This window comes from Oncorhynchus clarkii, chromosome 4 (genome assembly GCF_045791955.1).
Source record: "Oncorhynchus clarkii lewisi isolate Uvic-CL-2024 chromosome 4, UVic_Ocla_1.0, whole genome shotgun sequence".
NCBI classification, from domain to species: Eukaryota; Metazoa; Chordata; class Actinopteri; order Salmoniformes; family Salmonidae; genus Oncorhynchus; species Oncorhynchus clarkii.
In genome coordinates, this window is record NC_092150.1 from 14,404,461 (window position 1) to 14,548,639 (window position 144,179).

A 144,179-nucleotide genomic window follows, 5' to 3' on the forward strand; every position below is an offset into this window, starting at 1 on the left:
CTCCCTCCCTCTATCCACCCCTCCCTTCCTCTCTCTCTCCTATCCCCTTGTCGGTTGGGGTAGGGAGTTTTAATCCAAGTAGATTATGCCCTAAATTGGGTGACTGTCAGAGAAGGCAGCGTCGGCAAATCAATGGCTACTACATGCGTCCCTCCTGCCTCTATCTGTGGATATTTTCATCTGGCCGGTGATGTTGTCAGTGTGACGGCACATCTGTCTGGTCTGGTCTCTGCGTAACCTTTTCATCTGCTCTGGGCTACCAGGGACCAGGAGGGGATCCTTCACCGGCAGGACGCATAGGAACTACAGCACTCTAGATCCATGTGAATGACCACTGCATGGTGAACTTCTGGTGAATAGTTGTTAGAATGTCTTGGGCATGGTTGATGGACAGGTCGCAGTGATCTAAATACTGTCTCTTCATTGTGTCATATTGGAGTGTTTTATAGCTTCTCATCTTCCAACACCAGAAGGCAACAGGAGCAGGTTGTGGTGCTTTAGGATTGTAAAGAGGAGAGGTTGACCTGTGGTTTTGAGAGGATGAGAAAATAAGGAGAGAAAGGGTTGGAGGATGACAGGATCCAGACACCGGATATTCACACACACTGAGGAGAAGAGCAGTCTGGGTCACACAGTCAAAAAGAACGTCAGAGTCTTCCACTTTCTTTAGCCGACATGAGGAAACTTAACCCTAACCCTGCAGACTCATTGAGATGTTCCTCAACACTTTCCTGAGGCTTGCTGATCCTGAAGTGTGTTGTTGTTGTTATGTTGTGTGCTGACTGAGATATTGGAGAGGAGCCATAGCCAGCGGAACCGTACGGATATCCTCCTCAGGCGACACAGTGGACCCAGGCAGCATGGGACTACGACCCAGAGCCAGATCAGGTGGAGAAACAAACAGGCTGGGACCCAGAGGAACCCCCACAGGGTTGAGGCTGGGACCCAGAGGAACCCCCACAGGGCTGAGGCTGGGACCCAGAGGAACCCCCACAGGGCTGAGGCTGGGACCCAGAGGAACCCCCACAGGGCTGAGGCTGGGACCCAGAGGAACCCCCACAGGGCTGAGGCTGGGCCTGTGGATCCTGTGTTTCAGCTGGTTCTGCTTCACTGCTCACGCTCAGATGAAGATACCGCCTGAGACGTGAGTAGACCCTTAAAACTTTGTAGTACTGCTCACCTCCAACAGTCTCTCCTTTAACATTTCATATAGCCTACGGATGCTTTGTGTGTCAAATCCAAATAAAATACAATGTTATTTGTCACATCCTTGGTAAACAACAGGTGTAGACTAACAGTGAAATGCTTACTTATAGGCCCTTTCCATCAAAGCAGAGAGAGAGAAATTAGAGAAATAACAAGGAATAAATCCACAATGAGTAATGTTATCTTGGCTTTAGATGCGGGGTACCAGTACCAAGTTCATGTGTAGGGGTATGAGGAAATTGAGGTAGATACGGTGCATTCGGAAAGTATTCAGACCCCTTGCCTTTTTCCACATTTTGTTACGTTACAGCCTTATTCTAAAACGGATGAAATTATCTGGGGTATTGTGTGTAGATTGATGAGGATATTAAATATTTTCATCCATTTTAGAATAAAGGCTGTAACGTGACAAAATGTGGAAAAAGTCAAGGGGTCTGAATCCTTTCTGAAGGCGCTGTATGTACATTAACTTCAACCCTGTAGGTAGGGGCAAAGTGACTAGGCAACAGGATAGAGAGACAATAACCAGTCACAGCAGCATATGTAATGAGTTAAAAGAGTTTGTGCAAAAAAGGTCAATGCAGATAGTTTGCGTAACTATTGGTTAAATATTTAACTGACTATGCAGCAGTCTTATGGCTTGGGGGTAGAAGCTGTTCAGGGTCCAGTTGGTTCCATACTTTGTGCATCAGTATCACTTGCTGTGCGGTAGCAGAGAGAACAGTCTGTGACTTGAGAGGCTGGAGTCTTTGACAATTATTAGTGCCTTCCTCTGACACCGCCTGGTATAGAGATCCTGGATTGCAGGGAGCTGGGTCCCAGTGATGTGCTGGGCCATACGCGTTACCCTCTGTAGCGCCTTGCGGTCGGATGCCGAGCAGTTGCCATACCAGGCGGTGATGCTACCAGGCGGTGATGCAACCAGCCATGCTCTACATGGTGCAGCTGTATAACTTTCTGAGGATCTGAGGGCTCATGCCAAATTTAGAGGCACAAGTGGCACAAGTCTATGCTGAGAAACTCACTCAGCTCAGTGGTATTCTCACCATACTATCTCCTATGTGGTCTGTCGCAATCCTCTAGTTGATGGTGATGGGTCTCCATAGTTTTCTCAGCATCTTGTCACCCTGACTACGGTTCAGCAGCAGTAAAAGAGGATGGATGCAAGTGACTACTGACTTTCTCACTTCTAACAAATGCAAGTGTTGCTCTTGCAAAATGTTTGAGGATACAATGTCTGACAAGTCGAATCAAGCCCAGTTAGAGAAGAGGAGGATTAAACTGTCTGATAAATGGCACATAAGGAGGAGATTGAATCTCTATTCTGATACGTTCTGTCTGATAGACTGCCTGACTGACTGACTGCCTGACTGGCTGGTGCTTGTTGTTTATCTGCAGTCAGCTGCTGTTCGGTGTGTTTTAAGGCCTGATTACACATTGACCCTGATTCCTCTCTCCTCTCCCTCCGCTTCTCTCCCTCTGCTATAATTTAACCCCATCCAACTGTCACCAAAACCACAGCCCTCAAAAAGGTCACATGAGCCTGGGAGATTAATCACGGTTGAGTCCCACACTTTGCCCTCTGCTCTCTGCCCGCCTGGCCCTGTGTCCACACTCATCTCTCATCCCACCACATTAGGGGACAGAGCCAGCGGGCATCCAGGCCAGTCGCACAACATGATTTGATGTGATTGTGACAAAGCCCCTCTTGCTTTCAAAATCCAGATTTTCTCCTCTTGTGGAAATCAGCCACTGTTTTACTCAGCTGGAAGAGAACAAACCTCATCATCAGGTCACTTAGTGTGCTGATGTGATGGAGTGTTTGTCCAGTGGTTCGCTACATTATATTTCCCATGTGGGAATAGTCTAGACTTGTCTTTGTGGTAAAGTGCATCACTATATCCCCTAGGCACAATGGGGAGAGCTGGCTGTTCTGTGCTTGTCTGGGATTCTGTAGCTATTACAGGGCTGGCGCTGGACAAACGGGATATTCTCCTGATCTTACATACATTTACTTGAGTCAGGTCGAAAATCATACTGATTAACCCAAAGCTATCGCGCTCTTCAAAGTTCCCAACAGCAAAATCAAATACAATTTTATTTGTCACATACGCCAAATACAACAGGTGTTGTAGACCTTACCGTGAAATGCTTACAAGCCTTTAACCAACAATGCAGTTTTAAGAAAATAGAGTTAAGAAAATATTTACGAAAATAAACTTAAAAAATAAGATAACTTTACTCATCTTAGTTCCCATCAGGCAACATTTGGCATAGGATGTCATCGTCTTTGGCACTGAGAATCGTGTTTTTTTTGTCTCCCCCCGGAATCCCAGTCAGCAGTGGTCAGTCATTCAGCAGTGGTCAGTCATTCAGCAGTGGTCAATCATTCAGCAGTGGTCAATCATTCAGCAGTGGTCAATCACTCAGCAGTGGTCAGTCATTCAGCGGTGGTCAGTCATTCAGAGGTGGTCAATCATTCAGCAGTGGTCAATCATTCAGAGGTGGTCAGTCATTCAGCAGTGGTCAATCATTCAGCAGTGGTCAGTCATTCAGCAGTGGTCAGTCATTCAGCAGTGGTCAATCATTCAGCAGTGGTCAATCATTCAGCAGTGGTCAATCATTCAGCAGTGGTCAGTCATTCAGCAGTGGTCAGTCATTCAGCAGTGGTCAGTCATTCAGCAGTGGTCAATCATTCAGCAGTGGTCAGTCATTCAGCAGTGGTCAATCACTCAGCAGTGGTCAATCATTCAACAGTGGTCAATCACTCAGCAGTGGTCAATCACTCAGCAGTGGTCAATCACTCAGCAGTGGTCAATCATTCAACAGTGGTCAGTCATTCAGCAGTGGTCAATCATTCAGCAGTGGTCAATCACTCAGCAGTGGTCAATCATTCAGCAGTGGTCAATCATTCAGCAGTGGTCAATCACTCAGCAGCGGTCAATCACTCAGCAGTGGTCAATCACTCAGCAGTGGTCAGTCATTCAGCGGTGGTCAGTCACTCAGCAGTGGTCAGTCATTCAACAGTGGTCAATCATTCAGAGGTGGTCAGTCACTCAGCAGTGGTCAGTCATTCAACAGTGGTCAGTCATTCAGCGGTGGTCAGTCACTCAGCAGTGGTCAGTCATTCAGCAGTGGTCAATCATTCAACAGTGGTCAATCATTCAGCAGTGGTCAATCATTCAGCAGTGGTCAGTCATTCAGCAGGAAGTGGTCCAAATGTAAAAGTGCATACGATCAGTTGACCACTGTTATCTGCAAGACACTGCAGGCGCGCGCTCACACACACACACACATATATATATATATATATATATGTATATATAGTATGTACACGTACACACATACACACATACACACACAGAGGCCCACACAGATGGTCGTGCAGATTGGAGTGTGTAGTCAGAGGAACCTCCTGTGTGTTAACCTGCACCCTGCTGGGTCCATCACCGCCTGAAGCCTCAGAACGACTGTAGTAGTCTGAATGAGCGTTGCTTGATTTGGGACAGAATGTTAACAATATGTTATATCTTTGTTTAAACAAATCTGCTTTGATATTGCTCACACAGCCAGACACACACACAGATGCACACAAACGCACAGTCACTCACACAAATGAATACACTACACTGCTGTGTAACGACAATGTTTTTTTTTATTTTATTTTTTTTAATTTTACCTTTATTTAACCAGGCAAGTCAGTTAAGAACAAATTCTTATTTTCAATGACGGCCTGGGAACAGTGGGTTAACTGCCTGTTCAGGGGCAGAACGACAGATTTGTACCTTGTCAGCTCGGGGGTTTGAACTCGCAACCTTCCGGTTACTAGTCCAACGCTCTAACCACTAGGCTACCCTGCCGCCCCAGGGTAGTGTGTATGTGTCCCGCTGGGACCCTTTAAGCCCATCAGTTGATCCTATATCTGATCCTATATCTGATCCTATATACAGCATTATCCTGAGCTGAGCCATAGTGCCATAATCCTGACTGTGTCTGTTTGGGCTCTATAGCCTGCAGGCTGCACCACCTGCAGCTCCCAGCCCACTTTGTAGTGAGGGAATATGTATCATATGTATATTATATACCATATATACCTCACCTGTAGCCCGTGATAATACTATGCAATTATCCTATTCAAATGTTTATCTGACTCAATTAAGAGAATTCAAATATACAAGCAAGCATTAGGCAATGAGTTGACGCTGACTAGCAAGAATTGGTCTGTGAGTGGAATACTGAAGGCAGATATTTAATAACATTGTAAAATGAATAAAATCAAATACAAGGCATGAAGCTTAAATTACAAAACATTAACAAGCATTACAATGCATTACTCTAGGCATGATCAGAGAGGGAGAAAGAGAGAGAGAGAAGTCCTAGCCCGAAAGGCCATGCTCCAAGAGTCCCTGGGGTGGAGAGAGAGAGAGAAAGACAGACAGTGTAGGTATCTCACCAGCACAGGTCAGGAACAAAGAAGAGAGAGTCATGGAGGGGGTCAGGGAGAGATGGAGGAGAGAGAGAAAGTTAATGATTGATTTTGCAGAGAGATCCTTGATGAAACCTGCTCCAGAGTGCTCAGGACCTCAGACTGGGGCGAAGATTCACCTTCCAACAGGAAAACGACCCTAACCACACAGCCAAGACAAAGCAGGAGTGGCTTCAGGGCTTCTGAGTGTCCTTGAGTGGCCCAGCCAGAGCCTGGACTTCAACCCGATGGAACATCTCTAGAGAGACCTAAAAATAGCTGTGCAGCGACGCTCCCCATCCAACCTGACAGCGCTTGAGAGGATCTGCAGAGGAGAATGGGACAAAGCTTCACACCCAAGAGTCATACCCAAGAAGACTTGAGGCTGTAATCGCTGCCAAAGGTGCTTCCACAAGGCACTGAGTAAAGCGTCTGAATACTTATGTAAATGTGCTATTTCTGTTTTTTTATTTTGTTATACATTTGCAAACATTTCTAAAGATCTGTTTTTGCTTTGTCATTACAGGGTATTGTGTGTAGAATGATGAAGGGAAGAACAATTGATTCAATTTTAGAATAAGGCTGTAACGTAACAAAGTGTGGAAAAAGTCAAGGGGTCTGAATATTTTCAGAATTCAGTTCCATCCTGTTTAATGGAGTGCCGCATTGCATTATGGATTGCACATCATTATTGTAGTAGACTGAGCCCTGTTTAATTTATGAGTGACAGTAATACAATGGCTTCTGTAGCATCCTTCATAAAGGTACATGGTACGATCAGATATTCCTATCTCAGGATGCTACACAACATCCAGACAAAAGAGCAACAAAGAGTTCTAAAGCAATCTCAGATGAGGTTATGAGGAGCAAACCAATAATGTCCCACAGCATTCTATTTCATTTCAGTACAACACCATTTTTCTGTCTGTCTGTTGATATACAGAGAGGTGCCTTAAAATCCCATCATGTGCTTAAAGGACACCTGGAACCATCTACTGTCTATTTGGATTAATAAACAAATTGTTATTACGGTTGTGATATTCATGGACTTTTTTGGCACATGGATCCTGTCTGGGTTTTGAACGTCATGTAGACAGCAATGCCAAAAAATCTTGGTGATTATATTCTGTCATGGACGGGATGATAGATTATATAGTATCCCTCATCACCAATCTCTCTCTCTCGCTCTGTGTCTATTTCAGGGTCCAGTTTTGGGCTAATATCCTTTCAGTGCAACTACGCGAGACTACCACAAGATACTCTGGAGCTAACATTCTACAAAAGGTAAAATATGTGGCTTTTTGTTAGACAAACTACAATCACAATTTGCAACATATTCTTTTCACCAAAAGAAAAACCACTCATTATTTCCCATTTACATCTGAGATGCTCCATAGCGTTACACTGATGACCATCCGCCCCATTCGTTTACTTGTCTCACCACGTGTCTTAACCTCCTGTGGCGCCCCATATTCTCCTCTATCACCACCTGCTACCTGTAATCTCATTATGTCCACCAAGTCAGTGAGTGTGATGTTGGTGCCAGAGCCAGGTGTTCACACTCTATCTAAAGGGCTTCCTCACCCCTTAGGTTGCATTGGTCAGATCAGGTCAGGGAGAGACTTGGCACAGTTAGTGGCCCCGGGCAGCAGACAGAGACACACAGGCCACAGAGCAGCTAGGCTACTAACAGGATCAGGAACACTTTACCACAATGATCATCAGGATGTTATGTCCTGTACTTGTTTCATATAGTAATGTTCCAATCCTGTTTTAAGAATGTTTGTTTGTTTTCTTTGTCTCTACACTAATTATTCCATTACTATGACTACTATTTAATGGTATGCTGATGTAGTCTATGTTACATGTCTACCTCAATATCTGATATTCCTGACATAATGATGATCATTGTGGACTCATCCCACTGGGAAAAACCTGGTTGAATCAACATGGGAAATTCATTGGATTTGCAGAAAGTAATCAACGTGATGACGTGATGGTATTTTGTGTTTTTTGCCACCCAACTTTGAACCTAAATCCAATGTCCTTGTGACATATTTTGTTGATTTCACATTGAATTCACATTAGTTGACAACTCAACCAAATCTAAAAACTAGTCTGTGCCTAGTGTAATTGTGCCTGTGAATTGCCTGAGAAAATCCAGCATGGTTGAACTCTCTCCCCACCAGAGCTATTCACACAAGACTGCTCTATTAACCTCAGTATACACCGTAGGAAGCCTTCAGCCTTCAGTATATGGGTTGCTTGGATTAATTGGGATTAGTGAGTGACTTAATCAAGTAATTAAGACCTAAAATTAAACTAAATCCAGAGGACTCCGCTGGCTTGGTTTGGGCTTATTTACAGGTATCTCAAATGGCTTGAACTAATGGCTCACACTTATCTCAATCAATCAGTTCTAAGAGAAAAAATTATACACGTAGTATGACAATAAAACATTAGCTTTATTTTATTTCCTGTACAAAAATGGAAAGCAGATGATCGAAGGTATTACATTTATCATAGTAGAAGGGTGTTGTTGAATATCTCCTCCCGTGCTCTTTTCAGAAACTCAAAGATGTGGAATCCATTATTAAGATAGTGGACATTGATGGGAGAGATCAAGTGAGGGACTTTGCAGAGGACATGGAGAGAATGCTGGGGTCCAAGATGAAGTCAGTTAAGGTGAGTAGAGGTTAGAGGTCAGAGGTCTCTCTCAGGCCAAGTGTTTTTTTTTCTTACTTTTAACTAAGACAACCTAAAACACATTAGATTACCTTGCGGACCAGGTTTGGCCTTCGGGCCACCAGTTGATGTCGCCTGCTACAGCATACCATCTTTGAGTTACCACCAACAGAACTGTTACCTTGTGTGTTGTGGTTAGGCTGGCGATTTTAGAAACGTCTTTAAATAAATATCTTCATTTTCTCCTTAGAGGTTGGCTGAGTCTGCGGAGGATGCAGATTTGTACCACGACTTCAACAAAACGCTAGAGGTTTGTCATTCTATCTGTCTGTGGGGATATGAGATCTCAGATTTATCAAAGTACTGCTAATATGATTATCACAACCCTTTGCCACAGTACCACAATAGAGAAAATTAAATGCCTAACCATCATGCACATTTTGATGACCACAAAAACCTTCTCCAATGATAGTTGATGAATATGAATCTAACTTTTCCACCTTCTCCAGTTTGACTACTATAACTCCATGCTGGTGAACACAGCAGATGAAGATGGTAACTTCATAGAGCTGGGTGGTGAGTTTCCTCTGGAGAAGAATAAGCATTTCAACAACCTGCCAGTCAACACACTGCAGAGTGACGTACAGGTTCCAACTAACGTCTACAACAAAGGTGTGTGTGATAAAGTTCAAACAATTGTTTTCAGGCCCTTGGGTCCAGATCCTAATTTATCTATGCATGAAATACATATTTTGAATTCAATGAGAGATTAGCATTCCAATTGGGTTAGGTGTGGCTTAGTCATCCTTTAAAGTGAAACAGGTGACAGTTACTATATGTGATGTCACACTTTCCATCCCCCTCATTTGCTGCTCTCTCTTTCTCCTCTGTGTAAAGATGCCTACATCCTCAATGGAATCTACTGGTCGGAGGCTCTGAATGACGTGTTCATGAACAACTTCCAGAAAGACCCCACCCTCACCTGGCAGTACTTTGGCAGCTCCTCGGGATTCTTCAGAATCTACCCTGGTAAAAGACCTGAGGAGACTGGTGGGAAGAGCTATAGAAGGGCAGGCTCATTGTATTGGCTGGAATGGAATAATTGGAACGGTATCAAACATATGAAAGCCACGTTTGACTCCGTTCCGTTCATTCCATTCCAGGCATTACAATGAGCCTGTCCTCCTATAGCTCCTTCCACCAGCCTCCACTGTAAAGGGTGGCATGTAGCCTAGTGGTTAGAGCGTTGGGCCAGTAACCGAAAGGTTATTAGATCAAATCCCTGAGCTGATAAGGAAAAAATCTGTTGTTTTGCCCCTGAACAAGGCAGTTAACTCACTGTTCCTAGGCTGTTATTGTAAGTAAAAATGTGTTCATAACTGACATGCCTAGATAAAAAATAAATAAATAAAAGTACTAAGCAAAGAACTATCATGTTTGGAGCCCTCAGTCAGCTCCATACAACTGATAGCAACACAGAGTAGTGTATTGAAAAGTTTGGTTAATAAGGGATAATCAACGATGGGCTATGCCTTCTCTGGAAGATAATGCATGATGTGGAACGTGTGTTCCACGATTCCTTAGCATCGTGGAACTAACCTTCCACGATTCCTTAGTTTCGTGGAACTAACCTTCCACTGAGTTGCGTTATTTTCCAGAGAATACATAGAGCCCTGAGTTGATTATTCCTTTCATACTATGGCTATAAATGAACATATTTGTTGCTAGAAATGTATTAATTTGCCAGTAGAAATGTGACAAGTTTACTAGCTAGCTAGATAGCTACAGTAGTTGCTATGATAACCAAGAAAACAGACTTGCTAGCTTAGCTAACCAAACCATCATCCTATCTTGCTATTTTGAAAATTAATTCTAATTCAACAATGCCAATAATGTTTTCATTTCGGGTTTTGCTTTCAAAAACAGGACAAACATAGAACATGTAAGAATTAACTTCATAGTCATTCAGTTACACCATGCGTTATAGGGAAATAATGCACACTCTAAAATGCCCTTCAAGCCAATCAAAAATGAGTATTCAACAGTGCTATGATGTAATAGTGTATAAATCCAGAGTATAGCATAACAGAAAATATAGCACAGCAAAACAAAAAGCATACTATCAAAAAGAAACCATAGAATACCATCTGTTTTAAGATGTCAACTGTATTTGTTTTTACTCCCAATTGGTAGTTACAGTTTTGTCCCATCACTGCAACTCCCGTACGGACTCGGGAGAGGCAAAGGTCGAGAACCGTGCATCCTCCAAAACATGACCCTGCCAAGCCGCACTGCTTCTTGACACACTGGTCGATTAACCCAGGAAGCCAGCCGCACCAATGTGTTGGAGGAAACACCATACAACTGGAAACCGTGCCAGCATTCATGTGCCCGGGCTGCCACAGGAGTTGCTAGAGCACGATGGGACAGGGACATCCCAGCCAGCCAAACCCTACCCTAACAACGCTGGGACAATTGTGCACCACCTCATGGGTATCCCGGTCGCGGTCAGGTGCAACACAGCCTGGGATCAAACCTGGGTCTGTAGTGACGCCTCATGCAGTGCCTTAGACCACTATGCCACTCGGGAGGCTGTAAGATGTCGACTTCAGTATAATGTTGTAGGATTTTAATGGATGCCATGCTGTTTACTCACTGTAGTGTGACTGTATTTTTTTTACAGGTATCAAATGGACTCCAGATTCGAATGGTGTGGCTGCGTTTGACTGCAGGAACCGTAACTGGTAAGCTATTTGTAAATCTACTATTAGCCTCTGGGTGGCATCGACCTTGACCAGAGTAAGACACTTCCTGGTATCAATGTGATAAGGGGGGGAGCTAGACACTAAGACATCAATCAATCAATCAAATGTATTTATAAAGCCCTTCTTACATCAGCTGATGTCACAAAGGGCTGTACAGAAACCCAGCCTAAAACCCCAAACAGCAAGCAATGCAGGTGTAGAAGCACGGTGGCTAGGAAAAACTCCCTAGAAAGGCCAGAACCTATGAAGAAACCTAGAGAGGAACCAGGCTATGAGGGGTGGCCAGTCTTCTTCTGGCTGTGCCGGGTGGAGATTATAACAGAACATGACCAAGATGTTCACACATTTTATTTTTATTTTATTTCACCTTTATTTAACCAGGTAGGCTAGTTGAGAACAAGTTCTCATTTACAACTGCGACCTGGCCAAGATAAAGCATAGCAGTGTGAACAGACAACAACACAGAGTTACACATGGAGTAAACAATAAACAAGTCAATAACACAGTAGAAAAAAAAACAGTATATATATATATATATACAGGGATATACACAAATATATACATTGTGTGCAAAAGGCATGAGGAGGTAGGCGAATAATTACAATTTTGCAGATTAACACTGGAGTGATAAATGATCAGATGGTCATGTGCAGGTAGAGCAGAAAAGTAAATAAATAAAAACAGTATGGGGATGAGGTAGGTAAATTGGGTGGGCTATTTACCGATGGACTATGTACAGCTGCAGCGATCGGTTAGCTGCTCAGATAGCAGATGTTTAAAGTTGGTGAGGGAGATAAAAGTCTCCAACTTCAGTGATTTTTGCAATTTGTTCCAGTCACAGGCAGCAGAGAAATGGAAGGAAAGGCGGCCAAATGAGGTGTTGGCTTTAGGGATGATCAGTGAGATACAGCTGCTGGAGCGCGTGCTACGGGTGGGTGTTGCCATTGTGACCAGTGAACTGAGATAAGGCGGAGCTTTACCTAGCATGGACTTGTAGATGACCTGGAGCCAGTGGGTCTGGCGCCGAATATGTAGCGAGGGCCAGCCGACTAGAGCATACAGGTCGCAGTGGTGGGTGGTATAAGGTGCTTTAGTAACAAAACGGATGGCACTGTGATAAACTGCATCCAGTTTGCTGAGTAGAATATTGGAAGCAATTTTGTAGATGACATCGCCGAAGTCGAGGATTGGTAGGATAGTCAGTTTTACTAGGGTAAGTTTGGCGGCGTGAGTGAAGGAGGCTTTGTTGCGGAATAGAAAGTCGACTCTAGATTTGATTTTAGATTGGAGATGTTTGATATGAGTCTGGAAGGAGAGTTTACAGTCTAGCCAGACACCTAGGTACTTATAGATGTCCACATATTCTAGGTCGGAACCATCCAAGGTGGTGATGCTAGTCGGGCGTGCGGGTGCAGGCAGCGAATGGTTGAAAAGCATGCATTTGGTTTTACTAGCGTTTAAGAGCAGTTGGAGGCCACGGAAGGAGTGTTGTATGGCATTGAAGCTCGTTTGAAGGTTAGATAGCACAGTGTCCAAGGAAGGGCCAGAAGTATACAGAATGGTGTCGTCTGCGTAGAGGTGGATCAGGGGATCGCCCGCAGCAAGAGCAACATCATTGATATATACAGAGAAAAGAGTCGGCCCGAGAATTGAACACTGTGGCACCCCATAGAGACTGCCAGAGGACCGGAAAACATGCCCTCTGATTTGACACACTGAACTCTGTCTGCAAAGTAGTTGGTGAACCAGGCAAGGCAGTCATTAGAACAACTGAGGCTACTGAGTCTGCCGATAAGAATATGGTGATTGACAGAGTCGAAAGCCTTGGCCAGGTCGATGAAGAGGGCTGCACAGTACTGTCTTTTATCAATGGCGGTTATGATATCGTTTAGTACCTTGAGCGTGGCTGAGGTGCACCCGTAACCGGCTCGGAAACCAGATTGCACAGCGGAGAAGGTACAGTGGGATTCGAGATGGTCAGTGATCTGTTTGTTGACTTGGCTTTCGAAGACCTTAGATAGGCAGGGCAGGATGGATATAGGTCTGTAACAGTTTGGGTCCAGGGTGTCTCCCCCTTTGAAGAGGGGGATGACTGCGCCAGCTTTCCAATCCTTGGGGATCTCAGACGATATGAAAGAGAGGTTGAACAGGCTGGTAATAGGGGTTGCGACAATGGCGGCGGAAAGTTTCAGAAATAGAGGGTCCAGATTGTCAAGCCCAGCTGATTTGTACGGGTCCAGGTTTTGCAGCTCTTTCAGATCATCTGCTATCTGGATTTGGGTAAAGGAGAAGCTGGGAGGCTTGGGCGAGTAGCTGCGGGAGGGAGGCGGAGCTGTTGGCCGAGGTTGGAGTAGCCAGGAGGAAGGCATGGCCAGCCGTTGCTTGTTGAAGTTTTCGATTATCATGGATCTATCGTGGTGACCGTGTTACCTAGCCTCAGTGCAGTGGGCAGCTGGAAGGAGGTCCTCTTGTTCTCCATGGACTTTACAGTGTCCCAGAACTTTTTGGAGTTAGAGCTACAGGATGCAAATTTCTGCTTGAAAAAGCTGGCCTTTGCTTTCCTGACTGACTGCGTGTATCAATGATCAGCAGGCTCAGATAATAATAATCACAGAGGTTGTAGAGGGTGCAACAGGTCAGCACCTCAGAAGTAAATGTCAGTTGGCTTTTCATAGCCAATCATTCAGAGTATCTCTACCGCACCTGCTGCTCCTGCTGTCTCTAGAGAGTCATTAGGCCAGGTATTCCTGAGAGAGAGCGAGATTAAAGTCATGTGACCTCATATACCTTAAGACTGTATAGGCTTATGTGACATCTATACGCAAGCTTTTATCTATTTTAGTCGTGTCATTTATTTACTTTTTGGCTTTTTAAATTGAACTAAACTTCACTACAGCATTCACCATACTTTACTTTACTTATCCAGTGGTAAGAGAGTGTATAGTGCCATGGATATGTTGCTCTAATGTGGTAGGGCCTGTCCTAGGACTTGGCCATGTATTGCACGACACTTGCACAACATGACACTTGAGCTGGCAGTTTAAAGAATGGGATGGAAACTGTGACCCTGCTCCAACAACAAGTACTATGATATAATTACTGACAACTGAGAGTCAGGACCTTGATTTACTGTTTCATGCAGTCCAGTATGAGTCTCCTATCACTGCTGTTAGGCTGTGGGGTCTCCCTAGGCCAGAGGGAGGATATCCTTCTAACTGGCCAATCAGTAGCATTTCCAGCTTCCAGGAATTCAACAAGCCATGTTGATGAGCTTTAGGTAGTATATGGATGCCCTCCCTATCTCTCCACTCAGTTAGAGAGTATCCTGGGACCTGGGCTGCCCCTGACTTTCAGATTAGTGGCAAGGATAGCACCCAAGGCTCTGAACACAGAAACACAGGGAGACACAGACAGACAGGCCAGGACAGTCTGATCTGATCCCCTAGAAATACTTTAAGCTGCTCCTTAAGTGGTTTTAACCAACAGCTCAATACCCAGGTCAGTGGGGTTCACATGGATGACATATGTCCCTATTTATAAACATGTAGATATGAAAAATACCAAAAAGGTGTGTGTGTGCGCGCATTTTCATCTGTCATGTTTTGAAACTAAGTTGATAGGGAGGGGCAGTGTGGTTTTGATGTTATACAGTGCCATATGCTGTAGGCCTACACCGCTTTTTTCAATTGAATGTGGATCGTTATGTCAAGGGGTTGTGAATTATATGGGGAACGTTTTTTCATGAAGCAGCATGAGAAAGTGAGAGAACCGTTGACTGGGGCCTCCATCCTATGGTCCTGCGGTGCCCCGTGCTCTACTCTCTGGACCACACAAGCCTCAAGTACAGTAGAGGTAGAGAATCCTCACATAGGGTTACATCTCTCTCTACCCCTGTCCCCCAGGTATATCCAGGCCGCCACCTCACCAAAGGACATTATTATCGTGGTGGACATCAGTGGCAGTATGAAGGGTCTGAAGATGACCATCGCCAAGCACACCATCAACACCATCCTGGACACACTGGGGGAGAACGACTTTGTCAACGTCATCGCTGTGAGTCAACCCTCCTCCTGCCACTAAGCACCAACGGAACAAGAAATCTCAGGGTCTTGTAATTTCCATGTGTTGAAATGTGGTGTTCAGTTGACTAAGCCATTCCCATTACATTATCACACCTTCACAGTTACACCACTACACTGTTACATCACAACAGTGTCACACTGTTGACAGGACTACAGCCCTGCCTTGTCTTTTCTCCCCACAGTACACTGACTACGTGCGCTACGTAGAGCCATGCTTCAAAGGCACCCTGGTGCAGGCTGACTTGGACAACCGCGAGGTAAGTCCATTATCTTCTTCAGGTCATCTGTGGCCGCTAAGCCACAGAGCTCTTACCTCTCAGCAGGGCTCTAGCAACTCAAAGTGTTCTGTTATGACATTACACCGCTATGGAGGTGGAGAGTGAAGGGCCACCTTGACTGTCAGTCATGCTGCTAAGCTAGGTGCGGAGAAGTTGGCTCCACCTGTTGGCCTAGTTCCTACTTCATGTATTGGCCCAGTGTGGATCAGAGAGCAGGCCAGGTCAGCCGTCATTCACAACCATCAGCCTACTGTGGAGAGGGACTGTAATGGAGTGTGACTGACAGGGCTGGAATAATTTTAAAATATGTATACTGTAATATGTAGAACACAAATTTACATATATGATATTTTACCTTTATTTAATAACTAGGCAAGTCAGTTAAGAACAAACTCTTATTTTCAATGACGGCCTAGGAACAGTAGGTTAACTGTCTTGTTCAGGGGCAGAATGACAGATATTTTTTTTTACCTTGTCAGCTCCGGGATTCTACCTTGCAACCTTTCGGTTAATAGTCCAACATTCTAACCACTAGGCTACCTGCCTCCACAATATAGAAAAGTAATGTATGCAAAAATTGTATTGATAAGTAAATCAATGTGATTTTAGCGCGCAAAATGTGTACGTAGACTACATGTATGTTTGTCAGGCAGTGCAATGTGTGAGAGATAACATCCTGAATACCAGGGCGTGTCAGGTAGTGCAATGTGTGAGAGATAACATCCTGAATACCAGGGCGTGTCTGGTAGTGCAATGTGTGAGAGATAACATCCTGAAAACCAGGGAGTGTCAGGTAGTGCAATGTGTGAGAGATAACATCCTGAAAACCAGGGCTTGTCAAGCAGTGTAATGTGTGAGAGATAACATCCTGAAAACCAGGGAGTGTCAGGTAGTGCAATGAGTGAGAGATAACATCCTGAAAACCAGGGAGTGTCAGGTAGTGCAATGTGTGAGAGATAACATCCTGAAAACCAGGGCTTGTCAAGCAGTGTAATGTGTGAGAGATAACATCCTGAAAACCAGGGCGTGTCAGGTAGTGCAATGAGCGAGAGATAACATCCTGAAAACCAGGGCTTGTCAGGCATTGCAATGTGTGAGAGATAACATCCTGAAAACCAGGGCTTGTCAAGCAGTGCAATGTGTGAGAGATAACATCCTGAAAACCAGGGCGTGTCAGGTAGTGCAATGAGCGAGAGATAACATCCTGAAAACCAGGGCTTGTCAAGCAGTGCAATGTGTGAGAGAGAACATCCTTAAAACCAAGCAGTGCAATGTGCGAGAGATAACATCTTGAAAACCAGGGCTTGGGACCTTATAATTTTCCAATCATTTAATTCTGAAAAAGTTTAGCTTGTTACGTTCCACTGTTCCAAACAAGGAAAATAAAGTTCTGAACTGGTTCGATACCAAAAAAAATGGTTTATGTCAAACCTTGAAATTCTAAATTAATTTACCAATCAGTGTGGGTTGAGCAGCTTGCTATGGAGCGGGCAAGCTAGTTACATGCCTTAGACAGACAAGTGTAAGGCGCAAGGTGCAATAGAAAATGTGCGGGTGGGGAGAGAGTGTTGAAATGCTGGGCATCTTGTTGTTATGACCTGCCTTGTCTGAATTAGGCCCACATAATTATACCGACAGAGGGGAGAGAGTGTTGAAATGCTGGGCATCTTGTTGTTATGACCTGCCTTGTTCTGAGGCCTACATAATTATACCCTCAGAGGTGCGGCTTCTATGAAGGAACTTTGAATGTCTTTGAACTTCAGACAGTGAAATGTGATAACTGTAGTATCCTTAACTACACTCTTAGAAAAAAATCTGCTCTCTTGAACCTGAAAGGGTTCATTGGCTGTCCCCATAGGAGAACCCTTTGAAGAACCCTTTTTGGTTCCAGGTAGAACCCTTTTGGTTCCAGGTTTAACACTTTTGGGTTCCAAGTAGAACCCTTTCCACAGAGGGCTCTGCATGGAACCAAAAAGGGTTCTCCTATGGCAACAACTGAAGAACCCTTTTGGAACCCTTTTTTCTAGCATTGAAAAACACTCTCTCCCTGATTTCTGAATCACGCGTGTAACTTCAGTAGCTACAGTAGACTATGCTTCGGGGGGAGGGGCAGATACCCTACACATGCACACACACTGGCAAAGATTTTCAGCTGTCAGACAGACACTGGATTAGGTTTCTGAGTGAGGGCTTTGCATTCACGCTTTGTTGCATTTCCAAAACATAAATGAACGTTATTAATCGGTTTCCATGCTTTTAAAATAACGGTTTTGATCTGGAACAGTATAGATCACTTTTGTTCTGATTCTGTTCCTCAAAAATGTGCAATGTTTTAGGTTCTGTTCCTTGAACCGGTTCCAACCCCTGCTGAAAAAAGTGATGTTATATCAGTAAATGAATCACTCTCTGTCCATATACTGTACCATAGCAGTAATCAGTCAACTAACTGATGGCTGGGCAGGCAGACTGACTGGCAGGCAGGTTGGTGGGCAGACAGACAGACAGAGGGAGGGAGGGAGGGAGGGAGGGAGGGAGGGAGGGAGGGAGGGAGGGAGGCTCACAGACACAGGCAAAGAGGCAAGCATACTGGCCGATAAACCTTGCACTGGGTGATTTATGAGCAGAGCTACTAAACTACCTGTTTGGTTTTATCCACCTGGCATCTGCTCCTACAGTATATCCTACAACCAGATCCTCTCACAAACATTCTGTATGCCTCTGGCATCATGATAGGTATAACCTCAGGAATAAGGTTCACACTCTGGTTACTCTTAGGACCTAGATTACTCTCTTTTGTTAAGGTAATTAATGCCTGTGTAGTTGCCAGGTGTGTTAAGTAAACAAACTTGGAACATTACACACTTGTTTTGCATTATAGTTTTCAATCAATCAAATACCATTGGAATAGTGTGTTTAATACAATTGTCACAAGGAGCTTTATAGCCAGCAACCAGGTCAGTGGCCATGAAAACTCTCTTGGTATTCAGTCAACTGGACTGGTGTATTAGACCTTACACTGTCATGTCCTGTGCTAGGCTGTGCTGTGCTGCATTTCTGTACTTAAAAAAAAAATCACCTTTATTTAACCAGGTAGGCCAGTTGAGAACAAGTTCTCATTTACAACTGTGACCTGGCCAAGATAAAGCAAAGTAGTGCGACAAAAACAACAACACAGAGTTACACATAAACAAACGTAAAGTCAATAACACAATAGAAAAATCTATTTATAGTGTGTGCAAATGTAGAAGAGTAGGGAGGTAAGGCAATAAATAGACCATAGAGGCAAAATAATTACAATTTAGCATTAACCTGGAGTGATAGATGTGCAGATGAGGATGTGCAAGTAGAGATACTGGGGTGCAAAAGAGCAAGAGGGTGATCACATTGTTTTCTCACCGTAAAAAAACCTCTCCCTCAATTCAATTCAATGTTCAATTTAAGGGTTTATTGGCATGGGAAACATATGTTTACATTGCCAAAGCAAGTGAAATAGATAATAAACAAAAGTTAAATAAACAATTTAAAATGTACAGTAAATATTACACTCACAAAAGTTCAAAAAGAATAAAGACAAATGTCATATTATGTGCAAATAGTTAAAGTAAAAAAGGGAAAATAAATAAACATAAATATGGGTTGTATTTACAATGGTGTTTGTTCTTCACTGGTTGCCTTTTTCCCTTCGCTCTCCCTCCCTCTCTCCCTCTCTCTCCCTCTCTCCCTCTCTCTCTCTCTCTCCCTCTCTCTCTCTCTCTCTCTCTCCCTCTCTCTCTCTCTCTCTCTCTCTCTCTCTCTCTCTCTCTCTCTCTCTCTCTCTCCCTCTCTCTCTCCCTCTCTCTCTCTCCCTCTCTCTCTCTCTCTCCCTCTCTCTCCCTCTCTCTCTCCCCCTCTCTCTCTCCCCTCTCTCTCTCTCTCTCTCTCTCTCTCTCTCTCTCTCTCTCTCTCTCTCTCTCTCTCTCTCTCTCTCCCTCTCTCTCTCTCTCTCTCTCTCTCTGTCTCTCTCTCTCTCTCTCTCTCTCTAGCATTTTAAGGTGCTAGTGGATGAGCTTCACGTGAAAGGAGAGGGAAAAGTTGCAAAGGCCATGAAAGAATCCTTCAAAATCCTGAATGAGGTTTGCTTCCAACACACACACACACACACACACACACACACACACACACGTATACTTCCACACACTTGCTGTTGGCCCAGTCTCAGTTCTTCACTGTGTGGTGCTTCCTCCCAGGCTGCGACCAAGGGCCAGGGCAGCCTGTGTAACCAGGCCATCATGCTGATCACAGATGGAGCCATGGAGGATTTCAAAGACGTGTTTGAAGAGTTCAACTGGCCTGATCGCAGGGTACTGTAGGGTATATCCAATATTTTCTCCATGTGAATAACTACATACACACTTGACCTACAGTAATACATATTTACGGTACATTAAAATAAAATGTAATAAAATTGAATTGGTCCCATACACATATTTAGCAGATGTTATTGCCAGTGCAGCGAAATGCTTGTGTTCCTCGCTCCAACAGTACAGTAGTATCTGACAATACACGTAAATTCTTCTGTTATTCTATTTTCTATTCCCCTACTTCCCCTGAACAGCAAGGTGTTTTGAGGACATCACTTTAACAGCCTTATCAGTTTAATATGTTCAGTATTTACTTAATGAACTGACTGAATTGGATATCAGTCTCCTATACGGTCTCTTTCAGGTGCGCCTCTTCACTTACCTTATTGGCAGAGAGATGACCTTTGCGGACAACACCAAGTGGATCGCCTGCAACAACAAGGGTTACTACACACACATCTCCACTCTGGCTGACGTGCAGGAGAATGTCATGGAGTACCTTCACGTCCTGAGCCGACCAATGGTCATCAATCACAATCATGACATCATCTGGACCGAGGCTTACATGGACACTGTGGTGAGTACAGCAGCTATAATTACCCAGTGGGCTTTGCCGAATAACTGCAGTACATTCTGCCTTTTCTTCCAGGATCCAAATCTCCACTTTCTTTGGCTTCAAAGGCAACGTGTTGTTGTTGCATTTAACCACGTTTGTCACCTCACACTGCCCTGTTTGAAAGTCAACTATCTACTGTAGTATCACGGTGTGCTGTCAGTTACATTAGTTCATTCATTCTGTCTGTCTGTGTAGTTTATGACTCCTCCCTGCATTTGTCTTTTGTCCTGCTACTGTGCTCATTCTCTCATCTCACCTCACCTCTATCACCGGACCTGACCCTCACTCACTCTGACAGCTACCCAATACGAAGGAGGTAAAAAGAGACTGTGGGAAATACATCTTGTCTGATAGGGAAGCCCTTTTAGTGTAGTCCTCTTCTGTTTAGGCCTTGTGGTAATAGTGAACGCTGTCTCCCAAGCTTTCGATTGGCTATCACCAGTTGCAGTTGTATGGCACCCTCTAGCGTAACAAGTCTTAATTGCAGGTATAGAAGTTAACAAGTAGGAGTAGTACCAGAACCAACAGCGTTTTGATTTGGTTTAGGATAAACAAAACGTTATTTCTGATGCATAAATATGTACTAATGCTGCAATTATTCCTCCAGCTCTTCGCCACAAAGGCTCAAAGTTTACTTCTCATGACCACAGTGGCAATGCCTGTCTTCAGCAAGAAGAAAGAGACGGTCAGTTTGTTAGATTTAAATGTATATTTAACATAGGAATGGTGGTAATCAAAGTAATAACAGTTAGAAGTTGTAATTGTAGTTGTCCCTCTGAGGCACCAGACTATTCTTCCCCAATAGCCTGTTACAACTGTAGTAATCTAGAGCTATAAAAGGTATGTGAGGTACAGTCCCAGTCAAAGGTATGGACACACCTACTCATTCAGGGTTTTCTTTATTTTTTCTATTTTCTACATTGTATAATAGTAGTGAAGACATCAAAACTATGAAATAACACATATGGAATCATGTAGTAACCAAAAAAGTGTTTAACAAATCAAAATATATGATATATTTCAGATTCTTCAAAGTAGCCACAGATTTCCACCAGTCTTATGTCCATTTCTAGTGTTTCTTGGCCCAAGCAAGTCTCTTCTTCTTATTGGTGTCCTTTAGTAGTGGTTTCTTTGCAGGAATTTGACCATGAAGGCCTGATTCACACAGTCTCCTCTGAACAGTTGATGTCGAGATGTGTCTGTTACTTGTGAAGCATTTATTTGGGCTGCAATTTCTGAGGCTGGTAACTCTAATGAACTTAACCTCTGCAGCAGAGGTAACTCTGGGTCTTCCTTTCCTGTGGCGGTCCTCATGAGAGCCAGTTTCATCATAACGCTTGATGGTTTTTGCGACTGCACTTGAAGAAACTTTCAAAGTTCTGGAAATGTTCCTCATTGACTCACCTTCATGTCTTAAAGTAATGGACTGTCGTTTCTCTTTGCTTATTTGAGCTGTTCTTGCAATAATATGAACTTGGTATTTTACCAAATAGAGCTTTGCACACTCTTGGCATTCTCTAAACCAGCTTCATGAGGTAGTCACCAGGAATGCATTTCAATTAAATTGTATTTTTATTTAACTTTTAACTAGGCAAGCCAGTTGAGAACAAATTCAATTAACAGGTATGTCTTGTTAAAAGTTAATTTGTGGAATTCCTTTCTTTCTTAATGTGTTTGAGCCCTTCAGTTGTGTAGTAACAAGGTAGTGGTGGTGTACAGAAGATAGCCCTATTTGGTAAAATACCAAGTCCATATTATTGTAAGAACAGATCAAATAAGCAAAGAGAAACGACAGTCCATTACTTTAAGACATGAAGGTGAGTCAATGCGGAACATTTCCAGAACTTTGAAAGTTTCTTCAAGTGCAGTCGCAAAAACCATCAAGCGTTATGATGAAACTGGCTCTCATGAGGACCGCCACAGGAAAGGAAGACCCAGAGTTACCTCTGCTGCAGAGGTTAAGTTCATTAGAGTTACCAGCCTCAGAAATTGCAGCCCAAATAAATGCTTCACAAGTAACAGACACATCTCGACATCAACTGTTCAGAGGAGACTGTGTGAATCAGGCCTTCATGGTCAAATTCCTGCAAAGAAACCACTACTAAAGGACACCAATAAGAAGAAGAGACTTGCTTGGGCCAAGAAACACTAGAAATGGACATTAGACCAGTGGAAATCTGTGGCTACTTTGAAGAATCTGAAATATATCATATTTTTTGATTAGTTAAACACTTTTTTGGTTACTACATGATTCCATGTGTGTTATTTCATCGTTTTGATGTCTTCCCTATTGTTCTACAATGTAAAAATAAAGAAAAACCCTTGCATGAGTATGTATCCATACTTTTGACTGGTGCTTTATATTTGAACCTGGTCAAGCAGTTCACTGTGTGCACAGTGCATCTGTGTTGCAGTGACATGTTACTGTAGTTGTTGTGCCATTAGAAGTCTTATAAACCCTCCTCTCCCCTTCTCCTCCAGCTGAGCCATGGGATCCTGCTGGGGGTGGTGGGTTCTGACATCCCCCTGTTGGAGGTAATGAAGCTGGCTCCCAGATATAGGCTGGGTCCCCATGGTTACGCTTTCCTCATCACCAACAATGGGTACATCCTGGCACACCCTGACCTACGACCTCTGGTGAGTCCAACCGCTGTAGAGCTTACGCTTGCTTCCGACTATAGTATCTAGTAGGGTTGCATTATTCCGGGAACTTTCAATAAATTCTGTGGTTTTCCCGAAATCCCAGTTGGTGGATTCCCGGAATCTGGAGGGAATAAGCAGGAATTCCGTAATCCTCCAACCAGGATTTATGGAAAACTAGGGAATTTATTGAAAGTTCCCAAAATGTTGCAACCCTCGTCACTACTAATACTACTACAGTCCCTATTTATAATACTATAGTTAAGACTGCAGTCACCAGTACTACTACCACAGTAAAAACTAATACTAATACTACTACTACTCTGACCTGGTTTCATATACTTTTAGTGTTTATTTTAGGCTGCCTGGACAATTCATTCAACTAATAAACAATAATTATCACACTTCTACACTGTTGCTTTATTTCCATTTTTATTTATAGAGTAAATAATATAGATTTGATGTTGTAGAATTCTGAGACAAAAACAGAAAATACAAAAACAGTAGAATAAGATCAATCACAACGAGACATTTCACTGAGCAGTGTAAGGCGAGAGAAGCAACTCTGCAACATCCTAAAACATATAGGGATCAGACGCAATCACTTGAACACACACTTCAAACATGTAACCTTATTAGAAGCACGTATAGGATGTTTGTCACACAATATATCCAGTGGACTGTAGCACTCACATGAACACTTATACCTGTAATAAGTTAAGGACAGTTGAGGACTTGTGAGGCATCTGTTTCTCAAACTAGACATTCTAATGCACTTGTCCTCTTGCTCAGTTGTGCACTGGGGCCTCCCTCTCCTCTTTCTATTCTGGTTAGAGCCGGTTTGCGCTGTTCTTTGAAGGGAGTAGTACACAGCATTGTACGAGATCTTCAGTTTCTTGGCAATTTCTCGCATGGACTAGCCTGATGAGTTTCAGAAGAAAGTGCTTTGTTTCTGGTCATTTTGAGCCTGTAATCGAACCCACAAATGCTGATGCTCCAGATACTCAACTAGTCTAAAGAAGGACAGATTTATTGCTTCTTTAGTCAGAACAACAGTTTTCAGCTGTGATAACATAATTGCAAAAGGGTTTTCTAATGATCAATTAGCCTTTTTAAAAATGTTAAACTTGGATTTGTTAACACAACGTGCCATTGGAACACAGGAGTGATGGTTGCTGATAATGGGCCTCTGTACGCCTATGTAGATATTCCATTAAAATCAGCCACTTCCAGCTACAATAGTCATTTACAACATTCACAATGTCTATACTGTATTTCTGATCAATTTCATGTTATTTTAATGGACAAAAAATTTGCTTTTCTTTCAAAATCAAGGACTTTTCTAAGTGACCCTAAACTTTTGAATGGTAGTGTATACACCCACAATTCTATGTTTACAGAGTACCTAGGTGTCTGGCTAGACTCTAAACTCTCCTTCCAGACCCATATCAAACATCTCCAATCGAAAATCAAATCAAGAGTCGGCTTTCTATTCCGCAACAAAGCCTCCTTCACTCACGCCGCAAAACTTACCCTAGTAAAACTGACTATCCTACCGATCCTCGACTTCGGCGATGTCATCTACAAAATTGCTTCCAACACTCTACTCAGCAAACTGGATGCAGTTTATCACAGTGCCATCCGTTTTGTCACTAAAGCACCTTATACCACCCACCACTGCGACTTGTATGCTCTAGTCGGCTGGCCCTCGCTACATATTCGTCGCCAGACCCACTGGCTCCAGGTCATCTACAAGTCCATGCTAGGTAAAGCTCCGCCTTATCTCAGCTCACTGGTTACGATGGCAACACCCATCCGTAGCACGCGCTCCAGCAGGTTTATCTCACTGATCATCCCTAAAGCCAACACCTCATTTGGCCGCCTTTCGTTCCAGTTCTCTGCTGCCTGTGACTGGAACGAATTGCAAAAATCGCTGAAGTTGGAGACTTTTATCTCCCTCACCAACTTCAAACATCTGCTATCTGAGCAGCTAACCGATCGCTGCAGGTGTACATAGTCTATTGGTAAATAGCCCACCCATTTTCACCTACCTCATCCCCATACTGTTTTTATTTATTTATTTTTCTGCTCTTTTGCACACCAATATCTCTACCTGTACATAACCATCTGATCATTTATCACTCCAGTGTTAATCTGCATAATTGTAATTATTTGCCTACCTTCTCATGCCTTTTGCACACAATGTATATATAGACTCCCCTTTTTTCTACTGTGTTATTGACTTGTTAATTGTTTACTCCATGTGTAACTCTGTGTTGTCTGTTCACACTGCTATGCCTTATCTTGGTCAGGTCGCAGTTGCAAATGAGAACTTGTTCTCAACTGGCCTACCTGGTTAAATAAAGGTGAAATAAAAAATAAAATAAAATAAATAAAAAAACAGAGAAGCTCTGCAGTGGCTCTGTTAAAGGTACTCTGGCACAGGTTGAGCTGTACTAGGTGATGATTACTACCAATAGTGGAACTCAGCACCCAGATTAGCCCCAAAGCAAGTCGCACATTCCTGGAAGTTATTATTCTCAGTTAGTGCATGTTGTGGCAAATAAGCACATATATTTCTATGAGGGCCAGAGTCACCTAAGAATTAAAAAACACAATAGCCATAAAAACACAATATGCCTTGCACCACCCTCCCAAATCACAGTACATAAGAACAGAAGATTGTACAATAAAGGGAACACTGAGTGTAGCAGATCAACAGGGAACACTGAGTGTAGCAGATCAACAGGGAACGCTGAGTGTAGCAGATCAACAGGGAACGCTGAGTGTAGCAGATCAACAGGGAACGCTGAGTGTAGCAGATCAACAGGGAACGCTGAGTGTAGCAGATCAACAGGGAACGCTGAATGTAGCAGATCAACAGGGAACGCTGAGTGTAGCAGATCAACAGTGAACGCTGAGTGTAGGAGATCAACGTATTGTTTAGTAAGGTGTAGGACAGCTGCCAGAAGTTTAAGTCTCATCAATCCCATGAGAAGGTAGCTGTTCATTTGCAGAGTTAGGAGGAAAATAGTGAAAAGAATCAGACAGAAACATATTTTCCCTGCAGCAATATGCCACAAATAACAGGCAGATAGATCAAGCTCCTATTGGACAGTCGTCATGTTGAGATGCTGTGAGATGTAGGAAGAGCATGCAGTATTGTGGGCTTAGGATGTTGGAGGGTGGTGCAAGGCACATTGTGTTTTTAAATTCTTTGTTCTTGTCAGTGACCACACTCAAACAGTCAGTGGCCACGCTCAAACAGTCCAAAGCGTCTAACCTAAAGACCATCTCAATGATGAATTTGCAGATTTTGTGTGGGGTCACTGATTGGTTATTGAACAGAGCATGATCCATTTCATTAAATGGTTAAAGAGCCTCAGATGACAGCCTCATGCTCAACACCTAGAGCAGCACAGTGGAGGGTTGTATTCATTAGTGTACACCGTAGACAAAATGTTTTGCAACAGATAATGAAAACAAGCCTTTCTTATTGGGCAACTTCAGCTTGTCACTCCCAGGCAACCATAAAATGTGATTCTGGGTGCCAAGGTATTTTCTGTTTTATTGAACCTTTATTTAGACAGGGGGTCATGCTGAGACCAAGGTCTCTTTCACAGATGTGCCCTGTATACACATGAATACACATCAAATACACATAAAAATACACATCAATTACTCTTCGATATACATTATACACATCAAATACACATCAAAATACACATCAATTACACTTCAATGTGAAATCTCAATAATAGTAGAGAGAATGATTTATTTCAGAATTTATTTCTTTCACCACATTCCCAGTGGGTCCAAAGTTTACATGCACTCAATTAGTATTTGGTAGCATTGCCATTAAATAGTTTAACTTGGGTCAAACGTTTCGGGTAGCCTTCCACAAGCTTTCCACAATAAGTTCGGTGAATTTTGGCCCATTCCTCCTGACAGAGCTGGTGTAACTGAGTCAGGTTTGTTGGCCTTCTTGCTCGCACACACTTTTTTCAGTTCTGCCCACAAATTTTCTATAGGATTGAGGTCAGGGTTTTGTGATGGCCACTCCAATACCTTGACTTTGTTGTCCTTAAGCCATTTTGCCACAACTTTGGAAGTATGCTTGGGGTCATTGTCCATTGGGAAGACCCATTTGTTAGCAAGCTTTAACTTCTTGACTGATGTCTTGAGATGTTGCTTCAATATATCCACATCATTTTCCCTGCCTCATGATACCATCTATTTTGTGAAGTGCACCAGTCCCTCCTGCAAAGCACCCCCACAACATGATGCTGCCACCCCTGTGCTTCACGGTTGGGATGGTGTTCTTCTGCTTGCATGCCTCCCCCCTTTTTCCTACAAACATAACGATGGGCATTATGGCCAAACAGTTCTATTTTTGTTTCATCAGACCAGAGGACATTTCTCCAAAAAGTACGATCTTTGTCCCCATGTGCAGTTGCAATCCGTAGTCTGGCTTTTTTTATGGCGGTTTTGGAGCAGTGGCTTCTTCCTTGCTGAGTGGCCTTTCAGGTTATGTCGATATAGGACTTGTTTTACTGTGGAAATAGATACTTTTGTAGCTGTTTCCTCCAGCATCTTCACAAGGTCCTTTGCTGTTGTTCTGGGATTGACTTGCACTTTGTGCATCAAAGTGCGTTCATCTCTAGGAGACCGAATGCGTCTCCTTCCTGAGCGGTATGACTGCTGCGTGGTCCCATGGTGTTTATACTTGTGTACTATTGTGTGTGCAGATGAACGTGGTACCTTCAGGCATTTGGAAATTACTCCCAAGGATGAACCAGACTGAGGTCTTGGCTGATTTCTTTTGAGGCACTGAGTTTGAAGGTAGGCCTTGAAATACATCCACAGGTATACCTCCAATTGACTCTCATGATGTCAATTAGCCTATCAGAAGCTTCTAAAGCCATGACATAATTTTCTGGAATTTTCCAAGCTATTTAAAGGCACAGTCAACTTAGTGTATGTAAACTTCTGACCCAGTGGAATTGTCATACAGTGAATTATAAGTTAAATAATCTGTCTGTAAACAATTGTTGGAAAAAGTACTTGTGTCATGCACGAAGTAGATGTCTTAACTAACCAACTTGCCAAAACTATAGTCACAAAAAATGTGTGAATTGGTTGAAAAACAAGTCTTAAAACTTCTTGCTCCTACTTGAGACGCAGACGTCTCAAGTAGGCACCTGGAAATGCAAATGCGCTACGCTAAATGCTAAATGTACTCGTTAAAACTCAAATGTTCATTAAAACACACATACAGGGTATTGAATTAAAGCTACACTCGTTGTGAATCTAGCCAACAAGTCAGATTTTTAAAATGCTTTTCAGCGAAAGCATGAGAAGCTATTATCTGATAGCATGCAACACCCCAAAATGCCTGAAGGCGACGTAAACAAAAGAATTAGCGTAGCCGGCGCTACACAAAAACGCAGAAATAAAATATAAAACATTCATTACCTTACCTTATCATTACCTGATGATATTCTTTGTTGGCACTCCTATATGTCCCATAAACATCACAAATTGGTATTTTTCCCGATTAAATCCGTCCATGAATGCCCAAAATATCCATTTGTATAGCCTGTCTGCATCACGAAAAAAGCTCTCTTCCAACACGCAACGTCATGTTTAAAAATTATATAAGTTGCCTATATTCTTTGACAAAACACTTCAACCTACTTTTATAACCCAACTTTAGGTATTTGTAAACGTTAATAAGCGATCAAATTGATCACTGGGCGATCTGTATTCAATAGCAGCTACAAAAGAAAACAGTGTCCATTTTTCAATCTTCCAAAATCGATTGAGGTAGGCTGGATGGAATCACGGATCTATTCGTAATGTCTCAAAGGATTTTTGTCAATGAAAATGACGATTTTGGCGACATCGTGTGGAAGCTGTAGGAATTGCATCTGTCTCCATATTAAATTTGGTTTCCTTTAAATAATCCATGAAAGGTGCGCATGGATACTTTTTTCAGATTTCAGTGACCAGTTTTTCTTGCGCTTTTCGATGAAACACACGCTCTGTTATAGTCACAGCCGTGATTTAACCAGTTTTAGAGTGTTTTCTATCCACACATACTAATCATATGCATATACTATATTCCTGGCATGAGTAGCAGGACGCTGAAATGTTGCGCGATTTTTAACAGAATGTTCGAAAAAGGAGGGGGTAGGATAAAGAGGTTAATGACTCCAACCTAAGTCTGTGTAAACTTCTGACTTCAACAGTACACATGAATACTCACATCAATATATATAAAAAAAAACACAATCATAGAAACCAAACATGTTATGTGGTCAATAATAAGCCTACTTGTTCCTTTTGGAGCCAGTTGCCATGGAGATGGAGCCTTTGAAGTCAGGATACCATGTCATGGAGATGTCCATCAAACACAGTTGTCCTAAGTGATTGGCTCAGCCTAGAGAATAAACACATATTACGGACAGCAGATAGACAGACAGACAGACAGACAGACAGACAGACAGACAGACAGACAGACAGCTGAGGTTCTATATACAACTTGTATCTGTCCTCTTCCTGATTCTTTTTACCCATGTCATCTTCCTCATCTTCTCCTCTCCTGTCCCACAGTACAAAGAAGGTAAGACGCTGAAGCCCAAGCCTAACTACAACAGTGTGGACCTGGCTGAGGTGGAGTGGGAGGACATAGATGAGATAGTGAGTGGTATATATATTAACAGTAATATTAATACATAGATGAGATGGTGAGTCGTATATTAGTAATATTAATACATAGATGAGACAGTGGGTAGTATAGTAGTAACAGTAATATTAATACATAGAGGAGACAGTGGGTAGTATAGTAGTAACAGTAATATTAATACATAGAGGAGACAGTGGGTTGTATACAGTAGTAGTAACAGTAATATTAATACATAGAGGAGACAGTGGGTAGTATAGTAGTAACAGTAATATTATTACATAGAGGAGACAGTGGGTTGTATACAGTAGTAGTAACAGTAATATTAATACATAGAGGAGACAGTGGGTTGTATACAGTAGTAGTAACAGTAATATTAATACATAGAGGAGACAGTGGGTTGTATACAGTAGTAGTAACAGTAATATTAATACATAGAGGAGACAGTGGGTTGTATACAGTAGTAGTAACAGTAATATTAATACATAGAGGAGACAGTGGGTAGTATACAGTAGTAGTAACAGTAATATTAATACATAGAGGAGACAGTGGGTTGTATACAGTAGTAGTAACAGTAATATTAATACATAGAGGAGACAGTGGGTAGTATAGTAGTAACAGTAATATTAATACATAGAGGAGACAGTGGGTAGTATAGTAGTAACAGTAATATTAATACATAGAGGAGACAGCGGGTTGTATACAGTAGTAGTAACAGTGATATTAATACATAGAGGAGACAGTGGGTAGTATACAGTAGTAGTAACAGTAATATTAATACATAGAGGAGACAGTGGGTTGTATACAGTAGTAGTAACAGTAATATTAATACATAGAGGAGACAGTGGGTTGTATACAGTAGTAGTAACAGTAATATTAATACATAGAGGAGACAGTGGGTAGTATACAGTAGTAGTAACAGTAATATTAATACATAGAGGAGACAGTGGGTTGTATACAGTAGTAGTAACAGTAATATTAATACATAGAGGAGACAGTGGGTTGTATACAGTAGTAGTAACAGTAATATTAATACATAGAGGAGACAGTGGGTTGTATACAGTAGTAGTAACAGTAATATTAATACATAGAGGAGACAGTGGGTAGTATAGTAGTAACAGTAATATTAATACATAGAGGAGACAGTGGGTTGTATACAGTAGTAGTAACAGTAATATTAATACATAGAGGAGACAGTGGGTTGTATACAGTAGTAGTAACAGTAATATTAATACATAGAGGAGACAGTGGGTTGTATACAGTAGTAGTAACAGTAATATTAATACATAGAGGAGACAGTGGGTTGTATACAGTAGTAGTAACAGTAATATTAATACATAGAGGAGACAGTGGGTTGTATACAGTAGTAGTAACAGTAATATTAATACATAGAGGAGACAGTGGGTAGTATAGTAGTAACAGTAATATTAATACATAGAGGAGACAGTGGGTTGTATACAGTAGTAGGAACAGTAATATTAATACATAGAGGAGACAGTGGGTAGTATAGTAGTAACAGTAATATTATTACATAGAGGAGACAGTGGGTTGTATACAGTAGTAGTAACAGTAATATTAATACATAGAGGAGACAGTGGGTAGTATAGTAGTAACAGTAATATTAATACATAGAGGAGACAGTGGGTAGTATAGTAGTAACAGTAATATTAATACATAGAGGAGACAGTGGGTTGTATACAGTAGTAGTAACAGTGATATTAATACTTAGAGGAGACAGTGGGTTGTATACAGTAGTAGTAACAGTAATATTAATACATAGAGGAGACAGTGGGTAGTATACAGTAGTAGTAACAGTAATATTAATACATAGAGGAGACAGTGGGTTGTATACAGTAGTAGTAACAGTAATATTAATACATAGAGGAGACAGTGGGTTGTATACAGTAGTAGTAACAGTAATATTAATACATAGAGGAGACAGTGGGTTGTATACAGTAGTAGTAACAGTAATATTAATACATAGAGGAGACAGTGGGTAGTATAGTAGTAACAGTAATATTAATACATAGAGGAGACAGTGGGTTGTATACAGTAGTAGTAACAGTAATATTAATACATAGAGGAGACAGTGGGTTGTATACAGTAGTAGTAACAGTGATATTAATACATAGAGGAGACAGTGGGTTGTATACAGTAGTAGTAACAGTAATATTAATACATAGAGGAGACAGTGGGTAGTATAGTAGTAACAGTAATATTAATACATAGAGGAGATAGTGGGTAGTATACAGTAGTAGTAACAGTAATATTAATACATAGAGGAGACAGTGGGTTGTATACAGTAGTAGTAACAGTAATATTAATACATAGAGGAGACAGTGGGTTGTATACAGTAGTAGTAACAGTAATATTAATACATAGAGGAGACAGTGGGTAGTATACAGTAGTAGTAACAGTAATATTAATACATAGAGGAGACAGTGGGTTGTATACAGTAGTAGTAACAGTAATATTAATACATAGAGGAGACAGTGGGTTGTATACAGTAGTAGTAACAGTAATATTAATACATAGAGGAGACAGTGGGTTGTATACAGTAGTAGTAACAGTAATATTAATACATAGAGGAGACAGTGGGTTGTATACAGTAGTAGTAACAGTAATATTAATACATAGAGGAGACAGTGGGTAGTATACAGTAGTAGTAACAGTGATATTAATACTTAGAGGAGACAGTGGGTTGTATACAGTAGTAGTAACAGTAATATTAATACATAGAGGAGACAGTGGGTTGTATAGTAGTAACAGTAATATTAATACATAGAGGAGACAGTGGGTTGTATACAGTAGTAGTAACAGTAATATTAATACATAGAGGAGAAAGTGGGTTGTATACAGTAGTAGTAACAGTAATATTAATACATAGAGGAGACAGTGGGTTGTATACAGTAGTAGTAACAGTAATATTAATACATAGAGGAGACAGTGGGTTGTATACAGTAGTAGTAACAGTAATATTAATACATAGAGGAGACAGTGGGTTGTATACAGTAGTAGTAACAGTAATATTAATACATAGATGAGATAGTGGGTAGTATACAGTAGTAGTAACAGTAATATTAATACATAGAGGAGACAGTGGGTTGTATACAGTAGTAGTAACAGTAATATTAATACATAGAGGAGACAGTGGGTAGTATGCAGTAGTAGTAACAGTAATATTAATACATAGAGGAGACAGTGGGTTGTATACAGTAGTAGTAACAGTAATATTAATACATAGAGGAGACAGTGGGTTGTATACAGTAGTAGTAACAGTAATATTAATACATAGAGGAGACAGTGGGTAGTATGCAGTAGTAGTAACAGTAATATTAATACATAGAGGAGACAGTGGGTTGTATACAGTAGTAGTAACAGTAATATTAATACATAGAGGAGACAGTGGGTAGTATGCAGTAGTAGTAACAGTAATATTAATACATAGATGAGGTAGTATAGTAGAAATATTAACACATAGATGAGCCAGTGAGTTGTATAAAAATGTTTCGAAATGCTGTTGAGGGGCCCCCCCAAAACTGACATTTTCCAACAGACATTACCTGCTATGATTATTGCACATATACTGTACACATAACATAACCCACCGACAACACACTGAATGTCTTCAATAGAGCTTGCCAGCTTGTAATCCGATGATTATTTTTTTATCCTTCTGGTTCATTCAGCTATTCCTATGGGGGAAATGAATGGGGGTTTTGGATAAAAGACGAAAATAAGGTCTGAGGTTAACACAGGCTTAGGAGATCTTATACATTTTGTTCTATGAGATAATATCAGTCAGTTAACATGACCTTTATGAATTATGAAGCCTTTATGTGCTTATTTTGATTACATAACTGCTTAAATCAGAAAAAGTGATGTTAGCTGCTGAAGATTATCTCAGAACAAAACGTAGAAGATTTCCTAAGCCTTTGTTTATCGCAGACCTTATTGTCGCCGTTTATCTAAAAACTCCCCCCCAAAAAACATGAATTTCCCCATAGGCTTTGCCCAACGAGCCATGGCAGAGTTATTGCCTTCCAAAAGATGCCATCACCATTTCTCGCAATACAGTAGAACTCCTTTCTAGGTATGAATATATGTTCATGTATGTTCTGGGCTCTAACAGTGCTGGTTGGGTAATTGTGCTGGTAAGGTAACTGAATTCAAGGTCAACAGTGATTGTGTGCATTAGTGTGTGTGTTTTTTCCAGCTAAGGACAGCCATGGTGAAAGGGGAGATGGGCACTCTGTCTTTAAACGTGAGAGCATCAGTGGACAAAGCGGTGAGTGGGACCTTGTGTGTGGGGGGGTTAGATGTGGCTCAATGCCTTATGCCTAATGGAATATTAATAGGAGTCTCGTACACCCAACCCTAGGCAACAGCAGTGACTAGGTTCTGCTTTCAATGACAGACTATTTTGGCAACTTCAATAAGTGAAGAAAAATTGTTCCGTGGCGGGTGCTCTTCAGATGGACAACTCTTCTAACAAATCAGGAGGCAGACATGACAGAACGTTGCGATTCGAAACTAGGCAGGCAAAACCTTTGCAGTGGTTCAAGTGAAGGTAGTTGATGCAAATTAGACACTTGCAAAATGCACTCATTAAAAATACCCTCCGTGATCTCCATCTTGCTAGCAATTATTTTGTATTGTATTTAAGCGGATAAGGTAGTGGTGTAGGCAGTGTCGTAGTTCCTCTATGCCAAACTGATGTTCTGTTATGTACAGACGTGTTAAGCCGGAACATTTGAAAATTGTGGGAGTCAACCCGGAGGTCTAGAGACACTATATTGATTCTAACTGTCTCATAACTCAATTCTCATTTTTTCTTCACAACAGAAAAGGCCTTTGTTCTTAACAAATGACTATTTCTACACAACCATCAACGACACCCCATTCAGGTAAGTGTGATGCTATGATAGCGAGTGTGGTATGTAGTCATAGCCCTGTTGCATTGAATAAAGTCAATGAACATCTCACTCACTCCTTTATTGTATGTATTTCCCTCTGCAGTTTTGGTATGGTTCTGACAAGGGGTCACGGACAGCTGATGTTCATGGGGACAGTCTCTGTGGAAGAGGGTAAGTCTCCCCACTCTGCCACTACTGGCCACTCTCTCTGCCTCTCATCTGCCCTGCTCTACTGCTACTGGCCACTCTCTCTGCCTCTCATCTGCCCCGCTCTATACTGCTACTGGCCACTCTCTCTGCCTCTCATCTGCCCCACTCTACTGCTACTGGCCACTCTCTCTGCCTCTCATCTGCCCCGCTCTACTGCTACTGGCCACTCTCTCTGTCTTTCATCTGCCCCGCTCTACTGCTACTGGCCACTCTCTCTGTCTTTCATCTGCCCCATTCTACTGCTACTGGCCACTCTCTCTGCCTCTCATCTGCCCTGCTCTACTGCTATTGGCCACTCTCTCTGCCTCTCATCTGCCCCGCTCTACTGCTACTGGCCACTCTCTCTGTCTTTCATCTGCCCCACTCTACTGCTACTGGCCACTCTCTCTGCCTCTCATCTGCCCCGCTCTACTGCTACTGGCCACTCTCTCTGTCTTTCATCTGCCCCGCTCTACTGCTACTGGCCACTCTCTCTGCCTCTCATCTGCCCTGCTCTACTGCTACTGGCCACTCTCTCTGTCTTTCATCTGCCCCACTCTACTGCTACTGGCCACTCTCTCTGTCTCTCATCTGCCCTGCTCTACTGCTACTGGCCACTCTCTCTGCCTCTCATCTGCCCCACTCTACTGCTACTGGCCACTCTCTCTGCCTCTCATCTGCCCCGCTCTACTGCTACTGGCCACTCTCTCTGTCTTTCATCTGCCCCGCTCTACTGCTACTGGCCACTCTCTCTGTCTTTCATCTGCCCCACTCTACTGCTACTGGCCACTCTCTCTGTCTCTCATCTGCCCTGCTCTACTGCTACTGGCCACTCTCTCTGCCTCTCATCTGCCCCATTCTACTGCTACTGGCCACTCTCTCTGCTTCTCATCTGCCCCGCTCTACTGCTACTGGCCACTCTCTCTGCCTCTCATCTGCCCCGCTCTACTGCTACTGGCCACTCTCTCTGCCACTCATATGCCCCTCTCTACTGCTACTGGCCACTCTCTCTGCCACTCATCTGCCCCGTTCTGCTGCTACTGGCCACTCTCTCTCCCACTCATCTGCCCCGCTCTGCTGCTACTGGCCACTCTCTCTGCCACTCATTTACTGCAGAACAATCTGATTTATTTACTGGTTGCATCCAATCTCCACTCAGGCCTGCATGACCTGACGTCCCCTGATCTATCCATATCCAATGAGTGGTAAGCATCGATAAATACTAACAAATAAAGTATTGACTGTAATAGTATAAATTATATATTATTGGACTGTAAATCCTCTAAATACATTTACTGAAATATAACACTAAATGATAGTGTTGGACTGTAATAATTTATTGGCCTTAAATGGCCCTCCATGGAGTGAAACCCCCATTGTCTTTCCGTTCAGGACGTATTGTGAGACAGACATTGATCCTCACCACCGCAAATACTCTCAGCTTCAGGCTGTCATTCGCTACCTGCAGGGGAAGGAGCCTGACCTGGAGTGTGAGTACTTTCTCTACAGCCTGCTCCATAGACGCTGATGTTACCCTAACCCCAACGCTGATGTTTCCCTAACCCAAACGCTGATGTTACCCTAACCCCAACGCTGATGTTACCCTAACCCCAACGCTGATGTTACCCTAACCCCAACCCCAACGCTGATGTTACCCTAACCCCAACGCGGATGTTACCCTAACCCTAATGCTGATGTTGTCCTAACCCTAACCCCAATGCTGATGTTACCCTAACGCTGATGTTACCCTAACCCTAACACTGATGTTGCCCTAATCCTAACGCTGATGTTCCCTGACCCTAACCCCAACGCTTATGTTACCCTTACCCTAACCACAACGTGGATGATACCCTAATCCCAACGCGGATGTTACCCTGACCCTAACCCCAACGCAGATGTTACCCTGACCCTAACCCCAACACTGATGTTACCCTAACCACAACACAGATGTTACCCTAACCCCAACGTGGATGTTACCCTAACTCAAACGATTATGTTACCCAAACGCCAATGCTGATGTTACCCTGACCCCAAAGCTGATGTTACCCTGATCCCAAAGCTGATGTTACCCTGACTCCAAAGCTGATGTTGCCCTGACCCTAACGCTGATGTTACCCTGACCCCAACCCTGATGTTACCCTGACTCCAAAGCTGATGTTGCCCTAACCCCAACGCTGATGTTACCCTAACCCCAACGCTGATGTTACCATAACCCCAACGCTGATGTTACACCAATGCTGATGTTACCCTAACTCTAACACTGATGTTACCCTAACGCTGATGTTACTCTAACCCCAACGTGGATGTTACCCTAACTCAAACGATTATGTTACCCAAACACCAATGCTGATGTTACCCTGACCCCAAAGCTGATGTTACCCTGACCCCAAAGCTGATGTTACCCTGACTCCAAAGCTGATGTTGCCCTGACCCTAACGCTGATGTTACCCTGACCCCAACCCTGATGTTACCCTGACTCCAAAGCTGATGTTGCCCTAACCCCAACGCTGATGTTACCCTAACCCCAACGCTGATGTTACCCTAACCCCAACGCTGATGTTACACCAATGCTGATGTTACCCTAACTCTAACACTGATGTTACCCTAACGCTGATGTTACTCTAACCCCAACGCTCATGTTACCCTAACCCCAACACTGATGTTACCCCAATGCTGATGTTACCCTAACCCCAATGATGATGTTACCCTAACCCCAACACTGATGTTACCCCAATGCTGATGTTACCCTAACCCCAATGCTGATGTTACCCTAACCCCAATGATGATGTTACCCTAACCCCAACGCTGATGTTACCATAACCCCAACGCTGATGTTACCCCAACGCTGATGTTACCCTAACCCCAATGCTGATTTTACCCTAACCCCAATGCTGATGTTACCCTAACCCCAATGCTGATTTTACCCTAACCCCAATGCTGATTTTACCCTAACCCCAATGCTGATTTTACCCTAACCCCAATGCTGATGTTACCCTAACCCCAATGCTGATTTTACCCTAACCCCAATGCTGATGTTACCTTGACCCCAACGCTGATGTTACCCCAACCCCAATGGTGATGTTACCCTAACCCCAATGCTGATGTTACCCTAACCCCAATGCTGATGTTACCCTAACCCCAATGCTGATGTTACCCTAACTCCAATGCTGATGTTACCCTAACCCCAATGCTGATTTTACCCTAACCCCAATGCTGATGTTACCTTGACCCCAACACTGATGTTACCCTCTCCCCCAACGCTGATGTTACCCTGACCCCCAACACTGATGTTACCCTAACCCCAACGCTGATGTTACCCTGACCCCAACGCTGATGTTACCCTAACCCTGACCCTAACATCTGTATTGTGAATCCCCAGGAAGACTTGCCTGTGCGAGGTCATCAGCTAATGGGGATAATAGAGATTATTATTAAGACATAATATAAGTCTATTATCTGCTAAACTTCAAGTTTATGTTGACTGAGTGTCTGTGACTCCCAGGTGACGAGGTGCTGCTGCAGCAGACTCTGTTTGATGCCGTAGTGACAGCCCCCTTAGAATCCTACTGGCAGGCCATCATGCTCAATGCATCTGGGTAAGACTACAAAATGATATGTTTTTCACTCCTTTCCTTTTATGTTAGCTAGTGGATGTGTGTGTGTTGTGTGTTTTGTGCACGCTTATGTGTGTGGATGTGTATTTGAGTGCATTAAATACCAATCTGTGTATTTGTGTGTGTTCAGGATGGAGATGGGTGTGGAGACAGCCTTTCTGGGAACCCGCTCTGGCCTTATCCGGCTTACCAGATACACTGGCATAGAGACCAGGGTCGCCAAGTGAGTCACACTACCCCAGAGTTATCCCATTACAGACTACATTAGCCCTGCAGAGTTAACACATTCCACACTACATTAGCTCTACAGAGATAGCCCATTACAGACTACATTATCCCTACAGTTAGCCCATTACAGACTACATTTTCCCTACAGAGTTATCCCATTACAGACTACATTAGCCCTGCAGAGTTAACACATTATAGACTACATTAGCCCTACAGAGTTAGCCCATTACAGACTACATTATCCCCACAGAGTTAGCCCATTACAGACTACATTAGCCCTACAGAGTTAGCCCATTACAGCCTACATTAGCCCTACAGAGTTAGTCCATATTACAACCTACATTAGTCCTACAGAGTTAACCCATATTAGACTACATTAGCCCTACAGAGTTGGTCCATATTACAGCCTACATTAGCCCTACAGAGTTAGCCCATATTACAGCCTGTGTCCTTTGAGCAGTATTCACTAGGAACCAAATGAAAGAAACAGGCAGTCAGTACCAGAACTTGTCCAATATGAAACACTTGTTTTTCCTTTGCAAGTTTTGACACAGTGTGCGCTAATGAATAGGTCTCAGGAGTTTGCTCTAAACTCTCTTAACTACTTCCTGCTCTACAGAAAGTTCTTGACTCCAGCTGATAAGGACAACCTGTTTACCGTGGACCATTTCCCCCTGTGGTACCGCCTGGCCATGGAGAACCCCCCTGGACGCTTCATCTACTACATCCCTGTGGAGGACAAAGACAACAGAGACAAGACAGGTACCATCCCTATCATCCAGGGTTGAGGTCCATCCCTATCATCCAGGGTTGAGGTCCATCCCTATCATCCAGGGTTGAGGTCCATCCCTATCATCCAGGGTTGAGGTCCATCCCTATCATCCAGGGTTGAGGTCCATCCCTATCATCCATGGTTGAGGTCCATCCCTATCATCCAGGGTTGAGGTCCATCCCTAGCCTAGTCCCAGATCGGTTTGAGCTGTCTTGGCAATGCTTGCTGTGACAATGACACTAGGAGTTGGCAAGACAACACAAACAGACCTAGCATCAGTCTAGTGAATTACGTCTTCTACCAAGTCAATTTAGGAATTTAATGGAGAAATTTGAGAAATTCCATGTACAGCTTCAACTGGCTGAAATTGACCCCAACTCTGCTAATATTTGATTATTCCAATTGACATGATATTATAACAGAACAGCGGTGAGTTTCCCCAAAACATAATGATAATCTTTAGCACTAAGAGAATCTGAAGTCTACTGGTAACTTCGGCAACGGACCAACGATGCTCTTATTGCTAAAGACAATCATTATGTTTTGGGGAAAATCAACCCAGACCTACAGAAGCTCAAAGATTGTGATATACTGATTGTTGATTGGTTGATCATCTTGTGACAGGGGTGTCAAAGTATGTCATAGCCGCCACAGCTGTGACTGTGTCATCGGGAGGCAAGATGGCCATGGCTGGAGGTAAGCTTCTGACTTTTACTTTCTCTGAAATGTCGAGCTGCTTAACACTCATCCTGGAGGCGTTAATGCCTCTTGTGGCTTCTACGTGTATTGAAGTGTCCATAACTTTAGTAGTATTCTGTGGTGCTACTGCTAAATGTTTGACACACTTTTGGCTTGTGGCGAGGGAAGCGCTCCATGTGTCTTGAGAAGGTCCCTAGAAGAGGAGGGTTACTGTTACGTGTATGTGATGGTTTTCACTAGAGGTCGACCAAATATGATTTTTCCATGCCAATACCGGTGCCGATTATTGGAGGACCAAAAAAAGCCGGTACCGATTAATCGGACAATTTTTTTTTTTTTTGTAATAATGACAATTACAACAATACTGAACTTAATATAATACATCAATAAAATCCATTTAGCCTCAAATAAATAATGAAACATGTTCAATTTGGTTTAAATAATGCAAAAACAAAGTGTTGGAGAAGAAAGTAAAAGTGCAATATATGCCATGTAAGAAAGCTAACGTTTAAGTTTCTTGCTCAGAACATGAGAACATATGAAAGCTGGTGGTTCCTTTTTAACATGAGTCTTCAATATTCCCAGGAAAGAAGTTTTAGGTTGTAGTTATTATAGGAATTATAGGACTATTTCTCTCTATACCATTTGTATTTCATATACCATTGACTATTTGCTGTTCTTACAGGCACTTTAGTATTGCCAGTGTAACAGTATAGATTCCGTCCCTCTCCTCGCTCCTACCTGGGCTCGAACCAGGAACACATCGACAACAGCCAGCCTCGAAGCAGCGTTACAGATGCAGAGCAAGGGGAACAACTACTCCAAGTCTCAGAGCGAGTGACGTTTGAAACGCTATTAGCGCGCTAACTAGCCATTTCACATCAGTTACACCAGCCTAATCTCGGGAGTTGATAGGCTTGAAGTCATAAACAGAGCAATGCTTGAAGCATTGCGAAGAGCTGCTGGCAAAACGCACGAAAGTGCTGTTTGAATGAATGCTAATGAGCCTGCTGGTGCCTACCAACGCTCAGTCAGACTGCTCTATCAAATGATAGACTTAATTATAACATAATAACACACAGAAATACGAGCCTTAGGTAATTAATGGTCAAATCCGGAAACTATCATCTCGAAAACAAAACGTTTATTCTTTCAGTGAAATATGGAACCGTTCCGTATTTTATCTAACGGGTGGCATCCATAAGTCTAAAGTTGTTTAAAAAAGATGTTACAAATATTTTTTAAATTGTCCACTCGGTGTCCAAAAATACAGATTTCCGATTGTTATGAAAACTTTAAAATGGCCCTAATTAATCGGTCGACCTCTAGTTTCCTCATCATCATGAGCTTTATCTTCATTACCTTTTTTCATATCCTGTCACAAAAATGTAGGGGATGCTCACATCAGTTGGAATAAATTGTGATGGGCAATGTTAGATAAATAAATGCTTTATTGTCATCAGCATGATTAACAGAATATCACATTATCGTTATTTCTTGAGCAAAACTTTGTAAGCAAATTTGTAATGTTAACACAGAGACAGAAATAATGATTAAAGGACTAATGAGATACTGATATATGTACATGTTTCTAGGTCAGTGCTGATCTCTTTGACAGTTCAAAATGGTTAAATGGAAATAGTTGCCAACTAGATTCAGTTCGCAATGAATATGGCTGCTAGCCATGGGACTGACTCTCTTCAGCTGCTGTTATCATAACATCCTCTAGAGGTCAGTAGTTTGCTGTTGTATTGTATGGCTTTGAAAGCAGGCTTACTCTGTACAGATATGAACATTGATATGACTTGGAAATATTCATTTAGTAGAGAGAGGATTGAGTCACTGCACGTGAGCACAGGTCTGATACACAAGACTGCATCTGTCTAACACTGATTCCACAGAACATTGTGTACTATATTCTTGTACATTCATGTGTACTATAACTATTTGAGCGACAACCACTACTGGGATTGTTAACCTGGGCTTTTATATCAAAACGTTAGGAGCAGATACATTACATTAGACAGGGATTTGATCGATTGGCATTTTTTGCTTGAAACACAAATAACTTTGATGGAAAGTCGGATCAAGGAATAATAATAATGGATTTCAAAGACGATTTCTAGGAAAGTCTTTGAACCAAGGTGCAGAGGTACCAGAACCTCCACCACACAGTTGGAGAGCTGACTAAAGAACCAATCACGTAGCATCCACACGTCTTGAAGCAATGCAGAGTTCCAGTTTTCCATTTGACGATCAACTGTACGATTACGTCGGTATGCCTCGAACACCAGCAAAGTGCAGCAGAGATACGCTTTCTCAGCTCTATACATTCCCTAGTCTAGAATGCCCTGGAGCACTGAGTAGTAAGACACACAGTTAGGGAATGCAGCCCCCCCTGAATCCTTGCAACAGGAATGTCAGCCAGTCAGAGAAACAAAGGTCAAAAGCCTGTTATTCTGTATGTGTGTACTATGGGACTGGACTCTGGTTCTGGCTCAGCTGGGGATGTTGGGGAGGAAGGAAAGACGCCGTCCTCGACGTCTGTCTCCTCCCCTCCCTCCCCAGCCATCAATGGCTGCCATGTGTTCTTCAGCTCCCTCTGGTACTTGGCCATGAGAGAGGCGTAGATACAGCCGTAGGTGGCCGCCACCACCATCATCACACACACCACACCACACACACATGCCGCCACGATCTGAGTCCCCCAGGCCCTGCGCACGCTAATGGGTCGGTAGCGCTGGCGTACACAGTCCTCTTGGTTGGCCTGGGGCCCGTTCATGGGCCCATTGATCCGACCGACACAGGGTGGGCGCCCCCCACGGGGCCCGGCATAGCCAGGGACACTGGCCTGGTTCTCCAACTGCAGGCAGTAGTTGAACATCTCTATGGGGATGCTGCGGATGTCCCGCCCCCTCAGCTCCTTCGGTAGGTTGCACTTCACAGCATCCACCTGCCCGTCTGAAACACACATAGGGATCTAGTGGATCTCTAGCAAGATCAATAGATAATCAAGCTCATTTACAGATCAATAACATACATGACACAGTATCAGACTAGTACATGACATGGAACAAAGGCCAAACTGACTTGACTGTACATGAAACACTGTAAGCTTTAAACAATACACAACATAACACTGACGTCTGTACAGCAGCCACTCCATCCAGTGCTTGAAGTCCCTCAGGTTGCAGTCACACTCCCAAGGGTTGCCTGCCAGTTGGAGGCTCAGCAGGCTGCCCAGGGGCTGGAAGGTTGCTCTGTCCAGGCTCCGCAGCTTGTTTCCAGTCAGAGACAGCCAGACCAGGCCCTGGAGCCCGTCCAGCAGCCCATTGGGAAAAACTACCATGCCGTTCAGGGACAAGTCCAGCCCTTTCAGTATCCAAAGACCCTGGAAAAGCTCCCGGCTCAACCCCCAGCGACTACCGTTACACTGGGTAACCTCCGTCTGGTTACTGGGGACTGTAGGGGTAAGTAGGGGGCAGTCACCCAGGTAGTTCCCTGAGAGGTTGAGCCACTGCAGGCCGCTGAGACCAGAGAAAGACCCTGGTTGCAGGCTGGAGAGGTGGTTGTCAGAAAGGTCCAGGAGCTCCAGAGCGCTGAGGTTGGACAGGGCCCCGTCGCCCAGGGAGGAGAGGTTGTTGTGGGACAGGCGGAGGGTGCGGGTGTCCTGGGGCAGCAGGGGCAGGATGGTGGTTAGGGAGAGCAGAGCCAGGCCTGTACAGTCTGTGCCGTTGCTGTTGCAGATGCACACAGTGGGACAACCGCTAGCTGCCTCTAGCAGACCCAGGAGTACTAGCAGCAGACTGGGCAGGGCTGCAAAGACTGGGGAGAGAGAAGAAGAGGGCTTTAGGAAGAGGACTTTGATACAGTGAGGGGAAAAAGTATTTGATCCCCTGCTGATTTTGTACATTTGCCCACTGACAAACGTACAAAATTAGCAGCGGATCAAATACTTTTTTCCCTCACTGTAAATCTAAGCAATCTAAAACAAATATATTGTACGTACAGAAAGTTCCGGAGTAGATTAGATTAGAAGTTTAATAGTCACATGTACAGGGTTGCAGGCATAATTATAGGGTACAGTAAAAAAAAAACTAAAAAAAACATAAGCTCCGAGCTCCAACAATGCAGGTCAAAGTGAAATAAAACAATACATGTAATAATAAAGAATATAAATAAATGTAAATAAAATATATACATGTTAACACTTTAATAATGGTAAATGTTCATTGGGGTAGGGGTAGGGGCAGGGTAAATGTCTGTTGGGGGGAGGGGCAGGAGGGGGACAAGGTGAGCAGGTTGCTGCCAAGTGGTGTCTACTCAGCAGCCTGATGGTCTAGGCGTGGAAGCTGTCGGCCAGCCTTCCAGTTTTTGCCATGATGCTCCTGTACTACCTGCGTATTCGTGATGGAAGCCGGAAGAACAGGCCATGGCTCGGGTGATGAGTAACTTAACACTGTTGTCTGTCAATCAGCCCACTGTGGCAATCACTCACCCAGGCTCTCCAGGTGTGTACTCCTAGGCAGGTCGAGGGGCTGCATGTCTGCTGCCACCCTAGACTGGCACTGGCATCGGGCTGTCTCAGTAGGTGCCCTCCTTGTGCGACCCACCAGCTAGAGAGAGAGAGAGAGAGAGAGAGATGGTAGTACATGGTGTTGATGTGGGTCTGTAGGAGAGAGATTGTTGGCCGTTTTGACTTACCTTACATAATACTGACTATGACAATATGTGTACAGATTAGTAAAGACAATATAATCTGTTCCATCTGATTTGGAAAAGCTTCATTATATACTTCCCCCTCTTCCCTCTGGGACTATTTAAGAGTTTGTTTCCCTTTTCATCCCTTTCAATTCCCTGGTATTTCGGGGTGGGTCCTGGGATCAGTCAAAAAGGAGCTTGATGCACCTCTACAGAGGTCTGTGCTTATCCAAAAGTAAATGCAAGTACTCTACAGAGGTTTTTTAAATGTATTTAAATTCAAAAGCAATGTTCCTGCGTTAGCAGAGAATGAATTCACCGTAAACGCTGCTTATAATCCTCAATTAGCTTTGCATTTATTTTGCGCAATCTGTAACGCTTCAGCGATACAGACTGAACAGAACACCAAGTCAAAGTTAACTTTCTACTGAACAGCCACTCAACTGTAGAAGTCTTAGAGACAACCCTCATCTTTCACATGCAGACAATCACAGAGGATAAAGTCATAGTTTTTTTCCCAGGCTGAGTTCTTATGGCCTTTGGTCTCTGTGTTGATTTGAAGTGGAGAAGGAGAGGGATAGAGAGGTGAGAGGAGAGAGAGAGAAGACAGACAGACGGAGAGAGACAGACAGACAGACAGACAGACAGAGACAGACAGACAGACAGACAGACAGACAGACAGACAGACAGACAGACAGACGGAGAGGGAGAGAGACAGACGGAGAGAGACAGAGAGACAGACGGAGAGAGACAGAGAGACAGACAGATGGAAAGTGAGAGAGAGGAGAGAGAGAGAGAGAGAGAGAGAGAGAGAGAGAGAGAGAGAAAGACAGAGAGAGAGAGAGAGAGAGAGAGAGAGATTACTGATTAGAAAGAGATTATGTAGCTCCATCATGCATGCCTCTGCTGCCACTTAGAGGAGCCAGTTAAGAGGAGCCTTAAGGTCTTTATTTTGTCATCGGTCCACAAAGATCCTGAATTGTTCTCCTCCGCTCAACATTCCTCTCCCATTCACTTAGTCTGTACTCACATACGTACGCACAGTCTATACAGTTGCAGGATCTTAATTTTACCAGTTTCTCACAATAGGAAAATAATCTTGCAGCAACAGGAAATGTGAATTATTGTGTGGATTATAATTCCTGGACATTTTTATAGGGGTTGATAGATTTTTTTGTTTGGGTAAATCAAGTTGACATCTGTAAATGGAAATTGCAAACTTAAGGAGACTTTTTACATCTCCTATACATGTATGTTGTTTCCTGCAACAACATTGTGATGAAATTAAAATCATATACCTGTTTATGTCTAAATCTACACTTGTGTTATTTAACATTCTGTATTCATCTGTAGGTAGAGTTAGGGGGCATTGGGGGCACTAGCGGGATTGTTTGATTGTGTGAAGCGCAATGCCTGAGATGTACGCTTGTGGCGGTTGGTGATGTTTAAGATGAGGGAGGACGATTTTTATTTTTTTATTTTATGAGTGTGGCTTTATTTCTATTACAGCATGTTGGATGACTGTCCTTCATATTCCGTTCACCCAGCTCAATGTATTAGGTCGATAGGTTTAGGCTACTACATACCCATGAGGTTGCTACAACCTATGAATGAAAGTTTACAACATAGGTGCACAGGTCGAGAGAAAAATGTGAGTAATCAAGGTGACAGACAGTGACACATTCAATACTGCCTTGCACAATCTTGCCTGATCTAGGGTGTAATCATTAGTCCAACATTTGCAAATGAGAGTTTCTATTGGACAAATTCAGGTATGTTTATCTCTGTCTTGTTCTGTTTGCTTCCGTTTAAGAAACGTTTTTCAACAGAATTGGCAGAATGAATACACTCCTGATTACACGCAAACACAGTTCACTTTCATAGCAGCCACATACAAACAGCATGATTATTTTGCTCATTGTATAATTCCTTCTTGCATCTATGCAATCTCCTCCTCTAATATTTTCCCTTCGCTTGTGGACTTCAGTGCACAATACATCAGCTGTCTGTGACCAAACCTTCATATCATAACCGCTAACTGCTACACACAGCCTAAATCGTTGTCACCATATTAGCTAACGTCATAGTCAACATAGCTACTAGAACTAATGTGTTAGCAAACCCACTACAATAATGCAGTACAGTGTATAGTCAGCAAGCAGTTTAGCAGTTACGCCGGGAGGCCCCTGTGGCAATAAATCAATAAAACCAAAAGCTTACCTTGACTTGGAAGAGTTATAGCATCCCTCTCTGTTTGAGCTGGGTGTTTGAGTGGGGTAAACTAGTGATCTGCATTCGCTAGCTAAGTGAATGTTTTTTTAAAAATACAATAAAATCTCTCTCGCTTCTTCATTTTTTTCAAAACTGTTCAACTATTGTTTGAGACAACTACTTACTACAATAGTTTTAGTTTTAGATATATGAAGTGTGCATGATTCTTAATCTCGAAAATAAGTTTGCTTGCTTCTGTTTCTCAATGTGAAATGTGCTTGGTTCTGATTCTCAATATGATGTGTGCTTGGTTCTGATTCTCTATATGAAGTGTGCTTGCTTCTGTTTCTCAATTCTCAATATGAAGTGTGCTTGGTTCTGTTTCTCAATTCTCGATATGAAGTGTGCTTGCTGCTGATTCTCGATATGAAGTGTGCTTGGTTCTGATTCTCAATATGAAGTGTGCTTGCTTCTGTTTCTCAGTTTTAGGTGTGTTTGGTTATATTAGTGTATAGGGGAGGGTGTTTTTCGGTTTCTCTGTGTGAGCTGTGAGGTGTGCTGTGCTTGTCCTGTTTAATCAGGGGCATGATGAGTACATCTGATTTGGAGTCAGTTGATCCACAATGTTCTGTCACTGTCTGGTCTGGAGCCAGTGCAGCAGCAGCTTAATTAACCAGCCTTATGAGGATGAGGTAATCCTCATTCCTCAATTAGTGCTGGGGTCCTGAGAAGATTACCCTGACCTGTCTGTCAGAGGTCCAGCACCAAGGAAGTTACAGAAGATGAAGTGGGGATATCTGATATAAGGCCTTTTGAGAGCTTTCATTTAATTTCCACGGCTACATAGAAATTTGTGGAAATGTAACATCTTGACCCCAAGTGAAATGTCAGTATGAATATGCAAGTACGTGTGCAATAGAATCAACTAAACTGTAATATTTTAACTTAAACTGAGAGTATTACATTTAGGTCAGACTCTTGTGTAGTAGGGAACACAAATACATAAACACAAACACACACACTGCCCTAAGCCAAGGACATGTATAGAAGAGGGAACACTCAGATTTAGGGGAGGTACCTCATTTTCTATGGATATGGCTTTGAACAGAAGCCTCTGGCCACACTCCTGCCATTTACGTATCACACACACACACACTCACACACACAGACACACACACTCACACAAACACAAAGATTCATACACAAACTCACTCACACACTCAAACACACACACACACACACAAACTCGCACACACACACACTCACACACAAACTCACACACACACGCTTATACACAAACTCACAAACTCACACACACTCACTCACTCACTCACACACACACACACACACACACACACACACACACACACACACACACACACACACACACACACACACACACACACACACACACACACACACACACACACACAATCACACACACACACACACACACACACACACCCCCTCTCTCTCTCCCTCCCACATCAGAGCACTTCTCATTCTGTCCCTCAGTCAGCTTCTACTTCTCCTTGTCTCTGCCCTACTTTTTTAGGTCCAGTACAGTAGTCAAATCAAAGTGATTGAAGCACTTGGGAGTTCATTCCAGTGGGGGGCTGCCTCATTGAATTACACTTTCAGCTGATGAGAGAAGCTTTTGGGGGGATAACAATAAAAAGCTAGCATGCATAATTTAGTACAGCCACAAAAGGATGATAGATAGATGCGTAAGTGTTGGGACAAATATGGTAGTCTATACAGACACAATTAAGTGTTTTGGCAAACTTACATGATTCACTATTTCTTATAAAATAAGTTGAAATTGAAACCTTTGGGGTGTACACATAGGTATTTATTTTTGATTTAGAGGATAAAAAAATAAATACATCTGAACTGAAATTTAGATTTTTCACCTGAGGTAAATTGCTGGTGCCTACAGGGTACAAATAGCCATTCAACCAGATCTGAAAAGTGAAAAGGGAATATTTTGCTCCATTGCACTCCAATGTAAAATGCAATGTTGCCATTTAACTGCATCTGCATATGCAACAGCTCCAACTGGAGGTGCAGAGTATCAAAGTATCCCATATTATACCAAGTGTTTAATTACAAACGATGGCGTTGCGAGCTGCATTGACAGCTTGGTACCATCAAGTGCACCATCACACAGATCACATTGGATTAGGCCTCCCTCTGCCTCCCACTCATTGATGGTAAATGAGCAGTTATTCCTGCCCCAGATTAGGACACAGGTCTCAATCCTCCACGGCAGCAGGGTTTAGACTGCAGGACAGATGCTTGTTATGATTCCAGATGGCTGCTTGTGTGGCGGTGGAACACATAGAACACATTCAGTGCCTTGCAAAAGTAGTCATCCCCTTTGGTGTTTTTCCTATTTTGTTGAATTGCAACCTCGAATTTAAATTGATTTTTAGTTGGATTTCAGGGAATGGACATACACAACATTTTCCAAATTGATGAAGTGAAATTTAAAAAATAACTTGTTTCAAAAAGTATTGAAAAAATAAAACTGGTGTGTACATATTTATTCACCCCCCTTTGCTATGAAGCCCCTAAATAAGATCTGGTGCAAACAATTACCTTCAGAAATCACATAATTAGTCCACCTGTGTGCAATCTAAGTGTCACATGACCTGTCACATGATCTCAGTATATATACACCTGTTCTGAAAGGTCATGGAGTCTGCAACACCACTAAACAAGGGGCACCACCAAGCAAGCGGCACCATGTAGACCAAGGAGCTCTCCAAACAGGTCAGGGACAATGTTGTGGAGAAGTACAGATCAGGGTTGGGTTATAAAAAATATCTGAAACTTTGAACATCCCACGGAGCGCCATTAAATCCATTATTAAAAAATGGAAAGAATGTGTCGTAGCATAATCAGAAATAGTTAGGTAACGTTGATAAATAAGATGTTTTATCAATTTTCAGAAATATGCTTATGTGGGAAAAAGTCACTTGGCCCAGAGAGGGGAGAGGTCAGGCTTGTCTTCATATGTCAAACCTGTTAAACCATGTGATGCTATGAAGAATATCAGAAGGGGAGGAGGACAGAATGGAGGCTTGTCTTCATATGTGATGCTATGAAGAATATCAGAAGGGGAGGAGGACAGAATGGAGGCTTGTCTTCTTATGGGAATGTGTCTGTAACTATTGTATGTCCCCTCTGAGGTTGCCCTTATCTTGATTTAGTATATGACCTAAGAGGCTCACTGTCTCCGTGAGCTTGTCCAGGAGGGATTGTATTTGAGATTGGAGTATCTAGAATTGACAATTGATATATGCCATCGGATAAGGTAATGTTTTGGTACTATGATGTACCAAGAACGAGAAGTAGAACCTCGTCTAAGAGAGCAAACTGAACGATAATTTATAGCTAATGCTATATGGGATGCTAGCTATGGGATACTCCTCTTTCAAGTAAAAGGTTCTTTGTGAACTGTTTCTGAGATCTGTGTTTCGTCATGTGAGTTGAGATGGGTGTGTCTTGGCTATAAATGATACTAAGAATTGTTTTGTAAGCACTCTCAAAGTATTCATTTATAGACACTGAATTCATCTTAGAGTCACTGGGCTATGGTGAAGCTCATATATAATTAAAAATGGACTTTATAATATAACTCTGACTTGTGTGTGGTTTGCTCTCTCAATGTTTAGTAATACAGGAAATTACCACGACATACAGTATTGCATAATGACAAACCTGCCAAGAGGGGCCGCCCAACAGAACTCACAGACCAGGGAAGGGGGCATTAATCAGAGGCAACAAAGAGACCAAAGATAACCCTGAAGGAGATGCAAAGCTCCACAGCGGCGATTGGAGTATCTGTCCATATGAACACTTTAAGCCATACACTCCACAGAGCTGGGCTTTATGGAAGAGTGGCCAGAAAAAAGCCATTGCTTAAAGAAGAAAATAAGCAAACACATTTGGTTTTCGCCAAAAGGCATGTGAGAGAATCCCTTAATAGCGTGCCCAGAATGAACTACCTCCTACTCTGTCCCAGATGCTAATGTATGCATATTATTATTAGAATTGGATAGAAAACACTCTGAAGTTTCTAAAACTGTTTGAATGATGTCTGTGAGTATAACAGGACTCATATGGAAGGCGAAAACCTGAGAAAAATCCAACCAGGAAGTGGGGCATCTGAGGTTTGTAGTTTTTCTAAGCTTGGCCTACCGAATACACAGTGGGATATGGAAAACGTTGCACTTCCTACGGCTTCCACTAGATGTCAACCGTCTTTAGAAACTTGAACGAGGGTTCTACTATAAAGGAGGGGCTCATGAGACCTGTTTGAGTCAGTGGTCTGGCAGAGTGTCTCAGGCTTGTGACGCGAGCTCCCGACAGAGTTACCTCTCGTTCCAGTGCTTTTCTTCAGACATAGGAATTCTCCGGTTGGAACATTATTGATGTTTTATGTTAAAAACATCCTAACGATTGATTCCATACATCGTTTGACTTGTTTATACGACCTGTATATTGAACTTTTTGAGTTTTTGTCTGGATGAAGTGCTTGCGCCTCATGAAGATGAATTAGTGGGCTGAACACGCTAACAAGTGGCTATTTGGACGTAAATGATGGACTTTATGGAACTTTATGGAACAAATCAGTAATTTATTGTCGAACTGGGATTCCTGGGAGTGCCTTCTGATGAAGATCATCAAAGGTAAGTGAATATTTATGGTGTTATTTCTAACTTTTGTTGACTACAAAATGGCGGATATTTCTCTGGCTGGATTTATCACTGTTTATTATGAGTATTTCTGCTAAACCACCGGATGTTTTGGAATCAAAACATTACTGCACGTAACACGCCAATATAAACTGAGATTGTTGGATATAAATATGCACATTATCGAACAAACATACATGTCTTGTGTAACATGATGTCCTATGAGTGTCATCTGATAAAGATCATCAAAGGTTAGTGATTCATTTTATCTATATTTCTGATTTTTGTGACTCCTCTCTTTAGCTGAAAAAATGGCTGTGTGATTTTTTTTGACTTGGCTATGACCTAACATAATCATATGTTGTGCTTTCGCTAAAGCATTTTTGAAATCAGACACGATGGGTAGATTAACAAGATGTTTATCTTTCATTTGCTGTATTGGACTTGTTAATGTGTGAAAGTTACATATTTAAAAAAAAAATGAATTTTGCGCTGCCTTCTCAGCGGAATGTTGTCGAGGGGTTCCGCTAGCGGAACGCCTGCTCTAGAAAGGTTAACATATGGAAAAAGGTACTCTGGTCAGATGAGACTACAATTTAGCTTTTTGGCCATCAAGGAAAACGCTATGTCTGGCGCAAACCCAACACCTCTCATCACCCGAGAACACCATCTCCACAGTGAAGCATGGTGGTGGCAGCATCATGCTGTGGGGATGTTTTTCATCGGCAGGAACTGGGAAAACTGGTCAGAATTGGAGGAATGATGGATGGCGCTAAATACAGAGAAATTCTTGAGGGAAACCTGTTTGTCTTCAAGAGATTTGAGACTGGGACGGAGGTTCACCGTCCAGCTGGACAATAACCGTAAGCACACTGCTGAAGCAACACTTGAGTGGTTTAAGGGGAAACATTTAAATGTCTTGGAATGGCCCAGTCAAAGCCCAGACCTCAATCCCATTGAGAATCTGTGGTATGACTTAAAGATTGCTGTACACCAGCGGAACCCATCCAACTTGAAGGAGCAGGAGCAGTTTGCCTTGAAGAATGGGCAAAAATCCCAGTGGCTAGATTTGCCAAGCTTATAGAGACATACCCCAGGAGACTTGCAGCTGTAATTGCTGCAAAAGGTGACTATACAAAGTATTGACTTTGGGGGGTTGAATAGTTATGCATGCTCAAGTTTTCAGTTTTTTGTGTTTCTTGTTTTTTTCGCAATAAAAAATATTTTGCATCTTCAAAGTGGTAGGCATGTTGTGTAAATCAAATTATATAAACCCCCCCAAAATCTATTTTAATTCCAGGTTGTAAGGCAACAAAATAGGAAAAATGCTAGGGGGTGTGAATACTTTCGCAAGCCCCTGTAGAGCAACACGTAAAACACATAGAACAAGACATAGAACAACATGTACACTACCGGTCAAAAGTTTTAGAACACCTACTCATTCAAGGATTTTTCTTTATTTTTACTATTTTCTACATCGTCGAATAATAGTTAAGACATCAAAACTATAAACTAATACATATGGAATCCTGTTGAACCTAAAAAGTGTTAAACATATTAATATATTTGAGATTCTTCAAATAGCCACCCTTTGCCTTAATAACAGCTTTGCAATCTCTCAACCAGCTTCACCTGGAATGATTTTCCAATAGTCTTGAAGGAATTCCCACATTTGCTGAGCACTTGTTGGCTTCTTTTCCTTCACTCTGTGGTCCGACTCATCCCAAACCATCTCAATTTGGTTGAGGTCGGGTGGATTGTGGAGGCCAGGTTATCTGACGCAGCACTCATCACTCTCGTTGGTAAAATATCCCTTACACAGCCTGAAGGTGTGTTGGGTCATTGTCCTGTTGAAAAACAAATGATAGTCCCACTAAGCCCAAACCAGATGGGATGGCGTATCGCTGCAGAATGCTGTAGTAGCCATGCTGGTTAAGTGTGCCTTGAATTCTAAATAAATCAGACAGTGTCACCAGCAAAGCACCCCCACAACATTACACCTCCTCTATGCTTTATGGTGGGAAATACACATGCAGAGATCATCCGTTCACCCACACCACATTGGGCCGGAGGTAGCCCAGTGGTTAGAGCATTGGGCCAGTAACCAAACAGTTGCTAGATCAAATCCCCAAGCTGACAAGGTACAAATTTGTTGTTCTACCCCTGAACAAGGCAGTTAACCCACTGTTCCTAGGCCATCATTGTAAATATGAATTTGTTCTTAACTGACTTGCCAAGTTAAATTAAGGTTAAATTTTTTTTAAATCTAAAATCTCACAGACACAGCAGTTGGAACCAAAAATCTCAAATTTGGTCTCCAGACCAAAGGACACATTTCCACCGGTCTAATGTCCATTGCTTGTGTTTCTTGGCCCAAGCAGGTCTCTTCTTCTTATGCTTATGCTTTAGTAGTGGTTTCTTTGCAGCAATTCGACCATGAAGGCCTGATTCACATCAGTTGATGTTGAGATGTATCTGTTACTTGAACTCTGTGAAGCATTTATTTGGGCTGCAATTTCTGAGGCTGGAAACTCTAATGGCAGGTAACTCTAATGAATGAGTAACCTCTGCAGCAGAGGTAACTCTGGGTCTTCCTTTCCTGTGGCGGTCCTCATGAGAGACCGTTTTATCATAGCGTTAGACAGTTTTTTGAAGAAACTTTCAAAATTCTTGAAATGTTCCGTATTGACTGACCTTCATGTCTTATAGTAATGATGGACTGTCATTTCTCTTTGCTTATTTGCACTGTTCTTGTCATAATATGGACTTGGTATTTTACCAAATAGGGCTATCTTCTGTATACCCACCCCACTACCTTGTCACAACACAACTGATTGGCTCAAACGCATTAAGACGGAAAGCAATTCCACAAATAATTTCTGTATGACAACATTTTTTTTCAAACTGCTGTGCCCTGCACACAGAAAAAGCAAAAGCCACAAGTGTTTTTCATTTTTACCATTAGTGCCTAGTTGGTGCTTCGTGTACTTATTCAAATGATGGTTTGTGTGTACTGTATTGACGCAAAAACACAATTTGTTTTAAGAGTTTGAAGAGTTTTGCAAGAATTGTTTGCTTTTGCAAGAGATTTGAAATGTTTGGTGTAAGGTTTTGTGGTTAGTGTGTAGAGTTTTGCAAAAATGGCCTATAGTTTCAAAGATAGTGCCTAATGAATCAGAAAAACACTGTAATAAGGAGTTGGTCCCCCTTTGCTGCTATAACAGCCTCCACTCTTCTGGGAAGGCTTTCCACTAGATGATGGGACATTGCTGTGGGGACTTGCTTCCATTCAGCCACAAGAGCATTAGTGAGGTCGGGCACTGATGTTGGGCGATTAGGCCTGGTTCACAGTCGGCGTTCCAATTCATCCCAAAGGTGTTCGATGGGGTTGTGGTCAGGGCTCTGTGCAGGCAAGTCAAGTTCTCAACAAACAATTTCTGTATGGACCTTGCTTCGTGCACAGGGGCATTGTCATGCTGAAACAGGAAAGGTCCTTCCCAAACTGTTGCCACAAAGTTGGAAGCACAGAATCATCTAGAATGTCATTGTATGTTGTAGAGTTAAGATTTCCCTTCAATGGAACCAAGAGACCTAGCCCGAACCATGAAAAACTGCCCCAGACCATTATTCCTCCTCCACCAAACTTTACAGTTGGCACTATGCACTATGCTTCCACCAAACCAAGATTTGTCCGTCGGACTGCTAGATGGTGAATCGTGATTCATCACTCCAGAGAACGAATTTCCGCTGCTCCAGAGTCCAATGACGGTAAATTTTACACCACTTCAGCTGATGCTTGGCATTGCGCATGGTGATCTTAGGCTTGTGGGCAGCTGCTCGGCAATGGAAACTAATTTCATGAAGCTCCTGACGAACAGTTATTGTGCTGACGTTGCTTCCAGAGGCAGTTTAGAACTCGGTAGTGAGTGTTGCAACCGAGGACAGGCGATGTTAACGCACTAAGGGCTTCAGCACTCAGCGGCCCCTTTCTGTGAGCTTGTGTGGCCTACCACTTTGCGGCTGAGCCGTTGGTGCTCCTAGATGTTTTCACTGCACAATAACAGCACTTACAGTTGACCGGGATAGCTCTAGCAGGGCAGAAATTTGACGAACTGACTTGTTGAAAAGGTGGCGTCCTATGACGGTGCCAAGTTGAATGTCACTGAACTCTTCAGTAAGGCCATTCTACTGGAAATGTTTGTCTATGGAGATTGCATGGTGGTTTGCTCGATTTTATACACCTGTCAGCAACGGGTGTGGCTGAAATAGTCAAATCCACTAATTTGATGTGGTGTCCACATACGTTTGTATATATGGTGTAGAACAACACATAGAAAACATAAAATAACACAGAACACATAAAATAACTCAGAACACATAGAATAACACATAAAAGAAAACAACACAACACATAACACATAGAAAGGAAGGGAAAGGGGGATACCTAGTCAGTTGGACAACTGAATGCATTCAACTGAAATGTGTCTTCCGCATTTAACCTAACCCCTCTGAATCAGAGAGGTGCGTGGGGATGCCTTAATTGACATCCACATCATCGGCATAGAACATATAGAACAACACATAGAACACATAAAACCACACACAGAACACAAAAACCACACATAAAGCACATAAAACCACACATCGAACACATAGAACACATAAAACTACACAGAACCACACGTAGAACACACAAAATCACACATAGAACACATAAAACATAAAACTACACACAAAACCCACACATAGAACACATAGAACCACACATAGAACACATAAAACCATACGTAGAACACATAAAACCACACATAGAACACATAAAACCACACGTAGAACACATAAAACCACAAACAGAACACATAAAACCACACACAGAACACATAAAACCATACACAGAACACATAAAACCACACACAGAACACATAAAACCACACACATAACACATAAAACCACACACAGAACACATAAAACCACACACAGAACGCATAAAACCACACACAGAACACATAAAACTACACACATAACACATAAAACCACACATAGAACACATAAAACTACACACAGAACGCATAAAACCACACACATAACACATAAAACCACACACAGAACACATAAAACCACACACAGAACACATAAAACCACACACAGAACGCATAAAACTACACACAGAACGCATAAAACCACACACAGAACACATAAAACCACACACAGAACACATAAAACCACACACAGAACGCATAAAACTACACACAGAACACATAAAACCACACATAGGCCCCAGTGTGAACTCACGCTCTAAATCTATAACACGTCATTTATTCTACATTATTTCTCATCCTAAACTGTGTTGTTGTTAGACCGCAAAACCAAAGTGTCGATGTACTATAAAGAAGGCTATACAGTGTGTCTATAGAACATGTCCATTTATGTTATATTATTTTACTACCTTATAGTAAGCATTATTATTTTAATATACACCCCGATACTAGATGCAGAGTTTATATATAAGGTTATTCAGCTACTAACTACTAGATGTCTGTATTCAGAGTTTATATAAAAGGTTATTCAGCTACTAACTACTAGATGTCTGTATTCAGAGTTTATATAAAAGGTTATTCAGCTACTAACTCTACTTTATGTCTGTAGTCTTTTACATTTTATAAAGCCCAACAGCTCCTCTTTTCATCCCAGTACACACTACCTGCATTGCAATCCTACTGTACCTCACTGCAGCTTGGACAAGGACAATTTCCTCTGGTTGTGTTTTGCTCCCAAAAGTTTATGGATTAGTTCATTCTGATAATTGTACTGGAATGAGGGGCAAAATAGTGAAAAAAATAAAAATGACTTGCCTGCAAACAGACTCAATGCATTAGCCTAGTAGCTGGAATATTCTTTCACAAGAAGCATAGAGAAAGGGATAACCTCCCTAACAACAGATACTTCTACACACACAGAGCAGCAGCACACTCTCTCGCTCTTGCTCTCACTCTCGCTCTCTCGCTCTCGCTCTTGCTCTCTCACACAGCCAGTGCATTACTCACCATCTGGTGATGTTTCAGTCTCCAAAGTGCTATAGCTCTTAAATAAGAAAAGTGCTTCAGTAGTATCTTTTATCCTCCCTGTGTGGAAAAAAAACAATATGCTTAATCTGATGTTGCTGCTAACGGAGGTGTTTGGAGAAAGGTCCTGGTTCCTGTTGTATCTCTGTGTATCCTGGATGCTGGGGTCCCAAGGGAACAAACACATGCTCTTCAACTCCTGTCTTCTCCTCTGCTTCCTCCTTCTCTCTGCCTCTCGGGGCGGTCTCTCTCTCTCTCTCCCCTCTCCTCTCCTCTCAGGTCCTCTTACCGACTGTGCTTTCCTGGTACTTGGAGCACACTACTGTCCAGAGGTTCAGTCTAGCTGTGTGTGTGTGTGTGTGTGTGTGTGTGTGTGTGTGTGTGTGTGTGTGTGTGTGTGTGTGTGTGTGTGTGTGTGTGTGTGTGTGTGTGTGTGTGTGTGTGTGTGTGTGTGTGTGTGTGTGTGTGTGAGAGCATGAAGCTTGGTTTGACAAAAAGAGTAAAAGAGTGTGGTGCAGCTGTGTAAGCTCTCACACTCAATGAGAGAGCGAGAGAGATACAGAGAGAGAGAGCGAGAGGAGATGGGGAGAGGGGGAAGCGAGGGGGGGAGGGAGCGAGGGAGGGAGAGCAGGAGGAGAGGGAGAGAGAGAAAGGGGAAGAGTGGGGAGAAGAGAGAGAGAGAGAGAGGGAGAATGAGGGAGAGCAGGAGGGAGAGCAGGAGGGAGAGAAAGAGAGAATGGGGGAGATAAAATTAGGAGAGAGATGGGAGAAAGGGGAAGAGGGGGAGGGAGAGAGAGCGAGGGGAGAGGGAGAGAAGGAGGGAGAGAGAGAATGGGGGTGAGGGAGAGCAGGAGGGCGAGAGGGAAAGGGGAGAGAGAAAGGAGGGGGAGGGAGAGAGGGAGGAGAGGGAGAGCAGGTGAGAGAGAATGGGGAAAGGGGAAGAGGGAGAGAGAAAGGGGGAGAGGGGAGGGAAAGGGGAGAGAGGGAAAGGTTGAGAGGAAGAGAGAAATAGAGAAATGGGAAGAGGGAGAGAGAGAAAAATGGGGAGAGAGGGAAAGGTGGGGAGTAAGAGAGAGAGAGAGGGATAATTGGAGGGGGAGAGAGAAAGCGAGTGAGAGAGGGGGGAGAGGGGAAGAGAGAGAGGGAAAGGTGGAGGGGGAGAGAGAGAGAAGGTGGGGGAGAGAGAGAGGGAGAGGGGGAGAGAGTGGAAGTGAAGGGAGAAGAGAGAGGTTGTGAGAGCGGGAGGAATCAGCTGATATAGCTCAGTACATCACAGAAGATCAGAGTGTCTCTATAGGCTGTTGTAAATCCTGGACCCTGGGCTGCATTTGTCCCAAAATGCCTAGTGATGGTCGGTGTGTGTGTGCCTCTTTTTCCATTACTTTCAGCTTTGCATCTGGTGGAAGACTATTGACTGCAGCAAAACTGCAAAACAATAAAAGCACCTCTGCTGCACCAGTGGCTCGTGCCAGGCAGCCAGGCAGCCTGACTTCCACTGATAAGGATCATGTCATTAAGAGAGAGACTGAATCTGTTCTTGACTCATTCTGCTGTGTCATTGGTCTTGCTGGAAAGGTAGGCAATATCTGACAGGGAGGTATAGGTCTTCTGATTGGCTCCTCCTCTGTTCTGTCCAATTAGAGGTCACCAACAACTTACTCTACTCCAAGAGGGGGCTTAAAGATGTATCTTTGTTATCAACCTGTCATTGGTGTTGAATATCATTCATTCAGTCATTCAGTCAGTCAATCAGTCAGTGTGTGTGGTCCTCCTTACTTCTCCGGAATGCAGATGACATGGTTTTGGTCAGAAGGTCTCATTAGTAGAGTGATCAGACTGGGTGTGTTTGTGTGCATCGTACCGACACCACATTACCAAAAGACACTACACACCTGCTCGTCAAACATCTCATTCCAAAATCATGGGCATTCATATTGAGTTGGTCCCCCCTTTGCTGCTATAACAGCCTCCACTCTTTCTGGGAAGGCTTTCCACTAGATGTTGGAACATTTCTGCGGGGACTTGCTTCCTTTCAGCCACAAGAGCATTAGTGAGGTCGGGCACTGATGTTGGGCGTTTAGGCCTGGCTCGCAGTCGGTGCTCCAATTCTTCCCAAAGGTGCCAGTCAAGTTCTTCCACACCGATCTCTACCAACCCCAAACTGTTGCCACAAAGTTGAAAGCACAGAATGCTCCAGAATGTCATTGAATGTTGTAGCATTAAGATTTCCCTTCACTGGAACTAAGGGGCCGAGCCCGAATCATGTGTCCTCATCCACCAAACTTTACAGTTGGCACTATGCATTGGGGCAGGTAGCGTTCTTCTGGCATCCGCCGAACCCAGATTAGTCCGTCAGACTGCCAGATGGTGACTCCAGAGAACGCGTTTCCACTGCAATGGCGGCTAGCTTTACACCCCTCCAGCCAATGCTTGGTATTTCGCATAGTGATCTTAGGCTTGTGTGAAGCTGCTCAGTCATGGACACCCATTTCATGAAGCTCCCGACAAACATTTATTTTGCTGACGTTGCTGCCAGAGGCAGTTTTGAACTCGGTAGAAAGTGTTATAACCGAGGACGGATGATTTTTACGCGCTACACGCTTCAGCACTTGGCGGTCCCATTCTGTGAGCTTGTGTGGCCTAGCACTTTGCAGCTGAGCCGTTGTTGCTCCTAGTCGTTTCCACTACACAATAACAGCACTTACAGTTGACCAGAGGAGCTCTAGCGGGGCAGAAATGTGACGAGCTGACTTGTTGGAAATGTGGCATCCTATGACGGTGCCACATTGAAAGCCACTGAGCTCTTCAGTAAGGCCATTCTACTGCCGATGTTTGTCTATGGAGATTGCATGGCTGTGCTCGATTTTATACACCTGTCAGCAACGAGTGTGGCTGAAATAGTTGAATCCGCAAATTTGAAGGGATGTCCACATACTTTTGTGTATATATAGTATACTTGCCTGCATGTGTGTGTGAGCCATCATAAAATTAGAGTAAATTGCATAATTACTAGGTTAGATGATGTTAGAGGAGGTTAGATGATGTTAGATGATATAAGATGAGGTTAGATGAGGTTAGATATGTTTAGATGAGGTTCGATGATATTAGATGTTTAGATGAGGTTAGATGATATTAGATGATATAAGATGAGGTTAGATGATGTTAGATAGGTTTAGATGGTACTTTTATTGTCTGTTATTCACAGAAATTGCATTGCGTCAAAAGAGATCCACAACACAAAGAGAGACATGATATAGGCATAACATCAGACAATCAATAGCTAATTACCATTTTAACAAGACAATTAAGTAACCATCTGGTGAAATTAAGCATTGGTATCTCACAACACAGAACTCTGCAGAAGTATCAACAAGCACAGAGCTACTGTGAAAGCCTGGTAGATGTGTTCAGAGTCTCACCCTTCCCAGACACAATTTACCTGTAACGCACGCATCAAATCAAATCAAATCCAATTTGATTTGTCATGTGTCGAATACGACAAGTGTAGACCTTACTGTGAAATGCTTACTTACAAGCCCTTAACCAACAATGCAGTTAAAGAAATAGAGTTCAGAAAATATTTACTAAATTAACGAAAATAAAAAAATGTAATCAAAAAGTACCTCAAGACAATGACTTAATAATAACGAGGCTAAGTACAGGGGGTACCGGAACCGAGTCAATGTGCAGGGGTACAAGATATTCGAGGTCATTTGTAAAGTGACTATGCATTTGTGGTGTAAATTACTCAAGTAAAAATACTTTAAAGTACTTCTGAAGTAGTTTTTGGGGTATCCGTAATTTACTTTACTATTTATATTTTTGACTACTGTTACGTTTATTCACTATATTCAGAAAGGAAATGTACTTTTTACTCCATGCATTTTCCTTGACAACCAAAAGTACTCGTTACATTGTGAATGCTTAGCAGGACAGAACATCCCTGGTCATCCCTTCTGCCTCTGATCTGGTGGACTCACTAAACACACATGCTTCGTTTGTAAATTATGTTGGAGAGTGTGCCTCTGGCTATCGGTATATTTAAAAAATAAGAAAATGGTGCCATCTGCTTAGCTTAATAAAAGGAATTTTAAATGATTTTACTTTTGATACTTAAGTATATTTGAGTAATTACATTTACTTTTGATACTTAAGTATATTTGAGTAATTACATTTACTTTTGATACTTAAGTATATTTTAAACCAAATACTTTTAGACTTTTACCCAAGTAGTATTTTACTGGGTGACTTTTACTGTTACTTGAGTCATTTTCTATTAAGGTATCTTTACTTTCACTCAAGTATGACAATTGGGTACCTTTTCCACCACTGCTATGCTTAGATAATAAACACGCTAGCCCGTCAGTGGTACCACAGTGTGCATTTTTCATGCAAACAGCAGCAGCTTGGTGCTAACTGTGCAAACTGCATAGAGGTTAACTGAAGGCCTGATTGATTTCCTGTCACACTATAATGCCCAACACCACACCCACCCAGCCTCTCAATAGTCTCTCACAGACGGACACAGTAAATTAGGCTTCAGGGTTTTTGCAGAGTCCATGTTTTCCTTTCTCAACTGACCTGTGTGTATGTTCTATTTTTAGCCATTGGGGTGCAGATGTCCTTGGAGATGCTGGAGAAGAGGCTATGGACCATTGCCTTTCAGGTGAGGGAGCAACACAGACACAGACACACAGACACACACAGACAGCTCCCCAACAACATACCACACTACTGACACAAATCCATCTCTGGCTCAGTTGGTAAGAGCATGGCAATGTCAAGGTCACAGGATCAGTTCCTGTGCAGGGAGCACATACACACAATGTGTGACATCACTACAGATGTAGGATATTAATTTGAGCCAGTTTGCTACCGCAGGAAAATAATCCTGTAGAAACAGGAAATGTGAACTATTATGTGTATTATAATTAATGGACATTTTTGTAGGGTTCGGTACATTTTTCGTAAAGTAACGTCTGAAATGATCAGCAGCAAATGATCCTACATACTGTCTGTATATTTAGGACTATCTGCTAAGTGGTAATAGCTTATCATCTCTCTGTCTCTTTGTCTTTCTCCTGGTCTACCTCTGTCTCTCACGTCCACTCACAGCCCGCTGACACAGACGTACGTAAACAGTGACCTTTTTATTTTCTGTTGATACAGTACATGAACTCCTCTCTAGAGTGTAGAAGTTATCACACCATATTGACTGGCTGTTGAACCAGTCATGTTTATGTTGTTGTTATGGTGGTTAATATGTTCCAAATCCATATACAGCTATCAGTCACATGATTCAAGTGAATCTGAGAGGTGGTCCACCTTATTCAATACCTTGACCTTTATGTCTGTCTGTCTGTCTGTCTGTCTGTCTGTCTGTCTGTCTGTCTGTCTGTCTGTCTGTCTGTCTGTCTGTCTGTCTGTGTCTCCAGTGTACTGACGTGGAAGGTGTCTGCCCTCTCAGCTGCCAGAGCACTGTAAGTACTGAGCCTGTTCTGCAGTGTTTGAGTCAGTTCCCATTGAATTCATGAATGTCAATATCATCATTGAATAAGTGCCATTACAACTAATGTCCTGTCTCTTATTCCTCCAGGATGTCAACTGTTTCCTTGTGGACAGCAACGGCTTCATCATAGTCTCTAAAGAGAGGTCAGAGGTAAGGGTCTGACAGCATGACCACCCAGTGACCCGAACAGATCAAACCAATCCATTCAGCTAACACCACCATGATACACCAGTTGACAACTCTTATATAACCCACATCTAGTCTAGTACATCGTACATGCTTTGTTATGTAATGAATGATAACTGTGGTTAATGAACACGTTGAACCGTTTGATAAGCAGATCAGCAGACCAAGGGAGGGATCATTTATATCATCACTATCTGGTCGGCTTGACCATGTAAATACACGTAAGGTCAGGTGGTCGCATCTTAACACATTTCTTAGAGGGCATGTTCAGCGCAGGTGTCTCCATAACAACGATAGATAGTTAGATAGATAGATAGATAGATAGATAGATAGATGCGGTGGCAGAGAGGGGGGGGGGGGGGGGGGTGGCAGAGAGGGGGGGGGGGGGGGGAAGAAAGAACAGCCTCCGTGAGCACAGCCTGCTCAGTCCAGTCATCACAGGCAAACCTGGCTGCCCAGAGAGGACGGGCTGTGCTCACTCTGCCCCCGGGGAGAGGTAGAGACAGAGCTGCATTTCCCATTACACTGTGTCAAAGACTCAGACCTCAAAGCTCATCAATAAGCTAAGGACCCTGGGACTAAACCCCTCCCTCTGCAACTGGATCCTGGATGTCCTGACGGGCCACCCCCAGGTGGTAAGGGTAGGTAACAACACATCCGCCACACTGATCCTCAACACTGATCCTCAGGGGTGCATGCTCAGCCCCCTCTTGTACTACCTGTTCACTCATGACTGCATGGCCAAGCACGACTCCAACACCATCATTAAATTTACCGATGAGGCCTGATCACCGACAACGACGAGACATCCTATAGAGAGGAGGTCAGAGACCTGGCCGTGTGGTGCCAGGACAACAACCTCTCCCTCAACGATGAGACATCCTATAGGGAGGAGGTCAGAGACCTGGCCGTGTGGTGCCAGGACAACAACCTCTCCCTCAACGATGAGACATCCTATAGGGAGGAGGTCAGAGACCTGGCGGTGTGGTACCAGGACAACAACCTCTCCCTCAACGATGAGACATCCTATAAGGAGGAGGTCAGAGACCTGGCTATGTGGTGCCAGGACAACAACCTCTCCCCGAAAGTGATCAAGACAAAGGTGATTATTGTGGAATACAGGAAAAAGAGGACCGAGCATGCCCCCATTCTATCGACGGGGCTGCAGTGGAGCAGGTTGTAAGCTTCAAGTTCCTTGGTGTCCACATCATCAACAAACTAACATGGTCCAAACACACCAAGACAGTTGTGAAGAGGGCAAGACAAAACCTATTCCCCCTCAAGAGGCTGAAAAGATTTGGCATGGGTCCTCAGATCCTCAAAAGGTTCTACAGCTGCACCATTGAGAGGCATCACTGCCTGGTATGGTAACTGCTCAACCTCTGATCGCAAGGCACTACAGAGGGTAGTATGAACGTCCCAGCATAGGACCTCTATACCAGGTGGTGTCAGAGGAATGCCCTAAAAATTGTCAAAGACTCCAGCCACCCTAGTCATAGACTGTTCTCTCTGCTACTGCATGGCAAGCGGTACCGTAGCGCCAAGTCTAGTTCCAAGAGGCTTCTAAACCGCTTCTACCCCTAAGCCATAAGACTCCTGAACATCTAATCAAATGGCTACCCAGACTATTTTCAGCCAAAATGTGCAGTTTTGTCAGCCAATTGTGTATAATAAAGCCACAACCTGAGAGACAGCCAGTGAAAAGTACAATGTAACAATGGTATTTGGCGTTGTGTTTTGTCTTTCATACCATGCCATGTGGCTTCTCAGCCATGTTACAATTAGCCTACTGACATTACTTTAATTTAATATTATTCTCATGACAATTGCTGTAGTTGCTGTTAATGTTAATATCACTTCCACTGCTACTACACCTGTTATTAGTATTACTTTTTAACTGTTAGTCCAACCATTTTTTTGTACCTTTATTTTGACAGGGAGTCATGCTGAGACCAAGGTCTCTTTTACAGATGAACCCTGTAATTACAAAATATATATATATATTTTATTATATATATATATGTATTGATATATATATATATATATATATATATATATATATATATATATCAATACACTACGAAAAGCAAAACAGAGGGAAAAAAACACAATCGTAGAAAACAAACACATTCTTCAGAGTAAAGGTCCTCAATCAGCCATCTGAATTGCCATAGAGACACTTCATACAGTATGTGTACTTTGACAATGTAATTAATTTAACTTGCCATGTCAATAAAGTCTGTTGAATTTAACTGAATTGAGAGAGAAGAGGACACTGAGAGGCAGTAAGTAACAGGCCAAAACAACACCTGGAGCACTCATAGGACCCTTATGGTCCTAATCCCTCTTACAGGAATTAGCAGAGAACTGGCTGATTAACTGGAGCTAAAGACAGTAAGCAGCCACCTTATCACTAACTGGAGCTAAAGACAGTAAGCAGCCACCTTATCACTAACTGGAGCTAAAGACAGTAAGCAACCACCTTATCACTAACTGGGGCTAAAGACAGTAAGCAGCCACCTTATCACTAACTGGAGCTAAAGACAGTAAGCAGCCACCTTATCACTAACTGGGGCTAAAGACAGTAAGCAGCCACCTTATCACTAACTGGAGCTAAAGACAGTAAGCAGCCACCTTATCACTAACTGGGGCTAAAGACAGTAAGCAGCCACCTTATCACTAACTGGAGCTAAAGACAGTAAGCAGCCACCTTATCACTAACTGGAGCTAAAGACAGTAAGCAGCCACCTTATCACTAACTGGAGCTAAAGACAGTAAGCAGCCACCTTATCACTAACTGGAGCTAAAGACAGTAAGCAGCCACCTTATCACTAACTGGGGCTAAAGACAGTAAGCAGCCACCTTATCACTAACTGGAGCTAAAGACAGTAAGCAGCCACCTTATCACTAACTGGGGCTAAAGACAGTAAGCAGCCACCTTATCACTAACTGGGGCTAAAGACAGTAAGCAGCCATCTTATCACTAACTGGAGCTAAAGACAGTAAGCAGCCACCTTATCACTAACTGGGGCTAAAGACAGTAAGCAGCCACCTTATCACTAACTGGAGCTAAAGACAGTAAGCAGCCACCGTATCACTAACTGGAGCTAAAGACAGTAAGCAGCCACCTTATCACTAACTGGGGCTAAAGACAGTAAGCAGCCACCTTATCACTAACTGGAGCTAAAGACAGTAAGCAGCCACCTTATCACTAACTGGGGCTAAAGACAGTAAGCAGCCACCTTATCACTAACTGGGGCTAAAGACAGTAAGCAGCCATCTTATCACTAACTGGAGCTAAAGACAGTAAGCAGCCACCTTATCACTAACTGGGGCTAAAGACAGTAAGCAGCCACCTTATCACTAACTGGAGCTAAAGACAGTAAGCAGCCACCGTATCACTAACTGGAGCTAAAGACAGTAAGCAGCCACCTTATCACTAACTGGAGCTAAAGGTACCAAGCAGCCCATGCCACCTTAACTTGACTTCACTGTAGAGGGAGGACTGGACTAACCGTATTACTGAGAATTAGTGGGGTGGAATGGACAAGGGCCATGGCAGTGTTCATAACATAAGTGTTCATAGCATAACAGTGTGGTGGGTATTGGGCCCTTAAATCTTAGAATGCACTTGTAGACTATGACCGTGGGGGGCTATAAGACCCTATTATACTACACATTATAGTGGGTAGTCAGTGTGGAATCTTATATCATGCATGTACCTGGGGATTACAATGGCCTACTAAAACCCCTTTGATAAAAACGACTGCAGATTAAATGAATCATTTCCTGCAGTCAAATGACCAAATCACAATCTGTTGGCCTCATGGGTGGAATGTTATTAATATTTGTCATAATTTCATAATGAAAAAAAAGATATCTTTGGGGTTAAGGAGGAGTGTGGGCTGGAGGTGAGTGAAACATACACACACACACCATCTTGTTCAGCCTGTCAGTGTATACGTATTCCTACTGCATCACTGCCAGTCCCGATTAAATAAAACATTTACTGACATTAAGACTACTCAGGCCAAACCAAGGATGCACATATTTACATTTTCCCTCTTAATTCAATATGTTTATGTCTCAGTAAGGCACTAAAGCAAACCTTAGTAAGCAGATATTATGATAAAGTGCTACCCCGTAACATTTTGCTGAGGTTAGGACTTTGACAAAGTTTTGTGGGAACACCAAGTGCTCCCCCTTTTTATTCAGAGAGAGGGATTGGGCTAAGGCAGAGCTCTGTAAATATTTAATCATTCAGGAAACGGCAGGAGTACAGTGCTGCCTTCAAGAAATGGGTCATAACCAACTTCCTTAGAATTTCTGATGTGCATAGCTTGTACTAGAGTGTGACTAAGCAGAAACAAAGTCTAGATGCTGACAACACAACATGTAGTATGTTGGTAATAGATTTGATGGAGGACACACTGCTGTTTTGGTTCTGCATTAGATTCCTGTCCTAGGATGGATGCATTGCCTGCCAAGTTTCGCACCGAAACGTTGTTGCGTTTTTATTTCACTGCATTTCTTTCAGGTAAATAGAGCATCAAGTTCCATCCCGGGCTCTGGCTTCAGGGACCAGAGCTCACACTCGGCAAACACACACACACACACACACACACAGACACACACACACACACACACACACACACACACACACACACACACAGACACACAGACACACAGACACACAGACACACACAGACATACAGAGACAGACACTCGGCAAACACTGTATCTCTTAAAAAGCCACAGGGAAATTCGTCTCCTTCCCTTCTCCCTGAGATTGAAATAAAGTGTCAGCCGCAGTTAGAGAGAAACGGGAAGAGGAGGGAGGATGACTTGGAAACTTGGACAGTGTGGCTTAAACAAAGTGACCTTGAATAATTCAGAGTACAGGGATGTGCTACAGTAAGAGAAGACAGATAGAGGGGAGTGTATACTGTACTGTATATGAGGTTAACCTTTCTGTCATGTTAAATAAGATGTGACACTCATTCACAGACAACAGTATCACCCTGTGAAGTGTAAAACGACTAACATAGAGTACATGATAGTAACAGGTAAATACATGGAGGTACAGAATACTGTAAGGAGCAAGAGGGTATCTTACGTTTAGCCTCTTGTGGCTGTGTCTAATTGATGGTGTTGCTATGGGAGTTTGTGCTAGGTCATGCAGATTTGAAGCAGGTACTGAAGGCTATTATTGGTGTTACACAATCTCCCTCTGGCTCCATCTCTCTTACGCTAAAGAGATCCCTTGTAGAGTCAGAAGGCTCTGTAGACCTAGATGATGTCATCTCTGAATATAACCCCCTCCTGTCATCGTCTCTACAGGTCGGACGTTTCTTTGGGGAAGTGGACGGGTCTGTGATGGCAGCGTTGATTAAGTCGGGCATGTACAAGAAGTAAGAGGAGCTACATTACGATATTATACCATTGATTGATCCTATTGTGCAAGGTTATGTAATCCCTAACTTCGTAGACCTTTTCCTGCAGTCAAATGTATTAATATTCTTCAGAATTTCATAATTAATCAACTTTCTTTACCGCTGAAAATCTGGTGTTTCTACATCAAACAGTTTGTAATATTTCAGTCTTCAGGGATGTATATAAAGTGTCATATTAGGATGCAAACTCAACATTGAATATATTTCAACTCTATATGTGACATGGTACACATGTCTTATTTTCATTAAGCCCATAACCATGTGTGTGAGGTGTGCACATTTTTGTTTCAAAGTAGATTTGTTTAAGACTACCAAGAAACACTCTGTGTGACCCTGAATTAGCCCAGTGCAGTAAAAGGCTAATCGTTGTGTGTCCAACAGGGTGTCGTTGTATGACTACCAGGGAATGTGCAGATCAGGACACAGTCATTCCAGTAGTGCTCGCCCTCTGCTCAGCGTGAGTCATGTTTATCAATATTTCTTAACCCTGAAGAAGTCACTATTTGCTGAAACATTTGTTATGTGCTGCCTGCTGGTTGTATAATATAATTACTTAACAGATGCTCTCTTCTTGTTCTCTTTCACTTGGGTTACCTATGTTTTATTCTCTTTCATTTTTCTCTCTCTCTCTCTCTTTCTCTCTCTCTCTCTCTCTCTCTCTCTCTCTCACTCTCTCTCTCTGTATCTTTCTTTCTCTCTCTCTGTATCTCTCTCTTTGTATCTCTCTTTCTGTATCCCTCTCTCTGTATCTCTCTCTCTCCCTCTCTCTGTATCTCTCTCTCTCTCCCTCTTTCTCTCTCACTCTTTCTCTCTCTCTCTCTCTCGCTCCCTCTTTCGCTCTCTCTCTCGCTCTCTCTCTCTGTATTTCTGTATCTCTCTGTATCTCTACCTCTCTCTGTATCTCTGTATCTCTGTATCTCTCTCTCTCTCTCTCTCTCTCTCTCTCTCTCTGTATCTCTCTCTGTATCTCTCTCTCTCTCTCTCTATCTCACTCTGTATCTCTCTCTCTCTCTATATATCACTCTCTCTCTCACTCTGTATCTCTCTCTCTCTCTCTCTCTCCCTCACTCTGTATCTCACTCTGTATCTCACTCTGTATCTCACTCTGTATCTCACTCTGTATCTCACTCTGTATCTCTCTCTCTCTCTCTCTCACTCTGCATCTCTCTCTGTATCTCTCTCTCTCTCTCTGTATCTCTCTCTCTCTCTCTCTCTGTATCTCTCTCTCTCTGTATCTCTCTCTCTCTGTATCTCTCTCTCTGTATCTCTCTCTCTCTGTATCTCTATCTCTGTATCTCTCTCTCTCTCTCTCTCTGTATCTCTCTCTCTCTCTCTCTCTCTCTCTGTATCTCTATCTCTCTCTCTCTCTCTCTCTCTGTATCTCTCTCTCTCTCTCACACTCTGTATCTCACTCTGTATCTCTATCTCTCTTTCCTGTAGCCTTTCTATGGCCTTGCTGCAGTGATTCAATGGTTCTTCTCTCACATGTTGATGTAAGTGTGAGATGCACTTTTCAGGCTGAGTTTATGAAAAATGGTCTGTATATGCTGTTTGTCATCACTCTAGTGTAATGCTGTTTTGAACTGAACTGAATTGTTTTTGACACTTCATTTTCTCTCCCAACAACTCTGCTTCTGTACAGGTTCTTACTGGAGTTCAACTTCTGTGGGCTGTGGCACTCGGATTACGTTGTAGACGGTAAATGCTCTCAATACTTTATGTGACAAAGGCCATTGCAAAGAGGTTTGGATGTGGAGGTAGAGTCCTACACCAACTTAAAATAAAATCTAAATTGATTGGTTGCATACACAGATTTACAGATGTTATCGCAGGTGCAGCAAAATGTTCCACCAGTGCAGCAATACCTGGTAATATAAAATAAAACAATACACACATAATCCTGAAAAATAAGAAAGTAAGAAATATCAGAAGGAGCAGTCAGAGACTGGAATATAAATATATATATACAAATAATGGTGTAAATAGACAGTATGGACAGTATAGGAATAGAGAAGGTGTGTACAGCAGTAGTTATATAAGATGAGACTTGACTAGAATACATTATACACATATGAAGTGGGTAAAACAGTATGTAAACATTATTAATGTGACCAGTGTTCAATGACTCTGTCCATGGGGCAGCAGTCTCGAAGGTGCAGGGGAGAGTACCAGGTGGAAGCCGGGTAGTAGCAGTGACTATGTCCATGGGGCAGCAGTCTCGAAGGTGCAGGGGAGAGTACCAGGTGGTAGCCGGGTAGTAGCAGTGACTATGTCCATGGGGCAGCAGTCTCGAAGGTGCAGGGGAGAGTACCAGGTGGTAGCCGGGTAGTAGCAGTGACTATGTCCATGGGGCAGCAGTCTCGAAGGTGCAGGGGAGAGTACCAGGTGGTAGCCGGGTAGTAGCAGTGACTATGTCCATGGGGCAGCAGTCTCGAAGGTGCAGGGCTGAGTACCAGGTGGTAGCCGGGTAGTAGCAGTGACTAAGGCTAGTGGTGACTGTATAACAGTCTGAATACATGTTTGTGCTTTCATATACATTTGATGAATCATCCTGTCATTTTCATACCATATCTCGTGGTTCACAATTAATTTTCATACCATATCTCATGGTTCACAATTAATTTTCATACCATATCTCGTGGTTCACAATTCATTTTCATACCATATCTCGTGGTTCACAATTCATTTTCTCTTCATCCAATTGCTTTCTCCCAACCATTTCTCTCATCCAACTGCTTTCTCCCAACCATTTTGTCCCCCATGGCTATCGTTTGTCTGTATGCCAATCCCATTGACATGTTCATCTCCATGGTGAATGGTGCCCCTCCATCTCCTATCCTCTCCACCTGGATTCCTAACACAGCCAAGGCTGGCTACCATACATGTGAGTAGAGCTCCACAGCTCTCGGATGGGTGCCTACTTCTGGGTAGGAAGTGTGTGTGTGTGTGTGTGTGTGTGTGTGTGTGTGTGTGTGTGTGTGTGTGTGTGTGTGTGTGTGTGTGTGTGTGTGTGTGTGTGTGTGTGTGTGTGTGTGTGTGTGTGTGTGTGTGTGTGTGTGTGTGTGTGTGTGTGTGTGTGTCTTTGAAACAAACTACTTTATCCTCATTAGCCCATAAAGCAAAGAGGGCCGACGCGTTGCAGCCCTGTGACACAGAGTACCCTGGCTTCATGTTGGACAACTCCATCAAAGAGACCAACAGCCTCCTCAAATGTGGACGCTGTCAGAAGTAAGAAACCTCCTCAGTCAACTCCACAGTGGTGGCGTCATCTTGTGGCCATGATACCTACCTGCAATTATCTGAACTGCATTTTGACAACATATTTTTTCAATGTATCCACAATGTATTGATAGCTGAATGTGTTGTGTTCCATAATGGAATGTTAAATGAATGTGTTGTGTTCCAGAATGTTTGGAGTGATGTTACACAGAGATACTAAAAATAAAATAAAGTGTTACCTTAAATTACTATATAATTCTATGTAATGTTAACTTAATATTTTGTGTGGCAGGATGTTTGTGGTGCAGGCAGTCCCTGACAGTAACCTGGTGTTGATGGTGGTTCAGGCGGACTGTGACTGCTCCCGGCAGTACTCCTCCATCACTCTGGAGCCCAAAGAGGTCAAATACAACGCATCAGTCAAGTGTAACAGGATGAAATCTCAGAAAGTCCGGCGGCGCCCAAAGTCCTGCCATGCCTACCATCCTAAGGTCAGCCATCCTCCTCCTCTCTTTTTAACTGGTGGTATAATGGCATAATATTGACCTCATTACAGTTGCATTGCAGGCATGTTGAAATTGAAAGAGAGAAGTGTTTGTTCAATTTCAATTGAATTCAAGTCCTACAGATAAATAGGCGAAGTAGAATATTGTGTCAATCAATATAAAGCAGTAGAGGTGAAGTCACAGCAGTTTCCACGACGTTTTGTGTTAATATTGAAATGGTCTTCTTGATGATTGTAGGAAAATGCCAAGGACTGTGGAGGAGCGTCAGAGATCAGCCTATCGGTGGCGCTCTTCTTGGCTTCTCTGGCTACCTCATTGGCCCTGCGCAGATGGACTTAACCAGGCTCCATCTCTCGTATGGCCTGTGGTTCTCAGATGGACATGAGAATGTAGACTAAACAATCTTAACATTCCGTTTTTGTACATTTTCTAAAAGACCTATAACTACGTAAATAACCTACTAACACAGTAGTTCAAGTCAACTCTGGAGTAACAATAAAATGGCTATTTTCTCATAAGACTCCTTTTCCCACACCGATAGAGAAAGAAACTAACCAGTCCTAACAAATGCCTCAATTTCTTTTGTACGAGCCATGGGGTACGAGTTTGTGGACATGTGAATCGAAGGGAGAGACTGTTATTTTCATGGAGACACTGATATGGTAGAACGATTTCAGCCCTCTACTGGGCAATCCATCTTAGTGCAGACTGAAGGACAACCACCCTGACAACCTCACTCAGCTGGAGAACTGTTGCCATAATATGTCCGTCAACAGGAAAATAGAAACATTTTCTCATATCTCATTTTTATACACAGTAACATTCAGATGTACTGTATTGATACTGTTGTTTTTTTGTATGTTGAAATGAACTACCGTACCAAAACTTTGTGCTACAAAAGAGGAAGGAATATTCATCTCTAATTTATAAGCAATAATGTATGTCGTGACACTGGTGATTTCAATGGAACATGCTGGTGACAATTCCCACAGAACTGAGGTGAGATCTAGTACAGTTTATGATTACTGGTACGCATGAAGCTTTATGAAATAATTGTCAGGGGGAGGAGACTGTTAAACAACAATAACCTACTGTCAAATGTGTATCAGAACATTACATTGTTTCCGTCTTATTCCCAACCCCGCTGGACACAGGTCTCAATACAATCCGTATCGCTGTAGTCCAGCGCTCCGATTGAGCTGACATATGCAGCCTCCTCAAAAGTGGGAACATTGCCTTTAAATTTAAATTGCGCTATAGCGACAAATTATGGCGATACGGATTGAATTTAGCCCATACTTACATGAGAAGCTGAGAGCAGCACAGGATCATCCAGAGCAGCATTATCAAATCAAACCCATTTTATTGGTCACATACACGTGTTTAGAAGATGTTACTGCGGGTGTAGCAAAATGCTTGTTTCTTGCACCGAAATGAGGGGTTAAGTGCCTTGCTCAAGGGCACAACAGCAGTAGATGGCACCAGAGATTTTGATGCCAGCAACCCTCTGGCCCAGTTCTTCCCTGTAAAATGACTACAAGCTCACTGTTGGTAAACATTATGATGTATTTCAATATGTGAATCATCAAAACGATCTGCATATAGTAGCTAGGACCACATATGAGATGCCATAGGTGCTTTGAGACATTGAGGAATATTACAATATAGTATATTTTTCATTGTTGTCCCCTATAAGAGCTAGACCAATAAGAAACTGATGCAGAAGGACATTTTCTGTGACATGTGCAAATGGTTGGTGGCAGTTGGTACTGGAAACAACGATACTGAGAAAATTCACCACTGAATTTATTTATCAAACAAAAACATGTTTTATACATTGTAGTATAGCCATTGCTTTCGTACACAGAATCTTTTTCTTTATAATACAAATGGAAAAGCGCTTTCTGTCCATCCCCCGTAACTGGAGAACAAGAGGTTGACTGTGCAGTAACAGGCAAACTTACCTTCAGTGCACAATCCAAAACACCAACTACACACAACCACATTTTAAACTAAATGTATTATAGGTTATTACATCAGTAATTCTAAACTGTTGGACAACTTCAGTGGTGATCAGTAGTAATGACAGAACTACAGTATACTGGAAATCCTGAAATATCTAGGGGGACAATTTTCCCAAACCTATGAGAAATATAGTTGAATATATTGCTTTAAAGTGAGGTAGCAACTTCCTGATTCACACAGATCACCCAATAAAATAATTTGATAAAATTTGTGTAGAGATGTATGCTGCTAGCGATACTGTACATCAACAACAGCAGATTACTGGCTCAGCAGAACATCTAAAACTCAGTTTATACATGATTCCAACTTGCGTCCTTTTTCCTGCTCTTGTCTACATGTGTTTAAAAATGTGGGCTCAATCAAAACACATTGTGATCAGATTATCCTGCCCACACATTGTGTCTGAATATCTTGCAAGTGTAGACAGATCTGGACAGAGAAACCATTTAAAATAATTATTCTGCCCTCTAAGTGGCATCATTGACTGAGTACATCAATAGGTTTTACAATAAATATTATTTAGAAAGGATAGCTGTGAAAACATTTGCATAAAAGTAGGAACAGGACATCTGGTCACAATCCAGAAACAGTGGATGGCTAATAGACACATTTCTGGAAATACGGGCACAAACGGAATGTAGACAAGATCAGGAAAAAGGAAACATGTTAGCACCAGGTATAAACTGGGCTTAACACCACACTATACAGTTGTAGGGCTTAATCACGAATTACCCATGCAAGGCTGAGAGATGGAAGAGGCAGTGCACATTTCAACACATCTAGGGGAGTATATTTTTATCTTTCTGCCAGTAGCATTTTGATGAACTAGGATATTAACATTGTTCATAACCAGCACCTTTATGTCATTGGTATATAGAGATGAACGACATGTTTTGAAATGTAGCATTCATTTGTGGGAGGGAAAGAAATACAGTTGGGAAGAAGCCCCTTTTATTGAAATAAATAGCTGAAGATATCAAAACACGAGGCAAATGTACATGATTCAGTTGACAAAATGATTTATGTGGAGAAAGAGAACACATGCAACTCATAAAAAGATAAAATCTCTCAAACACAATGTGTCCACTGTCCATTAAATTAACCTTTGAGTACCATGAGGCGCACCTCCAATATGGCCAATAATAAGGCATTGAAAGACTTGCATTCTGATTGAAAGTTTGTTTTGCACTCAGATAAATATGTCCGGTGGCAGTGTACTACGCTAAGTCACCCAACCCTCCTCTCTGCCTAGGCTACATGACTGGTGTGTGCTAAGACAGAGGTTGGGTTAAGAGGTTGCCTGTCACCGTTTGTGCTGCCTATTGGGCCTGTTTCTCCTTGGCTGTGTCCAGCTCCTCTGCTAGGTCCCCTCTCTCCTGGTTCCAGTCCTTCAGGCCCTCTGGCAGACTGGTGTCCTCTTCAAAGCTGCCTGTCCCCTCCACAAACTCCTCATAGGTTGACTTCTCCTCAAATGGCCGTGGCCCCAGCAGCTCCAGCATGTCTGCCTTGTCCAGGACCTCCTTCTCCAGGAGACGCTTCCCCACCTGGGGTGAAGAGAGAGGAACGGTGGGGTCCCAGTGACATTCATGACACAGGGTGGACATGATAAAGAGCCAGACAGCAGCTCTAGGGCCTACTACATTTCTGTTTGATCTTAAAGCTGCCATCCTTAATGGTGAAACGGTCACGTACGTTTTGAGATATTACAACAAAGAAGTTACTGCAAACCATCAACACAGTTTTTTCCTCATCAGACATTATTGCACACACGATAGAAGAGCACAATATGTACTGCCATCATGTTTTTACCATGCTGCACAACGCTCCTCAGCTCTGCTACAATAACAACGGTGGTGGGGCGGTCAGTGGTGCTGTTTCCCCATCTTTACGCCCAGCAAGAAAACTAAATATAGACGGGTGTGCCCTTGACAATCGAGCAGGACATGACAGAGTAATCTAAAAACCTTAGAACTACATGATGTTCACTTAGGTCAATGCAATTCTCACCATGTCCACGCACTCCCTCTTGTCCACAATCAGCTCCATGGTCCTCTGATAGGCGCTGTCCACCAGGTCTCTGACCTCCTGGTCTATGAGCTCTGCAGTGGCCTCGCTGTAAGGCTTCTCCATCACCATCTCCCCTTGCCGAGGAAGGTCGAAAGACACCTGGCCTACCTTCTCACTCATCCCAAACTGCACTATCTGGAGACAGGAAGAGATGTGGGGATCAGAAATACAACAAGTACTGTGAGATAATTAAGCCATTAGGCCCGAGGGGGTGTGGTATATGGCTAATATACCATTGCTAAGGGCTGTTCTTATACACGATGCAACGCAGAGTGCCTGGACACTGCCCTTATCTGTGGTATATTGGCCATATAACACAAACCCCCGAGGTGCTTAATTATAAACTGTTTACCAACGTAATTAGAGCAGTAAAAAATAAACGTTGTCATACCTGTAGTATACAGTCTGATATACCACGACTATCAGCCAATCAGCATTCAGGGACTCAAAACACCCAGTTTATAATAGACAGTAACATTTCCTAAGACAAACTCCTATCAACACTGTTGAATAGTAACCATAGCTTTTTTTAACCATCGATTGTAACTGGGGATTCATTTTAAAAGCTCTGGGGATTCATTCTGAAGGCTGTGAGGATGAAACGTTAGCTTAGCTATCAATTAAAGTGCAGCGCTTGAACTTTCCTCTGAATGCCATAAAGTAGGGTACCTGTGCGTAGGCTGACTGGGTGACCTTCTTCAGGTCGTCCTGGGCTCCAGTGGTGATCTTCCCAAAGAAGACATGTTCAGCCACACGTCCTCCCAGCATCATACACATCCTGTCAAACAGCTGCTCCCGCGTGTACAGGTACTGCTCCTTGGGGAGGTACTGGGCATAGCCCAAACCCTTCCCTCTGGGGATGATGGACACCTAGGGGAAGAGAAAAGGGACACATGGCATTAGAATAATGACAGAAAAGCAACTTTACAAATCCTGCTCCTCTAGATCACACATGCCACATCTTTTAATCTCATTGTATCAACACGTGTGGTTGAATTGTGTTTTTAAACGATCAAATAAATCACATCAAATCCTATCCAAACATTTTCATCAAACTCACTCTGCAAGAGATCCTCAATGCAAAGAGAAAAATATGGAGCTGAACCTGCAGAATGTGATTTTTCAAATGCAGAATGGACATTTGATTGAATTGGGCCATAAAGCACCTCATGACGTAAGCTTTAATGTCCACACAAAGAGACCGCTATGCCTGCAGACTGCTACCCGTCATGGGGACCTAGTTCGCTCTCTTGACTCATGGTTATAGAGCAAAATGAGCTCTAACAGTTCTCCCATTCTCCTACTGATTCCAGTTGTTTCTTCATTTCTTTATTTTGGGGATTTGTGTGTATTGTTTGCTATACTGCACTGTTGGAGCAAAAAATATAAGCATTTCTCTGCACCGTCGATAACATCTGCAAAATACACTATATACACAAAAGTATGTGAACATCCCTTCAAATGAGTGGATTTGGCTATTTCAGCCACAAGCCGGAATGCCGACTGTGAGCCAGGCCTAATCACCCGACATCAGTGCCCGACCTCACTAATGCTCGTGGCTGAATGGAAACAAGACACAGCAGCAATGTTCCAACATCTAGTGGAAAGCCTTCACAGAAGAGTGGAGGCTGTTATTGCAGAAAAGGGGGACCAACTCCATATTAACACCCATGATTTTGAAATGAGATGTTCGACGAGCAGGTGTCCACATACATTACATGACCAAAAGTATGTGTACTCGACCAATAACTGATTTATGCAATTAAGACAAACGTACTCATTTTGGGCCATGTCAATTTTGAAACCTAAATGTGTGTTAAACCCATGCATGAGAATCAAAGTTATTATTTTAGAACCCCATTCAATATCCCCATATTCCAACCTGTGATCCAGTTGTGTGACAGACACAGTCATTGACCCGTCTGCAAGCCAATGTCAGAAACTGTTCAGTATGACCATGTGAACAGTACTGCAGTGGGACTTGGATGATTTGTATACTATTTTACACCTGGGATGTATAAGATGCATTTTGAGACTGGACAGTATTGGGAGAGTTTGTTATTGCCCTAGCACTACATAGCTGATTCATATAACCAAATCATCAAGCTTTGAATATTTGAATCAGCTGTGTAGTGCTAGGGCAAAAAACAAAATGTGCACACGGGGGGGACAAGACAGAGTTTGGGATACCCTGCTCTATTCACACCAACACACAGTGGAAGGTGCTGCTGAGCTGTCTGTTGTGTGCAGTGTCAAAACTGCACTATGAAAGTCACATGCAAATGTGCTAGTAAAAAGTATATATATATATATATATATATATATATATATATATATATATATATATATATATATATATCTCTGGTTAGCAACCCCCAACCAAACAGCCAGGTAAGCAAAACCGGGCCTTTAAAAGAGGGAGTTACTGTACCTTCAGCAGTGGGTCAGCATGTTGCAGGAACCAACCCACTATGGCGTGGCCAGCCTCATGGTACGCTACAGTCTTCTTCTCATTGGGCTGCAGAACCTGGGTCTTCTTCTCAAGACCTACAGACAGAGAGAGACAGACAGCAGGGTTATACCTTCACCATTCTATTACCATCCACACCTCGCCCTAAAGATGGGACATTCTTAACAGTGTTCATTTTGTCAGCTATTTTAGAATGAGTTGTTTTTTTGTGTTAGTGTCTATGACTAAAACACCTTTAAGTCCCATTTTAGTAATTTCATCCTTCTTATTTTTAGTTATAATCAGTTGACTAAAACTCTGGGACAATTTGTCTAGTTTTAGTCATTTTAGTCACATATTAGTCAGTGTATTTGTTTTACTTTCAAAGCCTACACGAAAGCAAGAGATGGTAAAAATGATTGTTTCTAGTTTAAGCTAGTTACAATTGAAGTAACTAGCTGGCTGCCCATCAGTTCAAACGATTGACGAGTGACTGAATGACTGCCTGGGAGCTGTGTGGGAGAGCCGGGCAGATCGTCTCAATCGGATCACGCAACTGACGTTAATTCTGCCAATGAGAGGATTGCATTAAATACTTGGCATGCATGCTTATGATTGGACTAAACAGATGAAAAGAAGCTTCCCATTGGGCACACACTGGTTGAATAAACGTTGTTTCCACGTTGACTCAATGTGGAATAGACACCTGTGCACAGCGGGTTTATGTCAAATTGAATGTCCAATAATCAAGTGGATTTCTCATCTCGTCACATTTTTGTCAACTACAATGAAAACGAATGTTAGCTTTTTTTCCCCCTGGCGTCTCATCTCGTTATCGTCATTAGTTTTCTCAGGGAAAATAGGTTGAGAAATATTTATTGTCATAGCTATTGTTGATTTAATTAACACTGATTCACAAAGCTGAGATAACATAATAATACAAGGACATGGAAGACATTACAACCCACCTCCAATGACCCTGTCGATGGCCTGCTCAAAGTGTTTCCCTTCCACATGTGGGTTGAGATGTCTAGCAGCAATGAGGGCTGCCTCATTACACACGTTAGCTATGTCGGCTCCTGGTGAAGACAGGAAGACAGAGAGGATGTTTCAAAAACATTCACATGATAATCAACATGGCCATCTCTCACACAGAGCAGCTCAACTTGCCTGTGAAGCCTGGTGTGGCGGCAGCCATCTTCCTGGCCAGTCCGTCTTTGTCCATAGCAGGGTCCAGTTTGATGGGCCGTAAGTGCACTTTGAAGATGGACGCCCTGCCTTTGATGTCAGGTGGGCCTGAAACATGGACATGTATTGGATTTCATGAAAGGCTCATTTAGTCTGCTGATTAGGAAATTGTTATGTATGGGTTATAAATGTGTTATGAAATCCTTAGATTTACATAAAGTCTTACCGAATGGGTAGTACGTCTCAATATGAATATCAATATGCTGTATGTTGACATTTCACTGTAATTACCACAGCACAGCCTGAACTCCAGTTCAATTGAAAGACTCCATACCTATGTAAATCTGCCTGTCAAATCTGCCAGGCCTCATGAGTGCAGGATCCAAGATGTCTGGTCTGTTGGTGCCAGCCAGGACAACGACGTTAGTGCTGGTGTTGAATCCTAAAAGAAAAACACTAGGGAATTACCCTCACAGTATATGCATTACAGTTCATTAAGTAAACATTTTAGAGTAAAGCAGAAAAGAACAGCTTTATAACAGATGACATCATAGAGCACCATTGTCACATAATAACAGTTATTATTTCATAAATAGGGGACACCTATGAGATTAACCAGCAATATGATAGAGAGTGTGATAGTTTGCCATCTCATTTCACCCATACTCACCATCCATCTCCACTAGCAGCTGGTTGAGAGTGTTCTCCTGCTCGCTCTGGCCACCAAAATTCCCCCCGCCCCTCTTGCGACCCACGGCGTCTATCTCATCTATAAACAGAATACAGGGGGCGTTCTTCCGGGCCATGGCAAACATGTCTCTCACCTACAGGGGGGAAACAGTCAATACTAAGTCTCTAAAACATTTTAATTCACATCCTCACAGTAAGCAATGCATTTCAAGTAAAATGGATTGAAATGTATCTATGTGGTTAGATAGCTAGTAGATACCGCTATTTTCAGCTATGATCTAAAATGCACATCATGTGATTTGAAAACGGATGTTATGGAGTCAGGTGCAAGTGTTCCCTCTGGTTCTAGTGTGAACTCACCCTGGCAGGCCCAACACCCACAAACATCTCCAGGAACTCAGAGCCGTTGACAGTGATGAAGGGGACGTTGGCCTCTCCTGCTGTGGCCTTGGCCAGCAGGGTCTTGCCAGTGCCTGGAGGTCCAGAGAGCACAGCACCCTGAGAAAACACAGCACAACACAACACATGAGATTTAAAATACCAGTATAATGTTCATTTCTCATAGGCTGTGAAAAGACAGCAAACTACATCTAAAATTAAAAGGCATTTTCTTCCTACATTGAAAGGTATTTCATGACTAGTATGACTGCTGGGCTGTTGTCCCATCCCTTAACTTTGGGATCTTGGTCCCCAGTAGGGTTGAGCAGTATCCAGATGTTCATATCGTAATACCGTCCTTCTCTCATCCCGGGATTTACGGGATTACCGGTTTAGTACAGAAGTGTGTGCATTTTTTTTTAAAAATACATTAAAAAGCCCATTGGGCGTCTATTACCAGAATGCTAACAAAATGTATCACAAGTAATAGCAAATAGCAGAAATGGAAAAAAAACGAGGCACTACCAAATTTCATTTTTGGCGAGTTTGGACATGTACAAGCGAATGTGAACGAGTGACATTGTGTAACTGAACAAAGTTGATGCATACTTGTCTGAAGCAAGAACAGTACCGGCTCTGGAGCAGCATGTGTACAGTGGTGTCTGTGTGGAGTCGCTAGGGCAATGGCCTTCCGCTAGGGCAATGGCCTTCCGCTAGGGCAATGGCCTTCCGCTAGGGCAATGGCCTTCCGCTAGGGCAATGGCCTTCCGCTAGGGCAATGGCCTTCCGCTAGGGCAATGGCCTTCCAAGAAGAGGGGGGAAAGCAGACAGGCCGAGAACGGAGAGGAGAAAACTCATCCAAAGGGATTTGACTTCTCAAACACAGCAGAAAGCTAACAATATGGTTTCCCAGTCATCCTTATTTACTCAGCTACTTACTTAGATAACTAGCAAGTTAAACTTAGGTGTTGCATTAACGCACAATTCTATGATAAACATTGGAAATATGATGGCCATGCATAGTTTGTGCAAAAAATACCTTGCTTTTTCATAGTAAGCTAATTTACTTATAGCGTTGCACTTCTGTTGTCATCTTATGAAAATTCAGCTATTTTCTGCACTAATGTATTTTCTATAGTTGCACGTCTCTGATCACTCTATTGAAGCCAACAAAAAAAAACACTTGGCTTCATTATAAAATGCGACCCCTGTCAATACACAGCTGGACTCCCCTGCCCCCGCTTTCATCCGTTGTATTATTTACAAACAAGCACGTGACTGGCTTAACTGTTCAGGGAACTATGGTAAGCTTCAAAATGGAAAATAATGAGACGTGAAATGTAGAACAAAAATGTGCTTTTTCTCTTAGCGTATTGCACAAGTTGACTGCAGGTATTTACTTAAAAAGTAGATATACAAATATAAAAATGTAATAAAAACATAAAATAGTTTCAACAGTATTGAAAAACCATCCCATGGCTATTTCCAAATACCCCAGTATACAGTATACTGCCCAAGCCTAGCCCCCAGGTCCAGGTACTAATGTTGTCCCATCCAGTCTATCACAGTGCCATCCGTTTTGTCACCAAAGCCCCATACACTACCCACCATTGCGACCTGTACGCTCTCGTTGGTTGGCCCTTGCTTCATACTTCATACCAGTCGCCAAACCCACTGGCTACAGGTTATCTACAAGTCTCTGCTAGGTAAAGCCCCGCCTTATCTCAGCTCACTGGTCACCATAGCAGCACCCACTCGTAGCACGCGCTCCAGCAGATATATCTCACTGGTCACCCCCAATGCCAATTCCTCCTTTGGTCGTGTCTCCTTCCAGTTCTCTGCTGCCAATGACTGGAATGAACTGCAAAAATCTCTGAAGCTGGAGACTCATATCTCCCTCGCTAGCTTTAATCACCAGCTGTCAGAGCAGCTCACAGATCACTGCACCTGTACATAGCCCATCTGTAAACAGCCCATCTATCTGCCTACCTCATCCCCATACTGTATTTATTTATTTATCTTGCTCATTTGCACCCCAGTATCTCTACTTGCACATCTACCATTCCAGTGTTTAATTTGCTATATTGTAATTACTTCGCCACCATGGCCTATTTATTGCCTTAACTCCCTTATCTTACCTCATTTGCACTCACTGTATATAGACTTTTTGTTTTCTTTTGTTCTACTGTATTATTGACTATGTTTTGTTCATTCCATGTGTAACTCTGTGTTGTATGTGTCGAATTGCTGTGCTTTATCTTGGCCAGGTCGCAGTTGCAAATGAGAACTTGTTCTCAACTAGCCTACCTGGTTAAATAAAGGTGATTCTTTTTTTAAAGAATAAGCAAGGAGGTAGGCAGCATGAGCTAGTGAGATCCTATTGGCGCATTCTACAATTTATTTGCATATTTCCGTTAAGGAACACCTACTCTGCAGTGCGGGTGTGCAATAACTCAATTCGCACTTGCACTCCTCATAAACAACGTCATTTTTAGAAACTTTGGCAAAGGGTAAAGCCTACAAAACTTAGTCCACTCTGTTACAGATTCTAGTTTTGGAAACAGAAAACTGTATGGTGATCAAATGTTTCATAGAATTTGCAGAATGTCAGTGAATGTCCATCTCACTCCATCTTCTCCCACTGCTGTCCACTGGGCTTTTTCTCATCACCATATTTGGTAGTGAGTGGAAACGCCACTTGGATGCTTCACATTTATACATCCGGTGAAAGATCTGGCTCATCGTTCTCTCTGTGTTAGCACATTTAGCAAGCTAGCTAGCCATCCAACTAGGTATTAGCAAATTATTTTAGCAACACCTTGCTAAGAAAACAAACTAGCAGATAGTTTGTGTATCTTACTGTCTGCAAACTACTAAGTGTATAGAACGCTTGTGGTACTCAGCATGTCCCCAACATCGTTGCATCCATCTGACCATGCAGAGTGAACGGCAAGAAAGTGCTCGTGACTCCGTGGTCAAGCAACTGCTCTCTCCTTAAGTGACAGGGGGCATGGTTTGGTGTGTTTAGCGGCATGCAGCAGTTGGAGTAGAGAGAGAGAGACAACTCAAGAAGCAAAACAGAGTCAACTATAAAAACTGACAGTACACGTGCCAGAGTAGCGTATCACATTTAACAAACCAAACATTGAAATACCATTATAGAAGGTAAAGTAAATACCGGTATATGGTAACATACGGTATACCGCCCAGCCGAGTTGTTCCATCCCTTACCTTTGGGATCTTAGCCCCCAGGTCCAGATACTGCTGGGGGTTCTTCAGGAAGTTAACAAACTCCAGAATCTCCAGCTTGGCCTCCTCACAGCCGGCCACATCCTTGAACTTGGTGTTGATGTTGTCCTTCATCATTTTTGCTGTTGATTCGCTCATGCTGAAGGGACCACCTCTTCCACCCCCAGCGCCTCCTCCCATTGGTCCCCGCCGCAGGGTGAAAAGCAGGAAACCAATCAACAGCAAGGTTGGAATCATGCTCATCATAAATGACCTGTAGGAGGAAGGAAAATTGTAAAATGATGATGACAGTCAGTTAAAATGTTAGCTTGTACATGAAATTGGACATATAAAACAAAGCTCAGAGTGAGAAATAGTCTAGCCCTATTGAGGCATGAATACGCGTGTGTGTCGCCATTAACTCACCCATCACTCTCGGAGTTGTACATGACAGCTGCCCTATGAGAGGGCTCCAAGCCAAGCTCGTGATGAGCTGCCTCCAAGTTCCTCTCGAAGGTGTCCACACTACCGATGTTAAACCACACATAGCTCTGGGGAAAGACCACCAACACAACAAGCCAATGGATACTCTTTACCACTAGAACCTTTCAGCCTATCAGTACCGGCTAGAGAATGTTGCCGAGTGTCCCCTTTTAGCATATGCATCAGATGCATATTAACCTGGAAGGTGCGCAAACATAAGCACCAACGCTTTATAAAGAGTGCATAAACTATTGTAAAGGATTAATTGCATTGTTTAGATAGAGTCAAGGAAATGTTTTGTATAATATAATATATATAAGTCCTAGAAAAAAAACATAGGCCTGTAGCCTATTTTAGTTTCCCTTACAATCAAAACATTAGTGTAATCCACTTAATAAACTTTATTTGTAGATTTGATTTGTAATAAGAGTTATAGTAATTATTTACGTTCAGTTACAGAGAATGGTATCAACCTGCAAGGTCAAATGATTTGCTGCTGACAAATAGGCAAAACACAAACTCATCAATACACTATGGTTTTTCTAAATTAAATCAACCTCTTCACCCTGCTTATCATTAAGTTAAGCCTAATTTAAATTGCATTGTGAAGTAAGGTGCACAATTATCCCCCATTCATCCATTTGGCATTAAATCAGTGAGGAGAGAGACACACATTATTGTTCCGATTCCAGAGAAAGGAATTTTCACCTACCGCATCAGCCTCTGCTCCTGGTACTAGAATGACTCGGACATACTGTTTGTTGACAACCTCTAAACGCTCGACCTGTGTAGAGAACAGACAACGCATAAGGCCTATTCTTGCAGTGCACAGACAGCAACATACAAAAAAAAATTATATAACAAAATAATGGAAACAAAATAATTCTGTGTCTGAGCAGTTACATCACCTTGGCATTATGATTGTACTAACAAACAACATGTATTTCTATAAACAGTATCTCTATATTCTTCACTGAATTGTTGTACTTTGTCTCACCATTCCTCTGCCAAGGTAGCGTTGGACAAAGTCCTTCCAAGTGATCTCCTTGCCTGTGTCTCTGAATTGATAGTAGAGCGTGGCAGAGGATATCCCAGCTAGTACCACTGCCAGGGCACGGAAGTCTTTCTCATCCCATGGGATGTCACCCTAGAAAGGCAGAGGAAAGGTCAACATGTTGAGGTATCTGCATCCAGTGCCATAGAACGTCACACACACATATATGCCTACCTCAATCACTCCAGTACCCTGCACATTGAGAATGGTACTGACCTGTATATACACTGAGTGTACAAAACATTAGGAACACCTGCTCTTTCCATGACAGACTGAGCAAGTGAATCCATGTAAAAGCTATGATCCCTTATGGATGTAATTTGTTAAATCCACTTCAGTCAGTGTAGATGAAGGGGATGAGACAGGTTAAATAAGTATTTTTAGGCCTTAAGACAACTGAGACAAGGATTGTGTATGTGTGCCATTCAGAGGGTGAATGGGCAAGACAAAATAGTGCCTTTGAATGGGGTATGGTAGTAGGTGCCAGACGCACTGGTATGAGTGTGTCAAGAACTGCAATGCTCCCGGGTTTTTCACATTCAACAGTGTCTCATGTGCATGAAGAACAGTCCACCACCCAAAGAACATCCAGCCAACTTCACATAACTGTGGGAAGCATTGGAGTCAACATGGGTCACCGTCCCTGTGGAACACTTGACACCTTGTAGAGTCCATGCCCCGACAAATTGAGGCTGCTCTGAAGGCAAAAGGGGATGTAACTCAAAATTAGGAAAGTACAGTAATGTTTTGTAAACTCAGTGTACTTGCATTCTCGTGTTTCTTCATCTTATCTCAAATCTCTTGTGTTTTCTTCTATTTTTTATGATCTATATTATTACTGCACTGTTGGGAAATTTACACCTGTTGTATCCTGTGCAAGTGGCAAATAAACTTTTAACCCACTGTTAAGGTGGCTCTGTCCATTCTTATAAGATGAGGGTCTTACAAACCCTTCGAATGCATTGACAGAGTGTTTAATTTTGATTGGGAATTAAAACAGAGGAATTTAGAATTCCTTCAACACCCACACAAACAATACCACCCGCTCCTTGATTTGACATGTAAATACCTACATGTACATATTACCTCAATTACCTCGACTAACCTGTGGCCCTGCACATTGACTCTGTACCGGTACTCCCTGTATATAGCCTCGCTACTGTTATTTTATTGTTACTCTAATTATTCTTACAACTGCATTGTTGGTTAAGGGCTTGTAAGTAAGCATTTCACTGTAAGGTTGTTGTATTCGGTGCATCTGACAAATACAATTTGATTTCAAATATCCCTCATAGAATAGGGTGTAATACTATATAGACAGACCATTCACATCACACACCTTCTGCATGCGGCTCCACCAATCTTTCCCTCCTCCTCTTTTCCCTCCGCCTCCACCGCCACCTGATTCCTTCCCTTTACCATCTGCCAATCAAAAGTGAATGACAGCATTAGGTCAGTCCACTCCAGGCAGACACTGTTGGTTAGAGCCCAGGAGCATCATCTAGGTTGGCAGATCTAGTTAGGGTATCCTAGGTTAAACCCTTGGATCAATATTCCCCTTGAGGAGATATCACTCAGATAACAAAATATTTTTCATTCGACTGCATACCACTAACATTTGCCTCTATAGCAATGCAGTTCATGATTTTATGTAACAGACACTTCTAGACATGTCTCTTGGGTCTTACCTTTTGGCGGCTCAGTGGAGTACAGTAGTCCATGAGATGTAAAGATTCCATCAGGTGACAATAACTTACTTTGAGCAAGCCTCTGAGGAGGAAAGCATTAACATCCGGATTATGGGAAAGAGTTTGATTTAAAATTGGTTGTGAAGCTAGCTAGCTAACAGCTAACTTGGCTAACTAGTTTGTTGACCTAACGTTACTGCACTGCCTAGAAGTAGCTAGGCTAGCTAGCTAACTAATATAGGCACACAGTTCTGACAGCACAATAACAGTTCTAGCCATTGTTTGTGTTGTATAGAACTAGCTAAAATGGCTAATTAGTTTATGCCTAATTTCAGTTGGTTTAACGAACACAAAACAACCTTACCCTGACCGTGGAGCCACGATAGCCGGGCAGCACAGAGAAGTTCCTTGACACCGAATTGCGTACACATGCTCTCACTGCGATCCGTAGTGACAAAGCAGCCGTCGAGAGAAGCCCTAACATTTGAGCCATTCTCCCGCTGGCACTTGCCCTCCACTCTTTGAAAAAATATCAAATGTTCTAGATATTCTGTCTTCCTACAGCTCATCAGTGTGACAGTGTTGGATAACAGCCACAGTCATTACATACTGCAAGAGCAAGAATGTCAGAGCAAGACCACTAAGGACCCCAATAAATTGACCAAAATGATGCCTGACAATCTGGATTGGAATGGAAATGTTTTCCCGTTGATTCTTAGGGTATGGTCAACAATTGCATGTTAAATATAACAATATTTAAAATACAGTATATCAAGGATGAAATGTGTTCAATAATTACAAGTTTACAGCTTTAATTAACTTTATTTCATTTATGCGCGAATAGGACGACTTTGAGTCTTTCTGCGGAGCTCGATCTTGCTCTGTGATTGGCTGAGAAACACACACGCACATTGCATCATGGATGAGCAATTTGACAGGTAGATTACAAAATGTGTACATTCATGATGAACAGGCAAAAAGCTAAATATTCAGCACGTGATAGCCATTTGACTTCAGTTCATCATTATGACTATTTCAAACTACAGTAACTTGACCACTTAGGTATCAACTGGACATGTAAGCATTTTAGCTCGATTAACCACATCCATGGTATAGTGCGGGCAGAGGCTCAGACGAGAGATGGCTCTAACTTCCCCTGTACGTGCTATAGGAGAAGCGGCTCAGGAGCAGGGGCAAGTGGAATCTCTCGTTGGGGTTTGTTATAGTGAAGACAATCTGTTGAAGAAAAAAAAAGAGAAAGAAACAGAACATAATAAGGGTTTGTTGGTTTTAATCTTTAAAAAATGCCGGAAATTCCTCTAGGCCAAATGTATTAGTAGGTGTATTGATACGTCCATGGCTGATACCCACTTACCTCAACATATGGGTAGAAGGAGTTCTGACCCAAACTCTCCCAATATTGTCCAGTCTCAAAACGCATCTTATACATCCCAGGCGTGAACGCTTTTGTAGTGATGAGTCCAGGACAGCGACCATCTTCGTCGGTGGTTCTAAAATAATGAGAACGTTGATGATTCTGCACTGGTTTTTGTCACATATTCAAGTTTCAAAATTGACATGGCCCAAAATTAGTATGTTTGTATCTTTTTAATTGCATAAATCAATTATTGGCCGTGTACACATATTTTGCAGATGTTATCGCAGGTGCAGTAAAATGCTTATGTTTGACCAGAATACAGTAGATACAGTGCATTTGGAAAGTATTCAGACCCCTTGAATTTTTCCACATTTTGTTATATAACGCCTTATTCTAAAATTGATTAAATACTTTCCCCCTCATCAATCTACATACAATACCTCATAATAACAAAGCGAAAACAGGTTTTGAGATGTTTTAATTTTTTTTGCAAATGTATTAAACATAAGTATTCAGAACCTTTGCTATGAGACTCGAAATTGAGCTCAGGTGCATCCTGTTTCCATTGATCATCCTTGAGATGTTTCTACAACATGATTGGAGTCCACCTGTGGTAAATTCAATTGATTGGACATGATTTGGAAAACCACACACCTGTCTATAAGGAGCCACAGTTGACAATGCATGTCAGAGCAAAAACCAAGCCATGAGGTCAAAGGAATTGTCCGTTGAGCTTCGAGACAGTATTGTGTCAAGGCACAGATCTGGAGGAGAGTAACAAAACATGTATGCAGCATTGAAGATCCCCAAGAACACAGTGGCCTCCATCATTTTTAAATGGAAGAATTTTGGACCCACCAAGACTCTTCCTAGAGCTGGCCGCCCAGACAAACTGAGCCATCAGGGGAGAAGGGCATTGGTCAGGGAGGTGACCAAGAACCCAATGGTCACTCTGACAGAGCTTCAGAGTTCCTCTGTTGAGATGGGAGAAACTTCCAGATGGACAACCATCTCTTCAGCACTCCACCAATCAGGCCTTTATGGTAGTGGCCAGACAGAAGCCATTCCTCAGTAAGGCATATGACAGCCCACTTGGAGTATGGCAAAAGGCACCTAAAGGACTTTCAGACCATGACCAACAAGATTCTCCGGTCTGATGAAACCAATATTGAACTCTTTGGCTTGAATGCCAAGCGTCACGTCTGGAGGAAACCAAGCACCATCCCTATGGTGAAGCATGGTGGTGGCAGCATCATGCTGTGGGAATGTTTTTCAGCGGCAGGGACTGGGAGACTAGTCAGGATCAAGGGAGAGATCCTTTATGAAAACCTGCTCCAGAGCGCTCAGGACCTCAGACTAGGTGCTAAGGTTCACCATCCAACAGGACAACGACCCTAACCATACAGCCAAGATAATGCAGGATTGGCTTCGGGACAAGTCTCTGAATGTCCTAGAGTGGCCCAGCCAGACCCCGGACTTGAACCCAATCGAACATCTCTGGAGAGACCTGAAAATAGCTATGCAGCGACGCTCCCCATATAACCTGACAGAGCTTGAGAGGATCGGCAGAGAAGAATGGGAGAAACTCCACAAATACAGGTGTGCCGAGCTTGTAGCATCATACCCAAGAAGTCTCAAGGCTGTAATCACTGCCAAAGGTGCTTCAACAATGTACTGAGTACACGGTCTGAATACTTATGTAAATGTAATATTTTCGTTTTTTATTTTCAATACATTTGCAAAAATGTCAAAACTGTTATTGTGTAGATTGATGAGGAACCAACTTATTTTAATCAATTTTAGAATAAAGCTGTAACGTAACAAAATGTGGAAAAAGTGAAGGGGTCTGAATACTTTCCTCATGAAGTGGGTAAAGCAGTATGTGAACATTAAAGTGACCAGTGTTCAGTGACTATGTACATAGGGCAGCAGTCTCTATGGTGGGGGGGTAGAGTGCCAGGTGGTTGGCGGCTAGAACAGTGACTAAGGTTCAGGGTAGGGTACTGGGAGAAGGTCAGCTAGTGCTGACTATTTGTCTGATGGCTTGGAGATGTTTTTCAGTCTTAGCAGGGTGAACAGCAGGGTGAACAGGCCGTGGCTCAGGTGTCTGTCTGAGGTCATTGATGACCTTCCTGTGACACAGGGTGCTGTAGATGTCCTGGAGGCAAGGCAATGTGCCCCCAGTGATGCGTTGGGCTGACCGCACCAGCCTCTGGAGAAACAGGATGCTCTTAATGGTTCCTCTGTAGTAGTTTGTGAGGGTCTAAAGGTAGTGCATCTCCATGCGTTATCAGTCGATCACTATTAATAATAGCAGTGAACATTTCACAAATAGGCCTAAAGCTAGGCTAACTAAATCCCAAAGGTATATGCAACACACAAAGGGAGGAAGGAGTGAGACAGTAGTAGGCCTATATCAGGCAGCTGTTCACCCTACCCCACAGTCACTAGGTAGTAGGATTATACCAGGCAGCTAGCTATTCACCCTACCCCACAGTCACTAGGTTCCAGATGACTAGGAGTGAGTCCAGTCGGTGCAGACTGAGGGCCATTCTTGCCCCTGGGACTCCGTCACCTGTGTTCAACACATAGGTGGTCAGGGGGCTGTTTGGAAGTGTGGAAGACATCTCTGAAGACTGTGGAGAAAGATACAACATGGGAATGGTGATGGTCCTACAGTCATATTTCAGTGTTAGTTTCTGATGATAATAATACAAATAACTATTTATTTAGTTGCCTTTACTTTTTGTTCATATACATTGTTTATAATGGAAGAATAGCCAATACCTTCGGTTTTCATTTGAATGTTTATAAAAATTTTAACAGGCTGAAACCCCTACTTTCCTATGTTTATTCTTCATAGTCTCTGTCACTATATGTGTTTACAAGTCACTCTGTTTATTTTGCACACTTGCTTCAGTGAAGCCTCCGTTTTACGTAAAGAATAGCAGAGCACCGTTTAGTGTAAATGGAATAAGCTATTCATATGTGTATTTTAGTCTTTGAGGAAAAAAAATATTTGTCCACCCGTTCAATAGCAATCCTTCTGACAGACTGTTGAGAACTTTTCCAGACACCCAAAGACACTACATGATCAAATACTTATTTTATGATTTTACCCAATTATCAGTACGTAGGCTATAGGCCTATGACAATGCAGACGGTCAATTGCTGAGACCTCATTTTATTTAATTATACTCAATGGTTTTGCTTGGGCACAATAAATAGGCTAAACAAATTAGGCTACATTAATAGTGTAGTTGCTTCGTAAAAAATAATTGTTGTATGTTATTAATAAACTGTTTTATGAGTAATTACCTGGTTACAATGCAGAATTGCGGCTTGATTTAGGGGACCTTGTCACGTACAACAGAAGACACCACTGTGTAGTCCTCGACGCGGATAACTTGTTGTTTTACTTCTACAGCCTATATGAAACTAGAGTTTATTTGGGTCTCAACACTCACCCGTAGTGCAGTTGTATCAAACAAGACAGAATAGTAATAGTTCATTTTCATCCTTTGCGAGGGCAACTCACTCTGGATTCACTATGCGCAAACAAACGTCAGGTGCCAAAGGTTGACCAGACATATCTCTAAAATAACCTAACTTTACTGTGCCTAATCTTGTCAATATTGACAAAGTTTGGCCACATGGTTGATAAAGTGTTTATTGTGGTTGTGTGTCCGACTTAATTGCCCATAACAAGATAAGAGACAATGCACAATCAAATTGGAATAGTCCACAGATAATATATATATATATATATATAAAATAATGTCCAAACCACTGGGCTAATTGTTAACAACTTGGTTTATGAATATACAAGTCAGGTGAATTAGTGAGTGGGGTACAGAGAACAATGGAAATCAATAAGCTACCACTTTTCTAGGCCTAGACTACTCCTCTAATGTACGGTCAAATGAACTGAACCACTCAGTTATATGAAAATAGTTGTACATTTACTAAGCCTACTATCACAATGTATAGTTCACATTTAGTATTTATTAAACACAAAGAGCCACCTGGCTTCATTAAACATAATAGGGCTGTCAAACGATTTTAAAAAATGCAATTGAGTTAATAGCAGGATTTGCAGCGATTAATCACAACCTCAAATTCAGAATTTGATCAAATTGAGCTGTAATTTAAGAATGTTCATACAAAAAGCATTTTAAGAATATTGGCGTCTTGATTTTGTCCGAAGTACTGGTAAGCAAAATCAGGTAATCAAGCATACTTACTTTCTTTAACCTCAATGCCAACTTGTTTTGACATAACATTGTTGTTTTTATGTATGTTGGATATTTTCCGGTTTTTTTCAATGCGATTAATCACGATTTAAAAAAGTGTGCACTAAAATTATAAAAAGTTAACTCGAGTTAACTGATTAACTCTGACAGCCCTACTATATAATAACGCAAAGTAAAAGCAAAATGTTTTATATAATGAATGAATGGGAATATAACAAGAAAAATGTCAATTGTAAGTCAATTCATCAAGTTGTATAAGGGATATCTTCAATGTTCTTTCTTTTTTCAGAGTACATAAATACAGTCTTGAATCATTTTCTTGCTGCTTAGAAAGTGAAATGTACTTTTTTCAACTGTTGTTTTCAAACAGTCACCATGGTATAGTAAAACCATAGAAACAGAATCTATTTCTATGAGTAAAACGTTATACAGTAACGTTAGCATTATTGACAATTGTTATGACTATTTACAATGAACAATAGTTTTCCGTTGTGACATTGAAGCACCCCCTAAGTTTGACACCAGCCGTAATGGTCCCCAAAATAACTCAATCAACCAAATCCCTCCTCAAGTCGTTGACAATGACAAAACATGGTGGTTTGGTTTATAAGTACTCAACATCTACTGTACATGTACATATCTCCCTTCTACAGTGGGGACAGTAAGGGGAGGGCAGTACCCATTCTTAAACAACAGCAGTGACTCCTCTAGGTTCATAATCAAGTTTCTCAATCAGTCAAATTAACACAAATTCACCAAAGCCATAACCCCATGCACACTGGTCCCTGGGGTTTTATAAGGGCACCACTTTGTTAGTTCCAAACATGGCTAGCTTCAAATAATGACAACAGGCATGGTGATTACAAGCCCAGTGATAACACCATGCAGACAGCTGTTATCACACTGACAGTCTTTATTAATGTGGACACTGGGAAATTGGTAGAGACAAATATGGAAAGATTACAGGAGAACGCACAGGTAGTGTAGATGCCTGATACTGTTGGCCTATGCCTGGTAAATCTTGAATGGCTTTTTATATGAATTGATGTATTACACATTCCAATTATGTGGCGAACTGGATACAGTAAGTGGCAAACAGCATTGCAAATCCGTATCTCTAATCAGAGAGAAAATGTAGTTGTCCGTCTGTCTGAAGCATATCCGCAGTGGTGGATTTAGGCATAGACGACATGGCGGCATTTTACACAAAAAAAAAAACGATCGATTTTCTATCGCTCATTTGCACGTCACGTCAATGATATAATGTCGCCGTGTGGGACTGTGGGTCAATTAACCTTGTCGGAGTGGGCGCCCTGATTCTAGTTTGTGAGCTAGGCAGGCTACTGCCTGGGAAGATCTCCCACTCAGAAGTACGAGATGGGGCGGGGGCGGGGTAGGTTGACATCAGGTCTTCACACTGGAATCTATCAAATAGCGCACCTCTAACTTTGTACAGTACTAATGCAATTAGTTTTGCAATTTAATTTGTGTGTTTCTTGTTTGAAGTGCAATAGTGTTTTTTTAAAGCTGCCATATTTGGTTGAGTTCATAAGTCAGTAGGAACCTGTTTTAAAGGAGAGATGGAGACACGAAGGTGAGCAGAATCTGACTGTGATAAAGGAACTGAGGGTAACCAGGGAGATATGTCTTATTCAGCAAACAAAACAAATCACTGAAGCTCCAACTCTGTAATACAGCTGGGCGATATGGACCAAATCCATATCGCGAAAAATTGCCTGAATTGATGCAATTACGATAAATAGAAGGAATCGTTTTTAACATTGATGTACACCAGTTGTTTTTATCCTTTAAACTACTACTACTAGTTTGATGGTTGTAGCCATCAATTGTCCCATTGACTATCACCCATTTTAGCAAACTTATTTCATTTCAAACTTCACATTTCTCTAGTATAGGCTACTTATCGTAATGAACGATATCAGCAAAATGCCTGTGATAAGTTGTTGTCGATAATTTCCGGTTTATCGCCCCAGCTCTACTTTGTAATGAACAGTATATTTATTTGAGGGTTGTGTCCATGTTGACTGTGATTAGAGATGAACACGCCTCCTTTCACTTCAATCCCCCTCCATCTCTGTGTGCTGCTGTCACTGAGGTCCTTGAGTCTAGAGTGAGTAAAAGTGAGAAGATGGAGAATTTTATTTTAAAAAACTTTATTGGTCCACGCAATGTGGAAATTTGCTTCACCACATAAAACAGACATTAAACATTATGAGAAGCACATAATCCTCAAGATCATTAAATTGCTTTACAAAGTACAAAAGTGCTACAGTGCGAGTGCAGTTTCAAGTTAATGTACTGTACATTCCATCATTGGTCTTAAAATCAAGATCAAGTTTTCATAATTAAAAATACATCATCACCAAGACTGAAGGACACCTGGTCATCTACACCATTCAATAATTCATATGTACAACATGTACATTATGATTCGAGATCATTTTCAACAACATAAATAAGCACCTCGATATCACAATATATTAACCTACACTTATTACACAGCATTTCAATGCAAACAATACTTTTTTTGTGATATAGTTCTGTCAAATCACCTTTATTAGCCATACACACCTGATCTCCTCACATGTCATCCTCTAGATCAGATTGATGGTTATTTATCTGAGAAACCAAAAGACAGAGAGAAGACTTTAAAGAGATGCACAGATGGAGAATTACAGTCACAGCGCAATCAGGATATTTTAATCGACCAACAAAATCAACTTAATCAAATGCCCAGCTGTGGTAATTTTGGAGATCACTGATTGGTGAAAGTGATGGTTTCTAAATGGCGATGAGCAAATATAGCAGTGTTTGTCATGTCAGCACATAACCAAGTTTAGGAGGGATGAGTGACTGGCAACCTTAGGAGGTGGTATTACCCCTTGCCATTGAGACAGATTTGGGATGCAGTACAGTGGTTGACTGGTTAACAATCTTCTGCTCTATTCATACCTTCCATCTTCCTCCCCCTTCCCCCTCAACTGTCAGAGAAACAATGACTCACCTGGTGAACCCACCTACAGCTCAGCCCACACAGCCGCAGGTTGAGGTTTATCGGCGGCAGGTAGCCTAGTGGTTAGAGTGTTGGACTAATAACCGATTTGAAATGCAGTACAGTGGTTGACTGGTTAACAATCTTCTGCTCTATTCATACCTTCTGAAGGTTGCCTAAAAATTGCCTATATCTTCAGAATTCATGTCAAAAAAACAAATCACTTTTTGGCTAGGGTTAGCAGTGTGGTTAAGGTTAGGTTTAAAATCAGAGTTATGACTTCGTGGCTGCAGAGCTGCCTCTGGGACAAGATTCATGACAATACATGCCAACATGCAGTGTGTCGGACTCAGTGAGCATGTCGGACTCACGGCCTAGCATAGATAATGAACAGTGGTACAGAACCAGAACCCTTATTGTGTCAGACAGGTAGGCAGACACTTGACTGTGATTGCAGATAATTACTCTTTTGAAAAAAATGACAATAAGCTACTAAATAATCAATTATTGTTCTACCAATATCTTGCTCTCTTTCTTCAATGACAGACACCCACTTTTAGATAACTATGACAACCAACAGTGACAGCTAATATGCTAAGATATTGACTTTCAGAAAACTTTGACAAACAGCCCACACAGAAGTAGTTACTGGTGGTGCAGGTGTGTTGTGTCTCCAGTAGAGGGAGGCAGAATGATGTATTGTTTACCCTGCAGTGGCGCTGGTAGTGTTGGAGGTGTTGGTCATCATCGCTGGCCTCTCCAGGCTCTGGGCTCTCCCTCTGTCTGTGTGGGAGGCTGACGGGAGAATCTTCCAGACTGCTCACTGAGTCCGACACACTGCCCTCCTGGGTAGGAGGTGAATCTGGACCACAGACACACGCACGCACGCACGCACACACACACACACACACACAGAGACAGTGTGTCAGCAATAGTACAGTAGGCTCTGTTTTCAGTGCATCTCAGCTTTCCATGGCAAATATAGCCCTTATTTTAACAGTGTTTGTTTTTACTCCTGTCGTTGCAGATAGCGCCACATTAGTCAACCTGGCAATCCTGTACACAACATTTTGGATGCAGTGCTCACTGATGCAAGATGTCCCAATCGATAATAAATAGGAGTCATAATGGGCCAAAATTCTGATGATGAATAGATTTTCTTTACTCTCATCAATGAATAATATGTTTCCCCTCCAGTTAGCTCTTATCAAGAGCATTAGAAATAATGTATCATATGTAGCACTAAAGAATCTGAGAAATTCTCAAAGTTAAGCTTCCAATGAAGAGATTGTTTTATACTAACTCCCCAGCCTCCAGCCCAGCTCTCCTCTACCTGAGTGGTCCTTCCTCTGTCTGTCCATCTTGTCCACGCTGTCGAGCAGTCCGTCAATCTGCACCTTGATCAGAGTCAACTCCCGCTTTATGGCCAGCAGCTCTGCCATCTTCACTGCAGAACGAGAGTGGGAGAGAGTAAGAGAAAGGGAGATAAGGATGAATCCTCTTTCGCACAAATCTCCAATTGACATAAATGTATGAGTGTAGGTCTTAAAAAAGGATTGGGCCCAGACGGGTTTAATAGTGTAGAAAGACTAGAGCTTTGCTACCCCGACCCTAGTCCAACCCGCCCGACATTATACATGGGGTTAGGGCCTGTTTTTTCATCAACAACTAGGGTACAGGAGGGCTCAGGTATCACTAAATGTACACTACATGACCAAAAGTATGCTCGCCAACATCTCATTCCAAAACCATGGGCATTAATATGGAGTTGGTCGCCTCTTTGCAGCTATAACAGCCTCCACTCTTCTGGGAAGACTTTCCACTAGATGTTGGGACATTGCTGCGGGGACTTGCTTCCATTCAGCCACAAGAGCATTAGTGAGGATGGGCACTGATGTTGGGCGATTAGGCCTGGCTCGCAGTCGGCATTCCAATTCATCCCAAAGGTGTTCGATGGGGTTGAGGTCAGGGCTCTGTGCAGGCCAGTCAAGTTCTTCCACACCAATCTTTGTTTACGTGGGCATTGTCATGCTGAAACAGGAAAGGGCCTTCCCCAAACTGTTGCCACAAAGTTGGAAGCACAGAATCGTCTAGAATGTCATTCTATACTTTAGCGTTAAGATTTCCCTTTACTGGAACTAAAGGGCCTAGCCCAAACCATGAAAAACAGCCCCAGACCATTATTCCTCCTCCACCAAACTTTCCAGTTGGCACTATGTTTGATTTCATGAAGCTCTTGATGAACAGTTCTTGTAACGACGTTGCTTCCAGAGGCATTTTGGAACTCGGTAGTGAATGTTGCAACCGAGGACAGACAATTTTTACACACTTCAGCACTCGTGGTCCCATTCTGTAAACTTGTGGGGCATACCACTTCGCAACTGAGCCATTGTTACTCCAAGACGTTTCCACTTCACAATAACAGCACTTACAGTTGACCGAGGCAGCTCTAGCAGGGCAGGAATTTGACGAATGGACTTGTTGGAAAGATAACATCCTATGATGGTGCCACGTTGAAAGTCACTCAGCTTTTCAGTAAGGCCATTCTACTGCCAATGTTTGTCAATGGAGATTGCAGGACTGTTTGCTAGATTTTATACACCAGTCAGTAAGGGTGTGGCTGAAATAGCCAAATCCACTAATTTGAAGGGGTGTCCACATACTTTTGTGTATATAGTGTATCACTAACATTTTGAAGCTGAGCCATTTGCTCGTGCTCTGCTGCGCAGTACAGTCATATCTGAATAAGATCATAACATTGTGTCAGAAGATGCTTCAACCTTGTCAAATATAAAACAGGAGAGATTATTTCACAGAAAATAATAATGTTGGAGTTTAGAGTGCTGAAAAGTAGCTAACAGCTCACTGGTCTCATGTCTCTTCATTGAGCAGAGTAGCCCAAGCAGAGCCGTTGCTATGGTTACCGCCTCAGAGCCGCCATAAGCAGAGTGAGCTGTCTGCGCAGGGAGTGTGTGCGATAGAGGAGCAGCTAACAGATTTACTAACAGTTATTTCTGGTTTCGAGCAGGGCCAGGCTTTAAATTTGGCAGAAGCAATCGGGCCTGGGTAATCGGCAATCGTGTCTCCCTTAATTATCCTCCACTTTGTCTTGTCATTCATGCCATCACTGTAAGCACCGTCTCCCTTAGCATCTCTCTCCAGTAGCCTATGGTCTGTATTGGAACATTCATATCACAACCCTGAAACTCTTTGCTGTTAAAAGCTGTTCGACCTCTGCAGCTACAATCTAATTTCCCTCTGATGGGCTGGCAGTAAAAACTATTAAGGCTTGTAATAAACTAGTATAAACAATTCTTATTTGTTATGCACTATTAACTTGGTATAATTGCAGCATGCTGCTAGACTGGATATGGTAGGCTTGGTAGTGGAAGGAGCAGAGAGCTTTTAATGAAGAGACCATCTGGTGCCTCTCCCTGTACTATGGGCTCCCAGCGCTGCCGTTCCCCATGTAGGGATGACATTACACAGGGAGGAACATTCAGGTTTACAATACACACACTCCCACATGGATTCATAGGCTCACACACTCCAGATAAAATGTTCACTGCACATGCACAGATTACATTCTCCCTGTAATGAGCTGTTTTTATGGGTGGGACTGTTCATGGTGAGGGTGGGACTTTATGTGGTGAGGGTGTTTCTATGAGTGGTGAGGGTGGGACTGTGTGTGGTGAGGGTGTTTCTGTGTGTGGTGAGTGCAGGACTGTGTGGTGAGGGTATGTCTTTGTGGTGAGGGTGTGTCTGTGTGTGGTGAGGGTGTTTCTGTGTGTGGTGAGGGTGTTTCTGTGTGTGGTGAGGGTGTTTCTGTGTGTGGTGAGGGTGTTTCTGTCTGTGGTGAGGGTGTGTCTGTGTGTGGTGAGGGTGTTTCTGTGTGTGGTGAGGGTGTTTCTGTGTGTGGTGAGTGTAGGACAATGTTTTGAGGGTGTGTCTGGGTATGGTGGTGGTGTGTCTGTGTGGTGAGGGTGTGTCTGGGTGTGGTGGTGGTGTGTCTGTGTGTGGTGAGGGTGTTTCTGTGTGTGGTGAGGGTGTTTCTTTGTGTGGTGAGGGTGTTTCTGGGTGTGATGAGGGTGTTTCTGTGTGTGGTGAGGGTGTGTCTATGTGTGGTGAAGGTGTGTCTGTGTGTGGTGAGGGTGTTTCTGTGTGTGGTGAGTGTAGTACTGTGTGGTGGGGATGTGTCTGGGTGTGGTGGTGTGTCTGTGTGTGGTGAGGGTGTTTCTGTGTGTGGTGAGGGTGTTTCTGTGTGTGGTGAGGGTGTTTCTGGGTGTGATGAGGGTGTTTCTGTGTGTGGTGAGGGTGTGTCTATGTGTGGTGAAGGTGTGTCTGTGTGTGGTGAGGGTGTTTCTGTGTGTGGTGAGTGTAGTACTGTGTGGTGAGGGTGTGGCTGTGTGTGGTGAGGGTGGGACTGTGTGTGGTAAGGATGGGACTGTGTGTGACTGCATAGAGTGCGCCGTGAGCAAGAGTGTGTAAGTCACACAGTATGACAGATTGTGTATGTGTGCGTGCATGAGTGTGTGTGTGTGTGTGTTACAGTGTGTGAGGTCCCTTACATTTGGCCCTGGAAGAGCCAGTGCGCTGTGTGCTCCTCTTGCCCTGTGGTCTGTCTCTGGAGCGGTGCAGGCCGGAGGAGAAAGAGGGATCACGGGAGTGTTTCATAGGGCTGGGCTCCACTGGGACTGGCATTACGGAGGCTGGGACACGCTGGTAGTCAAACACTCTGTAGGGAAAATACACAATATTACTTATGAGCAATGTTCCCTCTAAGTTGCACACATTGGTGGGAGTGCAGCTTCCCTCGGATTGCCGCACAGAAGAAATATCAGCCTGCACAGAGATCACAAGATTGAACTTCATTAAACGTTCTAGTTTTTCCCCTTTAGTGAGCACTATCATCATTTCACTCTACTGTGGGAATTGTGCTCAAATCAATGCAAAATTAGCCACTTTCAACGTAACATACTGAAACAAAATGAATTATTCAATATTTAGTATGCAAAACTAACTACAAGAGATGTTCTTGCAGGCAGAGCGCATCAGAGTAGGATTCTATTGTATTGACAATCAAGGCCTGTAATCTACACAGACCGGTGCAACGTAATCAATCAGAGCTGCAGTAGACCTATATGCAAATAGCCATTGCTATCTGTGCCATTCAATATGAACTGGACCGTTTTTACAGCATGAGCAGTTGCAAGTAGATGCACTTGTTTTGAGATCAAAGTAAGAGCTGTATGTTGCCACCTGTGCAGATTTGTTCATATTCTTTGCTAGTTAGTGAGTTATTAGCCCAGTTACAGCTAATTTCTAGTCAACAATAAGGGAGTGGTTGCTTCCTATGAGAGCATAAAATGTGTAAATTTTTAGCTATCTATGAAAAGTGGGTCAGTTAATGACCTTTTTTTATGTCTTAAAGTGACAGTGGTGTAATTTTGAGATGATCTTGAATAAGCTAATTAGCCAATAGGCAGAGGGTAGCATAATTTGTCTGATTCTCTGTAATAATGGTATAGAATAATCATAATTGTATTTTGTAAAATGGTTTCTTGCATCAAACAACACAACATCTTCAGTCACCTCCTTAATAACTTCTCTAGGATAGGGGGCAGCATTTGGAATTTTGAATGAAAAGCGTGCCCAAATTAAACTGTCTGCCACTCATGCCCAGAAGCTAAGATTAGTAGATTTGGATAGAAACACTCTGACGTTTCTAAAACTGTTTGAATTATGTCTGAACTTATTTGGCAGGCAAAACCCTGAGGACAAACCATTCAGATATTATTTTTGGGGGATTCCCAAGGAGGTTTCCTTGGGAATCCAGATTCCTAAGGGACCTTTTTGCAGTTCCTATCATTTCCACTGGAGGTCAACAGTCTTTAGAAATTGGTTGAGGTTTTTCCTTTGAGAAATGAAGAAGTAACACTGTTCAGAATGAGGCTAGAGGGAAGTGTACTCTTTGTTAGAGGCGCGTGACCTGAAAGCTAGCTACACTTTGTTTTCCTCCGGTATTGAACACAGATCATCCAGTCTTCAATTTTATCCATTATTTACGTTAAAAAATACCTAAAGTTGTATTACAAAAGTAGTTTGAAATGTTTGGACAAAGCTTACAGGTAACTTTTGTAGTTATGTTGAGCGAGTTGGAACCGGTGTTTTTCTGGATCAAACGCGCCAAATAAATTGACATTTTGGATATATATCGACGGAATTAATTGAACAAAAGGACCATTTGTTTATGGGACATATTGGAGTGCCAATAGAAGAAGCTTGTCAAAGGTAAGTCATGAATTATATCTTTATTTCTGCGTTTTGTGTCGCGCCTGGAGGGTTGAAAAATGCTTGTCTGTCTTTGTTTACTGGGGTGCTATCCTCAGATAATAGCATCGTTTGCATGAGAATCTAAATCTGAGAATTTAAATCTGACACGTTGGCTGGATTCACAACAAGTGTAGCTTTAATTTGGTATATTGAATGTGTGATTTCATGGAAGTTAAGTTTTTATAGTAATTTATTTGAATTTGGCGCTCTGCATTTTCACTGGATGTTTGCCAGGTGGGACGCTACCGTCCCACATATCCCAGAGGTTTTTAATGTCAAGCCCTGTATGTTTTTTTTTTAAATCTCATGTAGGCCTACATTGAATACCACACATTTGCTGCTACTGTAGGCTGAATGTTAGAACAGCTATTTACATGCTAAAATGTTAGGGGATGCATTTTTCTCTATTGTTTTTGATGGTAGACCACTCCTGTAGGCCTACATTATGATCAAATAGCCACAGTAGCCTACTTGGCCACTGTTAAAACTGTAACTTAAAGCGGGCACAACCTCACATGCTGACCAGACTGGACACGTCGCGTGCGCGAGCTTGCAAAATTAATTTTGAAATCCATGTTATTCAATTATTGCACCCACACTGCTCGCGCGCGCCAACGAGCGTCTGCAACGCCAAGGGCTAAAATAGAACTCATTCCTATTTCTGACGCAGATCACGCTGAAAGTCCTGCCTCTCCCATCTCCTCATTGGTTTATAGAAGCACGTGCCATCTCCTCATTGGTTATACCCACGTGGGTGACTGAAATATTAACTATTTTGCCGGTAGTCGTGGTAATACAATAAAAGTTTAGATGTGATCACCATATAAGTTAAACTAGAAACGATCGGTTGGCCGTTTTATGTGTGGATTAATTGTTGGAGTAGAGGTCCTTGTGCATTTCAGGTAAAATAACAACTCAATGTTTATATTCCAGGACCAATTATCTAGCAACAGCAAGCTAGCTAAATCGGACAAATTAACGTTAGCTAGCAAGTGCAAGCTAACTAGCCATACATGTAAATTGCCATACATGTTTAATGATTTTCGACCTGTCCCCAAATTAATGTCATTTTGAGAGTTTGTTTTGATATTTTTACCTGCGTGTCATGATCGCGTTTGGTGTGGGGGGGCAAAATAAATGTATGCACGATAGCGCACGATGGCCACAAGTGCAGCCGGTTTGGGTTCCGTGTCAGTGTTCACAGTAAACACGCGCAGGAAGTTGCGATCAGTAGACTTGAAAATGGCTCAATGTCGAAAAACATTATAGGGAACATTGCTTTTGAATAGGGTCCTGATCCTTTCTTGGCCATGTGATATTCCCTAGTTAAGACTGTTATATTGTTTTTTTTCCTTCTCATAAACTGAAGATTCTCCAGCTAGCATGTGTTTTAAAACAATCGCCTGCTGATGTGTCAGAGCAAACGTTCCTAAATTCCCAAATGGGAGCTGGACAATACACTCTTTGAAAAAAGGGGTCCAATTGGTTCTTCGGCTGTCCCCTTAGGATAACCCTTTTTGGTTCCAGGTAGAACCCCCAAAAGTGTTCTACCTGGAACCTAAAGGGTTCTACCTGCTACCAAAAAGGGTTCTTCAAAAGGTTTTGCTATGGGGACAGCCAAAGAACCCTTTAACGTTCTAGTTGGCACCTTTTTTTCTAAGAGTGTAGACATATCCCTGCAGGATGAGAGTCAATCTCCCTGGCAGGCAGGCAGCACTGAAAATACCTGCCTCCAGACAGATTTACAGTAAAGGTTATTAATGCCAATCAAATGAAATGGTGGACTCGTTTATAATGTCCATAAGCTATTTTGTGCCATTATATATTGAGTGTATACTCTATGTCACGGCCTGGCCATAGAGAGGTTTTTATTCTCTATTTTGGTTAGGCCAAGGTGTGATTAGGGTGGGCATTCTAGTTTCTTTATTTCTATGTTGGTGTGGTTCCCAATCAGAGGCAGCTGTCTATTGTTGTCTCTGATTGGGGATCATATATAAGTTGTCCTTTTTCGTTTGGGTTTTATGGGTAGTTGTTTTCTGTTTAGTGTCTGCACCTGACAGGACTGTTTCGGTTTTCCCGCCATGTTATTTTGGTCGTGTGTTTTGAGTATTACATTTATCATGAACACTTACCACACTGCGTTTTGGTCCACTCCTTCATACGACGATCGCTACAGAACTATCCACCTAAAAAGGACCAAGCAGCGTGGTCAAGAGGAGCAGAGATCCTGGGCCTGGGAGAAAAGAGAGTGGAGGACATCCTGGACCTGGGAGGAGGTTATGGCAGGGGACAAGACCCTGCCATGGAAACAGGTGGAAACAGCGAAAGAGGAACGGCAACGATACGAGGGGACACAGCACGGAAACCCGAGAGGCAGCTCCAAAAAGATTTTTGGGGGAGGGGGGGCACACGAGGAGAGTGGCAGAGTCAGTGTGACTGGTCAGGCACCGTGTTATGCAGTGATGCGCACAGTGTCTCCAGTGCCCATTCATAGCCTGGTGCGCTCTATTCCAGCTCCCCGCATTGGCCGGGCTAGAATGGGCATCCAGCCAGGACGGATGGTGCCGGCTCAATGCTCCTGGTCTCCTTGGACCAGGATATCCTGCGCCAGCTCTGCGCACTATGCCTCCGGTGCGTCTGCACAGCCCAGTGCGACCTGTGCCAGAGCCCCGCATTTGCAGGGCAAAAATAAACATCCAGCCATGATGGGTTGTGCCAGCTCTACCCTCTAGACCTCCAGTGCGCCTCAACAGTCCAGTATGTCCTGTGCCTCCTCCCCGCACTCGCCCTGAGGTGAGTATCATCATCCAGGTGCCACCTGTACCGGTCCCACGCATCAGGCCTCCAGTGCGCCTCCACAGGACTGTGCGCCTCCACAGTCCAGGGGATCATATATAAGTTGTCCTTTTTCGTTTGGGTTTTGTGGGTAGTTGTTTTCTGTTTAGTGTCTGCACCTGACAGGACTGTTTCGGTTTTCCCTCTTAGTTATTTTGTTTGTGTGTTTTGAGTATTAAATTTATCATGAACACTGGTCCACTCCTTCATACGACGATCGTTACACTATAATCACAGTGATATATTGATATCATCTGTTCTAGATTGATCTCATAGCCTGGTGCACTAAATAGCCCTTGTCCAAAGAGCACTGTCTGGACTGCTTTGATTTGCGCTGGTCTCTCTCTCTCAAATATGTCTTCTGATACCAGCAATTACTATGTATGCATCAGTGGAAGCTGCTGAAGGGAGGAGGGCTCATAATAATGTCTGGAACGGAGCGAATGGTATAGCATCAAAAACATTGAAGCTGTCTTTGATGTACTGGATACCGTTCCACTAATTCCCGTCCAGTCATTACCAGGAGCCCATCCTCCCCAATAAGGTGCCACCAGCCTCCTGTGGTGTGCTTCCCAGCAAATAGAGGGTGTGGTGATGTTTCAGATCATCTGACTGTGCAGTTTGACAGAGATGCAGCTGCCCCGTCTATGTGGTTGTAGCACGTGTATTGTCTATGTGTCTTACAGAAATGTAGAGAAGCAAAAAAGAACTGTGGATATATAGTTGACTTTACTGAGAACTTCTGAATATGATGACCTACTCTGCCTTACATGTAGTCTCTGGCAACAAAGAAAAGTCCATGAAGGAGAGAGAGAATTACTTCGAGAGTACTGTACTTTTGTAAGCTTTTAATCCACAGCAGAGCAGATAACTGCCAATACATATTTACACACACACACAGGGCCTCTGTTGAAATGCTGGGCTCAATGAGAATGAATCAGTGGTTTGGCAGCTCATTTCATACAGTATGTACAGTAGGCTACAGTTCAAAGTAAGTTCAGGATGAAGCTACTTTATACTAAGAAGATACACAAAGACAATGATATTAGATGAAGACTGGGACTCCGAGAAAGGGTAAGATGTTGTTTGAGTGAATTACCAAAGTTCTTATTGGATGCACTGCAAAACAGATTTAGGTTTTTCATAAGAGGACATACATATATATAATCACTAATCCAATGCCAGTGCAGGATGAAGTTAAGATACTTTTTAACTCAGACTGCAAGGCCTTGCATTTCTATGGCCATAAGAGTGTCTGTAAAAGGGGAGATGGGACTGAATGGATCACCTATCAATCAGCGATGCCTGCGCTGGCTGGCGAGTGCCTTGTCTTTCATACTGCCATCCCCCTCTCCACTCATCCTCTGTTCAATCTGCCCTTTTCCCTCCACTGCCCTGGCATTCCCCCTTTCCTCACAGTGCTCCACTGCCGCCGCCCTGGGCTGTGTTTTTACTCCGGACCAGTGGGCGGGCGGCCAGTCAGCTATGCAAAGAGACTGTGTACAGAGAGACTGTGTTCATCCATCTGTGAAATCACCACCAGCGGCTGACAACCAGGTCATGTGGATACAGTGCGGGTCAATAGATAGTTTCAATACAGAAACTCTGCTGCCCTGCTACCCGCAACCCTCAGGGAAGTACTGCATCATATGATCTGTTGGCTGAGCCACCATCAGCACCGACCTGTACCCTACCTGCCCCATGCTCTCTCCTGGCCCCACTCAGTCTGAATTTGTCCTGCTAGGTGACCTAAACTGGGACATGCTTTACCACTTGACCAAGTCTTAAAACAATGGGACTCCCTAAAGCTCTCTCAGATTATTACCAATCCCATAAGGTATAACTCCAAACACCCAGAAAATGCTACTCTCCTTGATGTTATCCTCAAATAGTCCTGATGGGAATCCGTCTGTTTTTTTCTGTAATGACCTTAATGATCACTGTTTTACGGCCTGCGTTCGTAATGGCTGCTCAGCTAAACCTGTCCTGATTTGTCATAGACGCTTGCTGAAAAACTTTAATGAGCAAGCCTTCCTTCATGACCGAGCTTCTGTAAATTGGTATAGAATCAGCTTGATCCCCTCTGTTGAAGATGCCTGGACCTTCTTTTTTTTATCTTTTCAGTGATATTGTTAACAAGTACGCCCCCATAAATAAATAAAAAACAAGTTCAGGCCCTGGTTCGACCGTGATCTGGCAGAGTTACTCCACCTCAAGAACACCATTTGGTGAAAAGCTCGGCACACAAATCCTGTCATTCAGGCAAATAAGAAATAAGTGCATTTAGGCTATCCGGAAGGCCAAAGTTAGTTATTCAAGGAGCAGTTCTCTCTCTATGGGTCTAACCCCAAGAATTTCTGGAAAATGGTGAAAGATCTGGAGAATAAACCCTCCTCCTCACAGCTACCCATGTCCCTTAATGTTGATTATGTGGTTGTTACTGGCAAGATGTACATGGCTGAGTTTTATAATCACCACTTGATAAAGATTCATATTTGACTCAGCCATGCCTCCTTGCCCATCCAACACTTCATCATCTCCCACCCCTTCTAATGCGACTGGCCCTGATGCTCCTCCCTCCTTTTTCACCACTCCGCCACACAGTTTCTCCCTACAGTCGGTCACTGAGTCTGTGGTGCTAAAGGAGCTCCTTAAACTTGACCCAAAATAACATCTGGGTCAGATGGTTTAGATCCTTTCTTCTTTAAGGTTGCTGCCCCTATTATTCGCTGAGCCTATCTCTGACCTTTTTAACCTCTCTCCTCTCTGGGGAGATTTCCATTGCTTGGAAGCCAGCCACGTACATCCTTTATTTAAACATGGAGAGATCAAGTTGATCCTAACTGTTATTATAGGCCAATTTCTATCTTGCCCTGTTTATCAAAAGTGTTGGAAAAACGTGTCAGTAATCAACTAACTGGCTTTCTTGATGTCTATAGTGTTCTCTCTGGTATGCAAACCAGTTTCTGCTCACGTTATTGATGTGTCACTGCAACCTTAAAAGTCCTAAATTATGTCACTATTGCCCTTGATTCTAAGCAATGTTGTGCTGCTATTTTATTGACTTGTCCAATGCTTTTGATACGATAGACCTTTCCATTCTTGTTGGTCGGCTAAGGAGTATTGGTGTCTCTGAGGGGTCTTTGGCCTGGTTTGCTAACTACCTCTCTCAAAAAGTGCAGTGTGTAAATTCAGAACATCTGCTGTCACAGCCACTGCCTGTCACCAAGGGTGTACCTCGATCCTAGACCCCATACTCTTTCCAATTTACATCAACAACATAGCTCAGGTATTAGGAAGCACTCTCATCCATTTATATGCAGATAATAGTCTTATACTCAGCTGGCCCCTCCCCGGATTTTGTGTTAAACGCTCTACAACAAAGCTTTCTTAGTGTCAAACAAGCTTCTCTGCCCTTAACCTTGTTCACTCCAAAACAAATCAACAGATGACACAATCTCTATTACACTTGACACTGCCCTTTCCCACCTGGACAAAAGGAGCACCTCTGTGAGAATGTTGTTCATTGACTACAGCTCTCATGCATGTTTCAGTGTTATTTGCCTCGAAGCGAGCATAGAAGTATTTTAGCTTGCCTGGTAGGCTCGTGTTACTGGGCAGCTCTCGGCTGTGCTTCCCTTTGTAGTCTGTAATGGTTTGCAAGCCCTGCCACATCTGACGAGCGTCAGAGCCGGTGTAGTACAATTCAATCTAAGTCCTGAATTGACGCTTTGACTGTTTGATGTTTCGCCGGAGGGCATAGTGGGATTTCTTATAAGCTTCTGGGTTAGAGTCCCACTACTTGAAAGCAGCAGCTCTAGCCTTTAGGTCAGTGTGGATGTTGCCTGTAATCCATGGCTTCTGGTTGGGGTATGTATTAGAGGTCGACCGATTAATCGGAATGGCCGATTTAATTAGGGCCGATTTCAAGTTTTCATAACAATCGGAAATCTGTATTTTTGGACACCGATTTTGCCTTTTTTTTTGTTTCTTTTTTTTTAAACCTATATTTAATCTTTATTTAACTTGGCAAGTCAGTTAAGAACACATTCTTATTTTCAATGACGGCCTAGGAACAGTGGGTTAACTGCCTTGTTCAGGGCCAGAACGACAGATTTTCACCTTGCCAGCTCGGGGGATCCAATCTTGCAACCTTACAGTTAACTAGTTCAACGCAATAACGACCTGCCTCTCTCTCCAAATTGAACATGTTTCATTATTTATTTGAGGCTAAATTGATTTTATTGATGTATTATATTAAGTTAAAATAAGTGTATTGTCGTAAATTCAGTATTGTCGTAATTGTCATTATTATAAATAAATTGTCCGATTAATCGGTATCGGCTTTTTTGGTCCTCCAATAATCGTATCGGCGTTGAAAAATCTTAGCATCTGCTTCATCTGACCATTTTTGTATTGATCTAGTCACTGGTGCTTCCTGCTTTAATTTTTGCTTGTATGCAGGAATCAGGAGGATAGAATTATGGTCAGATTTGACAAATGGAGGGTGAGGGAGAGCTTTGTATGATCCAGAGTTTTTTTCCCTCTGGTTGCACATTTCACATGCTGATAGAAATTTGGTAAGATTGATTTAAGTTTAAGTTCCCTGCATTAAAGTCCCCGGCCACTAGGAGCGCCGCCTCTGGGTGAGCGTTTTCCTGTTTGCTTATGGCGGAATACAGCTCATTGAGTGCGGTCTTAGTGCCAGCATCAGTCTGTGGTGGTATGTAGACAGCTACGAAAAATACAGATGAAAACTCTCTAGGTAGATAGTGTGGTCTACAGCTTATCATGAGATACTCTACCTCGGGCGAGCAAAACCTTGAGACTTCCTTAAATATTGTGCACCAGCTGTTATTTACAAAAATAAATACAGTAGTTCGCCGCCCCTTGTCTTACCAGACGCAGCTGTTCTATCCTGCCGATACAGTGTATGACCAGCAAGCTGTATGTTGATAATGTCATCATTCAGCCATGATAAAATATTACAGTTTTGAATGTCCCTTCTGATAGTTTAATCTTCTGCGTAGGTTATTGATTTTTATTGATATTTTCCAAAGATGCACGTTTGCTAGCACAATGGAAGGCAGTGGGGGTTTATTCAATTGCCTAGGAATTCTCAGAAGTCAGTCCGCCCTCCAGCCCCTTTTTCTCCCCCTTCTCTTCACGCAAATGACAGGGATCTGGGCCTGTTCCCGGGAAAGCAGTTTGTCATTCATGTCGGGCTCATTAAAGGAAGAAAAGGATTCTGCCAGTTTGTGGTGAGTAATCTCAGTTCTGATGTCCAGAAGTTATATTCGATCATAAGAGACAGTAGCAGCAACATTATGTACAAAATAAGAAAGAAAAAAAAGTGACAAACAACTTAAAGAAAATAACAAAAAAACACAACTGGTTAGGAACAAGTAAAACGTCAACCATCTTTATATAACGATAACTACACCTGTTTGTTCACAAATATATGTCAAATATATATTTTTTTTACATACACGCCGGTCATTCCCATTAAACCATTAAAATACCACGGCAGTAGTGATTTAAAATATAAAACATGTAATTTAGTAATATAACTATAAGGGTCCTGTGTGTAGCTGGTGTAGAGTCAGGCGCAGGACAGCAGATATGAGTAATCAACGTACTTTACTCAAAAAAGACATACCGAGTAACAATACCGAGCCCACAAAGACGGACCGAATTACAATAAACAATCACTCACAAACACAACATGGGGAACAGAGGGTTAAATAATAAACAAGTAATTGGTTGAGTGAAGCCAGGTGTGAAAAGACAAAGACAGAACAAATGGAAAATGAAAAGTGGATCGGCGGTGGCTAGAAAGCCGGTACCGCCGAACGGCGCACGAACAAGGAGAGGGACCGACTTTGGCGGAAGTCGTGACAATAACAAAATATAATAATAAAGATAAGTGTTCTCTATCTTGCACAAATAGTAATTTCAATTTAGGAATGAATTATTTTAGTATTTTATTGCATTTTCTGATGAAATTGACATTACCGCAACGTGTCCAGCTCTGTCTGAATGTATGTTATGTTGTAATTTATACAGAGTCAAATGAAAATATTCAGAAAAAAAAATGGATGTACTACTAGATGTTTCAAATTACAGAAAAAATATTAACTGAATATTCATGTATAATAATAATAATGAAAAAATAGTGGGAAATGAAGTGTGCATGACTGATGTCTGCAACATTTTTGAAGGACTGTTTACACACACACAGAATTTGTAACAAAGTTTGACTTTGAATGAAGCAACACATCTGCCAGTACCTTCAAGATGGCTACCAGGTAAGCAGATCTCTTTGTATTTCTCCAGATAAACATTCTCTTGTCAGACTGCATACACAACAGTATTGATTACCATTACCGATACAGGTAGGTTTCCACATTTAGAAAAAAGTTAGATTAAAAATTTTCTATGAAAATATGCTTCATTAATGTCTAATTATGTACATTGAGTACATTTGCTTAGTCATCATGTCTTCTCTATTGTTAGCAAAACATTCTAAGGTTCCTGATCCTCCGCAACAGCATTCTCACTTATATACACAGTTGAAGTCGGAAGTTTACATAGACCTTAGCCAAATACAATTCCTGACATTTAATCCTTGTAAAAATTATTTGTCTTAGGTCAGATAGGGTCACCACTTTATTTTAAGAATGTGAAATGTCAGAATAATAAGAGAGAATGATTTATTTATACCTTCAAACTCAGTGCCTCTTTGCTTGACATCATGAGAAAATCAAAACTTGAATCAATGATTGTGCCAATATTATCGAATTTATTTTCTACATCAAATTGTATAATGTTTAACCAAACCTCAGTCTTAGTATACTTATTGTCATTTCTGAAATCATCAACCTCATTTCCAAAACCTATGTATCATTACCGTAACAGGTGTTAATTTAATGAATGGAAAAATAGTAGTTTGCTTTTAAATGTGCAGAATCTATACGTTATGTTCTTTCAGGCTTGCCACATCATTTTTAAAATATGTCAGGTTTCAATGAAATAGCAAAAATATTAGGTTGTATATTGCAGAAGGTGTTGCGGTAATGAGAGAAATCAGTCAAAATCAAATCAAATGTTAATTTAAAAATATACACTGCTCAAAAAAATAAAGGGAACACTAAAATAACACATCCTAGATCTGAATGAATGGAATATTCTTATTAAATACTTTTTTCTTTACATAGTTGAATGTGCTGACAACAAAATCACACAAAAATTATCAATGGAAATCAAATTTATCAACCCATGGAGGTCTGGATTTGGAGTCACACTCCAGCCACATGAGGTCTAGCATTGTCTTGCATTAGGAGGAACCCAGGGCCAACCGCATCACCATATGGTCTCACAAGGGGTCTGAGGATCTCATCTCGGTACCTAATGGCTGTGCCACCAAACCCACCACCAAACCGGTCATGCTGGAGGATGTTGCAGGCAGCAGAACGTTCTCCACGGCGTCTCCAGACTGTCACGTCTGTAACATGTGCTCAGTGTGAACCTGCTTTCATCTGTGAAGAGCACAGGGTGCCAGTGGCGAATTTGCCAATCTTGGTGTTCTCTGGCAAATGAAAAACGTCCTGCACAGTGTTGGGCTGTAAGCACAACCCCCACCTGTGGACGTCAGGCCCTCATACCACCCTCATGGAGTCTGTTTCTGACCGTTTGAGCAGACACATGCACATTTGTGGCCTGCTGGAGGTCATTTTGCAGGGCTCTGGCAGTGCTCCTCCTGCTCCTCCTTGCACAAAGGCGGAGGTAGCGGTCCTGCTGCTGGGTTGTTGCCCTCCTACGGCCTCCTCCACGTCTCCTGATGTATTGGCCTGTCTCCTGGTAGCGCCTCCATGCTCTGGACACTACGTTGACAGACCCAGCAAACCTTCTTGCCACATCTCGCATTGATGTGCCATCCTGGATGAGCTGCACTACCTGAGCCACTTGTGTGGGTTGTAGACTCCGTCTCATGCTACCACTAGAGTGAAAGCACCGCCAGCATTCAAAAGTGACCAAAACATCAGCCAGGAAGCATAGGAACTGAGAAGTGGTCTGTGGTCCCCACCTGCAGAACCACTCCTTTATTGGGGGTGTCTTGCTAAATGCCTATAATTTCCGCCTGTTGTCTATTCCATTTGCACAACAGCATGTGACATTTATTGTCAATCAGTGTTGTTTCCTAAGTGGACAGTTTGATTTCACAGAAGTGTGATTGACTTGGAGTTACATTGTGTTGTTTAAGTGTTACCTTTATTTTTTTGAGCAGTGTATATTATTTCTGAGTTTCCAGTAACTGTGCATGACCATTAATAATACATGTTTTAAAAATGTGAAAATGTATTAGCTTTCCTAATGGTCTTGATGTTTTCAGACTTTTTTAAATACTTTTTTCAGAAAATATGTTCAAAAAGTGTTAAATTGTCAGTAAATGTTTTTAAATGAATGCTCCCAAACACTTCAGACCTTGTTATTAATGCCTCAAAATGACATTTTTTGATGCAAGTCTTTTTAAAAGGTTTCATGTTTGAAATCTTTGAAACCAAGATTTCTCGAAAATCACCCATATGCACACACACACCAGAAGATGCCTCCTAGACAGAAATACCCGTAGATACATGGTCCCTTATTTCACTACCTCTAATGACAACCGTATATTAGCCAGGTTATTCTCTATCTGTGAAATTGACATTTTCAGTGTACAGAAATAGGAGCTATGTTACCTAAAGTAATCCACAGGGAAAACCTTGTTAACAAGTCTTGCTACTGTAGCTGTGAATAAGGACACATCAAGGTTCATTTAAACGGTGCAATCGAGTAATCAGAAAACAATTGCCCCAAGGTCCCCCAACTCTGACAGGTTTAAATTGTGTACCCTTCGTACTAGGCAGTTTAAAATGGCTTACAGTCAATACATCTTCACAGATATATCTGGACATGATATCATATTTCATAAACCCCTATCAATGCTGTGCCTCTATACAAAGCATCAGCTGCTCTTCGACATTGATGGAGATAGAGGGGCTTTCTCAGTCTGTCCCTGCTCTAACACCCCCCTGCTATTTATGCAAGTTCTCTTCTCTCCTCTCTGCAGCTCCCTTCATCAGCACCAGCCACAGAGGGCCCGCTTCTCACAGCCGTTCAAAGCCTGGCTAATTACGCTATACAAGTAGAGCCTCGGCACTAAGCAGGGGTTCACTTTGAGACACCCCTCCCCTCAGAACACTACAGCATTTCCCTCCCTCAGGCCCTTCAAAATACAGTCACACAATTATCACTTGCAGAAGAATATAGACACACAGTTACTCAAGCAAATAAAGTTTACTTTGTGTTGTGTAGCCGTTTGGTCTGTACCAGGCAAGGGGATTTAAGACGGGTTAACACTAAGATGGTACAGTATGATCTCTCGTATCTCATCCAAGGGGCCTGACTATCACAAGCAGACATACTCCTCTTAGACAAATCAGGAGTCAGAGATACGCCTGTCCATGAGACACATGCAATCAAAAGAGGAAGAGAAGGAAGACTAGATAATTGCATTCACTTTCAGAAAGGCTTTTGCAACACAAGAGAGCATCTTTACATACAACAGCTAAGTACAAGTTCTAAACCAGAACACTTGATCGTAATAGAGCTTGTTCAGTACTTGGCCCTTAGAGTGAAAAACACAAATCTCTAGCAAAATATAGATCTGTAGGTGAGACCAGGTACAGTATAGAAGCCTACCTGCCGTAGAGGTCATCTGGGTAGCTGTCATACTCCAAGTCATAGTCAGATCTGAGGAGAGAGAGAGAGATGGGCTAAGAGAGAGGGAAAGAGCCATCATCGACAGTGGGTTTTGTCCAACATGTCTCTGGACCCACTCACTGCCACAGTCATACTCTGGACCTAGTTTTGTCCCATGGAATAAATATTGTGGATCTTAATGTTTTTCCTCATAATCCTGGACAATCGGACCACCATTTTATTATGTTTGCAATCGCAACAATAATCTGCTCAGACCCCAACCAAGGATCATCAAAAGCTGTGCTATAAATTCTCTGACAACCCAAAGATTCCTAGACGCCCTTCCAGACTCCCTCCACCTACCCAAGGACGTCAGAGTACAAAAATTGGTTAATCACCTAACTGAGGAACTAAGTGTAACCTTGCGTAATACCCTAGATGCAGTCGCACCCCTAAAAACAAAAAAACATTTGTCATAAGAAATTAGCTCCCTGCTATACCGAAAATACCAGAGCCCTGAAGCAAGCTTCCAGAAATTTGGAATGGAAATGGCGTTACACTAAACTGAATGTCTTCCGACTGGCTTGGAAAGTGCCATGCAGCATCGAAGAGCGCTTTCTGCTGCTCGATCATCCTATTTTTCCAACTTAATTGAGGGGAATAAGAACAATCAAAAATATATATTTTTGATACTGTCGCAAAGCTAACTAAAAATCAGCATTCCCAAGAAAGGATGGCTTTCACTTCAGCAGCGATACATTCATGAACTTCTTTGACGAAAAGATTATGATCATTAGAAAGAAAATTACGGACTCCTCTTTAAATCTGCGTATTTCTCCAAAGCTCAATTGTCCTGAGTCTGCACAACATTACCAGGACCGAGGATCAAGGGAGACACCCAAGTTTTTTTTATACTATATCTCTTGGCACATTGATGAAAATAGTCTTGGTCTCTAAACCTTCAAGCTGCATACTGGACCCTATTCCAACTAAACTACTGAAAGAGCTGCTTCCTGTGCTTGGCCCTCCTAGGTTGAACATAATAAACGTCTCTCTATCCACCGGATGTGTACCAAACTCACTAAAAGTGGCAGTAATAAAGTCTCTCTTGAAAAAGCCAAACCTTGACCCAGAAAATATAAAAAACTATCGGCCTATATCGAATCTCGTCTGGTTTTAGACCCCATCAGAGCACCCAGACTGCACTCGTGAAGGTGGTAAATTACCTTTTAATGGCGTCAGACCAAGGCTCTGCATCTGTCCTCATGCTCCAGGACCTTAGTGCTGCTTTTGATACCATTGATCACCACAATCTTTTGAAGAGATTGGAAACCCAAATTGGTCTACACGGACAAGTTCTGGACCGGTTTAGATCTTATCTGTCAGAAAGATTGTCTGTGGATGGTTTGTCTTCTGACAAATCAATTGTAAATTTCGGTGTTCCTCAAGGTTCTGTTTTAGGACCACTATTGTTTTCACTATATATAGCGGACGATACACAGCTGTACATTTCGATGAAACATGATGAAGTCCCAAAATTGCCCTCCCTGGAAGCCTGTGTTTCAGACATAAGGAAGTGGATGGCGGCAAATGTTTTACTTTTAAACTCGGACAAAACAGAGATGCTAGTTCAAGGTTCCAAGAAACAAAGAGATCTTCTGTTGGTTCTGACAATTAATCTTGATGGTTGTACAGTCATCTCAAATAAAACTGGACCTAGGCATTACTCTGGACCCTGATCTCTCTTTTGCAAACAAATCAATAATATTTCAAGGACAGCTTTTTTCCATCTTAATAGCATTGCAAAAATCAGAAACTTTCGGTCCAAAAATGATGTAGAATAATTTGTCCACGCTTTTGTCACTTCTAGACTACTGCAATGCTCTACTTTCCAGCTACCCAGATAATACACTAAATAAACCTCAGTTAGAGCTAAACACGGCTGCCAGAATCTTGTCTATAACCAAAAAATGTGATCATATTACTCCAGTGCTAGCCTCTCTACACTGGCTTCCTGTTAAGGCTATGGCTGATTTCAAGGTTTTACTGCTAACTTACAAAGCAATACATGCGCTTGCTCCTACCTATCTTTCCGATTTGGTCCTGCAGTACATACCTACATGTACGCTACGGTCACAAGACGCAGGCCTCCTTACTGTCTGTAGAATTTCTAAGCAAACAGCTGGAGGCAGGGCTTTCTCCTATAGAGCTCCATTCTTATGGAATGGTCTGCCTATCCATGTGAGACTTGCAGACTCTGTCTCGACATTTAAGTCTTTATTGAAGACTCGTCTCTTCAGTAGGTCCTATGATTGAGTGGAGTCTGGCCCAGGGGTGTGAAGGTGAACAGAAAGGCTCTGGAGCGACGAACCACCCTTGCTGTCTCTGCCTGGCCGGTTCCCCTCTTTCCACTGGTATTCTCTGCCTCTAACCCTATTACGGGGACTGAGTCACTGGCTTACTGGTGCTCTTCCATGCTGTCCCTAGGAGGGGTGCGCCACTTGAGTGGGTTGAGTCACTGATGTGATCTTACTGTCTGGGTTGGTGCCCCCCTCGGGTTCGTGCTGTGTGGGAGATCTTCGTTGGCTATACTCGGCCTTGTCTCATGGTAGTAGGTTGGTGGTTGAAGATATCCCTCTAGTGGTATGGGGGCTGTGCTTTGGCAAAGTGGGTGGGGTTTATATCCTGCCTGTTTCCCGACACCTCCTGTCTCAGCCTCCAGTATTTCTGCTGCAAGAGTTTGTGTCAGGGGGCTAGGGTAAGTCTGTTATATCTGGAGTATTTCTTCTGCTCCCTCTAATTCTCTCTCTTTCTCTCTTTCTCTCTTTCTTTCTCTCTTTCTCTCTTTCTCGAGCCCTAGGACCATGCCTCAGGCCTACCTGGCCTGATGACTCCTTGCTGTCCCCAGTCCACCTGATCATGCTGTTGCTCCAGTTTCAACTGTTCTGCCTGAGGCTTTGGAACCCTGACCTGTTCCCCACTGAACGTGCTACCTGTCCCGGAACTGCTGTTTTGGACCCTCTCTCTACTGCACCTGCTGTCTCTAACTCTGAATGATCGGCTGTAAAAAGCCAACTGACATTTACTCCTGAGGTGCTGACCTGTTGCACCCTCTACAACCACTGTGCTTATTATTATCTGACCCTAAAGGTCATGTTTGAACATCTTGGCCATGTTATTTTATAATCTCCACCCGGCACAGCCAGAAGAGAACTGGCCACCCCTCATAGCCTGGTTCCTCTCTAGGTTTCTTCCTAGGCTCTGGTCTTTCTAGGGAGTTTTTCCCAGCCACCGTGCTTCTACGTCTGCATACCTTGCTGTTTGGCGTTTTAGAATGGGTTTCTGTACAGCACTTTGTGACGTCGGCTGATGTAAAAAGTGCTTTATAAATATGTTTGATTGATTGAATAGAACAGCTTTCAGAGGACAGGAGACAGAGGGGGATATGATGGGTGTTAGACGGGGAAGGATATAACACGGGTCAATAGGGACGGATTGTCCATGGAGTAGACAGGTACAGACACTAACAGCTGTGACATGTTTTAACATCCTCAGAACCTTGGCTTGCCCTGTTGAATCCCTGTCACTCAGGTATACCCAGCACTCTCTGAGTATCTCATCTCTTCCTCTTTTTCTCTGTTTCTCTCTTTATCCTTCACACTCATCAGGGAAGTGAACTGTGCTCCCCTCTAAGAGCTTACCTGTCCATTATCACAGATTTGGTTGAATGGTTTTAAAATCACAGGGGCTATACTGTAGCTGTCTGGTCAAGTAACAGTCTCTGTGTTCAACCTGGGAGGTCAAGCAGAGAGGGAGGGGAAACGGTCATGCTGTCAGGGTGCGTTTCTCTGTCAGACGAGAGACAGCATTTCAGACATTAAAGAAAATAATAGGGTTACAATTCCAGCACATTTCCATTACACTGTTGACTATTGATATACGTAATGGTTTCAGGGCTCCCCTGCATCACAGATATGTGATCAAATCTAAACACGACAACTATCAACTCCATCCTCGGCTCAGCCTCTGACTCTCTCAGTGAAGTGCATACTACACACTGACATACACACTCAGTGGCCTGCTGCGGGAACACAAACAGTCCTGTTGTTAATGTTAACCAACACAGCCATCCATCACAATAAGGAGTAAACCCAACACACTGTCTCAGACACTCTGAAATGTGCAGAGAAATGAAGAGCCACTTACTGGGCCAAGCTGTGAAGAGAGAGAGAGAGATAGAGAAGACTAGAGAGTGAGAGGGAGAGATGAAGACTAGAGAGAGAAAGAGAGATGAAGACTAGAGAGAGAGATGAAGACTAGCGAAAGCTAGCCACCGTGGGGAGAGAGAGAGATGAAGACTAAAGAAATAGAGATGAAGACTAGAGAGAGAGAAGATGAAGACTAGAGAGAGAAAGATGTAGACTAGAGAGAAATGAAGACTAGAGAGAGAGAAAGATGAAGACTAGAGAGAGAGAGAGATGAAGACGAGAGAGAGAAAGATGAAGACTAGAGAGAGAGAGAGCTTAAGACTAGAGAGAGACATTCCATAACAAATCCATAAACTACAGAGAGATGAACCTAGAGAAGAGTCCCCGAAGCAAGCTGGTCATGGGGCTTTGTTCACAAACACAAACAGACCCCACAGAGTCCCGGGACAGAAACACAATTAGACCCAACCAAATCATGGGAAAACAAAAAGATAATTATTTGGCACATTGGAAAGCTTAAACAAAAAAACTGAGCAAACTAGAATGCTATTTGGCCCTAAAGAGAGAGTACACAGTTGAAGAATACCTGACCACTTTGAGTGATTTAAAATTAAGACTATGTACAGACTCAGTGAACATAGCCTTGCTATTGAGAGAGGCAGCCATAGCCTGTCTTCTCTCGGGAGCCAAGTCAGCCTATGTGTCCATTGCCCACAAAATGAGATGGAAACTGAGCTACACTTCCTAAACTCCTGCCAAATGTATGACCATATTAGAGACACATATTTCCCACAGATCACATAGACCTACAAAGAATTGTAAAACAAATCAAACATTGATAAACTCTCATTTCTGTTAGGCGAAATACCGCAGTGTGCAATAACAGCAGCAAGATATGTGGCCCATTGCCATGAGAAAGGGGCAACCAGTGGAGCACAAACAACATTGTAAATACAACCTAGATTTATGTGTTAATTTATTTTCCCTTTCATACTTCAGACTTGCACATTACATAGCCAATAACATAATATTTTCTTAAAAGGTTTGGCATTAATCAGCATCTAACTGTATTATTGACTTTGGCCACGGCCAAGCTACTCACCATGTACTACTGAGCGTTGTACAACAATGCAGTGAACCATTCATATTGATTTGTTTATAACCAAGCATTTAACTATGACTATTGATCTGTCTGTGGACACGACGAAGCTCTCTGAGCTCAGCCCTTCTAAACATATTGGATGACTCTTTCATTCCACATGGAGATGTTACTTCTTGCCTGCATTGTTGGAATTACATATTATATCAAAGATAATTCAACTGTATGTACTTGCCTCATAATGTCTTACTGTTCCCCATGTGTTTACTGTTTAATGGGCTGTTGAGTCCCACTGATCTATAACAGTGAAGAGTAACACTCCCACCATGTAATACATGGGATCATTAGCTATTTGTTGTTCCCATGTGGGGAATGCTGTCTTACCCAGTATTTCATATTATCAACGATAGGCTACCAGGGATAAAGGTCTTTACAGTGAGACAGCCTTAGTATTTACAGAGGAATGTTTTCTGGGAGGCAAATCAATCTCTTTCTTTTTCTCTGGTTTTGATGAGCTGCAGAGCAGGAAGTCAAAGGAGATTTGTAAATCTACACAAAACAATCCTGTTTAGACTTAGTGCTCCATCCAGACAAATTTGTTGTCACGCCCTGACCTTAGAGAGCCTTTTTATGTCTCTATTTGGTTTGGTCAGGGTGTGATTTGGGGTGATTTGGGGTGGGCATTCTATGGTTTGTTTTCTATGATTTTGTGATTCTATGTTTCTTTATTTCTACGTTTTGGCCGGGTATGGTTCTCAATCAGGGACAGCTGTCTATCGTTGTCTCTGATTGGGAATCATACTTAGGTAGAACTTTTTCCCTCCTTTCGTTGTGGGTAGTAAACTTTGTTTGTGGCACTTAGCCCTGTAAGCTTCATTGTTGTTTCTTTCGTTTGTTGTTTTGTTGGCGACATTTAAAAAACATTTTAATTTTTTTTATTTTTATTTCACCTTTATTTAACCAGGTAGGCTAGTTGAGAACAAGTTCTCATTTACAACTGCGACCTGGCCAAGATAAAGCATAGCAGTGTGAACAGACAACAACACAGAGTTACACATGGAGTAAATCATTAACAAGTCAATAACACAGTAAAAAAAAAAGAGAGTCTATATACATTGCGTGCAAAAGGCATGAGGAGCTAGGCGAATAATTACAATTTTGCAGATTAACACTGGAGTGATAAATTATCAGATGGTCATGTACAGGTAGAGATACTGGTGTGCAAAAGAGCATAAAAGTAAATAAATATAAACAGTATGGGGATGAGGTAGGTAAATTGGGTGGGCTATTTACCGATAGACTATGTACAGCTGCAGCGATCGGTTAGCTGCTCAGGTAGCAGATGTTTGAAGTTGGTGAGGGAGATAAAAGTCTCCAACTTCAGCGATTTTTGCAATTCGTTCCAGTCACAGGCAGCAGAGAACTGGAACGAAAGGCGGCCAAATGAGGTGTTGGCTTTAGGGATGATCAGTGAGATACACCTGCTGGAGCGCGTGCCATCGTGACCAGTGAACTGAGATAAGTCGGAGCTTTACCTAGCATGGACTTGTAGATGACCTGGAGCCAGTGGGTCTGGCGACGAATATGTAGCGAGGGCCAGCCGACTAGAGCATACAGGTCGCAGTGGTGGGTGGTATAAGGTGCTTTAGTAACAAAACGGATGGCACTGTGATAAACTGCATCCAGTTTGCTGAGTAGAGTATTGGAAGCTATTTTGAAGATGACATCGCTGAAATCGAGGATCGGTGGGATAGTCAGTTTTACTAGGGTAAGTTTGGCGGCGTGAGTGAAGGAGGCTTTGTTGTGGAATAGAAAGCCGACTATAGATTTGATTTTAGATTGGAGATGTTTGATATGAGTCTGGAAGGAGAGTTTACAGTCTAGCCAGACACCTAGGTACTTATAGATGTCCACATATTCTAGGTCGGAACCATCCAGGGTGGTGATGCTATTCGGGCGTGCGGGTGCTCAGGCACGTGAACACAATGACAAAGCTAAACTGAGTGGTACAGTACAGAGGTAAACTCAGGGAAAAGTAAGGTTGTTTCAAAATACTGTAGAGGTAAGCCATGGTGAGCAGTACATGTCCACATTGGCACAATATGGGCTAAAATATTGGCCCCACAAAGGCTGCCCACATTGGGCCGATGCGCCTTTGCTCATCGGCTCCACATTGGCTCCAAGGCCGGTGGCCCCAAGGGCAGCCCTCACTTTGCCTGAAATAAGCCCACCATTTTGGATCGGCTGCCCGTTACATTGTATCACAAAGACAATGTGGTTGCTATCATAAGTGACCCCAAACTTGTTTTTACACGCAATGTGCTTTAGCACTCGGCAGTCCCGTTCTGTGAGCTTGTGTGGCCTACCACTTTGCGGCTGAGCCGTTGTTGCACCTAGACGTTTCCACATCACAATAACAACGCTTACAGTTGACCGGGGCAGCTCTAGAATGGCAGAAATTTGCCGAACTGACTTGTTGGAAAGGTGTCATCCTTTGACGGTACCATGTTGAAAGTCACTGAGCTCTTCAGTAAAGCCATTCCACTGCCAATGTTTGTCTATAGAGATTGCATGGCTGTGTGCTTGATTCTATACTCCGGTACGCAGCGGGTGTGGCTGAAATAGCCAAATCCACTCATTTGATGGGGTGTCCACATACTTGTTTTATATATACTATATAGTGTATATGTTTACCAGAGAAACGTTAAAATTTCTCATGTCACATGCACTTTTCTGTCTTTTTTACGGACTTCACCATTGGCAGTGTACAATATCGTGTTTTTGTTGATCACACAACAGAACACTTAAACTGGAATGAAACTCTCAGTGTCAGTAAATTCAGAGAACAAAACAGAAAATCTAAAAATAATGATGTTTTTGGAGGAACGGAAACAGAACAGGGAACGAAGGGATCTCTAGTGTTCCGGAACAGTGACATAGCAAGATTTGAGCTGACTTCCTGCCACTTTAGCTCCTCTCAAATCGAAGGGCTTCCCGGATTGAAGCAAAATTACAATACATACAGCGACGGACAGCCAGACAGACAGAGGCTCGAATGGAGGATTCCACCACCGTGCCTTAGACATGCCAACAAACCTTACACAAAAGCTGAATCTGGAAATCCCAACAGACAAGCTGTGAGGTAAATTGGTGGTACTGTGGTTATGTCAGTATTACAGGTCATGTTAATGATTTCAGCACCAATGTAGCAGCCCTGAAATTTTATTTAGATTGTCCTTGTTTTGTTAGGAGCAAAAGGATCTTCAAATGCAGAACACCTGTATGGCATGATGTTCTGTTTAGTGCTTTGTTATTTGTTTCCATCTTCTGTTTGTTCATTGCTGATAAAGCACACCTTACCATACTGAATGTTCTGTCTTTATGCAGAGACAGGGCGTTTAAATGGTTGGAGTTTTCATTGCATAATTATTTAACTGTTATTTTTCAGTTTAAAGGAAGTGCTGATTCAACTAACGCACATCTCAGCAAGAGGAACCAATGAGGGACAAAGACAATAACTGTCACGATCGCTGTCGTCATGGAAATGACCGGACCAAGGTGCAGCATGGTGAGCGTACATTTTTTTGATTGATAAATGTCGCCAACAAAACAAAGAACAAGGAAACAACCGTGAAGCTTACTTAGGCTATAATGCCACTAACAAAGACAACTACGCACCATTACAAAAGAAAAAAAGGCTGCCTAAGTATGATTCCCAATCAGAGACAACGATAGACAGCTGTCCCTGATTGAGAACCATACCCGGCCGAAACAAAGAAAATAGAGTTTCCCACCCGAGTCACACCCTGACCAACCAAACATAGAGAATAAAAAGATCTCTACGGTCAGGGCGTGACAATAACAATGTTCTACGTTCTCTGCTCTCTCTCTATCTTTCCCTCACTATTTCTCTTTCTCAATCTCTCCTTCTCCCCCTCTCCCTCTCTCTCTCCTCATCTCCTTCTCCCTATTGTGAACATTGCCACACAGATCAAGGTACTGTCAAACCTGAAACCCCAAACATACACTTTCATCATATGGAACCTTCCCACTGTTCAGCAATTCAAATCTCTCTTTAAACAAGTTTGGTTCTAGATGCTCTTAGGCCCTCAACCTGCTGTGAATTCCATGATGCTGTCTGAGTTTCAATACAGCCAAAACCTGCATCCCTGTTAAAAACAAACAAAATTACACACTCAAGGGTGTCATCCATCGATCACACACAGGAAGAAGGGAGAGGTGGTTCCACTCCAGTGAAACATTGTTCCCCCTCCTGCAGTCTTGGTTTGCACCAGGTATTGCTTGAGAAAATAGATTTGATCTCAATGAGGTTACCCAGATAAATAAATGTTCAAAAAAGGAGCTCATGTGCTGCTCAACAGGACTCAGTCCTTAGAAATACTAGCCTCCCTCCACTGCTCAGTCGAAGGTGTAAAACATGGGGTGAGTTTATGGGTTTATAAGGCACAGCGTGATCAAAACAACAGTGGAGGGACTTTTACTCTAAAACATCCTATATATCCTCTGAGCTCGGTATTGTTTCTCCATCTCCACTGGGCTGCTCTTTAAAGACAGGCTCTAATTACTTTTATAGAGCTGGGGAGTTAGGCTGTAACTCAGATTAAGTGGATGTTGCACTTGATCTGAGTTAAAGCTAAAGGGCAGCTCTCTATAGCTTTGAAAGGCCAGCGGCAAGCACAGACCTCTCTGAATGGCAGCATAGTGAGCAATCTCTTTTCTTTTCTACCCATTATTGTAAATGTGCAATATGAAACGTGGAATGGCTGCCTATTGTGACAGCCTAGGTGTTTGCCTTGTCTGTATGCACGTTCTGCATCCAATGTTCTTTCAGAGAATAAAAAGAACCACACAGTATTGTTCTCCCAATAATTGGTGTCTTATAATGTCTCTTGTTCGAATCACCGAGCCGGCAAGGTGGAACAATCTGCCGTTCTGCCCTTGAGCAAGGCAGTTAACCCCAACAAGAACTGCTCCCCAGGTCCTGATGACCGGGACTTCGATTAAGGCAGCCCCCCCCACCTCTCTGACGGGCTAAGCACCTGGCCATGGATTAACAGAAGGTTAGTGTGTGTGCTGCTTGCTTAGCGAGTACCACTTTCTCCTTATTTGGCGAGTACCACTTCCTCCCGATTTGGCGAGTACGACTTCTTGTGATTTGGTGAGTACCAATTCCTCGTGATTTGGCGAGTACGACTTCTTGTGATTTGGTGAGTACCAATTCCTCGTGATTTGGCGAGTACCACTTCCTCGTGATTTGGCGAGTACCACTTCCTCGTGATTTGGCGAGTACCACTTCCTCACACTGAGGCTCGAACCCTGGACAGGTGACCGCTCCTATACAGTACAGAACTTTTGATTGGTACTGTGTATGTTTTATATACATATATATATATATATATATATGTGTGTGTGTTTATGTTTTATTTATATATATATGCACACATATATTCATACACATATATACAGTTGAAGTCGGAAGTATGCATACACTTAGGTTGGAGTCATTAAAACTTGTTTTTCAACCACTCCACAATTTCTTTAGTCGGTTAGGACATCTACTTTCTGCATGACACAAGTAATTTTTCCAACAATTGTTTACAGACAGAATATTTCACTTAAAATTCACTGTATCACAATTCCAGTGGGTCAGAAGAAAACACACACTAAGTTGACTGTGCCTTTAAACAGCTTGGAAAATTCCAGAAAATTATGTCATGGCTTTAGAAGCTTCTGATAGGCTATGGATGTATTTCAAGGCCTACCTTCAAACTCAGCGCCTCTTTGCTTGACACCATGGGGAAATCAAAAGAAATCCGCCAAGACCTCTGAAAATAAATTGTAGACCTCCATAAGTTTGGTTCATCCTTGGGAGCAATTTTCAAAAGCCTAAAGGTACCACGTTCATCTGTACAAACAATAGTGCGCAAGTATAAACACCATGGGACCGTCATACCGCTCAGGAAGGAGACGCATTCTGTCTCCTAGAGATGAACGTACTTTGGTGCGAAAAGTGCAAATCAATAGATTGCCCAGCTAGAGTGAGTTATTCTAGGAGGGAAGGAGAGAAAATTGGCCTCATTTCTGTGGCGAACCCTTAAGCTGCACAATCCACAGACAGCACCTCTGTGCCAAATAGGCACTCTATAGGCACTGTTTCCCCCTAGCTCAGACAAACACAACCATAACTATTGGGTACAGTGCTATATAGTTTACAACTCAGATAACTGTCACTGTCTTTTCTCCTCCATCCACAAAACCTCTGTATAAGTACTGTATGGTAACAGGATAACAACCTCTCCCTCAACGTGATCAAGACAAAGGAGATGATTGTGGACTACAGGAAAAAGAGGACCGAGCACGCCCCCGTTCTCATCGACGGAGCTGCAGTGGAGCAGGTTGAGAGCTTCAAGTTCCTTGGTGTCCACATCACCAACAAACAAACATGGTCCAAGCACACCAAGACAGTCATGAAGAGGGCACGACAAAACCTATTTCCCCTCAGGAGACTGAAAAGATTTGGCATGGGTCCTCAGATCCCCAAAAGGTTTTACTGCTGCACCATCATGCCTGGTATCGCAACTGCCCGGCCTCCGGCCGCAAGGTGCTACAGAGGGTAGTGCGTACGGCCCAGCACATCACTGGGGCAAAGCTTCCTGCCATCCAAGACCTCTATACCAGGCAGTGTCAGAGGAAGGCCCTAAAAATTGTCAAATACTCCAGCCACCCTAGTCATAGACTCCAGACCCCCCCCCCCCCCCTCTTTTACACCTCTGCTACTCTTTGTTGTTATCATCTATGCATAGTCACATTAATAACTCTACCTACATGTACATATTACCTCAATTATCTCGACTAACCGTTGCCCCCGCACATTGACTCTGTACCGGTACCCCCCTGTATATAGTCTCACTATTGTTATTTTACTGCTGCTCTTTAATTACTTGTTACTTATATTTCTTATTTGTAATTTATTTATATATATATATTTTTTTTTTGTTAACTGCATTGTTGGTTAGGGGCTCGTAAGTAAGCATTTCACTGTAAGGTGAAACACCTGTGGTATTTGGCGCATGTGACTAATACAATTTGATTTGATTTGTATTTCTCAGTTCCCTGAGAGAGAGAAAGCAGTCACAAGTCACAACAGAGATAATGATCAACAGTTGCAGCAATAGAACTCTACTCAGTATGTGGATTTCTCCCATTGCTTTCCATTCTTCTGGCCTCAATAGGTGTTCCTATGAAACATGCATCAGTTTCCTGGGTTCATGATGCTTGCCTTTTGATTTGGAGTCAGTGTTTATGGAGGAAATGGCACTACGTGACTGGGATTGAGGATTATGAGGAGACGAGGGCCAAGCCACAGGAAAGGTATTGGAATTGTGTTTTTAATGCACTCACTAAAATACAGGGAGACAGTGTATAAAGAGGAATACACTAGTTGTTGAGCTCTAGTATAGTGTCCCTCCTGAGAGGGGTTGGGTGTTATGGAAGATCTAACTGGGATAAGATGGAGGTTCTCTGAGACACAGAGACCAATGCCTAATACATAACACAATCAGACTACTGGGTGTTCTGCAGCGAGCTGGGTGTTATCTCCTACAACAGGTTTTCCTAACTCCGGTCCTCCAGTACCTCCAACAAAACACAATTTAGTTGTTGCCCCTGACAAAAACACCGGATTCAACTTGTCAAGGGCTTGGTGATTAGTTGACAAGTTGAATCAGGTGTGCTTGTCCGGGGCCATGACAAAAATGTGTACTGTTGGGGGTACTCGAGGACCGGAGTTGAGAAACTAAGGCTATCCCCGACTAAAAAAAATCTGTTCCTGTTCTTTCAACCAATTGATTGGTCGAAATGTTTAAAGTTATTTTTCCATAGATGGACAAACACACCCTGTGTGTTTAATAAATTCAACTGCATATGCACTGAGCTTGTCTGATGCTTTAAGCACACTGTTTGATTAAATAATTAAGACACACAAATGACGCAATAAAAAGCCAGATGGTCCTACTGTGTTAAAAAAAATGACAGCGAGTGCCTGTGTGACTGGCGCACGTTATCTCGCTCTTCTCCCTACTGCTGCGAAAAGGCACCACAGCACAGCAAGTATTTATTGCGCTGTCCGTGCTGAAGCACTTCAGCCAATTAGTTTCTTACTTGTTTCTGACTGAAAAGTTATGTTACTGAAATCCCTCATTTGTTTAGGAAAAACATTCCCTATTCACTCAACCCTTGCTCTCTTTACGTGAAACATGTAGAGTACCAGTCAAAAGTGTAGACACGCCTACTCATGAAATAATACATATGGAATCATGTAGAAACCAAAGAAGTGTTAAACAAATCAAAATATATTTTAGATTCTTCAAAGTAGCCACCCTTTGCCTTGATGACAGCTTGGCACACTCTTGGCATTCTCTCAAACAGCTTAATGAGGAATGCTTTTCTAACTGTCTTGAAGGAGTTCCCACATATGCTGAGCACTTTTTGGCTGGTTTTCCTTCACTCCATGGTCCAACTCATCCCAAACCATCTCAATTGGGTTGTGGTCGGGTGATTGTGGAGGCCAGGTCATCTGATGCAGCACTCCATCACTCCTTCTTGGTCAAATAGCCTTTACACAGCCTGGAGGTGTGTTTTGGGTCATTGTCCTGTTGAAAAACAAATTATAGTCCCACTAAGTGCAAACCAGATGGGATGGCGTATCGCTGCAGAATGCTGTAGTAGCCATGCTGGTTAAGTGTGCCTTGAATTCTAAATAAATCACAGACAGTATCACCAGCAAAGCAACCCCACACCATCTCACCTCCTCCTCCTCCTGCTTCACGATTGGAACCACACATGCGGAGATCATCCGTTCACCTACTCTGTGTCTCACAAAGACACGGCAGTTGGAACCAAAAAACTCAGACCAAAGGACAGATTTGTACTGGTCTAATGCCCATTGCTCAAGTTTCTTGGCCCAAGCAAGGCTCTTCTTATTATTGGTGTGGTTTCTTTGCAGCAATTCGACCATGAAGACCTGATTCATGCAGTCTCCTCTGAACAGTTGATGTTGAGATGGGTCTGTTACTTGAAATCTGTGAAGAATTTATTTGGGCTGCAATCTGAGATGCAGTTATCTCTAATGAACTTATCCTCTGCAGGTAACTCTGAGTCTTCCTTTCCAGTGGCGGTCCTCATGAGAGCCAGTTTCATCATAGCACTTGACCTTCATGTCTTAAAGTAATGATGGACTATTTGTCACGCCCTGACCTTAGAGAGCCATTTTATTTCTCTATTTGGTTAGGTCAGGGTGTGATGTGTTTCTATGTTTTGTTTTCTATGTTTTGGCAGGGTATGGTTCTCAATCAGGGACAGCTGTCTATCGTTGTCTCTGATTGGGAATCATACTTAGGTAGCCCTTTTTCCCTCCTTTCAGTTTGGGTAGTTATCTTTGTTAGTGGCACTTAGCCCTGTAAGCTTCACGGTTGTTTTTCGTTTCTTGTTTTGTTGGCGACATTTTAAATAAAAAGAGAAATGTACACTCGCCACGCTGCACTTTGGTCCTCTTCTTTTGACGGCCGTGACGGCTCTTTGCTTATTTGAGCTGTTCTTGGCATAATATGGACTTGGTCTTTTACCAAATAGGGCTATTGTCTCTATATCGTGTTACAACACAACTGATTGGCCCAAACGCATTAAGAAGGAAAGAAATTCCAGAAATGAACTTTTAACAAGGCACACCTATTAATGGAAATGCATTCCAGGTGACTACCTCATGAAGATGGTTGAGAGAATTCCAAGAGTGTGCAAAGCTGTCATCAAGGCAAAGGGTGGCTACTTTGAAGAATCTCAAATATGAAATATATTTTGATTTGTTTAACACTTTTTTGGATACTATATGATTCCATATGTTTAATAGTTTATGTCCTCACTATTATTCTACAATGTAGAAAATTGTAAAAATAAAGAAAAACCCTGGAATGAATAGGTGTGTCCAAACTTTTGACTGATAAATAAGTGTACCAGAGAGTCTGTTCTAACAATAAATATATATAAAGCCTTTATAATAGCAGACTAAAAACAGTTGCATGCATTTGTGAATTGCAGTTTATTTATTGTTTGGGGCTAATTATTCAAAGCTCCCTTCGTTATTTAATTTTAAAACTAAAATGCTTGATTGCATTTCAAAGCATGCATGTTTCGTATGCTGTGTGATGGCATGAACGAATGACTGATTGATTGATACAGTAGCCTGAATAGTGAAATAGCCCTGTGGGAAACACTGTCCTACAGTGTTAACATGACACAGTTCATCAAATCAAATTGTATTGGTCACATGGCTGCTACTTGACATTATGTGAATATTGATGTGTATAGTGTGTATTGATGTGTATTAATGTGTATACAGGGTTCATCTGTAAAAGAGAACATGGTCTCAGCATGACTCTGTCGTGTATTTACTATCATTAAACTAAAGACTTTGTTTTTATCAAAGATTCTCTGTAATTAGTTACTCGATTAAACTGAATAATCATGTAACTGTAATTAACTAGGAAGTTGGGGCACCAAGGAAAGTATTCAGATTACAAAGTTATAATTTCCCAATATAACCTTTCAGATATTTTCATATCTGATCAATAGTCTTCTGATTAATGATTTATTTATTTTACCTCACGTTAGTTTCATTCTAAACATCGTAAATTGTTGGTTATCTGCATGAATCCAGTCTTCACTATGAGTCATCCATACATCAATTGTCTTAAATCATTTATTTATTACTAACTAAGTAATTCACAGAAATGCATTAACAAACAGTAGATATGGTTACATGAAATGATAGAATGTGCCCTAGTGGGCTGAACCGGCATGGCAGCTTGTTAGACAAAGGGGCAATGGGTAGTCAGTCGATTAAGAAATCACTACAGAGTTAATAATTATAACAATTGAAATGCTAATCCTTACACATAAACGCTCACTCAGTCGGGAACAATTGCAATCAATATTTATATTTACTCTCAGTGTGTCGTCTTGATCGCTGGTGAAAAGTCTTTCTTTTGTAGAATTGTGCTCGCTGTACTCAGAGGGCAACGTCATGACAACTCCATGTCACAATAAAGGTTAAATAAAAAATGAAATTAAAACATTTAAATAAATAAAATGTGATGATGTGGAAAGCTGGTGTCTGGGCAGGATGGTTACAGGAATACACTTAGAGGAGATTAGCATTGGCAGGTGCAGAGAGGTAGAAAACGAGCATGCCAAGGTCGTTGTAATAGAGGATGTGTGTGTGTCATTCACAACTAGCATGGTGTAATAATATAGACAGATGACTGATCCAAACAGCCTTGGGGTTATGCCCAATACATTATATCCAATCTTACACTCATACACACACACAAACAAACATAAACAAGAAAAAAAACACACAAAAACAGCCCCAACAGCAAAAAACAGTCCAGCCAAGTCACATGGGAGACCAAGTCCTCTCATCTTTGCTTCTGAACTAATGTGTCAAACTTATGAATATGGATGCAAACTGTCTTTCTTTGAAAGCCTCTATGTAAAATATGAAAAGAGTCCAGTGGGAGGTCATTTAAAATGCAGACAGAAAGTTGAAACACCAACTCTCTGATGAGTTTATCTGAGGAACAGAAGAGATGAGGCATGAGACCAGACTGTTGCAGGGCAAAAAACACCAGACACACATTCCAGGCACCTAACATAACCGGTAAAAATATCATGGTTATCAACTGAATGCAATTAAATTAACAAAATGTGTATGATATCTTTCCCTAGGCAATGTTCTGCTTCACTAAAATGTAAATTCTGCTGGAAACAGTAAGTTTATTTGTGTGTGTGTGTGTGTGTGTGTGTGTGTGTACACACAGGTTAAACACCATACAGGTTAAACACAATACAAATGTACAGTGCCTTCAGAAAGTATTCACACCGCTTGACTTTTCCCCCATTTTGTTGTGTTAAAAAGTGGGATTAAAATGGATTTAATTGTTTGTTTTTTGGTCATCGATCTACACAAAATACTCTACAATGTCGAAGTGGAAGAACAATTCTACAGTTGAAGTCGGAAGTTTACATATACTTAGGTTGGAGTCATTAAAACTCGTTTTTCAACTACTCCACACATTTCTTGTTAACAAACTATAGTTTTGGCAAGTCGGTTAGGACATCTACTGTGTGCAAGACATAAGTACTTTTTCCAACAACTGTTTGCAGACAGATTATTTCACTTATAATTCACTGTATCACAATTCCAGTGGGTCAGAAGTTTACATACACTAAGTTGACTGTGCCTTTAAACAGCTTGGAAAATTCCAGAAAATTATGTCATGGCTTTAGAAGCTTCTGATAGGCTAATTGACATCATTTGAGTCAATTGGAGGTGTGCCTGTGGATGTATTTCAAGGCCTACCTTCGAACTCAGTGCCTCTTTGCTTGACATCATGGGAAAAATCTAAAGAAATCAGCCAAGACATGAGAAAAACATTGTAGACCTTCACAAGTCTGGTTCATCCTTGGGAGCAAGAAGTTACCATGTTACCATGTTCATCTGTACAAACAATAGTACGCAAGTATAAACACTATGGGACCATGCAGCCGTCATACCGCTCAGGAAGGAGACGCGTTCTGTCTCCTAGAGATGAATGTACTTTGGTGTGAAAAGTGCAAATCAATTCCAGAACAACAGCAAATGACCTTGTGAAGATGCTGGAGGAAACAGGTACAAAAGTATCTATATCCACAGTAAAACGAGTCCTATATCGACATAACCTGAAAGGCCGCTCAGCAAGGAAGAAGCCACTGCTCCAAAACCGCCATAAAAAAGCCAGACTACGGTTTGCAACTGCACATGGGGACAAAGATTGTACTTTTTTGAGAAATGTCCTCTGGTCTGATGAAACATAAATAGAATACTGAATACTTTACGAATGCACTGCAGAACAAGCCTATAGGAAAATAGTAGCTTTGGTCGCGATGGAGGTTAATGTTTCTCTATAGAGGCTTGTGGCTGGGGCCCGAAACTGTGTGTGTGTCTAGCTATGTGTGTGGATGGCGGACTAAAGCAACATTCGAAGCTTTGGCCATGTATTCAGTCGATCGTGGACCTGGTGGCATTTAGGAGAAAGGAGCCAGGTTTTCTTTAGAGGTGTGAATTATGGATTTTGCTCAATCGGAAAATTTATTTCTGGAGCTTGTCTCATGAGTTGTCTTTTGGGAGCCGCTGGCTGTCTCTATGTGTGTTTGTGAGTGGCTGGTTGGATGGTGTCTGTGGCGCCATGGGAATTTCTAATAGAGCCTGCCTGCGGGCTAAATTGAAATGCAACGCTTTGGTCATTGATCTGATCACGAATCTGGGAGGGTTGGATTGTGGATTTTTTTCTATGGGAAAGTTTACTTTTTGATCTTAGGATCAATGTTGTCACAGTTGCTTCTTGTTGAAGAGGCATCAGCTAACGTTAGCTTGCTATAGCTAGCTTTACTGTTCCTCTGATTCTGAATTATTTTGTGGCCGTTTCTTTCCAGCTGGCAAATCTAGTTAGCTAGATTGTATGTGTATTGCCACTTGTTGATAACATAGCCACATTTGTCACTGGTATGGACTAGTAAATATCCTAAAGCTAGTCAGTTAGACAATGATAGCCGCAAGCTAAAACCGGCGATAGTGGGAGGAGAGAATTCACTTTCATCTGCTGCTGGCTTGATAATGTTCACTCAAATACATTTTTCACTCAATGTAAATGACAAAATTAGATTTTTATTCTATTGAGATTGTAATTGTATCAATATGATGTGAATATTGTAGAAACACCCTCCCAGCTGTTTTCCATACTAAAACTAGTACAACTTGGTGAGCACAAGCTTACCATGTATAGTAGGCTACAGTAGGCTTACCGTGTGACACCATACCCCCACACCAAACGTGATCACGACACGCAGGTTGAAATATCAAAACAAATTATATAAACCAATTATATATTTTATTTATTTTTATTTCACCTTTATTTAACCAGGTAGGCTAGTTGAGAACAAATTCTCAACTGCGACCTGGCCAAGATAAAGCATAGCAATTCGACACATACAACACAGAGTTACACATGGAATAAACAAAACATAGTCAATAATACAGGATAATTTTTTTATCAAAAAGTCTATATACAGTGAGTGCAAATGAGGTAACATAAGGGGGTTAAAGGCAATAAATAGGCCGTGGTGGCGAGGTAATTACAATATAGACATTAAACACTGGAGTGACAGACGTGCAAAAGATGAATGTGCAAGTAGATATACTGGGGTGCAAAGGAGCAAGATAAATAAATAAATACAGTATGGGGATGAGGTAGATTGGATGGGGTATTTACAGTTGGGCTATGTACAGGTGCAGTGATCTGTGAGCTTCTCTGACAGCTGGTGCTTAAAGTTAGTGAGGGAGATCTAAGTCTCCAGCTTCAGTGATTTTTGCCAGCCAACGAGAGGGTACAGGTCGTAGTGGTGGGTAGTATATGGGGCGTTGGTGACAAAACGGATGGCACTGTGATAGACTGCATCCAGTTTGTTGAGTAGAGTGTTGAAGGCCATTTTGTAAATGACATCGCCGAAATCGAGGATCGGTGGATGGTCAGTTTTATGAGGGTATGTTTGGCAGCATGAGTGAAGGATGCTTTGTTGCGAAATAGGAAGCCGATTCTAGATTTATTTTTGGATTGGAGATGCTTAATGTGAGTCTGGAAGTAGAGTTTACAATCTAACCAGACACCTAGGTATTTGTAGTTGTCCACATATTCTAAGTCCGAATCATCCAGAGTAGTGATGCTGGACGGGCGGCAGCGATTGGTTGAAGAGCATGCATTTAGCTCTACTTGCATTTAAGAGCAGTTGGAGGCCACGGAAGGAGAGTTGTAATGGCATTGAAGCACGTCTGGAGGTTAGTTAACACAGTGTCCAAAGAAGGGCCAGAAGTATACAGAATGGTGTCATCTGTGTAGAGGTGGATCAGAGAATCAGCAGCAGCAAGAGCGACATCATTGATGTATACAGAGAAGAGAGTCGGCCCAAGAATTGAACCCTGTAGCACCCCCATAGAGACTGCCAGAGGTCCGGACAACAGGCCCTCCGATTTGACACACTGAACTCAGAGAAGTAGTTGGTGAACCAGGCGAGGCAGTTATTGGAGGAACCAAGGCTGTTGAGTCTGCCGATAAGACTGTGGTGATGAATGAGTCGAAATGAGTCGAAAGCCTTGGCCAGGTCAATGAATACAGCTGCACAGTATTGTCTGTTATCGTTGGCGGTTATGATATCATTTAGGACCTTGAGAGTGGCTGAGGTGCACCCATGACCAGCTCTGAATCCAGATTGCATAGCGGAGAAGGTATGGTGGGATTTGAAATGGTCGGTAATCTGTTTGTTAACTTGGCTTTCGAATACCTTAGAAAGACAGTATAGGATAGATATAGGTCTGTAGCAGTTTGGGTCTAGCGTGTCACCCCCTTTGAAGAGTGGAATGACAGCGGCAGCTTTCCAATCTTTGGGAATCTCAGACGATACGAAAGAGTGGTTGAACAGGCTAGTAATAGGGGTTGCAACAATTTTGACAGATCATTTTAGAAAGAGAGGGTCCAGATTGTCTAGCCCTGCTGATTTGTGCAATTGTAAACTAACAAATCATTTTTCAAGTTAGAACCCATGTATATTTAAGCAATAAGGCACGGGGGGATGTTGTATATGGCCAATATACCACGGCTAAGGGCTGTTTTTATGCACGACGCAACACGGAGTGCCTGGATACAGCCCTTAGTCTTGGTATATTGGCCATATACCACAAACCCCCGAGGTGCCTTATTGCTATTATAAGCTGGTTACAAATGCAATTAGAACAGTACAAATACATGTTTTGTCATACCCATGGTATACGGTCTGATATACCACGGCTTTCAGCCAATCAGCATTCGAAACACCCAGTTTATAATTGTTAACATACATCACCAACTACATAAATATCTGATAGGGTCTATTACCTGCTACCTGGATTTTAGTGGAGTGTGGCAGTGTGTGGTAGAGGTGCAGGTAGGTAGGTAGGTAGGAGAAGGGAGGAGGGGGAAGGGAGGAGGAGGAGGAGGGGAGGAGAGGATGAGGGGAGCCAAGGTGCTGACAAACAGGGAGAGAGGAATGGAGAAACGGAGGGAGTACTGTACTGCATCGCCCAGCAGCTGTATGGGCGTCCATGCCTCACTCAGCCTGCTCTTCTCTGCCTGTTGTCTCTCCTCCCATCTAATGAAAACTAACTATGCCCCATTACAACTATGCCCCAGAACCAAAAATGTAAACGTGGAGACATTGCACCAAATAATAGTGCACAGTAGCATGGCTGTTTTAAACCAGCCTTACAGGCCAACAAAACATCCAGAGAGGATGTGATGGTGAGATTTTAATCGTAAGAGTAGAGGCTGCTATTGTGGGGCTGGAATTAGGTCTGCATAGGTCACACACCATAACAGTTTCAAAGAATAATCACATTTTCAAAACCACCATAATCCTTTGTCTGCTTGCAGCGATAGTGATACATTTCATTTACGTTGGTTTTTCCAGCAGCAGCAACACTTCAGCTCCACTATAATGGCCCTGCTACATTACAGCCATCAGGCGTCCAGCGTTGCCGTCAGACATCAGCCGTTGAAGGAATGGTTCCTTTGAAATCAACGAAAGCTGCTATACTTGACTTCATAAATGTTAGTAAAATAACCAGTGGTGTCTAGAGGAGACCATATGCAACCAAAATATACTTTATTTCTCATTATTTCAATTCACGAGATATAATTAACGTGCGCACCAGCCATCAAGAATGGAACCTCTGCGATTAATGACCTTGGACAGTGACGCAACGCGGGCAGTGAAGCAGCTTTCATTGATTTCAAAGGAAGCATTTCTTCAACAGCTGACGGCAATGCCTGACGCACTTATGGCTATAGTGTAGCCGGGCCGTGACAGCAACAGTAGCAGAAACCATAACAACCATAGCAGAAGCAACAACTGCAGTAGCAACAGTAGGCGCAACAGTAGGAACAACTGCAGTAGCAACAGTAGCAACAACAGTAGTAGCGACCTGAGCAGAAGCAACAACAGTAGTAGCGACCTGAGCAGAAGCAACAACTGCAGTAGCAACAGTAGCAGCAACCATAGCAGAAGCAACAGTAGGAGCAACAGTAGGAACAACTGCAGTAGCAACAGTAGCAACAACAGTAACAGCGACCTGAGCAGAAGCAACAACTGCAGTAGCAACAGTAGTAGCAACCATAGCAGAAGCAACAGTAGGAGCAACAGTAGAAACAACTGCAGTAGCAACAGTAGCAACAACAGTAGTAGCAACCATAGCAGAAGCAACAACTGCAGTAGCAACAGTAACAGCAACCATAGCAGTAGCATGCATAGCAGCAGCAACAGAAGCAGCAGAAGCAACAACTGCAATAGCAGTAGCAACAGTAGCAACAACAATAGGAACAACTGCATTAGCAACAGTAGCAGCAACCATATGACATGCAACAACTGTAGTAGCAACAGTAGCAGCAAACATAGCAGAAGCAACAGTAGGAACAACTGCAGTAGCAACAACTGCAGTAGCAACAGTAGCAGCAACCATAGCAGAAGCAACAGTAGGAGCAACAGTAGGAACAACTGCAGTAGCAACAGTAGCAACAACAGTAGCAGCGACCTGAGCAGAAGCAACAACTGCAGTAGCAACAGTAGCAGCAGTAGCAACAGTAGCTGTATAAACAACTGCAGTAGCAACAGTAGCAGCAACCACAGTAGCAGCAACAGCAGTAACCACAGTAGCAGCAACAGCAGTAACCACAGTAGCAGCAACAGCAGTAGCAACACCAATGGTAGCAGTTGGCTAGCTGTGTTTAGATGCAAACTTTAGGATCGTCACTTTAAACACGTCGTTAGACCTAGTATAAACCAGCTGTGGGCTGGGATTTATTGAATCATTCTGACAAAGGCATTCCTCTGCAGCAGCTGCTCCTGCTCCTGGGGTGTCCAGACAGATTATGGAGTCACATTCAGCAAGGCAAATCGTGTAGTGTAGCAACAGTGAATACCACAACAATAGCACTGTGGTAACTACTGCTTTAACAACAAACTGCTACTGCTATTGAGAAATGACAGAGGCTCTCATTTCCTCAAATAAGAACAGCCATGTTTTAAAGTAATTATACATTGTCTAAGTCTAGACATAATTGGGAGATGGTTCTTTCACTATGAGTTATGGGGTCGTTACACTCAAAAGGCACCAAATTGGTGGAACACATTTTTTTAAATGATTTCACCTCATTTTAACATTCTGCCATAAAGAGCACATATTCAACTTCATAAAAATCAAGGTTTCCCATCTCAAATGGTTATTAAAGGAAAAACTAACTACAGTAAGTGCATACTAAGTTCTAAATAAAGTAACAAGGTTGACGATTTCATCTTAAATCAGCCATGAATCCCCTTCTGACAGGGGGAATGGAAGTGTGTTGTGTGCAACAGGGTGAGGCAACTGAAAGCTTCACAAAAATGTTTAATTGTTAAAATATTTATCTATGGGTAAAGGGGTTGACATGTTATGGCACTGTTACGCTATAGTCTTCAGGTGTCCGGCATTGCCGTCAGACATCAGCAGGTGAGGGAATGCTTCCTTTGAAATCAATGAAAGCTGCTACACTGAGCTCAGGTTTCATCATGTCCAATGACAGCGTCCAAGCTCATGAATTGCAGAGGTTACATTTTTGAAGGCTGAAGCGTTGCGCGATCATTCTATCTTGTGAATTGAAATAATGAGAAATAAAGTTAATTTTGGCTGCATATGGCCTCCATCACAAGTGATTTTACTAAGAGTTATGAAGTCAAGGAGCTACCAGCAAGCAGAAACTCTAGCTAGCAATCTATCTACATTGACTTTATTCACTATGTAAGCAAAAGCAACGTGTGTAATTTAGAGGATAATTTAGTAATAACACTAGCAACAATTTTAAGAGTACTTAAGAAAAACTGGACCAAAGCTATTGTACTAACGCATAGTCAATGAATATGGTACAATACAGTAGGGGATAATATAATAAAGATGCTCTTCCTCTCTGCTCCTCTCAAAACAATGCGCTCTCTGTAACATGCTGACTAGACCAGGTACCCTCATGCGCCATCGCACCCATGTTGATTTTGTCCATCCACACCAGACGCAGGTAGTTATTTTACCTGAAATGCACAAGGTCCTTTTTTCTGGAAGTTTGTAGAATTTTGATCCATTTTGAGTCACACAAAATCATGTGTTCTCTACTCTGACATTTATTTCACAGATAAAAGGGGAAACCTAGGGCCTTCTGAGTGGCACAGCGGTCTAAGGCACTGCATCGCAGTGCTATAGGCATCACTACAGACCTGGGTTCCATCCCAGGCTGTGTCGCAGCTGGCCGTGTCTGGGACATCCATGAGGCGGCGCACAACTGGCCCAGCATCGTCCGGGTTAGGGGAGGGTTTGGCCGGCCGGGATATCCTTGTGTTAGGCCGGGCGCATGCACGCTGACCGTACTGTGTTACCTCTGACACATGGGTGTGGCTGGCTTCCAGGTTAAGTGAGCAGTGCGGCTTGGCATGGTCGTGTTTCGGAGGACGCGTGGCTCTCAACCTTCGCATCTCCATAGGGGAGTTGCAGCGACGGGACAAGACTGTAGCTACCAATTGGGAGAAAAAAGTACACACCAAAAAAATAAAATGGGAAAACATAGTAATTTCTTCTTCTTCTTCTGTGGACTTTATATGGTGATAGGCAACCAACTTCAAGGTGCATTACCACCACCAACTGGATTGTAGTGTGAACCTCAGTTCATCTTTCAATCGCCCACGTGGGTATATGCTCCTAAAAACCAATGAGGAGATGGGAGAGGCGGGACTTGCAGCACGTCAAGAGTCAAAAATAGAACCAAGTTTGTACAATTTTTCCCCGTTTTGAGTCACACAAAATCGTGTGTTCTCTACTTCAACAATTATTTCACAGATAACACTTCAATGGAGTGTTGCCCACTCAGTTCTCCACTACAAAACACCAGCAAATGCCCAAAACGAGCTCACCTGCTTTTACACTATGATTTCATTATTAGATAGATGTTCAATGTTCCTTTTGAAAAAAATATTTTAAAAGGAATAGTTTCACCATAATAAAACAAAGAACAGATGTACACTACATTAACAAAAGTATGTGGACACCTGCTCGTCGAACATCTCATTCCAGAATCATGGGCATTAAAATGGAGTTGGTCCCCCCTTTGCTGCTATAACAGCCTTCACTCTTCTGGGAAGGTATTCCTCTAGATGTTGGAACATTGCTGCGGGGACTTGCTTCCATTCAGCCACAAGAGCATTAGTGAGGTCGGGCACTGATGTTGGGCGATTACGCCTGGCTCGCAGTCAATGTTCCAATTCATCCCAAAGTTGTTTGATGGGGTTGAGGTCAGGGCTCTGTGCAGGCCAGTCAAGTTCTTCCACACTGATTTTGACAAACTATTTCTGTATGGACGTCGCTTTGTGCATGGGGGCATTGTCATGCTCAAACAGGAAAGGACCTTCCAGAAACTGTTCCACAAAGTTGGAAGTACAGAATCGTCTAAAATGTTCGGGCTAGACCCCTTGAAGGAACTTTATGCTGTAGCGTTAAGATTTCCCTTCACTGGAACTAAGGGGTCTAGCCCGAACCATGAAAAACTGCCCCAGACCATTATTCATTATTACATCAAAATTTACAGGTGGCACTATGCATTGTTGCAGGTAGCTTTCTCCTGGCATCCCCACAACTCCCCCTTGGGTTGTGCCGTGGCGGAGATCTTTGTGGGCTATACTCGGCCTTGTCTCAGGATGATAAGTTGGTGGTTGAAGATATCCCTCTAGTGGTGTGGGGGCTGTGCTTTGGCAAAGTGGGTGGGGTTATATCCTGCCTGTTTGACCAAGTCCGGGGGTATCATCGGATGGGGCCACAGTGTCTCCTGACCCCTCCTGTCTTAGCCTCCAGTATTTCTGCTGCAGTAGTTTGTGTCGGGGGGCTAGGGTCAGTCTGTTATATCTGGAGTACTTCTCCTGTCTTATCCGGTGTCCTGTGTGAATTTAAGTATGCTCTCTCTAATTCTCTCTTTCTCTCTTTCTTTATTTCTTTCTTTCTCTCTCTCGGAGGACCTGAGCCCTAGGACCATGCCTCAGGACTACCTGGCATGATGACTCTAGGGAGTTGAAAATAGCAGGTCTGGGACAGGTAGCACGTCCGGTGAACAGGTCAGGGTTCCATAGTTGCAGGCAGAACAGTTGAAACTGGAGCAGCACGGCCAGGTGGACTGGACATGCTACCTGTCCCAGACCTGCTATTTTCAACTCCCTAGAGACAACAGGAGTGGTAGAGATACTCTTAATGATTGGCTAAGAAAAGCCAACTGACATTTACTCCTGAGGTGCTGACTTGTTGCACTCTCGACAACTACTGTGATGATTATTATTTGACCATGCTGGTTTATGAACACATTTATGAACATTTGAACATCTTGGCCATGTTCTGTTATAATCTCCACCCGGCACAGCCAGAAGAGGACTGGCCACCCCTCATAGCCTGGTTCCTCTCTAGGTTTCTTCCTAGGTTTTGGCCTTTCTAGGGAGTTTTTCCTAGCCACCGTGCTTCTACACCTGCATTGCTTGCTGTTTGGGGTTTTAGGCTGGGTTTCTGTACAGCACTTTGAGATATCAGCTGATGTAAGAAGGGCTATATAAATCAATTTGATTTGATCCACCAAAACCAGATTCGTCTTTAGGACTGCCAGATGATGAAGCGTGATTCATCACTCCAGAGAATGCGTTTCCACTGCTCCAGAGTCCAATGGGGGCAAGATTTACACCACTTCAGCCACAGCTTGGTATTACGCAGGGTGATCTTAGGCTTGTGTGCGCCCGCTCAGACATGGAAACCCATTTCATGAAGCTCCCAACAAGTAGTTATTGTGCTGATGTTGCTTCCAGAGGCAGTTTGGAACTCGATAGTAAGTGTTGCAACCGAGGACAGACGATTTTTATGTGCTACGCTCTTCACCACTCAGCAGTCCCATTCTGTGAGCTTGTGTGGCCTGTCACTTCGAGACTGAGACGTTGTTGCCCCTAGACGTTTCCACTTCACAATAACAGCACTTAGAGTTGACCGGGGCTGCTCTAGCAGGGTAGAAATTTGATGAACTGACTTCGGGGCAAAAAAGTACACACCAAAAAAAAGGGGGGAAAACATCGTTTTCTTCTTCTGTGGACTTTATATGGTGATTGGCAACCGGGGCAGCTCTAGCAGGGTTGAAATTTGACAAACTGAAATCGGGGCAAAAAAGTACACAACCCCCAAAAAAGGGAAAAAAACTTGTTGGAAAAGTGGCCCCCTATGACGGTGCAACATTGAAAGACACTGAGCTCTTCAATAAGGCCATTATATTGCCAATGTTTGTTTATGGAGATGCATGGCTGTGTACTCGATTTTATACACCTGTCAGCAACAGTTGTGTCAGAAATAGCCAAATCCACTCATTTGAAGGGGTGTCCACATACTTTTGTATATATAGCGTATGTGAGTCACTATTCACTTGAAATAAATAATAATCTTCAGAAATGACTTTCTCAAAGAAACAAATTAACTAGGGTTTAACAATGATGGTGAAAATCCTGGGGTTGAGTGGGTTAAAATCTTCCTTGAAGTCACAGAGGGTCATGTCAAAATGCTGAATTTTGGTGCTAGTAAGACTTTATTCAATAAATATGGAAATGTCTGCTCTACACAAAATTAGAACCTACATTTTTGCAGCATTACCGCAAAAATGGGAGAGGCAAGTGGAAGAGGGAAAAAGTAAGGAACTTGTCTGTCAGCCTTTAAAGACCAAAATTGTCTGAAGAAAATTATAATAAATAAAAAGGTATAGCAGTTTCATTTAAAGACCAAAACGTTTACAGCTGTGCCATATAGATTGCAAAATAGTTGGGAAGAGATTTTCAATGTGCCGATTCCATGGCACATGGTTTATGAACTGTTACACAAAAGAATGCTTGATTCAAAACTTAGAGTTTTTCAATTTCAATTATTATACAAAATTATATTATACAAAATTATTGCAACCAATATAATGTTGTATATATGGAGGATACAACCATCTCAGCTTGAAGAGACAGAATCATTAGATCATTTGTTTTGGTACAGTCCATACAGTATGTAGCTTGTTTTTGGTCGCAGGTTTAGGAACGGCTGAAGAATTGCAACGTTTACCTGGAGT

The 144,179-nt window shown here is 42.6% G+C and overlaps 5 protein-coding genes across 5 annotated transcripts in view; 1 reads left to right on the forward strand and 4 right to left on the reverse strand.

The window, feature by feature from the left end:
• Positions 1–860: 860 nt before the first annotated feature.
• On the forward strand, positions 861–74,457 carry LOC139407502 (voltage-dependent calcium channel subunit alpha-2/delta-4-like). Its single transcript, XM_071151294.1, has 37 exons — positions 861–1,144; positions 6,874–6,955; positions 8,240–8,356; positions 8,607–8,666; positions 8,866–9,028; positions 9,254–9,385; positions 11,040–11,100; positions 15,024–15,174; positions 15,386–15,460; positions 19,504–19,593; positions 19,708–19,821; positions 20,186–20,398; positions 20,736–20,753; positions 21,045–21,122; positions 22,919–23,074; positions 29,693–29,779; positions 33,979–34,050; positions 34,608–34,669; positions 34,782–34,849; positions 36,027–36,072; positions 36,260–36,357; positions 38,370–38,463; positions 38,612–38,704; positions 39,329–39,471; positions 40,106–40,177; positions 62,462–62,523; positions 62,973–62,987; positions 63,293–63,337; positions 63,454–63,516; positions 68,893–68,963; positions 69,387–69,462; positions 70,446–70,498; positions 70,648–70,703; positions 71,869–71,889; positions 72,116–72,233; positions 72,517–72,715; positions 72,968–74,457. The coding sequence occupies exons 1-37, from the start codon at positions 861–863 to the stop codon at positions 73,067–73,069; spliced, it is 3,510 nt and encodes a 1,169-aa protein (XP_071007395.1). The 3' UTR covers positions 73,070–74,457.
• LOC139406478 (leucine-rich repeat and transmembrane domain-containing protein 2-like) lies at positions 42,317–44,749 on the reverse strand. Its single transcript, XM_071149105.1, has 3 exons — positions 44,679–44,749; positions 43,325–44,005; positions 42,317–43,141 (listed from the first exon to the last, which is right to left on the reverse strand). Exons 1-3 carry the CDS (start codon positions 44,722–44,724, stop codon positions 42,624–42,626), a joined length of 1,245 nt encoding a protein of 414 aa, XP_071005206.1. The 5' UTR covers positions 44,725–44,749; the 3' UTR covers positions 42,317–42,623.
• A 61-nt stretch (positions 74,458–74,518) lies between the features above and the next one.
• On the reverse strand, positions 74,519–88,643 carry LOC139406477 (mitochondrial inner membrane m-AAA protease component AFG3L1-like). Its single transcript, XM_071149103.1, has 16 exons — positions 88,345–88,643; positions 87,981–88,062; positions 87,632–87,714; positions 86,236–86,385; positions 85,951–86,022; positions 85,182–85,306; positions 84,759–85,029; positions 81,510–81,647; positions 81,130–81,283; positions 80,794–80,901; positions 80,442–80,567; positions 80,240–80,350; positions 79,254–79,369; positions 77,492–77,692; positions 76,763–76,957; positions 74,519–76,299 (listed from the first exon to the last, which is right to left on the reverse strand). The coding sequence occupies exons 1-16, from the start codon at positions 88,471–88,473 to the stop codon at positions 76,075–76,077; spliced, it is 2,286 nt and encodes a 761-aa protein (XP_071005204.1). The 5' UTR covers positions 88,474–88,643; the 3' UTR covers positions 74,519–76,074.
• A 392-nt stretch (positions 88,644–89,035) lies between these two features.
• LOC139407581 (urate (5-hydroxyiso-) hydrolase b) lies at positions 89,036–92,806 on the reverse strand. The gene is made up of 4 exons (XM_071151407.1): positions 92,677–92,806; positions 91,849–91,994; positions 89,356–89,491; positions 89,036–89,216 (listed from the first exon to the last, which is right to left on the reverse strand). The coding sequence occupies exons 2-4, from the start codon at positions 91,983–91,985 to the stop codon at positions 89,127–89,129; spliced, it is 363 nt and encodes a 120-aa protein (XP_071007508.1). The 5' UTR covers positions 91,986–91,994; positions 92,677–92,806; the 3' UTR covers positions 89,036–89,126.
• A 2,853-nt stretch (positions 92,807–95,659) lies between these two features.
• Positions 95,660–144,179, reverse strand: part of LOC139407582 (RNA-binding Raly-like protein) — a 51,704-nt gene continuing 3,184 nt past the window's right edge. Inside the window, exons 3-8 of the mRNA XM_071151408.1 lie at positions 115,537–115,587; positions 101,193–101,359; positions 97,958–98,071; positions 97,332–97,486; positions 96,204–96,251; positions 95,660–95,737 (exon numbers count right to left, since the gene is read on the reverse strand). Coding sequence (XP_071007509.1) covers positions 96,213–96,251; positions 97,332–97,486; positions 97,958–98,071; positions 101,193–101,359; positions 115,537–115,587 — 526 coding nt within the window. The 3' untranslated portion in view covers positions 95,660–95,737; positions 96,204–96,212. The remainder of the gene's footprint in view (positions 95,738–96,203; positions 96,252–97,331; positions 97,487–97,957; positions 98,072–101,192; positions 101,360–115,536; positions 115,588–144,179) is intronic.

Coding starts and splice junctions, on each gene's coding strand:
- LOC139407502 (XM_071151294.1), top strand. CDS start 861: ATGGGACTACGACCCAGAGCCAGATCAGGTGGAGAAACAAACAGGCTG. Junction 36,073..36,259: donor CTATCCATATCCAATGAGTG/GTAAGCATCGAT, acceptor CTTTCCGTTCAG/GACGTATTGTGAGACAGACA. Junction 70,704..71,868: donor CTCGGATTACGTTGTAGACG/GTAAATGCTCTC, acceptor TTCCTAACACAG/CCAAGGCTGGCTACCATACA.
- LOC139406478 (XM_071149105.1), bottom strand. CDS start 44,724: ATGCAGCCCCTCGACCTGCCTAGGAGTACACACCTGGAGAGCCTGG. Junction 44,006..44,678: donor TACACACCTGGAGAGCCTGG/GTGAGTGATTGC, acceptor CTCTCTCCCCAG/TCTTTGCAGCCCTGCCCAGT. Junction 43,142..43,324: donor GGAGTGGCTGCTGTACAGAC/GTCAGTGTTATG, acceptor TGTGTGTTTCAG/ACGGGCAGGTGGATGCTGTG.
- LOC139406477 (XM_071149103.1), bottom strand. CDS start 88,473: ATGGCTCAAATGTTAGGGCTTCTCTCGACGGCTGCTTTGTCACTACGG. Junction 80,902..81,129: donor GCTGCTAGTGGAGATGGATG/GTGAGTATGGGT, acceptor TTTTTCTTTTAG/GATTCAACACCAGCACTAAC. Junction 80,351..80,441: donor CGCCACACCAGGCTTCACAG/GCAAGTTGAGCT, acceptor TGTCTTCACCAG/GAGCCGACATAGCTAACGTG.
- LOC139407581 (XM_071151407.1), bottom strand. CDS start 91,985: ATGTCTTCCACACTTCCAAACAGCCCCCTGACCACCTATGTGTTGAAC. Junction 89,492..91,848: donor TGGAACCTAGTGACTGTGGG/GTAGGGTGAATA, acceptor TCATTATTTTAG/AACCACCGACGAAGATGGTC. Junction 89,217..89,355: donor CCTTCTACCCATATGTTGAG/GTAAGTGGGTAT, acceptor TTTCTTCAACAG/ATTGTCTTCACTATAACAAA.